Below are 144,179 nucleotides of genomic sequence, written 5' to 3' on the forward strand. Positions count from 1 at the left end.
TTTTTTGAAAAAAACACCCGAATCCAAAACACACCCGAATCCGACAAAAAAAATTCGGTGAGGTTTTGCCAAAACGCGTTCGAACCCAAAACACGGCCGCGGAACCGAACCCAAAACCAAAACACCAAACCCGAAAAATTTCAGGCGCTCATCTCTAGTTATCACCCTGTCTCGGATTTTTCTTTGTCTCCCATTAAGACCTGAGGGGGCATCGGAGTTGGGCAGACATAATCCGCCCTTCAAACGCGGCTGCCATGGGCTCAAGCAACCATAGTCTCGCAGGGGATTTCTGATAACACGGGCGAGACAACGGAGTTAGGGCGCCAGGGGTTACTAGGCTTTCCTGCTCCCGTAACCAGCATTCCCTTCCAGTACTCTGGCCTTTGTCATAAGATCTCCTCTGGTCAGAAGTACTGGAATCATAACATTATTACCGGCCACACCAAAACTTAAAATTAAACAAGGTTTGATTTTTTCCCTTATTTCAGTTTGGAAGATTTGTCGGCCTCATGAATCCCACTGGTTTAGGGCCAAATCCTGGCCAGCTTCTAGTTAGCCAGATTCAAGAACTTACTCAGATGGTTCAGGATCTTTCCCTTCGGGTGAAGTCGCAGGAAGATCTTTTACGGACTTCCCCGAGGGTCGTTCCTGAACCGAAAATGCATTTGCCTGACCGTTTTTCTGGTGATAGGAAGCAGTTTTTTAATTTTAAAGAGTCTTGTAAACTTTATTTTCGCTTAAGACCAATCTCCTCAGGTGCGGAATCTCAGCGGGTCGGAATTATTATTTCTTTACTTCAGGGGGATCCCCAGACCTGGGCTTTTGGTTTGGGAACAGAGGATCCGGCATTGTTGTCTGTAGACGCCTTTCTGGGGTCTTTAGGGCTTTTGTATGATGACCCTGATAGAGAGGCATCCGCCGAGAGTCAGTTGCGTGCTCTCAGACAGGGTAGGAATCCCGCAGAGATTTATTGTACGGAGTTTCGCCGTTGGTCGAACGACTGTGGCTGGAATGACCCCGCCCTGCGCAGTCAGTTTCGCCTCGGCTTATCTGAGTCTATAAAGACAGTCTCCTTCAGTATCCCGCTCCTGAGACTCTCGATAAACTCATGGAGCTTTCTATTAAGATTGATCGTCGTCTCAGAGAGCGGAGGGCTGAAAAAGGAGCACCTGTCGGGTCTTCTCCTTGTGTTTTTTCCATTCCTGTGGACTTAGAGGAGCCCATGCAGATGGGTCTCTCCAAGCTGTCTCCTGAAGAAAGAACCAGAAGGCAAAATTCTGGTCTTTGTTTGTACTGTGGGGGTAAGGGACATTTTGCCCGTAATTGTCCGAACAAGTCGGGAAACGCCTCGACCAAGTGAATTGTGAGGGGGTTCACTTTGGTCTGCAGCTTATCTCCTCGAATAATTCCCTGTTAGTCCCAGCTAAAGTTTCCTTTGGCAGCCTCTGTTCTTCGGTGTCGGCTTTTGTTGACAGTGGAGCTGCAGGGAACTTTATGGACTTAACGTGGGCCAAGGCCTTAGGTATTCCTCAGTTAACCTTGGGTAGGCGTATCACCATGCATGGTTTAGATGGGAGTCCCTTGTCCAATGGGGTTATTTCCCTCTGTACACCCCCTGTTCTACTTTCGGTAGGAGCTCTTCATTCCGAAAAGATTGAATTTTTCCTTACCCATTGCCCTGCAGTTCCAGTGGTTCTGGGTCACCCTTGGCTGGCCTTTCATAATCCCATCATTGATTGGCAGTCGGGGGAGATCTCACAATGGGGTACCATCTGTAATAAGGAATGTATTACGTTTCCCATCAGAATAGCTGCTGCCATTCCCGAACCCATTCCTGTGGAATACCAGGATTTTGTTGATGTATTTTCCAAGGGCAATGCAGACAATCTGCCTCCCCATCGGCCTTATGATTGTGCTATTGAGCTAATTCCTGGTGCCACATTGCCAAAGGGAAGGTTATATGCATTGTCCGGACCAGAAACTGTGGCCATGAATGAGTATGTTAAAGAGAGCCTAGGGAAAGGATTTATCAGGCCATCTAAATCCCCGTTAAGTGCAGGCTTCTTCTTTGTGGAGAAGAAAGATGGATCACTCAGACCTTGCATTGACTTTAGAGCCTTGAATAAGATCTCAGTTAAAAATACTTACCCTTTGCCGCTGATTTCTGTCCTCTTTGATCAGCTACGTTCGGCTGTGATTTTTTCTAAGATTGACCTGAGAGGAGCATATAACCTCATCCGAATCAAGTCAGGAGATGAGTGGAAAACGGCATTCAGTACTCAGTCGGGTCACTACGAGTATCTGGTTATGCCATTCGGCCTGTCTAATGCTCCTGCAGTTTTCCAGGATCTCATTAACGACGTGCTCCGTGATTTTCTTGGAAGATTCGTGGTCGTTTACTTAGACGATATCTTGATCTATTCTGACTCTATTGAACAACATGTTACCCAGGTGCGTCAGGTTCTTCAAAAATTACGTGAAAATCACCTATATGCCAAGCTGGAGAAGTGTGGGTACATTATTTCCCCTCGGGGATTCTGTATGGAACCAAAGAAGCTCCAAGCCATCCTTAGTTGGGCGCAACCCACCAACTTAAAAGCAATTCAGCGCTTTTTAGGGTTTGCGAATTATTATAGAAGATTTATTCATTCTTTTTCCGACCTGGTTGCTCCCATTGTGGCACTTACTAAGAAGGGAGCGGATCCAACCAGTTGGTCTCGTGAAGCTGAGTTATCTTTTCAGGCCTTGAAACAAGCCTTCGTCTCAGCCCCAGTCCTCAGACATCCCAACCCAGAATTGCCTTTCATTGTTGAGGTTGATGCCTCGGAGGTTGGAGTAGGGGCTATCCTGTCTCAGAAGGATCCGGACTCTCTAGAATTACATCCTTGTGCCTTTATGTCCAGGAAATTCTCATCTGCTGAATCCAACTACGATGTTGGTAACCGGGAATTACTGGCTATTAAATGGGCTTTCGAGGAGTGGAGGCATTGGCTTGAGGGAGCAACACATACCATTTCAGTTTTGACTGATCACAAAAATCTTCAGTACATCGAATCAGCTAAACGGCTGAATGCCCGGCAGGCTCGTTGGGCTTTATTTTTTACTCGTTTCAAGTTCATTATCACCTTCAGGCCAGGTTCCAAGAATACCAAGGCGGATGCCCTATCACGCAGTTTTCTTCCAGTTCATGATAACAGTCCTGTTACTCCCATACTTCCGTCTTCAGTCATTCGGGCAGGCCTCACACAAGATTTATTTACCCAGTTAAAGCAGCTTCAACATCAAGCTCCTGGAAATACTCCTGCTGGTCGTCTTTATGTCCCTGAGTTTTTGAGAGCAACTGTTTTGACTGAGTTTCATGATAGCAAAGTTGCCGGGCATCCGGGGATCTCTAAGACTTTGGAATTAGTCTCCCGCTCAGTATGGTGGCCTGGTCTTTCTAAAGACATTAAGGAGTTTGTTTTTTCTTGTCAGGTCTGTGCACAGCATAAAGTTCCCCGTTCCTTGCCTATCGGGCAACTTATGCCCTTGAATGTTCCTCTCAGGCCATGGTCTCATATTTCCATGGATTTTGTGGTAGACCTCCCTCTGTCAGCCGGATGCCGAGTCATATGGGTAGTAGTGGACCGTTTTAGCAAGATGGCCCATTTCATTGCTCTTCCCCGACTGCCATCTGCCCAGGGATTGGCAGTGTTGTTCCTCCGTCATGTTTTCAGACTCCATGGGTTACCTACTGATATTGTTTCTGATCGGGGTCCACAATTCATTGCACAATTTTGGAAGTCTTTTTGTGCCTCATTAAAGATGAAATTGTCTTTGACGTCTGGCTACCATCCCCAATCCAACGGGCAGACTGAGCGAGTTAATCAATCATTAAAACAGTATTTGCGTTTGTACTCAGCCAAACTCCAAAATGATTGGTCTGAGTTTCTTCCTTTGGCGGAGTTTGCTTACAACAATTCCTGTCATTCCTCCACCAATGTGTCTCCATTCTTTTCAGTTTTTGGTTTTCACCCCAGAGCTAATTCCTTTTTTCAACATTCCTCTGTCTCCTCGATAACCTTAACCTCTCATCTCAGACTCATTTGGAGAAAAGTGCACCTTGCTCTCAGAAAAGCGGCATTTCGGGAGAAAAATTTTTCTGACAGGCTCCGGCGGCCTTGCACTTTTAAAGTAGGAGATAGGGTATGGTTGTCGACTCGCAACATTAAAATTCGACAAACCTCAGCCAGATTGGGTCCCAAATTTATTGGACCATTTCATATTATTAAAAAAATCAATCCAGTTGCTTTCCGGTTACGTTTACCAAGAGCTCTCCGGATCGGAAATACGTTCCATTGCTCCTTGTTGAAACCATACGTTTCTTCCAGTAGATTTCCTCGAAAGATCTCTCAGGGGAAATCACCAGTAGATGTACAGGGTCATCAGGAGTTCTTGGTGGAGAAGGTTCTTGATTCCAAGTTGTCCCGGGGTCGGCTTTATTTTCTGGTACACTGGAGAGGTTATGGTCCAGAAGAAAGGTCTTGGGTCGTGGATAAGGATCTCCATGCTCCGAGGCTCAAGAGGGCATTTTTTCGAGAATTTCCTCGGAAACCTGGCTTTAGGGGTTCCTTGACCCCTCCTCAAGGGGGGGGGGACTGTTAGGCGCCGAGGGTCCGCTCGTCAGTGCGGCCCGGCGCCTAGCAACCAGGGACGCCGTACGCGGACAGCCGCCGGCTCCCTGGCAACGCTAGACGCCGGGCGCACGGAGCCGCACAGACCCTAGCAACGGGGACGCCACTGTCGGACCGCGTTCCCCGTTGCTGGGTCCAAAGTTAATTACCACACTTGTTTCCTGGCCATGCAGTATGGCAGCTGCACGGCATGTTTGTAATTAGCCCTGTCTGGCACCTGATTGGAGGGCTTCCATTTAAAGGCACTCTCAGGACTTCTCACAGACGCCGGTAATAGCTTCCTGTTTGCTGTATCTGTTGCAGAGAGTGTTTCCAGTCCTGCTCTATCCGGTCGTTCCTGTCCTCAGTGGTCCAGTACTCGGAAGTTGTCATCTGTTCCTGGAGTCCTGACCGAGCACCTTTAACATCCTGTGGTGTTCGTGAGTCGCGGCGTAGCCGTGTGTTGCGGCTTGACCGCTTACTATTTATTATTTGTTATATTGAGTCTCGGAGCTTTTGCGGAGGATTCCGCTCCCACAAATCCACTCTGGTATCCAGCGGTGCTGGGTAGGAGTAACGGATTAGTGGATTTTGGTTGTCCTTTTCCCTGGCGGTTTGTCCGCACATACTTCTGGTTTAAGTTTAGTTAGCTTGTAGCCCCTGGCCTGGTTGTTTAGTCAGAGGGCCCCTTGTTATCACCCTGTCTCGGATTTCCCTTTGTCTCCCATTAAGACCTGAGGGGGCATCGGAGTTGGGCAGACATAATCCGCCCTTCAAACGCGGCTGCCATGGGCTCAAGCAACCATAGTCTCGCAGGGGATTTCTGATAACACGGGCGAGACAACGGAGTTAGGGCGCCAGGGGTTACTAGGCTTTCCTGCTCCCGTAACCAGCATTCCCTTCCAGTACTCTGGCCTTTGTCATAAGATCTCCTCTGGTCAGAAGTACTGGAATCATAACACACTGTTGAAGTACACCAGGATGAGGATATGGGTGTTGCTGGCGCTGAGGAGGAAATTGACAAGAGGATTCTGATGGAGAGGTGGTTTGTTTAAGTCAGGCACCCGGGTAGACACCTGTTGTCCGTGGGACGAATATGGCCATTGACATGCCTGGTCAAATTACAAAAAAAGTCACCTCTTCGGTGTGGAATTATTTCAACAGAAATGCGGACAACTGGTGTCAAGCCGTGTGTTGCCTTTGTCAAGCTGTAATAAGTAGGGGTAAGGACGTTAACCACCTAGGAACATCCTCCCTTATACGTCACCTGGAGCGCATTCATCAGAAGTCATTGACAAGTTCAAAATCTTTGGGTGACAGCGGAAGCAGTCCACTGCCAACTAAATCCCTTCCTCTTGTAACCAAGCTCCTGCAAACCACACCACCAACTCACTCAGTGTCAATTTCCTCCTTACACAGGAAAGCCAATATTCCTGCAGGCCATGTCACTGTCAAGTCTGACGAGTTCTCTCCTGCCTGGGATTCCTCCGATGCATCCTTGAGTGTAACGCCTACTGCTGCTGGCGCTGCTGTTGTTGCTGCTGGGAGTCGATCGTCATCCCAGAGGGGAAGTCGGAAGACCACTTGTACTACTTCCAGTAAGCAATTGACTGTCCAACAGTCCTTTGCGAGGAAGATGAAATATCACAGCAGTCATCCTGCTGCAAAGCGGATAACTCAGACCTTGGCAGCCTGGGTGGTGTTAAACATGTTTCCGGTATCCACCGTTAATTCACAGGAAACTAGAGAGTTGCTTGAGGTACTGTGTCCCCGGTACCAAATACCATCTAGGTTCCATTTCTCTAGGCAGGCGATACCGAGAATGTACACAGACCTCAGAAAAAGAGTCACCAGTGTCCTAAAAAATTCAGTTGTACCCAATGTCTACTTAACCACGGACATGTGGACAAGTGGAGCAGGGCAGACTAAGGACTATATGACTGTGACAGCCCACTGGGTAGATGTATTGCCTCCCGCAGCAAGAACAGCAGCGGCGGCACCAGTAGCAGCATCTCACAAACGCCAACTCGTTCCTAGGCAGGCTACGCTTTGTATCACCACTTTCCATAAGAGGCACACAGCTGACAACCTCTTACGGAAACTGAGGACCATCATCGCAGAATGGCTAACCCCAATTGGACTCTCCTGGGGATTTGTGACATCGGACAACGCCACCAATATAGGCCCTCATTCCGAGTTGTTCGCTCGCAAGCCGATTTTAGCAGCATTGCACACGCTAAGCCGCCGCCTACTGGGAGTGAATCTTAGCTTCTTAAAATTGCGAACAATGTATTCGCAATATTGCGATTACAAACTTCTTAGCAGTTTCAGAGTAGCTTCACACTTACTCGGCATCTGCGATCAGTTCAGTGCTTGTCGTTCCTGGTTTGACGTCACAAACACACCCAGCGTTCGCCCAGACACTCCTCCGTTTCTTCAGCCACTCCCGCGTTTTTCCCAGAAACGGTAGCGTTTTTTCCCACACGCCCTTAAAACGGCCTGTTTCCGCCCAGTAACACCCATTTCCTGTCAATTACACTACGATCGCCGGAGCGAAGAAAAAGCCGTGAGTAAAAATACTATCTTCATTGTAAAATTACTTGGCGCAGTCGCAGTGCGGACATTACGCATGCGCACTAAGCGGAAATTCACTGCGATGCGAAGAAATTTACCGAGCGGACTCGGAATGAGGGCCATTGTGCGTGCATTACATGTGGGCAAATTCCAGCACATCCCATGTTTTTCACATACATTGAATTTGGTGGTGCAGAATTATTTAAAAAACGACAGGGGCGTGCAAGAGATGCTGTCGGTGGCCCGAAGAATTGCGGGCCACTTTCGGCATTCAGCCACCGCGTGCCAAAGACTGGAGCACCAGCAAACACTCCTGAACCTGCCCTGCCATCATCTGATGCAAGAAGTGGTAACGAGGTGGAATTCAACCCTCTATATGCTTCAGAGGATGGAGGAGCAGCAAAAGGCCATTCAAGCCTATACAACTACCTACGATATAGGCAAAGGAGGGGGAATGCACCTGACTCAAGCGCAGTGGAGAATGATTTCAACGTTGTACAAGGTTCTGCAACCGTTTGAACTTGGCACACGTGAAGTCAGTTCAGACACTGCCAGCCTGAGTCAGGTCATTCCCCTCATCAGGCTTTTGCAGAAGAAGCTGGAGAGATTGAAGGAGGAGCTAAAACAGAGCAATTCCGCTAGGCATGTGGGACTTGTGGATGGAGCCCTTAATTCGCTTAACCAGGATTCACGGGTGGTCAATCTGTTGAAATCAGAGCACTACATTTTGGCCACCGTGCTCGATCCTAGATTTAAAACCTACAGTGGATCTCTCTTTCTGGCAGACACAAGTCTGCAGAGGTTCAAAGACCTGCTGGTGAGAAAATTGTCAAGTACAGAGGGAAAAGGGGCCCTAATTTGCACACCTTAATTAGGTAGTGAGGTGCTACTCTGATTGAGACTTAGTAAAGTGTACAGAGGGAAAAGGTAGCAGGTGCACAATCTCACTAGCTCAACCTGTAGTAACCAGAGGCACTTAGCATATTCCTGGCCAGGGCTATGAGCTTACCCACCGCATCAAGGTAGCCTCTCATTGGGTAAGTCCCTAACACTAACTATAGGGGTTCAGGTCCGGGGGGCAGGACACCCCAGAGCCACCCAGCCAGACAACCCCAGGGCATCGCAGGAGTGATAAAATATAGGGTTAAAGAGGTAGGAGCAGCTATTGCTGCATGTGTGAATAATGTGAGGATTAAAAGAAAATTATGTGAAGGTGTTACATATATATAAAACAAACTATAAGGGCCATGGAGTGATGAAATAGTGTTAAATTGCGATGCCCCAGGGGTACCCAGCCACGGCAGGCACAGGGAGCCCCGCACCCCAGAGAATTCCCCCCATTATGGACTGCCATAGTGAACAAAATGTAAGAGTCTTACCTCAGTGTGCTCATTCCAAATGTAATGGCTATAGTGTTGGACTATTTAAAATCAGAGGGGTGGGTGGGGCAGGGTGCTAAATTAGGGTGAAGGTGTCTCCTACCTTCAGAAATGTATGAATACATCAGTTACAGAGGGAAAAGGGGCCCTAATTTGCACACCTTAATTAGGTAGTGAGGTGCTACTCTGATTGAGACTTAGTAAAGTGTACAGAGGGAAAAGGTAGCAGGTGCACAATCTCACTAGCTCAGCCTGTAGTAACCAGAGGCACTTAGCATATTCCTGGCCAGGGCTATGAGCTTACCCACCGCATAAAGGTAGCCTCTCATTGGGTAAGTCCCTAACACTAACTATAGGGGTTCAGGTCCGGGGGGCAGGACACCCCAGAGCCACCCAGCCAGACAACCCCAGGGCATCGCAGGAGTGATAAAATATAGGGTTAAAGAGGTAGGAGCAGCTATTGCTGCATGTGTGAATAATGTGAGGATTAAAAGAAAATTATGTGAAGGTGTTACATATATATAAAACAAACTATAAGGGCTATGGAGTGATGAAATAGTGTTAAATTGCGATGCCCCAGGGGTACCCAGCCACGGCAGGCACAGGGAGCCCCGCACCCCAGAGAATTCCCCCCATTATGGACTGCCATAGTGAACAAAATGTAAGAGTCTTACCTCAGTGTGCTCATTCCAAATGTAATGGCTATAGTGTTGGACTATTTAAAATCAGAGGGGTGGGTGGGGCAGGGTGCTAAATTAGGGTGAAGGTGTCTCCTCACATTATTCACACATGCAGCAATAGCTGCTCCTACCTCTTTAGCCCTATATTTTATCACTCCTGCGATGCCCTGGGGTTGTCTGGCTGGGTGGCTCTGGGGTGTCCTGCCCCCCGGACCTGAACCCCTATAGTTAGTGTTAGGGACTTACCCAATGAGAGGCTACCTTGATGCGGTGGGTAAGCTCATAGCCCTGGCCAGGAATATGCTAAGTGCCTCTGGTTACTACAGGTTGAGCTAGTGAGATTGTGCACCTGCTACCTTTTCCCTCTGTACACTTTACTAAGTCTCAATCAGAGTAGCACCTCACTACCTAATTAAGGTGTGCAAATTAGGGCCCCTTTTCCCTCTGTAACTGATGTATTCATACATTTCTGAAGGTAGGAGACACCTTCACCCTAATTTAGCACCCTGCCCCACCCACCCCTCTGATTTTAAATAGTCCAACACTATAGCCATTACATTTGGAAGGAGCACACTGAGGTAAGACTCTTACATTTTGTTCACTATGGCAGTCCATAATGGGGGGAATTCTCTGGGGTGCGGGGCTCCCTGTGCCTGCCGTGGCTGGGTACCCCTGGGGCATCGCAATTTAACACTATTTCATCACTCCATGGCCCTTATAGTTTGTTTTATATATATGTAACACCTTCACATAATTTTCTTTTAATCCTCACATTATTCACACATGCAGCAATAGCTGCTCCTACCTCTTTAACCCTATATTTTATCACTCCTGCGATGCCCTGGGGTTGTCTGGCTGGGTGGCTCTGGGGTGTCCTGCCCCCCGGACCTGAACCCATATAGTTAGTGTTAGGGACTTACCCAATGAGAGGCTACCTTGATGCGGTGGGTAAGCTCATAGCCCTGGCCAGGAATATGCTAAGTGCCTCTGGTTACTACAGGTTGAGCTAGTGAGATTGTGCACCTGCTACCTTTTCCCTCTGTACACTTTACTAAGTCTCAATCAGAGTAGCACCTCACTACCTAATTAAGGTGTGCAAATTAGGGCCCCTTTTCCCTCTGTAACTGATGTATTCATACATTTCTGAAGGTAGGAGACACCTTCACCCTAATTTAGCACCCTGCCCCACCCACCCCTCTGATTTTAAATAGTCCAACACTATAGCCATTACATTTGGAATGAGCACACTGAGGTAAGACTCTTACATTTTGTTCACTATGGCAGTCCATAATGGGGGGAATTCTCTGGGGTGCGGGGCTCCCTGTGCCTGCCGTGGCTGGGTACCCCTGGGGCATCGCAATTTAACACTATTTCATCACTCCATGGCCCTTATAGTTTGTTTTATATATATGTAACACCTTCACATAATTTTCTTTTAATCCTCACATTATTCACACATGCAGCAATAGCTGCTCCTACCTCTTTAACCCTATATTTTATCACTCCTGCGATGCCCTGGGGTTGTCTGGCTGGGTGGCTCTGGGGTGTCCTGCCCCCCGGACCTGAACCCCTATAGTTAGTGTTAGGGACTTACCCAATGAGAGGCTACCTTGATGCGGTGGGTAAGCTCATAGCCCTGGCCAGGAATATGCTAAGTGCCTCTGGTTACTACAGGTTGAGCTAGTGAGATTGTGCACCTGCTACCTTTTCCCTCTGTACACTTTACTGAGAAAATTGTCAAGTCAAGCGGAACGTGACCCGTCAACAGCTCCTCCTTCACATTCTCCTGCAACTGGGGCTGCGAGAAAAAGGCTAAGAATTCCGAGCCCACCCGCTGGCGGTGATGCAGGGCAGTCTGGAGCGAGTGCTGACGTCTGGTCCGGACTGAAGGACCTGCCAACGATTACTGACATGTCGTCTACTGTCACTGCATATAATTCTGTCACCATTGAAAGAATGGTGGAGGATTATATGAGTGACCGCATCCAAGTAGGCACGTCAGACAGTCTGTACGTATACTGGCAGGAAAAAGAGGCAATTTGGAGGCGCTTGCAGAAACTGGCTTTATTTTACCTAAGTGTGTACTCAGAAAGAGTGTTTAGTGCAGCCGCCCACCTTGTCAGCAATCGGCGTACGAGGTTACTTCCAGAGAATGTGGAGAAGATGATGATAATCAAAATGAATTATAATCAATTCCTCCGTGGAAACATTCACCAGCAATTGCCTCCAGAAAGTACACAGGGACCAGAGATGGTGGATTCCAGTGGGGACGAATTAATCATCTGTGAGGAGGGGGATGTACAGTACACAGTGAAAGGGGTGAGGAATCGGAGGATGAGGAGGAGGTGGACATCTTGCCTCTGTAGAGCCAGTTTGTGCAAGGAGAGATAGATTGCTTCTTTTTTGGTGGGGGCCCAAACCAACCAGTCATTTCAGTCACAGTCGTGTGGCAGACCCTGTCGCTGAAATGATGGGTTTGTTAAAGTGTACATGTCCTGTTTATGCAACATAAGGGTGGGTGGAAGGGCCCAAGGACAATTCCATCTTGCACCTCTTTTTTCTTTCATTTATCTTTGTATCATGTGCTGTTTGGGGACTATTTTTTGAAGTGCCATTCTGTCTGACACTGCAGTGCCACTCCTAGATGGGCCAGGTGTTTGTTTCGGCCACTTGGGTCGCTTAGCTTAGTCACACAGCGACCTTGGTGCACCTCTTTTTTTCTTTGCATCATGTGCTGTTTGGGGACTATTTTTTTAATCTGCCATCCTGTCTGACACTGCAGTGACACTCCTAGATGGGCCAGGTGTTTGTGTCGGCCACTTGGGTCGCTTAGCTTAGCCATCCAGCGACCTTGGTGCACCTCTTTTTTCTTTGCATCATGTGTTGTTTGGGGACTATTATTTAAATCTGCCATCCTGTCTGACACTGCAGTGCCACTCCTAGATGGGCCAGGTGTTTGTGTCGGCCACTTGGGTCGCTTAGCTTAATCATCCAGCGACCTCTGTGCAAATTTTAGGACTAATAATAATAGTGTGAGGTGTTCAGAATAGACTGGAAATGAGTGAAAATTATGGTTATTGAGGTTAATAATACTATGCAGAGGTGGAACTAGCGCTGGTGCAGGCAGTGCCTTGCACTGGGGCCCGCCCCTGTGAAGGGGCCCAAAGCCAGAGCGGCATGTAATGAGTCAAACTGACTCATTACATGCCGACCTGGCTCCCGCTGTGTGCCGCCGCCGAGGCAGCGGAGAGGATGCGCACCGGCTACAGGGGGGAGGAGGAAGAGGGGGGGTGGAGGAGGGAGCCACAACAGCGCTGTGTAATTGGTAGAAGCGCTGCTGCTGCTGGCTCTCTCCTTTACCATAGGCTGCCCTCCGCCGCTGTGACTGCTGGGATGCGCATCGCATTCCAGCATTCACAGCGGCCGAGGGCAGCCTATAGTAAAGGAGAGGGCCACCAGCAGCAGCAGCGCTTCTACCAATTACACAGCGCTGCTGCGGCTCCCTCCTCCACCCCCCCTCCTCCTTCTTTTCCCCTGCCAGAAGCTGCACGAGGAGCCTGAGCCAGCGGAAATGGTAAGTATACCTATTCTATCTATCTATCTATCTATCTATCTATCTATCTATCTATCTATCTATCTATCTATCTATCTATCTATCTATCTATCTATCTATCTATCCTGTCTGCCATATTGTGTAAAAAAGGGGGGCGCTGTTTGCCATAATATGTAAAAAATGGGACGCTGTCTGACGTAATGTGTAATAATAAGAATTTACTTACCGATAATTCTATTTCTCGTAGTCCGTAGTGGATGCTGGGGACTCCGTCAGGACCATGGGGAATAGCGGCTCCGCAGGAGACAGGGCACAAAAGTAAAAGCTTTAGGATCAGGTGGTGTGCACTGGCTCCTCCCCCTATGACCCTCCTCCAAGCCTCAGTTAGGATACTGTGCCCGGACGAGCGTACACAATAAGGAAGGATTTTGAATCCCGGGTAAGACTCATACCAGCCACACCAATCACACTGTACAACCTGTGATCTGAACCCAGTTAACAGCATGATAACAGCGGAGCCTCTGAAAAGATGGCTCACAACAATAATAACCCGATTTTTGTAACAATAACTATGTACAAGTATTGCAGACAATCCGCACTTGGGATGGGCGCCCAGCATCCACTACGGACTACGAGAAATAGAATTATCGGTAAGTAAATTCTTATTTTCTCTGACGTCCTAAGTGGATGCTGGGGACTCCGTCAGGACCATGGGGATTATACCAAAGCTCCCAAACGGGCGGGAGAGTGCGGATGACTCTGCAGCACCGAATGAGAGAACTCCAGGTCCTCCTCAGTCAGGGTGTGCCCCTGACCAAGTAGCAGCTCGGCAAAGTTGTAAAGCCGAGACCCCTCGGGCAGCCGCCCAAGATGAGCCCACCTTCCTTGTGGAATGGGCATTTACATATTTTGGCTGTGGCAGGCCTGCCACAGAATGTGCAAGCTGAATTGTACTACACATCCAACTAGCAATCGTCTGCTTAGAAGCAAGAGCACCCAGTTTGTTGGGTGCATACAGGATAACAGCAAGTCAGTTTTCCTGACTCCAGCCGTCCTGGAAACTTATATTTTCAGGGCCCTGACAACATCTAGAAACTTGAAGTCCTCCAAGTCCCTAGTAGCCGCAGGTACCACAATAAGCTGGTTCAGGTGAAACACTGACACCACCTTAGGGAGAAACTGGGGACGAGTCCGCAGCTCTGCCCTGTCCGAATGGACAATCAGATATGGGCTTTTGTGAGACAAAGCCGCCAATTCTGACACTCGCCTGGCCGAGGCCAGGGCCAACAGCATGGTCACTTTCCATGTGAGATATTTCAAATCCACAGATTTGAGCGGTTTAAACCAATGTGATTTGAGGAATCCCAGAACTACGTTGAGATTCCACAGTGCCACTGGAGGCACAAAAGGGGTTGTATATGCAGTACTCCCTTGACAAACTTCTGGACTTCAGGAACTGAAGCCAATTCTTTCTGGAAGAAAATCGACAGGGCCGAAATTTGAACCTTAATGGACCCCAATTTTAGGCCCATAGACACTCCTGTTTGCAGGAAATGCAGGAATCGACCGAGTTGAAATTTCTTCGTGGGGCCTTCCTGGCCTCACACCACGCAACATATTTTCGCCACATGTGGTGATAATGTTGTGCGGTCACCTCCTTCCTGGCTTTGACCAGGGTAGGAATGACCTCTTCCGGAATGCCTTTTTCCTTTAGGATCCGGCGTTCAACCGCCCTGCCGTCAAACGCAGCCGCGGTAAGTCTTGGAACAGACATGGTACTTGCTGAAGCAAGTCCCTTCTTAGCGGCAGAGGCATGAGTCCTCTGTGAGCATCTCTTGAAGTTCCGGGTACCAAGTCCTTCTTGGCCAATCCGGAGCCACGAGTATAGTTCTTACTCCTCTACGTCTTATAATTCTCAATACCTTGGGTATGAGAAACAGAGGAGGGAACACATACACCGACTGGTACACCCACGGTGTTACCAGAACGTCCACAGCTATTGCCTGAGGGTCTCTTGACCTGGCGCAATACCTGTCCAGTTTTTTTTGTTCAGGCGGGCGCCATCATGTCCACCTTTGGTCTTTCCCAACGGTTCACAATCATGTGGAAGACTTCTGGATGAAGTCCCCACTCTCCCGGGTGGAGGTCGTGCCTGCTGAGGAAGTCTGCTTCCCAGTTGTCCACTCCCGGACTGAACACTGCTGACAGTGCTATCACATGATTTTCCGCCCAGCGAAGAATCCTTGCAGTTTCTGCCATTGCCCTCCTGCTTCTTGTGCCGCCCTGTCTGTTTACGTGGGCGACTGCCGTGATGTTGTCCCACTGGATCAATACCGGCTGACCTTGAAGCAGAGGTCTTGCTAAGCTTAGAGCATTGTAAATTGCCCTTAGCTCCAGTATATTTATGTGGAGAGAAGTCTCCAGACTTGATCACACTCCCTGGAAATTTTTTCCCTGTGTGACTGTTCCCCAGCCTCTCAGGCTGGCATCCGTGGTCACCAGCATCCAATCCTGAATGCCGAATCTGCGGCCCTCTAGAAGATGAGCACTCTGTAACCCCCACAGGAGAGACACCCTTGTCCTTGGAGATAGGGTTATCCGCTGATGCATCTGAAGATGCGATCCGGACCATTTGTCCAGCAGATCCCACTGAAAAGTTCTTGCGTGGAATCTGCCGAATGGAATCGCTTCGTAAGAAGCCACCATTTTTCCCAGGACCCTTGTGCAATGATGCACTGACACTTGGCCTGGTTTTAGGAGGTTCCTGACTAGCTCGGATAACTCCCTGGCTTTCTCCTCCGGGAGAAACACCTTTTTCCGGACTGTGTCCAGAATCATCCCTAGGAACAGCAGACGTGTCGTCGGAAACAACTGCGGTTTTGGAATATTTAGAATCCACCCGTGCTGTCGTAGAACTACTTGAGATAGTGCTACTCCGACCTCCAACTGTTCTCTGGACCTTGCTCTTATCAGGAGGTCGTCCATTTTCTTTGAAGAAGAATCATCATTTCGGCCATTACCTTGGTAAAGACCCGGGGTGCCGTGGACAATCCAAACGGCAGCGTCTGAAACTGATAGTGACAGTTCTGTACCACGAACCTGAGGTACCCTTGGTGAGAAGGGCAAATTGGGACATGGAGGTAAGCATCCCTGATGTCCCGGGACACCATATAGTCCCCTTCTTCCTGGTTCGCTATCACTGCTCTGAGTGACTCCATCTTGATTTGAACCTTTGTAAGTGTTCAAATATTTCAGATTTAGAATAGGTCTCACCTAGCCTTCTGGCTTCAGTACCACAATATAGTGTGGAATAATACCCCTTTCCTTGTTGTAGGAGGGGTACTTTGATTATCACCTGCTGGGAATACAGCTTGTGAATTGTTTCCAATACTGCCTCCCTGTCGGAGGGAGACGTTGGTAAAGCAGACTTCAGGAACCTGCGAGGGGGAAACGTCTCGACTTTCCAATCTGTACCCCTGGGATACTACTTGTAGGATCCAGGGGTCCTGTACGGCCCCAGCGTCATGCTGAGAACTTGGCAGAAGCGGTGGAGGGCTTCTGTTCCTGGGAATGGGCTGCCTGCTGCAGTCTTCTTCCCTTTCCTCTATCCCTGGGCAGATATGACTCTTATGGGGACGAAAGGACTGAGGCTGAAAAGACGGTGTCTTTTTCTGCAGAGATGTGACTTAGGGTAAAAACGGTGGATTTTCCAGCAGTTGCCGTGGCCACCAGGTCCGATGGACCGACCCCAAATAACTCCTCCCCTTTATACGGCAATACATCTTTGTGCCGTTTGGAATCTGCATCACCTGACCACTGTCGTGTCCATAAACATCTTCTGGCAGATATGGACATCGCACTTACTCTTGATGCCAGAGTGCAAATATCCCTCTGTGCATCTCGCATATATAGAAATGCATCCTTTAAATGCTCTATAGTCAATAAAATACTGTCCCTGTCAAGGGTATCAATATTTTTAGTCAGGGAATCCGACCAAGCCACCCCAGCTCTGCGCATCCAGGCTGAGGCGATCGCTGGTCGCAGTATAACACCAGTATGTGTGTATATACTTTTTAGGATATTTTCCAGCCTCCTATCAGCTGGCTCCTTGAGGACGGCCCTATCTGTAGACGGTACCGCCACTTGTTTTGATAAGCGTGTGAGCGCCTTATCCACCCTAAGGGGTGTTTCCCAACGCGCCCTAACTTCTGGCGGGAAAGGGTATACCGCCAATAATTTTCTATCGGGGGAAACCCACGCATCATCACACACTTCATTTAATTTCTCTGATTCAGGAAAAACTACAGGTAGTTTTTTCACATCCCACATAATACCCTTTTTTGTGGTACTTGTAGTATCAGAAATATGTAACACCTCCTTCATTGCCCTTAACAAGTAACGTGTGGCCCTAAAGGAAAATACGTTTGTTTCTTCACCGTCGACACTGAAATCAGTGTCCGTGTCTGTGTCTGTAACGACCGACTGAGGTAAATGGGCGTTTTAAAGCCCCTGACGGTGTTTGAGACGCCTGGACAGGTACTATTTTGTTTGCCGGCCGTCTCTGTTGACATTATCACGTAATTCCTTGAATAAGCCATCCATTCCGGTGTCGACTCTAGTGATGAGCGCCTGAAATTTTTCGGATTTTGTGTTTTGGTTTTGGGTTCGGTTCCGCGGCCGTGTTTTGGGTTCGACCGCGTTTTGGCAAAACCTCACCGAATTTTTTTTGTCGGATTCGGGTGTGTTTTGGATTCGGGTGTTTTTTCAAAAAACCCTAAAAAACAGCTTAAATCATAGAATTTGGGGGTCATTTTGATCCCAAAGTATTATTAACCTCAAAAACCATAATTTCCACTCATTTTCAGTCTATTCTGAATACCTCACACCTCACAATATTATTTTTAGTCCTAAAATTTGCACCGAGGTCGCTGTGTGAGTAAGATAAGCGACCCTAGTGGCCGACACAAACACCGGGCCCATCTAGGAGTGTCACTGCAGTGTCACGCAGGATGTCCCTTCCAAAAAACCCTCCCCAAACAGCACATGACGCAAAGAAAAAAAGAGGCGCAATGAGGTAGCTGTGTGAGTAAGATTAGCGACCCTAGTGGCCGACACAAACACCGGGCCCATCTAGGAGTGGCACTGCAGTGTCACGCAGGATGTCCCTTCCAAAAAACTCTCCCCAAACAGCACATGACGCAAAGAAAAAAAGAGGCGCAATGAGGTAGCTGACTGTGTGAGTAAGATAAGCGACCCTAGTGGCCGACACAAACACCGGGCCCATCTAGGAGTGGCACTGCAGTGTCACGCAGGATGGCCCTTCCAAAAAACCCTCCCCAAACAGCACATGACGCAAAGAAAAAAAGAGGCACAATGAGGTAGCTGTGTGAGTAAGATAAGCGACCCTAGTGGCCGACACAAACACCGGGCCCATCTAGGAGTGGCACTGCAGTGTCACGCAGGATGTCCCTTCCAAAAAACCCTCCCCAAACAGCACATGACGCAAAGAAAAAAAGAGGCGCAATGAGGTAGCTGACTGTGTGAGTAAGATAAGCGACCCTAGTGGCCGACACAAACACCGGGCCCATCTAGGAGTGGCACTGCAGTGTCACGCAGGATGTCCCTTCCAAAAAACCCTCCCCAAACAGCACATGACGCAAAGAAAAAAAGAGGCGCAATGAGGTAGCTGACTGTGTGAGTAAGATAAGCGACCCTAGTGGCCGACACAAACACCGGGCCCATCTAGGAGTGGCACTGCAGTGTCACGCAGGATGTCCCTTCCAAAAAACTCTCCCCAAACAGCACATGACGCAAAGAAAAAAAGAGGCGCAATGAGGTAGCTGACTGTGTGAGTAAGATAAGCGACCCTAGTGGCCGACACAAACACCGGGCCCATCTAGGAGTGGCACTGCAGTGTCACGCAGGATGGCCCTTCCAAAAAACCCTCCCCAAACAGCACATGACGCAAAGAAAAAAAGAGGCGCAATGAGGTAGCTGTGTGAGTAAGATAAGCGACCCTAGTGGCCGACACAAACACCGGGCCCATCTAGGAGTGGCACTGCAGTGTCACGCAGGATGTCCCTTCCAAAAAACCCTCCCCAAACAGCACATGACGCAAAGAAAAAAAGAGGCGCAATGAGGTAGCTGACTGTGTGAGTAAGATAAGCGACCCTAGTGGCCGACACAAACACCGGGCCCATCTAGGAGTGGCACTGCAGTGTCACGCAGGATGTACCTTCCAAAAAACCCTCCCCAAACAGCACATGACGCAAAGAAAAAAAGAGGCGCAATGAGGTAGCTGACTGTGTGAGTAAGATAAGCGACCCTAGTGGCCGACACAAACACCGGGCCCATCTAGGAGTGGCACTGCAGTGTCACGCAGGATGGCCCTTCCAAAAAATCCTCCCCAAACAGCACATGACGCAAAGAAAAAAAGAGGCGCAATGAGGTAGCTGACTGTGTGAGTAAGATAAGCGACCCTAGTGGCCGACACAAACACCGGGCCCATCTAGGAGTGGCACTGCAGTGTCACGCAGGATGGCCCTTCCAAAAAACCCTCCCCAAACAGCACATGATGCAAAGAAAAATAAAAGAAAAAAGAGGTGCAAGATGGAATTGTCCTTGGGCCCTCCCACCCACCCTTATGTTGTATAAACAAAACAGGACATGCACACTTTAACCAACCCATCATTTCAGTGACAGGGTCTGCCACACGACTGTGACTGATATGACGGGTTGGTTTGGACCCCCCCCCAAAAAAGAAGCAATTAATCTCTCCTTGCACAAACTGGCTCTACAGAGGCAAGATGTCCACCTCATCATCATCCTCCGATATATCACCGTGTACATCCCCCTCCTCACAGATTATCAATTCGTCCCCACTGGAATCCACCATCTCAGCTCCCTGTGTACTTTGTGGAGGCAATTGCTGCTGGTCAATGTCTCCGCGGAGGAATTGATTATACAGTAATTCATTTTAATGAACATCATCTTCTCCACATTTTCTGGATGTAACCTCGTACGCCGATTGCTGACAAGGTGAGCGGCGGCACTAAACACTCTTTCGGAGTACACACTTGTGGGAGGGCAACTTAGGTAGAATAAAGCCAGTTTGTGCAAGGGCCTCCAAATTGCCTCTTTTTCCTGCCAGTATAAGTATGGACTGTGTGACGTGCCTACTTGGATGCGGTCACTCATATAATCCTCCACCATTCTTTCAATGGTGAGAGAATCATATGCAGTGACAGTAGACGACATGTCCGTAATCGTTGTCAGGTCCTTCAGTCCGGACCAGATGTCAGCATCAGCAGTCGCTCCAGACTGCCCTGCATCACCGCCAGCGGGTGGGCTCGGAATTCTGAGCCTTTTCCTCGCACCCCCAGTTGCGGGAGAATGTGAAGGAGGAGATGTTGACAGGTCGCGTTCCGCTTGACTTGACAATTTTCTCACCAGCAGGTCTTTCAACCCCAGCAGACTTGTGTCTGCCGGAAAGAGAGATCCAAGGTAGGCTTTAAATCTAGGATCGAGCATGGTGGCCAAAATGTAGTGCTCTGATTTCAACAGATTGACCACCCGTGAATCCTTGTTAAGCGAATTAAGGGCTCCATCCACAAGTCCCACATGCCTAGCAGAATCGCTCCGTGTTAGCTCCTCCTTCAATGTCTCCAGCTTCTTCTGCAAAAGCCTGATGAGGGGAATGACCTGACTCAGGCTGGCAGTGTCTGAACTGACTTCACGTGTGGCAAGTTCAAAGGGCATCAGAACCTTGCACAACGTTGAAATCATTCTCCACTGCGCTTGAGACGGGTGCATTCCACCTCCTATATCGTGCTCAATTGTATAGGCTTGAATGGCCTTTTGCTGCTCCTCCAACCTCTGAAGCATATAGAGGGTTGAATTCCACCTCGTTACCACTTCTTGCTTCAGATGATGGCAGGGCAGGTTCAGTAGTTTTTGGTGGTGCTCCAGTCTTCTGTACGTGGTGCCTGTACGCCGAAAGTGTCCCGCAATTCTTCTGGCCACCGACAGCATCTCTTGCACGCCCCTGTCGTTTTTTAAAAAATTCTGCACCACCAAATTCAAGGTATGTGCAAAACATGGGACGTGCTGGAATTTGCCCATATTTAATGCACACACAATATTGCTGGCGTTGTCCGATGCCACAAATCCACAGGAGAGTCCAATTGGGGTAAGCCATTCCGCGATGATCTACCTCAGTTGCCGTAAGAGGTTTTCAGCTGTGTGCTTATTCTGGAAAGCGGTGATACAAAGCGTAGCCTGCCTAGGAAAGAGTTGGCGTTTGCGAGATGCTGCTACTGGTGCCGCCGCTGCTGTTCTTGCGGCGGGAGTCCATACATCTACCCAGTGGGCTGTCACAGTCATATAGTCCTGACCCTGCCCTGCTCCACTTGTCCACATGTCCGTGGTTAAGTGGACATTGGGTACAGCTGCATTTTTTAGGACACTGGTGACTCTTTTTCTGAGGTCTGTGTACATTTTCGGTATCGCCTGCCTAGAGAAATGGAACCTAGATGGTATTTGGTACCGGGGACACAGTACCTCCAACAAGTCTCTAGTTGGCTCTGCAGTAATGATGGATACCGGAACCACGTTTCTCACCACCCAGGATGCCAAGGCCTCAGTTATCCGCTTTGCAGTAGGATGACTGCTGTGATATTTCATCTTCCTCGCAAAGGACTGTTGGACAGTCAATTGCTTGGTGGAAGTAGTAAAAGTGGTCTTACGACTTCCCCTCTGGGATGACCATCGACTCCCAGCAGCAACAACAGCAGCGCCAGCAGCAGTAGGCGTTACACGCAAGGATGCATCGGAGGAATCCCAGGCAGGAGAGGAATCGTCAGAATTGCCAGTGACATGGCCTGCAGGACTATTGGCATTCCTGGGGAAGGAGGAAATTGACACTGAGGGAGTTGGTGGGGTGGTTTGCGTGAGCTTGGTTACAAGAGGAAGGGATTTACTGGTCAGTGGACTGCTTCCGCTGTCACCCAAAGTTTTTGAACTTGTCACTGACTTATTATGAATGCGCTGCAGGTGACGTATAAGGGAGGATGTTCCGAGGTGGTTAACGTCCTTACCCCTACTTATTACAGCTTGACAAAGGGAACACACGGCTTGACACCTGTTGTCCGCATTTCTGTTGAAATAGTTCCACACCGAAGAGCTGATTTTTTTGGTATTTTCACCAGGCATGTCAACGGCCATATTCCTCCCACGGACAACAGGTGTCTCCCCGGGTGCCTGACTTAAACAAACCACCTCACCATCAGAATCCTCCTGGTCAATTTCCTCCCCAGCGCCAGCAACACCCATATCCTCCTCATCCTGGTGTACTTCAACACTGACATCTTCAATCTGACTATCAGGAACTGGACTGCGGGTGCTCCTTCCAGCACTTGCAGGGGGCGTGCAAATGGTGGAAGGCGCATGCTCTTCACGTCCAGTGTTGGGAAGGTCAGGCATCGCAACCGACACAATTGGACTCTCCTTGTGGATTTGGGATTTCGAAGAACGCACAGTTCTTTGCGGTGCTACTGCTTTTGCCAGCTTGAGTCTTTTCATTTTTCTAGCGAGAGGCTGAGTGCCTCCATCCTCATGTGAAGCTGAACCACTAGCCATGAACATAGGCCAGGGCCTCAGCCGTTCCTTGCCACTCCGTGTGGTAAATGGCATATTGGCAAGTTTACGCTTCTCCGACGACAATTTTATTTTAGGTTTTGGAGTCCTTTTATTACTGATATTTGGTGTTTTGGATTTGACATGCTCTGTACTATGACATTGGGCATCGGCCTTGGCAGACGACGTTGCTGGCATTTCATCGTCTCGGCCATGACTAGTGGCAGCAGCTTCAGCACGAGGTGGAAGTGGATCTTGATCTTTCCCTAATTTTGGAACCTCAACATTTTTGTTCTCCATATTTTAATAGGCACAACTAAAAGGCACCTCAGGTAAACAATGGAGATGGATGGATACTAGTATACAATTATGGATGGACTGCCAAGTGCCGACACAGAGGTAGCTACAGCCGTGGACTACCGTACTGTGTCTGCTGCTAATATAGACTGGTTGATAAAGAGATGTAGTATGTATGTATAAAGAAGAAAGAAAAAAAAAACCACGGGTAGGTGGTATACAATTATGGATGGACTGCCGAGTGCCGACACAGAGGTAGCTACAGCCGTGGACTACCGTACTGTACTGTGTCTGCTGCTAATATAGACTGGATGATAATGAGATGTAGTATGTATAAAGAAGAAAGAAAAAATAACCACGGGTAGGTGGTATACAATTATGGATGGACTGCCAAGTGCCGACACAGAGGTAGCTACAGCCGTGGACTACCGTACTGTGTCTGCTGCTAATATAGACTGGTTGATAAAGAGATGTAGTATGTATGTATAAAGAAGAAAGAAAAAAAAACCACGGGTAGGTGGTATACAATTATGGATGGACTGCCGAGTGCCGACACAGAGGTAGCTACAGCCGTGGACTACCGTACTGTACTGTGTCTGCTGCTAATATAGACTGGATGATAATGAGATGTAGTATGTATAAAGAAGAAAGAAAAAAAAACCACGGGTAGGTGGTATACAATTATGGATGGACTGCCGAGTGCCGACACAGAGGTAGCTACAGCCGTGAACTACCGTACTGTGTCTGCTGCGACTGGATGATAAATAATGATATAAAAAATATATATATATATCACTACTGCAGCCGGACAGGTATATATTATATAATGACGGACCTGCTGGACACTGTCTGTCAGCAGAATGAGTTTTTTATAGAATAAAAAAAAAAACACCACACAAGTCACACGACGAGTGTTTAACTTTTTCAGGCAATCACAATATAGTATACTAACTATACTGGTGGTCAGTGTGGTCAGGTCACTGGTCAGTCACACTGGCAGTGGCACTCCTGCAGCAAAAATGTGCACTGTTTAATTTTAATAATATGTACTCCTGGCTCCTGCTATAACCTATAACTGCTCCCCAGTCTCCCCCACAATTAAGCTGTGTGAGCACAGTCAGATATATACATAGATGATGCAGCACACTGGGCTGAGCACACAGATATGGTATGTGACTGAGTCACTGTGTATCGTTTTTTTCAGGCAGAGAACGGATTATATTAAATAAAACTGCACTGGTGGTCACTGTGGTCAGTGGTCAGTCACTAGTAAACTCTGCACTCTCTAGTACTCCTAAGCTCCAGTAAATCAAGTGTCTCTGTCTCAATCTCACTCTCTCTCTTCTAATCTAAATGGAGAGGACGCCAGCCACGTCCTCTCCCTATCAATCTCAATGCACGTGTGAAAATGGCGGCGACGCGCGGCTCCTTATATAGAATCCGAGTCTCGCGATAGAATCCGAGCCTCGCGAGAATCCGACAGCGTCATGATGACGTTCGGGCGCGCTCGGGTTAACCGAGCAAGGCGGGAAGATCTGAGTCGCTCGGATCCGTGTAAAAAAACATGAAGTTCGGGCGGGTTCGGATTCCGAGGAACCGAACCCGCTCATCTCTAGTCGACTCCCTAGAGAGTGACATCACCATTACAGGCAATTTGCTCCGCCTCCTCACCAACATCGTCCTCATACATGTCGACACCCACGTACCGACACACAGCACACACACAGGGAATGCTCTGATAGAGGACAGGACCCCACTAGCCCTTTGGGGAGACAGAGGGAGAGTTTGCCAGCACACACCAAAAACGCTATAATTATACAGGGACAACCTTTATATAAGTGTTTTTCCCTTATAGCATTTTAATATATGTAGTCATATCGCCAAATCAGTGCCCCCCCTCTCTGTTTTAACCCTGTTTCTGTAGTGCAGTGCAGGGGAGAGCATGGGAGCCTTCCCACCAGCATTTCTGTGAGGGAAAATGGCGCTGTGTGCTGAGGAGAATAGGCCCCGCCCCCTTTTCGGCGGGCTTCTTCTCCCGTTTTTCTGAGACCTGGCAGGGGTTAAATACATCCATATAGCCCCCAGGGGCTATATGTGATGTATTTTTAGCCAGAATAAGGTACTATCATTGCTGCCCAGGGCCCTGCACCCTCAGTGACCGCTGCTATGAAGTGTGCTGACAACAATGGCGCACAGCTGCAGTGCTGTGCGCTACCTTATGAAGACTGAAAAGTCTTCTGCCGCCGGTTTCTGGACCTCTTCACTTTTCGGCATCTGCAAGGGGGTCGGCGGCGCGGCTCCGGGACGAACCCCAGGGTGAGACCTGTGTTCCGACTCCCTCTGGAGCTAATGGTGTCCAGTAGCCTAAGAAGCCAATCCATCCTGCACGCAGGTGAGTTCACTTCTTCTCCCCTAAGTCCCTCGTAGCAGTTAGCCTGTTGCCAGCAGGACTCACTGAAAATAAAAAACCTTACAAAACTTTTACTATAAGCAGCTCTTTAGGAGAGCCACCTAGATTGCACCCTTCTCGGCCGGGCACAAAAATCTAACTGAGGCTTGGAGGAGGGTCATAGGGGGAGGAGTCAGTGCACACCACCTGATCCTAAAGCTTTTACTTTTGTGCCCTGTCTCCTGCGGAGCCGCTATTCCCCATGGTCCTGACGGAGTCCCCAGCATCCACTTAGGACGTCAGAGAAAAATGGGACGCTGTCTGCCGTAATGTGTAATAAATGGGACGCTGTCTGCCGTAATGTGCAAAAAATGGGACGCTGTCTGCCGTAATGTGTAATAAATGGGACGCTGTCTGCCGTAATGTGCAAAAAATGGGACGCTGTCTGCCATAATGTGTAATATATGGGACGCTGTCTGCCGTAATGTGCAAAAAATGGGACGCTGTCTGCCGTAATGTGCAAAAAATGGGACGCTGTCTGCTGTAATGTGTAATAAATGGGACGCTGTCTGCCGTAATGTGCAAAAAATGGAACGCTGTCTGCCGTAATGTGTAATAAATGGGACGCTGTCTGCCGTAATGTGCAAAAAATAGGACGCTGTCTACCGTAATGTGTAATAAGGGGACGCTGTCTACCGTAATTTGTTAAAAATGGGACGCTGTCTGCCGTAATGTGTAAAAATGGGACGCTGTCTGCTGTAATGTGCAAAAAGGGGACGCTGTCTGCCGTAATGTGTAAAAAAGTGCACGCTGTCTGTCGTAATGTGTAAAAAGAGGACGCTGTCTGTCGTAATGTGTAAAAAGGGGACGCTGTCTGCCGTAATGTGTAAAAAGGGGGAAGCTGTTCGCCGTAATGTGTAAAAGGGTCTCTACCTGGTGTAGTGGTACTACCGTGCGGCATAATTTGAATAAGGGAGACTATTGTGCACCGATATATGAATTGGTATTATTTTGTGGCCACTCCCTTACACACGAAGCCACACCCCTACTTTTTTTGCACGCGCCTGTGGCGTGCACTGCCCCTGTTTTACATAGAGGGGCGGGGCTCCGATGCCGTTTCTTGCACACAGCACTAAAATTACTAATTACGGCACTGTTGCTAGGTATCCATATCTCTGGCCCTGGGCAGGTCCCCCTCACCAGATTCTCTCCAGGGGTGAGGCGATGAACTTAGATGGGGGGGCTTAAAGCATTTTGTCACACATGGGCCCACCGCTCGCTAGTTCCGCCACTGATACTATGGGATCAAAATGACCCCCAAATTCTATGATTTAAGCTGTTTTTGAGGGGTTTTTGTAAAAAAACACCCGAATCCAGAACACACCCGAATCCGACAAAAAATTTTCAGGGAGGTTTTGCCATAACGCGTCCGAATCCAAAACACTGCCGCGGAACCGAATACAAAACCAAAACACAAAACCCGAAAAATGTCCGGTGCACATCTCTAAAATCCATTTATGTTGCTAATGGTACACTGCTCAGACCCACTATTGCCTGCGCGTGGGTGAGTCGGGCTATTGAAAAATGGTCAGAATGTGTGCCCTCAGAATTTGACACGATTGAAAAAGATGAGATGCTCCTTAAGTTAGGGAATATCGAATACGCTGCCGCCTATATGCTAGAAGCAATGAAAGATATTGGACTCTTGAGTTCACAAGCCGCTACCATAGCAGTATCGGCTCGGCGGGCATTGGGGATTCGCCACTGGAACGCGGATGCAGATTCCAAGGAGAAATATGGAGGCTCTCCCATATAAGGGGACGACTTATTTGGCGATGGACTGGATGCATTAGTCTCAGCGGCTACCAAAGGTAAGTCGACATTTTTGCCCTCTGCACCTGCACTGGCAAAAAAGATCACCCTCACATGCAGTCCTTTTTCGGCCCAGTAAGTACAGAGAGACGTTTCCCCTTATTCGCAGGACGGGGAAGAGATGAAAAGATGTCTACAACGGCTTCAGATTCCAAGAACAGAAGTCTACCCCTGCTTCTGCCAAGTCTACAGCATGACGCTGGGGATCCCTCGGGGGAGGTAGCTTGGGTGGGGGCACATCTAAAAACTGCTCAGTCAGGATTGGAGTCAATCTGACCTGGATCCCTGGGTGTTACAAATAGTGTCCCAGGAATACAGACTGGGGTTTCAAGACGTTTCCCCATGCCGATTTTAAAAATTGACCTTTCCAACGTCTCTTTCAGAGAGAGAAGCACTTATAACGGTAATTCACATTTTATGTCAGGACCAGGACATAGTCCTGGTGCCTGGGTCACAACAAAGGGAGGGGTTTATTCAAGTCTCTTTGTAGTTCCGAAACCGGACGGCTCGGTCTGACCGATCCTGAATTTAAAATCTGAATCTCTACTTGAAACGTTTCAAGTTCAAGATGGAATCACTGGGAGCAGTGTTTCCCAGTCTAGAAGAGGGGGATTACAGGGGTCAGTTGACGTAAAGGATGCTTACCTGCATGTTCCCATTTATCCTCCTTACCAGGCTTAGCTGAGTTTTGTGGTTCAGGATTGCCATTACCATTCCAGACGTTACCTTTCGGTTTCTCCACGGCGCTGAGGGTTGTCACCAAGGTGTTGGTGGAGATGATGGTTCTCCCGCCTCATGAAGGGGTCAATATAATTCCGTATCTAGAAGATCTCCTGATAAAGGCGAGATCCAGTGAGCGCGTGGTACAAAACATCGCGGTCTCCCTGTCCATACTCCAACAACACGGTTGGATTATAAATTTTCCAGGAAAGATTATTTTGTCTTTCGGGACGATTATGGACAGGGTAGTTCAGAGAGTTTTTCTTCCAGTGGAAAAGGCTCTGGAAATCCAGAAAATGATAATACTAGTTTTGAAACCATCAACAGTGTCGATCCATCAGTGCAAATATAGTGACGGCTATGAGGCCATACAGGTTGGCAGGTTCCATGCTGGGGTATTCCAGGGGGACCTGTTGGTAAAGTGGATCCCAACTACACATGCACCAGAAGATAGTCCTGTTGTCGAAAGCCAGGAGTTCACACCTGTGGTGGCTACACAGCTCGCACCTATTAGAGGGACGCAAGTTTGGAATTCAGGACTGGGTCCTGGATACAAGTCTCCGAGACTGAGGAGCTGTCACTCAAGGAAACTTCCATGAAAAATGCTAAAGTCAGGAAGCCTGCCTTCAGATGAACATGCTGGTAGTGCATTTACAAAGGTCTTCAACAAACGGTACGTCTTCTTCAAGATCATCCCGTGCAGATCCAGTTGGATAATGTAACAGCAGGGCGGAATGGAAAGCAGAGCGGAAATAGCAGAGGTGACGAAGGTTCTCCTCAGGGCAGAAAAACATGTAAGGGCTCTGTCGGTAATTTTCATTCCAGGAGTCGATCTCCACCCGGGTGAGTGGATCTTCCACCAAGAAGGCTTCGCAGAGGTGACAAGTCTTTGCGGAGTTTCTCAAAAAGACATGTTGTCATCTCGTCTCAACGAGAAGCTTCAGAAATATTGTTCCTGGTCAAAAGACCCTCGGACAATAGCGTTGGATGCACTGGTGACCCAGTGGCTATTCCGGTCAGTGTATGTATTCCCTCCACTTCCACTGTTCCCAAAAGTTCTCGGGATCATAGGAAGAACGAGGTTTCGGGAAAAAATATCAAGGAGGGCTTGGTGCCCTGATTATAAAAATAAAATAAAAAAAAAGAGGATCCTGGACCTCTTCCTCTTCACAAGGACCTACTACAGTAGGTGCTGTGCGTGTACCGGGATTTACCGCGGCTACGTTTGACGGCAAGACTGTTGAGCGCCGGATTCTAGCCCGAAAGGGTATTCCCAAGAGAGTCATTCCCACTCTTATTCAGGCCAGGAAACGAGTAACGTCTAGACGTTACCACTGTCTTTGGTGACAATATGTGTCTTGGCGTAAATTCAAGAAAGCTTCAACGGCAGAGTTTTCAGTTAGGGTGTTTTCTCCATTTCCTACGGGCTGGAGGAAATGCAGCATATAATTGGACTCCATTAAGGTCCAGTTTTCGGCATTGGAAATTTTCTTTCGAAAAACTATTGGCCTCCCTTCCGGAAGTTCAGTCTTTCGTCAAAGGTGTGTTGCGCATCTACCTTCCATTTGTTCCTCCAATGGCACCTGGGTTTCTTCATGTGGTGTTGAGGTTCCTTCAATCACGTGGGTTTGAACCTTTACGGAAGGTGAAGTTGCTGTTTCTCACTTGAAAAGTGGTCATCCTGTTGGCCTTGGCATCTGCTAGGCGGGTGTCTGAGTTGGGGGCCTTATCTCACAAGAGCCCTTATTTGATCTTCCATGAAGATAGAACTGAATTGAGGTCACGTCAGCGTTCTCTGCTGAAGGGGTTGTCCTTTTTCTACAGGAACCGACCTATTGAGGTGCCTGTGGCTACTGATGTCTTCGCTCAGTCAAAGTCTCTGGATGTGGTTAGAGCTTTAAAAGTTATGTCGCCTGGACGGCTCGGATTAGGGAAACAGAGGCTCTGTTTGTCCTGTATGTCCCAACAACATTGGGTGTCCTGCTTCCAAGCAGACCATTGCGCGCTGGATAAGTAGTGCGATTCAGCATGCTCATTCCACGGCTGGATTGCCGTTACCGAAATCGGTGAAGGCCCATTCTACTAGAAAGGTGGGCTTGTCCTGGGCTGCTGCCCAGCGGTTCTCGGCATTAAAACTTGGACGAGCAGCGGTTTGGTCGGATTCAAACACTTTTGCGAAATTTTACAAGTTTGATACCCTGGCTGATGAGGACCTCATGTTTGGTCAATCGATTCTGCAGAGTCATCCGCACTCTCCCGCCTGTTCTAGAGCTTTGGTATAAACCCCATGGTTCTTGAAGTGTCCCCAGCATCCTCTAGGACGTATGAGAAAATTGGATTTTAATACCTACCGGTAAATCCTTTTCTCTTAGTCCGTAGAGGATGCTGGGCACCCGTCCCAGTGCGTACTGTATCTGCAGTTATTGGTTGTGGTTACACACAGGTTGTGTCACGATTTTTGTCAGCATATTGCTGCGAATTCTTCATGCCGTCGGCTGGTGTTCTCTGGAATACCACGTTCTGCGGCATGCTGGTGGTGTGAGCTGGTAAGATGCTCACCGTGGTTTAACAATAAATTCTTTCCTCGAAATGTCCGACTCCCTGGGCACAGTTCCTTAAACTGGAGTCTGGAGGAGGGGCATAGAGGGAGGAGCCAGGTCACACCATTTGAAAGTCTTAAAGTGCCCATGTCTCCTGCGGATCCCGTCTATACCCCATGGTTCTTGAAGTGTCCCCAGCATCCTCTACGGACTAAGAGAAAAGGATTTACCGGTAGGTATTAAAATCCAATTATCTGCCCCCCCCCCCCTGCAGTGCACACGATTTTGCCCAACTGCTAACAACTGTGCTGCTACAATCAGGTTTGAATTAGGCCCAAAGGCCCTCATTCCGGGTTGATCATAGCTGTGCTAAATTTAGCACAGCTACGATCCTCTTCCACTACATGCGGGGGGACGCCCAGCACAGGGCTAGTCCACCCCGCATGTCAGCCCCCCCCCCCCACCCGCACAAGTACAAAAGCATCGCACACAGCAGCGATGCTTTTGTACTTGTTGAGTAACTCGCCAGCGCAGCTCCTGACGCTGGCCGGGAGTTACTCGTTGCTGCCCTGGGTCGCAGCGGCTGCTTGCGACATCATGCAGCCACTGCAGCCCGACCCCCGCACGCATGCGTTGGCTGGACCGCGCCCCGAAAACGGCGGGCAAACGCCGCCATGCCGCCCACCTCCGCCCAGCAACCGCCTCTGTCTGTCAATCAGGCAGAGGCTATCGCTAGGCAACGCCGGCCATCTGGCATGCGCCGGCGCACTGCGTCGCCAGCGTAGTTCTGACCTGAACGCTGTACTGCGAAAAACTGCAGCGAGCGTTCAGGTCAGAATGACCCCCAATATCCCTTAGAGTGCAGAGTTGTAAACTGCACACCTTAATTGTCCTGTACACACATGAATATGGATTAGGACAGGGGTCTTCAACCTGTGACCCTCCAGCTGCTGTGAAACTACACATCCCAGCATGCCCTGCCACAGTTCCACAGCAGCTGGAGGGCGGCAGGTTGAATACCCATGGATTAGGAGTACCGGCATTTCAAGCTTCATTTTATATACAAGTGGAATTAGCCCTCCTATAGTGGAGTGGAATAACCTTTGATGAATATTGTTTATGAAGAGGTCAGACATTACTAATACATTGTGGTGCTCTATAAATGATAAGGGGCAGCTAAAGTGCATAACTGACCAAGACAAAGAGTTAAAATGCTGTGGTAAATAGTGTTTTCATTAATTCACTGATTAAATCTTACAATGAGGACAAAATTATAATGAAAATTAATAAGCAGAAATGTAGTTTAATAATTTCAAATAAAATCATAAACTTTTTTGTATATTACGGCGCAGGGTTCTTATATCTGAGTAGCGGGATAAGTGTCGCCCTTTGTTTACAGTTTCATTTTTGAAACTTTCTCAGGCATGTGGTCGAATTTTCATTTCCACAACTTTATATGAGCAATCAAACCCTCGGCTGGAGTTCCAATGAATTCCACTGAGTCCTTTGTTGTGACTGCCCTTTTGGTAAAGGCCATTCAGGTTGGACCAATAACAGGATGTATACCACCAGCCTCCATTGTACTTTTGGGCACAGCTATGTTTGGATTTTTTATCATTGTCTCGGTCTTTGGTGGTAAATTGCATATTTTTCCAACACAGCCTATGACATGGCAGCTAGGAGGTGATTGGCTGGTAATTTATCTCCAGCGAATTTATCTCCATCCAAGGCTTAGTATATAGACCTCTAAGTCTGTTTTTTTTCGCCTTATTCAATAGCAGGGCTGTTTTTTCACTTAGGCGAAAAATTCAGCAGGAGCGAAAAACATGTGGATCGGCGAATCCACGTTTTCTCACCTGCTCCGGCGGAAATGCGGGCTGTTTTTGCCAATTTTGAGGCATTTTTCGCCAGTGCCTTTTCAAAAAAAAAAAAAAAGGTGAAAAGGCATTGGTGAAAATGCCTTCAAAACAGGCAAAAAGGGTCCGTGATTGAATAGGCAGGGGGGCAAAATCAATGGCTCCGAGATTACCAGAGCAAACTGAATACCTCCCTAAAATGTGCACCCTTACACAACTGCCTGGACATCCAGATAAAGGGGGTAATTCAAAGCTGAAAAACGCACATCTACGATCAAAATCTTATGCATGCAGGGGGACCCCCAGCACAGAGCAAGCCGGCCCGCATGCCAGGCCCTACCACCCCCAGCAGAGGTGCGATGCTTTCGCACCTGACGAGTTTCTGCCTGCCTACGCAGCCTAGCTGCGAATGCAGGCAGCAACCCGCCATGTTTTTGGCCGCAGTGGCTGCATGTGATGTCATGCAGCAACCGCGGCCCGCCGCGCAAACAGTCCGGACACACCTGCATTGTCTGGACCGCACCCCCAAACGCCGCTAACAAACACCCCACCTAACACTGCCGACACGCACCAGACCGCCCCGCAACTGCCTCTGCCTATTAGTCAGGCAGAGGCAATCGCACCAATGAGATGCCTCCGCATCTCACTGTGTGCGCACGCGCAGTGTGGCTGCTGCACATGTGCACACCTCACTGGGCTTCAGACTGCAAACACTGTCGCTGCAGCGTTTCATTCTGAATTAGGCCCAAAGAATAATAAATACATTGTATTACTAACTATACATCTATTTGGCTGGTTCAATTTCCAGCTTAATGTTTCAATTTGGAAAGGAGCTCCTTAATCTTGGCACTGGAAACTTTGTTGAGTACTGTAGAAGTTTCTGTATGTATGTATGTATGTATGTATGTATGTATGTATGTATGTATATCTCCTATATAATCTCCTATATAATAGCCCAGATCTGTGGCTCTGTGCCTGTGTGGATAACGCTGGGCGTGGCTAGAAGCTCTCATTGGGTTAGCAGCAGGTCTATCACACCCAGTCCACAGCTGATTGGGCGAGAAATGCCCTCACACACACGTTACATTCAATAGGAGGCTCTACCCTTTGGCTGCTGTGTGTTCCCAGATCAGGATTAACAATGGGGCTGATGGAGCTGCAGCTCCAGATCCACACCCCCACCCCAAAATAGGCCCACTGGATCTGCAGCAACATAGCCTCCAACAATTTACACATAAAAATCGGTACAAATTTGAAAAGGGGGCATGGCCACGGGTACAGTGGCGTGGCCACGCCCCTAGTCCTATACTTTCAATGGAAGTTTGGAGAGCCAAAAATCAGTACAGACCATAAAAAAAAAAGATTTTAAACCTACCGGTAAATCATTTTCTCCTAGTCCGTAGAGGATGCTGGGGACTCCGTAAGGACCATGGGGATAGACGGGCTCCGCAGGAGACATGGGCACTAAAAAAGAACTTTAGGTATGGGTGTGCACTGGCTCCTCCCTCTATGCCCCTCCTCCAGACCTCAGTTAGAGAAACTGTGCCCAGAGGAGACAGACAGTACGAGGAAAGGATTTTTGTTAATCCAAGGGCAAGATTCATACCAGCCCACACCATCCACACCGTATAACTTGGGATATACGAACCAGTTAACAGTATGAAACAACACAGCATCAGTCCGAGACTGATCAAAACTGTAACATAACCCTTATGTAAGCAACAACTATATACAAGTCTTGCAGAAGTAGTCCGCACTGGGACGGGAGCCCAGCATCCTCTTCTGACTAGGAGAAAAAGATTTACCGGCAGGTTTAAAATCTTATTTTCTCTTACGTCCTAGAGGATGCTGGGGACTCCGTAAGGACCATGGGGATTATACCAAAGCTCCCAAACGGGCGGGAGAGTGGGGATGACTCTGCAGCACCGACTGAGCAAACAGGAGGTCCTCCTCAGCCAGGGTATCAAACTTGTAAAACTTTGCAAAGGTGTTTGACTCCGACCAAGTAGCAGCTCGGCACAGTTGTAATGCCGAGATCCCTCGGGCAGCCGCCCAAGAAGAGCCCACCTTCCTTGTGGAATGGGCCTTTACCGATTTTGGTAACGACAATCCAGCCGTAGAATGAGCCTGCTGAATCGTGTTACAGATCCACCGAGCAATAGTCTGCTTCGAAGCAGGAGCGCCAACCTTGTTAGCTGCATACAGGATAAACAGTGCTTCTGTTTTTCTGACCCGAGCCGTTCTGGCCACGTAAGTTTTCAAAGCCCTGACCACATCAAGGGACTCAGAATCCTCCAAGTCTCGCGTAGCCACAGGCACCACAATAGGTTGGTTCATATGAAAAGATGAAACCACCTTAGGCAAGAACTGAGGACGGGTCTGCAATTCCGCTCTATCCACATGGATAACCAGATAGGGGCTTTTATGAGACAAAGCCGCCAAGTCCGACACTCGCCTAGCCGAAGACAAGGCTAACAACATGACCACTTTCCAAGTGAGATAGTTTAATTCCATCATTTTAAGTGGTTCAAACCAGTGCGACTTAAGGAAACTCAACACCACGTTAAGGTCCCAAGGCGCCACCGGAGGTACAAAAGGAGGCTGAATATGCAGCACTCCCTTCACAAAAGTCTGTACTTCTGGGAGAGAAGCTAATTCCTTATGAAAGAAAATGGATAGGGCCGAAATCTGAACCTTAATGGAGCCTAATTTTAGGCCCAAGTGCACTCCAGTTAGTAGGATGTGAAGGAAACGGCCCAGATGGAATTCTTCCGTAGGAGCATTCCTGGCCTCACACCAAGAAACATACTTCCGCCATATACGGTGATAATGTTTAGCTGTCACGTCCTTCCTAGCCTTTATCAGAGTAGGAATGACCTCATCCGGAATGCCCTTTTCCACTAGGATTCGGCGTTCAACCTCCATGCCGTCAAACGCAGCCACGGTAAGTCTTGGAACAGACAGGGCTCCTGTTGCAACAGGTCCTGTCTTAGAGGGAGAGGCCATGGATCTTCTGTGAGCATTTCCTGCAGATCCGGATACCAGGCCCTTCGCGGCCAATCTGAAACAATGAGAATTGTCTGTACTTCTCTTTTTCTTATTATTCTCAACACCTTGGGGATGAGAGGAAGAGTAGGAAACACATAGACCGACTGGAACACCCATGGTGTCACCAGGGCGTCCACTGCCACCGCCTGAGGGTCTCTTGACGTAGCACAATACCTCTGTAGTTTTTTGTTGAGGCGGGACGCCATCGTGTCTATCTGGGGCAGTCCCCACTGACTTGCAATCTGTGCGAAGACTTCCTGATGAAGTCCCCACTCTCCTGGATGTAGATAGTGTCTGCTGAGGAAGTCTGCTTCCTAGTTGTCCACTCCAGGAATGAACACTGCTGACAGTGCGCTTACATGATTTTCAGCCCAGCGAAGAATCCTGGTGGCTTCCGCCATTGCCACTCTGCTCCTTGTGCCGCCTTGGCGGTTTACATGAGCCACTGCGGTGATGTTGTCTGACTGAATCAGAACCGGTAGGTCGTGAAGCAAAGTCTCCGCTTGACGAAGGGCGTTGTATATGGCCGTCAGCTCCAGGACGTTGATGTGAAGACAAGTCTCCTGGCTTGACCAAAGACCTTGGAAGTTTCTTCCCTCTGTGACTGCTCCCCAACCTCGGAGGCTCGCGTCCGTGGTTACCAGAATCCAGTCCTGAATGCCGAACCTGCGACCCTCTAGAAGGTGAGCACTCTGCAGCCACCACAGGAGAGATACCTTGGCCCTGGGGGACAGGGTGATCAACTGATGAATCTGTAGATGTGACCCGGACCATTTGTCCAGTAGGTCCCATTGGAAAGTCCTCGCATGGAACCTGCCGAAGGGAATGGCCTCGTAAGACGCCACCATCTTTCCCAGGAGTCGAGTGCAGTGATGCACTGACACCTATTTTGGCTTCAATAGGTCCCTGACCAGAGTCATGAGTTCCTGTGCCTTTTCTATCGGAAGATAAACCCTTTTCTGGTCCGTATCCAAAATCATGCCTAAGAAGGTCAAACGAGTCGTAGGAACCAACTGTGACTTCGGGATATTGAGAATCCAGCCGTGTTGCTGTAACACCTTCAGTGAAAGTGACACGCTGTTCAACAACTGCTCTCGTGATCTCGCTTTTATGAGGAGATCGTCCAAGTACGGGATAATTGTGACACCCTGCTTGCGCAGGAGCACCATCATTTCCGCCAGTACCTTGGTGAAAATCCTCGGGCCGTGGAAAGCCCAAACGGCAACGTCTGAAATTAGTAATGACACTCCTGTACCACAAATCTCAGGTACGCCTGATGAGGTGGATATATGGGAACATGAAGGTATGCATCCTTTATGTCCAGGGATACCATAAAATCCCCCCTTTCTTGGCTTGCGATGACCGCTCTGAGCGATTCCATCTTGAACTTGAACCTTTTCAAGTATAGGTACAAGGATTTTAAATTTAAAATGGGTCTGACCGAACCGTCCGGTTTCGGGACTACAAACAGAGTTGAGTAATACCCCCTCCCTTGTTGAAGCAGGGGAACTTTGACCACCACCTGTTGAAGACACAATTTGTGAATTGCATTTAAAACTATCTCCCTTTCTGGGGGAGAAGCTGGTAGGGCCGATTTGAAAAACCGGCGAGGAGGCACCTCTTCGAATTCCAGCTTGTAACCCTGGGAAACAATTTCTATTGCCCAGGGATCCACCTGTGAGTGAACCCAGATGTGACTGAAAAGTCGAAGACGTGCCCCCACTGGGGCGAACTCCCTCAGCGGAGCCCCAGCGTCATACGGTGGATTTTGTAGAGGCCGGGGAGGACTTCTGCGCCTGGGAACTAGCTGTGGTTGGCAGCTTTTTCCCTCTGCCCTTACCTCTGGCAAGAAAGGACGATCCTCGTACTCTCTTGTTTTTATTTGACCGAAAGTACTGCATCTGATAATGTGGCACTTTCTTAGGCTGTGAGGGAATATAAGGCAAAAAAAATGATTTACCTGCCGTAGCTGTGGAAACCAGGTCGGAGAGACCTTGCCCAAACAATTCCTCACCCCTGTAAGGTAAAACCTCCATATGCCTCTTTGAGTCGGCATCACCAGTCCATTGCCGGTTCCATAGGACTCGTCTAGCAGAAATCGCCATAGCATTGACTATATAATAGAACCCAGTAGGCCAATGTCTCTTTGAGCATCTCTCATATATAAGACAGCATCTTAAATATGACCCAGGGTCAATAAAATGGTATCCTTATCCAGGGTATCAATTTCCGCCGATAAGGTATCTGTCCACGCTGCCACAGCGCTACAAACCCAAGCAGACGCTATCGCCGGTCTGAGTAAGGTACCAGAATGTGTGTAAATGGACTTTAAGGTAGCCTCCTGCTTGCGATCAGCAGGATCCCTGAGGGTAGCCGTATCTTGGGATGGCAGCGCTACCTTTTTGGATAAGCATGTCAACGCTTTGTCCACCCTTGGGGAGGATTCCCACCGTATCCTGTCCTTAGTCGGGAAAGGATGCGCCATAAGAATCCTTTTGGGAATCTGCAGTTTCTTGTCTGGAGATTCCCAAGCCTTTTCAAATAACTCGTTCAGCTCATGAGATGGGGGAAAGGTTACCTCAGGTTTCTTTCCCTTGTACATGTGTACCCTCGTGTCAGGGACAGGAATGGGGGGGGGGGGGTGTCCTCTGTGATATGCAAAACATCTTTTAATGCAATAATCATATATTAAATACTTTTAGCCAATTTTGGCAGTAACTTTGCATCATCGTAGTCGGCACTGGAGTCAGAATCCGTGTCGGTATTAGTGTCTACTATTTTGGATAGTGGGCGCTTTTGAGACCCCGAAGGTCCCTGCAACATAGGGGCAGGCAGGGCTTGACGCCCTGTACATTCTCTGGACTCAGCTTTGGCCAACCTTTTGTGCAATAAATTCACATTAGCACTTAAAACATTCCACATATCCAACCAGTCAGGTGTCGGTGTTGCCGACGGAGACACCACACTCATTTGCTCCACCTCCTCCCTAGGGGAGCCTTCTACCTCAGACATGCCGACACACGCGTACCGACACACCACACCCTCAGGGAATCCTCTTATCTGAAGACAGTTCCCCCTCAAGGCCCTTTGGAGAGACAGAGAGAGAGTATGCCAGCACACACCCAGCGCTAATGACCCAGGAAAAAACACAATATGTTTACCCAGATGGCGCTGTTTATCTTTATCTGCGCCAAATTATGTGCCCGCCTCCTTCTTTAAAACCCTCTTTCACCGTGTAAGCAGGGGAGAGTCCAGGGAGCTTACTCTCAGCGGTGTGCTGTGGAGAAAATGGCGCTGGTGAGTGCTGAGGAACAAGGTCCGCCCCCTCAGCGGCGGGCTTCGGTCCCGCTGAAATTTTTTTTTCAAAACTGGCAGGGGATCTCTTATATACAGTGCTCAGCCTGTATATATCATTTTAAGCCAGATTTGGAGGTTCTTATTGCTGCCCAGGGAGCCCCCCCTGCGCCCTGCACCCTTACAGTGCCTGCCGTGTGTGTGATGTGTGGGAGCAATGGCGTGCAGCGTTACCGCTGCGCGTTTCCTCAATGAAGATCTGAAGTCTTCTGCCGCCTCTGAAGTCTTCTTTCTTCACATACTCAACTGGCTTCTATCTTCCGGCTCTGCGAGGAGGGCGGCGGCGCGGCTCCGAGACGAACGGCAGGGTGAGACCTGCGTTCCATTCCCTCTGGAGCTAATGGTGTCCAGTAGCCTAAGAAGCAGAGCCTATCATTTAAGTAGGTCTGCTTCTCTCTCCTCAATCCCACGATGCAGGGAGCCTGTTGCCAGCAGGCTCCCTGAAAATAAAAAAACCTAACAAATTCTTTATCAGAGAAACTCAGGAGAGCTCCTCTGTAATGCACCCTGTCTCCTCTGGGCACAGTATTAAACTGAGGTCTGGAGGAGGGGCATAGAGGGAGGATCCAGTGCACACCCATACCTAAAGTTCTTTTTTAGTGCCCATGTCTCCTGCGGAGCCCGTCTATCCCCATGGTCCTTACGGAGTCCCCAGCATCCTCTAGGACATAAGAGAAAAGGTCCTGTACCTGCCAAAAAGGTCCAGCTGGAGGGTATGCCACTGCATCTGCAGCAAGTCTCTGCGCTGTAGATAGGGAAAACAAAAAAACTTTTACTGCAGCGTCCTTTGTCCCGCTGCCAGTCCGCCTGCCCCCTCCGGCATCAACAATCCCCACTCCCTAGCCGCGGCGCAGGTGGAGCAAAAGCTGCTGCGGCCACCGGCATAGTTGTGTATGAAAGCGGCGCAGCGGAAGGCTTAATAGCCCTCCCTGCGCTGGCGCTGCATACTCTCTGAGCCTCCTCTGCACGTGATGTCACAGAAGTGCCTCCCCGCCACAGCCACACCCAGATCCCCAGAGGCCCTGACTCCGCAACACAGCACCTAGGCTGCCGGCCTGGAAACCCTGAGATGGTTAATGTAACGGATAGAGGGTGAATCAATGTAAAAGGTGACAGTGCTGTGCAGTGCAGTGGGTGTGCAGTGTCACTGACACTGCACAGCACTCTCACCTTTTACATTGATTCAGCGAGTCGTTCAGTTCTGCCAGCCAGTCACTATTGTTAGCGCCGGTGTCCCAACGCGCCGCATTACAGGGAAGTAGACGCACTAAATAAATTACACCTCCCAGCAGCCCTTAGCGCCAAACCATTCCGGTGCTAAGGCCTGCTGGGAGCTGTAGTTTATTGAGTGCATCTTCTTCCCTGTAATGCAGCGCATTGGGACACTGGCACTAACAATAGTGACTGGCTGCTGTGCGAGTCTCCGGGAGAGCCACTGCCAAAGGGAGGACAGCAGCTTAGCTGCTTCCAGGAGGAGAAGCATTACCCCACCCCCCCACTCACAGTACCTCCAGGCCCCATCCGTGGCAACCCCCCCCCCCCCCCCAAACACCACCTGGGATGGCTCCGGACCCCCTCCCCCACCCACAGAACCCCCGCCCCTCCACCACCCACGGTGGCTTCGGACCCCCACCCGTGGCACCCACCACTCTCCCACCCGCGGCACCAGCACACCAGCCCCTCCCCCACCTGCGGCACCCCCGCAACTGCTCCTAACCCCACCCGCGGTGGCTCCGGACCCATCCACGGCACCCACGCACTTGCCCCTCCTCCACCCGTTGCACTACCCTATTAGCACCTCCTCCACCCGCAGCACCCCTGCAACCGCCCCTCCCCCACCCGCGGGACCCCATCCGCATCTCCCCCGCACCCGCCACTCCCCCCAACCACAGCACCTACTAGGTGATTCATCAGGCCCTGCGTGCGCTGTTCACGCCGTTGCAAGGGGCTACGACCCCTTAACCATCGCACGCCCTTTGTCCGTGCAATATTTAACCACTCACACAGTTATGATTGGAGATAATTCTCCATATAATACAAATATTGCACACCACAAGAGAGCGTGCAAGGGTTAAGGGGCGTAGCCCCTTATGACGGTGTGAAGAGCACCTGTAGGGCGCGATAAATGACCTAGTTACTAATACATTGTGGTGCACTTTAAATGATATGGGGCCATGAAAGTGAATAACAGACCGAGACAAAGAGTTAAAATGCTGTGGTATATAGTGCTTTAATTAATTCACTGATTATATCTTACAATGACAAACATATAATGAAAATTAATAAGCAGAAATGTAATTTAATAAAGTAAAATAAAATCATAAACTTTTTTTTATGTCGTATATTAGGGTTCTTAAATCTGAGTAGCGGGATAAGTGTCTCCACGTTTTTTTTAAAACTTTCTCAGGCTTGAAGTTGGATTTTCATTTCCACAACTTTGTATGAGTAAGTATACCCTCGGCCGGAGTTCCAGTGAATTCCACTGAGATCTTTGCTGTGATTGCCCTTTTGGTAGAGGCCATTCAGGTTGGACCAATAACAGGATGCATACCACCAGCCTCCTTTGTACGTTTGAGCACAATTAGATTTGGATTTATCATTGTCACGGTCTTTGGTGGTAAATTGCATATTTTTGTGCTTGGAAAATGAGTCACCTGGAACAGACAGGAGGAGGAAATTACTTTCCAAGTATTGCTGATCAACCAGAGTAAAATGTACACCCTTACTCACCTGCCTGGACATCCAGATAAATGTAATATTCAATATCATTTATTAACAATTGTTTCTTCATATAGATAATTAACACTTAGAACAAGGTGTAATTTTATTGTACAGGAACGTTTTCTTTCTGGTACTATAGAATTAAATAAGGTTAATGTTTCCCATTAACAGCACATGTACAAATCACATTCCTCTAACAGGGTTCCTTCAGTTACTTGTTTCCTTACAGTATTCCTTTTACCTTCTTATGCAATACTTTGTCTCACTACACTAAACACATTGCACTATAGTCTGTAAATTATCTTGCATGTTCTGGCCAGGAACTTTACATTGGTGCACATTAGATTAAATTTAAGTTATTCTCCAAACTATAGATAAGAGTAGAGCTACTATCAGTGGCGGATTCAGGGGTGAGGACACCCGTAGGCACAACAGTAATGGACGCCCCCCGCCTGCCTAATTTTATTATTTTCATTGATTGGTCATGAGCCCTGATTTGCAGAGCCGGCCCTAACTAATATGATGCCCTAGGCAAGATTTTGGCTGGTGCCCCCTAGCACCGCCACTAGTTCTGCAGGAGATGCCTGGCATGAGTCAGCTGGCAGCTCTGCTAACGTCGGGTACCTTTTATGAAAATGCATCATATTATTTGCATTACTATGTGGCTAGGATGCGCAAGCAGCTTCTGCTGATTAAAATGATATGCAGCATGCCTATATACTGTGTGAGACTGTGACTGTATCTGCATATGAAATGCTACATTACAGTGATTTCCAGGAATACATGCATTTCTTATGCAGATACAGCCGCAGTCACACACAGAATATAGGCATGCCACATATTTTAATCAGCAGAAGCCTAGTTTGCCTATGCCTAAGGCCAGCTCTGCTGATTTTATTATAGATAAGTTAATAGAATAATAAAGATAAAAACACAAACTATTAAATTTTTTTTGATTTATGTATATATATTTACTAAGTAGGACAGCTCACAGGGGCAGTATGTGCATGTCCTACCCATTTACACTCCATTAAATATGGCATATGGTACAGTGGAAATATTGTGCAGTTCCTGGCACTTTTTGGACTGACAGTGCCAACACAAGTATCCAAGTGCCGCCCCCAAATGAGTGCTGCCCACATGCCTCACATGCCTAATGGGAAATTCACCACTGGCTACTATCCCTATACTCTGGCGCTGTTTTCTGATGAAAATAAACTTAGTGCTGCTATAACTCGTCTTTTGCGGTGCAAGCCCGGGCCTGGTGATCAAGTTTCATCCTGACGTTTGTGTAGACCTAGTTGGTGCTCTCAGAATCCTTTAAGCTGTAATAAAGTTGGATAAGTACCTATATGAGAACGTTCTGTTACTCCTTTTCTCTTATTACTTTAAGGTGGTATTTTGCTTGAAGGGCAGGGATATTTATCAGCGGAAAAGTTTACTCTACGGCATGCGGCATGGAGTCTTTACTGAACTGGACACAGTCTGTTGCAGTTTATGCAGACTGGCTAAACCTTCCCTTGCCTACAGTAATTGAAGTGCAGTTCACTATGGAGCAGACCAAATATTTCAGACTATTATCTGGTCAGTTCTACTAAGAATTCCAGCAGTATAATTATGCTTGTCTAAAGGAAACTATTTACCTGCTTAGTTGGCATGGTCATTTGTAACTATCTCTAAATAAACATGTATGCTGCTGTTATCAGGTGACCTGGGGTATACACAGCGTCTATTCACCACTGCTCAGCTAGTTGGGACAGCAGGACAGTCCCAAAAAAAGGGACTGTCCGGCAAAAATCGGGACAGTTGGGAGTTATGGGTCTGCACTCTATAAAACCAGCTAGAGTGTTCTGTTAGAGGGTGAAGCGTGTCACTGGGGAATAACAGATATCTTTGGATGTTTCCTAAGGCTCTTCTGATGTGGGAGTCTGCCTTTCTGTCACTGCTTGAGGACCTGGTTGCTAGCAGGGAAGGAGTTCTTTGACTCGCCTCCTCAGTGACAGCTGCCAGCCCACCTTGGTCACACCCCCATTATCTGTCACTCCCACCACTGGAAACGCATTGAAATGGGCCTCAGGACAGCAGCAGACAGCCGTGACTTGAAGTAACCCCATCAGCTTCACTTTACCCATTGATTGCCTCCCAAGGACAGGGGGTTCCACTAAGATTAAGGTCCCCCTGCAGTGTAGCTCTATTCTCCAAAATGGCCACCACAGTACTGTTCCAATGGTCCCACGGGGCCCAACTGTCAGTGCCGTGCTGCTATTTATGCACTGTAATCCCATGACCAACTGACTGCATACGCTGCTGTAACTGTTATCTTCCCCTCTCCACACACAGTGCAGGCAGAACCCCCTGTTCTATCATAGATGGGAGAGTCCCTACTGCAAGCTCACAGTCCAGTATTAGAGCCTTTGCTGGCTGGACCACCTCACTTCTACCTTGTGGGAGGGGGGGGGGTTACATTTTACATCTGCCTCTCACTGACCAAAATCCGCAGGCGCTGCATAGTGCATTTTTTAATATTGTAAAAAGGAGGCCTGGCCACACCTTTCCAAGTTGCCCATGCCTCCGCACAGTACCGGGGCCCGACAAAGCTGGCGACGGCCCTGCATGTAAGAACTAATGCTATATACACAGTTAATAACTTGCAGACGATGCGCTGTCAGCGACGAGACCTGGCAGGAGTGCCGGCGTTGGCAAGTGCATACACACTTGCCAATGCTGGCAATGACGAATGATGACGGAACAACGGAGGATGTCGCAGATGACGTGCAAGAGCACACATTGTCAACGACATAGTGCATACACACTGGGCGATATCGTAAACGAAATGTCTGATTCGGGCACATCGTACACAATATCTAGTGGCGCTGAAAGGGGGGGGGGGGGGTTACTCATTTTTCGGGCCTGATGGAGGGGTCCGGGTAGGGAGGCCAATCCCGGGATCGGGATTTGGGCCCAAAAATGCCGGGATTTGAATCCCGGGATTGGAGCATCCAATCCCGGGATTCACGGGATTACATTGCGCATGTGCGGGAGGGTGTGTAAGTAATACAACCTACTATTAGGCGGGCGGCAGCCATAGACAAACGCTGAACGCGGCGGCACTTCAAATGTAGCGCCAGCCACCAGCCAATCAGAGATGGCGGACCAGCAGCCAATCAGGAGCGACTGCTGCGGCCGCTTCCCTGATTGGCTGCCGGTCCGCCAGCTCTGGTTCACTGGCGGCCGGCGCTTCATTTGAAATGCCGCTGCGTTCAGTGTGTCCATGGCTGCCGCCCACCTAATAGTAAGTGGTATTACTTACACCCACCCTCCCTCCCTCCGTGCAGTGCAAACAGCCTCCCTCCCGTGCCGCTACCTACACCCTTCCTCCGTGCAGTGCTAACAGCCTCCCTCCCGTGCCGCTACCTACACCCTTCCTCCGTGCAGTGCTAACAGCCTCCCTCCCGTGCCGCTACCTACACCCTCCCTCTGTGCAGTAATCTCGCTAACAGCCTCCCTCCCGCCCGCGCTGCTACCAACCCTCCCACCCGCACCGCTACCTACACCCTCCCGCACCGCTACCTACACCCTCCCTCCCTCCTGCACCGCTACCTACACCCTCTCGCACCGCGCCGCTACCTACACCCTCCCGCACCGCTACCTACCCTCCAGATGCTCCCTACACCCTTCTTCACTGATCCCTACTGCAATCCCGGGAATCCCGGGATTGAGCGTTTTTCAATCCCGAATCCCAGGATTGAAAAACGGCCTGGGATTGGCCTCCCTAGGTCCGGGTCCACTGCTCACCAACTCACTCCTCCCTTACCTGTCATCCTGGGCAGCAGTGAGTGTATGGAGGCTGATGCAGCTGAGCTGCAGCAGTGGCCTCCTATGATCGTGCCCCCCTCCTAATCCGCTCCTGGCTGGGGTGCTCAATGGCGCCCCCACCATAAATACTTGTTTTCATTAAAACATTTTTTTGAGTCGGTCTCTTAACCACACTGTCTACGGTCTGTCAGGAATCGGCGCTCTGCTGCGTCTCACCTACCAGCGCGCTGGTGTGCAGGCCTCCGGAGGTCATAGCCCCAGTTGCGGCTACATGGGTGTATGGACCGCGAGCGGCATCTTCTGCATTGCTGAGTACCCCTGAGTCTGGTCCTGTGTGTGTTCTGCTGTGTACCGGCATCCTGCCTGTGTGGTCGTTGCCATGACTCCTGCACTCAGCTGATCCCGGTGTGCAATCCAGCACTGTGTCTCCACCCAGAGTTCACTGACCAATCACTGCTGAGCAAGGGGTATAACTTCCAGCCCGGGGCTCATTCACATTGCCTCGGACAACGAGTCACATACCGTGTGCCTAGTTCTCCTGGTTCCTGTTTCCAGCATTCCCCGTGGTTATCTTCATTGTTCCAGTTACCATTCCTACAGCTCTCCTGTTACTCCGGACTCCAGCTACATCCAGCCACAAACCAACAGCAGTAAGAGACTCTCCTCAGGTGTTCATATCATTATCTACCTGTGCATTCATTACCTGCATACCATCTGTGCTTCTCAGCAATTATTCCACCTATTTGCTTAGAGACTGTCTCCTGCTTAAGCCTAGTGCGGCTATATGGACTTGTGCTGTAATAGAGACTGTGTTTTTCTCGAGTATATCGGAGTTCTGCTTTTCCAAAGTTTATCTCATTTGTGTTATACCAAATCTGTGTTCTTTCAAGTATAATTGGAGTTCTGTTCATATCACTTGCATTCTCAGTTATCTGGATTCAGTTACCTATCATTGTTTTCCACATTACCGGTTTTCTGTTTGTTCAGTGTTATACCATCTGCTTTGTGACAATAAACATCAGCGCATATGCGCAGGACCTTTATACTGCCTCCATGATTTATACATCGCACCAACACTGACCCACTAGCGCCCCCGCCGGGGACAGACAAAACCAGAGACCTAACACGATCATGGTGATATCATCTAGTGTGTACGCAACTTAAGGCTGTAATAGACTGGGATCCACTTCTAAAAACACACACTTTATTAATTATATCCCTTAGAGTGCAGACTGTTCAGGTGTAAACTGCACACCTGAATTGTCCTGTACTCACTTGAATGTGGATTAGGAGTACCGGCGTTTAAAGCTTCATTTTATATACAAGTGGAATTAGCCCTCCTATAGTGGAGTGGAATAACCTTTGATGAATATTGTTTATGAAGAGGTCAGACATTACTAATACATTGTGGTGCACTATAAATGATAAGGGGGCAGCTAAAGTGCATAACTGACCAAGACCAAGAGTTAAAATGTTGTGGTAATTAGGGCTTTAATTCACTGATTAAATCTTACAATGAGGACAAACATATCATGAAAATTAATAAGCAGAAATATAGTTTCATAATTTCAAATAAAATCATACACTTTTTTGTTATGCTGTATATTGCGGCGCAGGCCGCAGGGTTCTTATATCTGAGTAGTGGGATAAGTGTCGCCCTTTGTTTACAGTTTTCGTTTTTTTAACTTTCTCAGGATTGTGGTCGAATTTTCATTTCCGCAACTTTATATGAGTAATCAAACCCTCGGCTGGATTGCCAGTGAATTCCACTGAGACCTTTGTTGTGACTGCCCTTATGGTAGTGACCATTCAGGTAAGCCCGATAACAGGATTCATACCACCAGCCTCCATTGTACTTTTCGGCACAGCTATGTTTGGCTTTATCATTGTCTCGGTCTTTGGTGGTAAATTGCATATTTTTGTGCTTGGAAAATGAATCACCTGGAACCGACAGGAAGACAAAATTACATTCTGAATATTGCTGCTCAAACAGACATAGGGGGCTATGAAATTAAGTCTGTTTTTTTTCGCCTATACGAGAAACAGGGCTTCTTGCTATTTTTAGGGTGAATGGGGATTCGCCCTATTCAATAGCAGAGCCGTTTTTTCACTTAGGTGAGATTTCAGCAGGGAGACTATATATAGAGACATGCAAACGGAGGCGGCACTCTCAGGTCTTGGAAGAAAAATGTATTGCAAGCAGGTATCTAGACGCCTGCTTGTAATACATTTTCTCCTACGTCCTAGAGGATGCTGGGGACTCCGTAAGGACCATGGGGTATAAACGGGATCCGCAGGAGACACTATAAGACTTTGAATGGGTGTGCACTGGCTCCTCCCTCTATGCCCCTCCTCCAGACCTCAGTTAGATTCTATGCCCAGGAGAGACTGGACACACACTAGGGGAACTCTACTGAGTTTCTCTAAAAGACTTTATGTTAGGTTTTTTATTTTCAGGGAGACCTGCTGGCTACAGACTCCCTGCAGCGTGGGAGTGAGTGGAGAGAAGCAGACCTACTTCTTCTTAGTTCAAGGGCTCTGCTTCTTAGGCTACTGGACACCATTAGCTCCAGAGGGTTCGATCACTTGGTTCGCCTAGCTGCTTGTTCCCGGAGCCGCGCCGTCAACCCCCTCACAAAGCCAGAAGAAAGAAGCCGGGTGAGTATTGGAAGAAAAGAAGACTTCAGTGACGGCAGAAGACTTCAGTAGGTACAGCGCGGCGGTCGCGCTGTGCTCCATGCTCCCACACATCAACGGCACTCACAGGGTGCAGGGCGCTGGGGGGGGGGGGGGAGCGCCCTGGGCAGCAAGTTACTGAAACTTTTTACCGCTGGCATAAGTACGTATTCAGTGCCTGGGCACCGTTTACGATACCCCCGCCAGAGAACGCAGCGGTCACGCTGCGCGCCATTGCTCCCACACGCCAACGGGTTTTACAAGGGTGCAGGGTGCTAGGGGTGAGCGCCCTGGGCAGCAATATATATACCTTTTTGAGGGTGACAACACACCTATACAGTATGTAGACACTGTATAGGGACCCCCCATAGCATACATAAAGCTATATTATTAGCGGACTGCAGCGCGCCGAGAAGGGGCGGGGCTTAGCCCTCACTTCAGGTTACAGCGCCATTTTCTACATGTCCCTACCAAAAGCAATGGAAATAGTGCAGACAGGAGGGGGCACAATGTTTATTGCTATATAGAGGACAATATAGCACTATTTTAGACAAATGGGCATGTAATCTGTGTGTTATGAATATATATATATATATCTGTGTGTTCCCTGTCGGATACCAACTATAGCTTTAGTCGACATGTGTCGACTGGAGTGAATGCTATGTCACTCATGGGGATCACAGACGGCATCGCCGACTGCTGTTGGTACTGGATTCTGTAGATGCAGTGTCAGCAGGTCGGTAGTTGTATACTTGTCAAAAGTAAACATTGTATGGGAGACACAGTGGTATGTGGGTGACTGTGTCGGCACCAACTGTTATTACTGGGTGTAAAATAACATGCGGTAACTACCTTATACCTGTATATATGTTTATATGGATATGTATGGTACGGTTTCATGGGCCTGTAGCTCGAGCACAGACATGATAGTATATGTGGGGGAGTGTCGTTGTACTTATTTATGTATACTTCTCTCGGTCCCCTCGGAGTTGCAAGACGGTTATTTGGCCCGGTTACTAATCCCTGCTGTCGACGAATACTAGTTTTCTGTCGGCCATAATGTTTCCTGGTAGACCCACAACTGGGGCTTCCAGTCAGGGCTGGCTCCAGACCTACTAGTACCCTGAGCGAGAGCATGTAAAAGCGCCCCCCGCCCCCCCCCCCATACGCGCGCCGAAGGCGCGCTCCAGGAAAAGTGGGCGTGGCCTCGTAACTTCATATTATTAGACTATAAATAAATATATTTTCACACCCCCTCTACGCACACAATTATCAGCCTTACACATAACAGCCACAGTAGTGTTCCTTACACACAATGTCTCCAGTATAGTGTCAGATACACAATGTGCAGTGCCAGATAGACATGACATGCCACCCAGCAGTGCCAGCTACACACAATTTGCCCCCCAGCAGTGCCAGCTACACATGATAGTGTTCACTTTTTAGGGCAGGGTGCTGATCACAGGGAGGGCACATTTTTAAGTTAGGAGGGCAAAATGATGTACATACTGTAATGCTTGGTGCTCACCTACCTACATGGGAAAGCATGGACACAGTGCGCGCCTTCGGCGCACAGCAAAAATTTAGGGCCATTGCTTCGTGGGAAAGGTGCGTGGCCACATAATAGTGGCAATTCGCATTACACCACACAGTAGTGCAGGTAATACACACTGCACCAGGTAGAACCTCCTAGACACTTTGCGCCAGGCAGAGCACATTAGACACTTTGCGCCAGACAGAGCACTGAGACTCATTGCCTAGCCACAGATGCCTAGCGGGAACACTACATGATATGCTCCACAGCCGTGCCAGATACAGAAATGCCCCCACAGTGCCAGATATGTCCCCACAGTTCCAGATACATAAATGCCCCCACAGTGCCAGATAAATGCCCCCACTGTGCCAGATAAATGCCCCCACTGTGCCAGAAATGCCCCCACTGCCCAGAAATGCCCCCAGTATGCCAGAAATGCCCCCAGTGTGCCAAATACATAAATGCCCCCACAGAGCCAGATATGCCCCCACAGAGCCAGATATGCCCCCACAAAGCCAGAAATGTACCAGAAATGCCCCCACGGTGCCAGATAAATGCCCCCAGTGTGCCAGATAAATGCCCCCAGTGTGCCAGATAAATGCCCCCACAGTGCCAGATAAATGCCCCCACAGTGCCAGATATGCCCCCCAGTGTGCCAGATATGCCCCCCAGTGTGCCAGAAATGCCCCCTGTGTGCCAGAAATGCCCCCAGTGTGCCAGATATGCCCCCACAGTGCCAGATATGCCCCCACAGTGCCAGATATGACCCCACAGTGCCAGATAAATGCCCCCACAGTGCCAGATAAATGCCCCCACAGTGCAGTTGTGACCCCACAGTGCAGATGTGACCCCACAGTGCCAGATAAATGCCCCCAGTGTGCCAGATAAATGCCCCCAGTGTGCCAGATATGCCCCCAGTGTGCCAGATATGCCCCCACAGTGCCAGATATGCCCCCACAGAGCCAGATATGCCCCCACAGAGCCAGATATGCCCCCCACAGTGCCAGAAATGCCCCACACAGTGCCAGATATGCCCCCAGTGTGCCAGATATGCCCCCAGTGTGCCAGAAATGCCCCCAGTGTGCCAGAAATACCCCCAGTGTGCCAAATACATAAATGCCCCCACAGAGCCAGATATGCCCCCCACAGAGCCAGAAATGTACCAGAAATGCCCCCACGGTACCAGATAAATGCCCCCAGTGTGCCAGATAAATGCCCCCACAGTGCCAGATATGCCCACACAGGGCCAGATATGCCCCCACAGAGCCAGAAATGCCCCCACAGTGCCAGATATGCCCCCAGTGTGCCAGAAATGCCCCCAGTGTGCCAGAAATGCCCCCAGTGTGCCAGAAATGCCCCCACAGTGCCAGATATGCCCCCACAGTGCCAGATAAATGCCCCTACAGTGCCAGATAAATGCCCCCACAGTGCAGATGTGACCCCACAGTGCAGATGTGACCCCACAGTGCCAGATAAATGCCCCCATAGTGCCAGATAAATGCCCCCACAGTGCCAGATAAATGCCCCCAGTGTGCCAGATAAATGCCGCCAGTGTGCCAGATACGCCCTTACAGAGCCAGATATGCCCCCACAGAGCCAGATATGCCCCCCACAGTGCCAGAAATGCCCCCCACAGTGCCAGAAATGCCCCCCACAGTGCCAGAAATGCCCCCCACAGTGCCAGAAATGCCCCCACGGTGCCAGATATGCCCCCACAGTGCCAGATAAATGCCCCAACAGTGCCATCCATAAATGTGCCCCCCCCCCCCCAATACCTGCGGCGCTGAGAGGGGGAGGAGTACTGCTGTCCGAGTGTGGGAGTGCGGCCGGGCGAGTGCGGGTCCAGGTGCGGGCGGCCGGATGGCCACTTGTGTGCGCTATGCGCGCTGCGCCGGCGTCCGACATTAGACACCGGCGCAGCGCGCATAGCGCACACACGGCCGGGCCAATGCTGCACAGGGCCGGCTCAAGCTTCGAATATGGCAGCGCCAGCGTGCGGCGCCCATTAAGGGTGGCGCCCTGCGCGGCCGCTCTATTCGAACATGCCTAGAGCCTGCCCTGCATTCAGTACATGGTCATACACATTCAGAACACATTAATGTCACTAGTAGGGACCCGTTGGTATGTTTAGGATATGTGGGTAATTGTGTATTACATCTCCTATATAATAGCCCTATTCTGTGACTTTGTGACTCATTTGCTAACGCTGGGCGGAGTCAAAACACTGGGCGGAGTTAGTCAAATGAGTCACAGATCTGGCCACATCTATACGAGACTAGAAGCAGATAGTATGGGCATGGCACAGGCAGGGGTGCATACCTCCCGGCTTTCTTCAGGAGCTTTCTTCAGGCAGAAGGAGGACACACACTGGGCAAAAAGGGGGCGTGGCTTCACGGGAGGGTCCCCGTTGTCGTCAGTGAGGGGGCATGCCCAGAGCACTGTGAGCTGCTGGCATGCCCCCAGGGGCTGATTATGAGTCCGGGGGGCCCAGGGCACTTGAGACAGGGGAGCCCTATCTCATTGCTGTGCCTGCTGTAGGGCTGGGGGCGTGGCCTAATTGCGCCCGCGAGGTCACGCCCCTTATGCAAATTTTGGGATTTATTTAATTTTTTTATGGAAGTTTGGCCCCTCAGCTAGGGCTAAATCCAGAGGGGGTGGTCGCTCCCCCCTACACACCCGCACAGGCAGAAGAAAGCAGGGAGACTGCTCCCTCCCTGCAACACCACAGACCTGCCAACACGCAGCAGCGCGTGCTGACTGTAGCACAATGCTGCCGCTGTTGCTGGCAGGACGGGGGTGGGGGGGGGGGCTTCTGAGCTGGGACAGAGCTACTCCAGCCGGGGGGCCCCCTTAAATTGTGGGGCCAACGGTACGTACTCCCTGCCCCCCCTTAATCCGGCTCTGCTGCTGGAACCCCCCCTTAATCCGTACCCCCTGATCCCCCCTTTCCCTCTGTCTCCACTATTCACCGCTGCTCTGCTAAGCAGAACAGCGAGTACAGGAGCTTTCCAACTGCCCCCCCCCCCCACACACACACACACACACAGCCGGACACTGTGACCCGCGGGTGGGACAGCGGGACAGACCCCAAAAAATGGGACTGTCCCACGAAAATCGGGACATTTGGGAGGTATGGGGGTGTTTGAGGGGTATGCCGTACAGACAGACGGGCACCGGCTCACTGTGTGCTTGACCCCCCACATCAGCATACTCAGCAGGGTCTCTCTGGCGTGGAGAAGCGTCACTTTCTGGCACACTCCACGCTTCTTAGCTGCAGTTTAGTGGGGCACCAGCCGCTGTGCAGGTTCCATACTGCCTCTGTTATCTCCAGCCCCCGCAACCCCACCGCTAGCTGCAGCGCTGCCACCCGCAGTGAGGTGCGCCCAGCTCCTTCACACACTTTAGCTGGCGGGTAGCGCTGCAGAGGTCCGAGCTGCTTGCAGGCTCCGACCCCCTCCTCCCTCCAGCCGCAGCGTCTCCTGGCAGCTAACCAGTTACTCCCAGTCTCCCCTTACCACAGTGCCCGGAAGCCGTGAGGTCCGCGCCACGTGCATGCTATGACCCCCTCCACCTTCCAGCCGCAGCATCTCCTGGGGGCTAACCAGTCACTCCCAGTCTCACCTTACCACAGTGCCCGGCAGCTGTGCGAGGTCTGCGGTGTGTGACTGAGGAGGGGGGGAGGGATGCGGACGGGCAGAGGAAGCAGGACTCCAGCCTAAGAGAGTCAGCCATGCCAAGTCTCCACCAGCAGCATATCCCAACAGGTTGGAGTGGAACAGCAGCAGCCAGCAGCAGTGACTCCGGTAAGACACAGGATCCGGACAGGATGAAGTGATCGCAGCGGCTGAGTAAGTTCTGGGCAACTCAGAAACTGCACAAATCTTTTTTGTACCGCTCGGCTGCAAAAGCATTCGCACACTTGCAAAGCAAAAATACACTCCACTATAGGCGGCGACTTTCTGATCGCAGCGCTGCAAAAGGAACTAGCGAGCGATCAACTCAGAATGACCCCCAATATCATCTAGTGTGTACACACCTTAAGTCTGTAATAGACGGGTGTGGTATTCATCTGACCGCCGGTCAGCTGACCGACAGTCACATGACCTCCTCTACCAGCCCGACGGGTCACTATCCCGATGGTCGGCATGCCGACCAACAGGGATTATCTCCACTCGTGGGTGTCCACGACACCCATAGAGTGGGAATAGAACCCGTGGCGACCGCAGGTTGCCACCGAGCCCGCAAGGGGCTTGCTGCACTCGCCCCTCCCCACCGGGATCCCGGCGTCGGTATGCTGCCGGGATCCCGGCGCCGGTAAGCTGACCAGCGGTCTGGAGAACGCCGGTCAGCCGTACTACACCCGTAATAGACTACACCACACAAATGTTGCCACTATGGATTGTTTACAAAGAAGGTACATGTCTGACCTGCATCATCCCCTATTGCTGGTTAACGGTAGGCTTGCACATTAATACCTGCACTCCCTTCCACAAAGCCAATGTCACTCAGCGTGTAGTTCTGTCTCTCCCCTGCAATGCGGAAATTGCTGTACAAGGCGTAAACGTGGCTGCCTTCAAAATCAGTGAGATCGATGCGCAGCTGGAACGTTCCTGAAAATGACAACAGAGAAGGTGGAGGGGTCAGCAGTGAGATTTAAAAATGGGAAGAAATTTGGGTGTGGCTCAATAGATCGACAATGTCTAGGTCAACAATCAATAGTCAGCACTTTGGTGTCACCCCTCGGCAGTGACACCTAGGTGCAGGGGCATAGCTAGAACTTTGTAGGCCCCATAGCAACATTTTGAAGGGCCCTCCCCCATCCCAGTACTTCTAGAGACACTTCTCTGAAGCAGGTGGTAATTGTATGCCCTTTAGTAGTGCCCTAGTTCATTTTCTGAACCATAGTAGAGCCTTATTTAATGTTATGCCCCATGGTAGTGCCCTAGTTTCTTTTATGAATCATTGTAGTGCTTAAGTTTGCCCTATGTAACATATCAGAGCTGCCAGTACACATTATGCCACACAGTACCCCCAATTCACATTATGATATATAGTGCTCCCTGTTAATATTATGCCTCATTACAGTGCCCCGGTTCATATTATATAACATTAAAATGCCCTCCAGTTAATTTTATACCACACTACAATGAGCAGGTCCAGAGGCATACCTAGACATATTGCAGGCCCAAAGGAAAAAGTTTGAAAGGACTCCCACATACTACACAATGGCTAAAAATGTATATAACATATGTAACTGTGACAGGGAAGGTGGGCCCCTCCCAGCTCTGGGCCCCTTAGCAGCTGCACTCCCTGCACCTATGGTAGCTACACCCCTGTATATAACACATGTAACTGTGACAGGGAAGGTGGCCCCTCTCAGCTCTGGGCCCCTTAGCAGCTGCACTCCCTGCACCTATGGTAGCTACACCCTGTATATAACACATGTAACTGTGACAGGGAATGTGGCCCCTCTCAGCTCTGGGCACCATAGCAGCTGCACTGCCTGCACCTATGGTAGCTACACCCTTGCCTGGGTGTGGGCTGCACCCCCGTTGTGATGCCACTGCCTGAGGATGATCTCTCTGTCTGAAGTATAATCTCCGTAGTTCCTGTGGATACTCTATCCAGTACTCGTGTTTATCCAATCTAATTACCCTTTGCCTGTTTGTCAATCCAGTACTCTGTCAATCGTGTTCCTAAACCCAGATAGCATTAGTGGCCATCCTCATAGTGCTGCACATACCACTCTGCAGTGCTTCTGCTCCACCAACACTGTGTCTGCATACCATCCCACAGTGTTACACTCACTACCTGCAAACTACTGTAGTCCAGTATCTGCTAGTTAACCCCTCAATTCCTTGTACCATGCATCCTGCTGTATATTGCTCCAGCCAATATCCTACAGTGTCCAGCCAATTGGGTAAGCCCCTTCTGCTGAGGTGTAAGCACTGGCAGCACCCTAAGTACCAGTGTGTTCATCTAACACTAAGGGAAAAACAGGCAGCTGTTATAGACAGATGACCCTCCAGTTGGCTCTAGGTGTCTTACACAATCAGCTGGAGTTCAATAACAGAAATTGGACATAAAGCCTGTTAGGACTGTACTTTGCACAGATGTAGGACGTGTTCCTATGTCACTGTTTTGGATCTTTTTCTTCATATCTTTTATACTGACTCATTTTTATTTCACATTTTAAATAAACATTATCCATCATTGTTCATCTTGATTGAATCATTTCTATGTGTTCATTTGACAAAAATGGCACACTAAGAGGTATGTAACAATGGAGGACCGCAGTGTTGTGGGAGGGGGATATGGTATAAAAGAAAAGGCATCCCTAGGAGGTAGTAATCAGGTTTATGCGGCGTGTGTGTTGTTATAAGCACATTAATAATGCACTGAGTGGAGCACTGGGAGGACACGTGCTGTACATACTTTTATCCGCATGTCTAGTGTGCTGAGATAAGACACTTTTCCCATAGGCATTGCGGGGGCTAAGTTTGGCAAGCACGGTGGCATGGTGGCTAACATTACTGTCTGCCAGTACTGAGGTCATTAGTTCAATTACCGACTAATATCTAGATACATCATCGTTGGTCAAGTGACAAAATGGAGAGAAGTAAAGTACCAGCCAATCAGCTCCTAACTGCCATATTACAGGCTGCGTTTGAAAAATGAGTTAGGAGCTGATTGGCTGGTGCTTTTTCTCTCTCCATTTTATCACTCTCCAATCGATGACGCATCTCGCCCATTATCTGTGTGGGGTTTGCCTGTTCTCTATGGACATTATATTTCAATGTTTGGTAAACAACTTTACTCCAATAGGGTATAAGCACTGGGCACTTCCAGATATTATAGCAAGGGCACCGCAAATTCTCCAGTATTCTGTGTTTTTGTTTTAAATACCATTTTCTATCTATCTATCTATCTATCTATCTATCTATCTATCTATCTTACAGCATCTCCGACCTTTTTTGGGTAGGGGGGCTACCGCCTGCTACCTACGACAGGGAGGAGAGAGCAGGTCTCAGCGCCTGCACAATGGAGCTGTCAGTGGTGGCTTGAATGCGGATGCACAAATCCCCAGCTTTTATGGACTGTATCGGCCACAGCCCATAGAAGCTGAATTGGACTGGTGATCAGACAGGGAGTGGCTTCCTACAGAAAGCCAGCTCTCTGCTATTTGCAACCTGGCCTGGCAGTCCCAGAGGGATGAATCATCACTGTCCACGACACCCATAGTGGGAATAGAACCTGTGGCAAGCTCAGCGAGCTACTGAGACTGCTGTGCCTGCAAGGGGCTTTGTTGCACTCTCCACCCGCCGGCCACCTAACAGCCGGGATCCCACTGTCGATATTGTAACTGGTGGTCTCCCAGTCACACATACTCAACCCCATGTATCATATAAGGTTATGGGAAAATGATTTTACTAGAAATGTAGAAATCTAAAGGAGGAAGATTTCCACACAGCTCTATGCATTGAATAAACTGCGACCAAACCTGAAGACGTGAGACGGTGAATGTTATCGTTCCCCAGCCAGAATTCGCTGTCTCGAGATCCAAATCCCTTCTTGTAAGTGTTCCAGTCCGTATCGAAATCCCCAGAACCATCCACCCGCCTCTGGAACACCTAGGGCAGGAGGAATGAAGACCATTATATCATGTTGTAATAATATTGCACCCACTGAAGTGTCAGTTGCTGGGCAAGCCTACAGTACTCACAGGGGAGATTCCAGCTGAAAGCTGGTCTGAAAGGTGCCAGGGGAAATATTCCAGGTTGAGATACCCAGAAATTCAGTCCTAGTAGCGACCAGGGTTGACTATGGCTTCAACCCGTGTCGCTGTGCGGTGTGAATGGGTTGCCAGGTCGATGCGACCTGTTTCCCTGTTCACACTGTATGGACGGACAGCACTTGGAGATCATCTGATCTCCAAACAAACATCGCCTCTGCGCGCGTCACTGCTGACGTCACCAACTCGGCAATATACTGGGCTGGGGACGCCTGTGTGAAAGGGTCCTCAGTGGGTCGCACTCGGAAAGCACCCGTCATATGCGGTCTGAGACACAGCACAGCCACTTATTGAACACAGCACAGCTGCTTTAGGCGGACACAGGCAGTATAGCCACTTGTACATGGAATCTGGACACAGCACAGCCACTTATATGGATGGACACAGCACAGCCCCTCATATGGATACAGTCAGGCCCGGCGCTACCCGCTCAGCGAAGGGATGCAGTGCAGGGAGGCGCTGGGACGGAGAGGCGCTCCACCTGCTCTGCATTCCTTCCCTGCTACGCCGTCCTGTCCCCCCTGCTGCTGCTGCTGCTGTGCCTGTCACTGTATGACAGGCACTCTGGCTGCCGTGCCTGCAGCATGAAAATCCTCCTCCCTCCTCCCCCCTGTGTGACAGGACAGCGCTGTGTACGGGACAGAAGGGGGCGGAGCTAAGCGGCGTGAAGGGGGCAGGGCAAAATGGCTGCTACAGGCTGCTGTAGTGTAGGGAGACTGGCTTAGGTAAGTTAAGTGTGAGAGGGAAATGTGTGTGTGTGTGTGTGTATTGTGTGTGTATGTATTGTGTGTGTGTGTGTGTGTGTGTGTGGTATGTTTGTGTGCGTTTATGTGTGCTTTAAGGACACTACTACTACAGGGGGGGCATTATGTGTAACAACGCTACTAATGGGGGCCATTGCGTGTAACGATGCTACTCCTGGGGGGTCATTACGTATAAGGATGATACTACTATGGCATTATGTATAGGTTGCTACTATTGTAATACCCTGGAACTGCAAGCACAAATCAACTGTGGCACTACAGGTGCCAGCATGGCTGTGTAATATAGAACAGAGCCAGCAGCCAACAGCTTGCAGCACAGAAGGAGTTAGCAATCCAGCTCACAGCAATACAGATCAGTCTGCAAAATGCAAAGGGCATGACTCACCCATTTGCAGACTCAGAGCGGGAAACTGAGAGCGGGAAACTCAGAGCGGGAGATCCCAGATGGAATGTGTCCCTGGGAATGCAAGGTTATAAAAAGGTTGTCCTGCAGTGAGAGAGGGCACAACTAGGCACAACTACAGCAGAGAACAGAGAGCAGATAGACAGTGAGGAGAAGCACGTGTATTAGCTAGCAGAAGTGTGGTGGATTAGCTAGAAAGATGTAGCCCCAGTGAGGGCTCCCCACATGTTTTGGTGGGGAGTGATGCCACCCACAGCAAGGCACTTGACAGAGGGAGACATTGCAGTGTGAGAGCAGCAGTATTCAGAATGCAGTGAAAGGGTGATGCCAGGAGAAAAGTGTGCTAAAGGTGTGAGTCTCGAGAGGTATCTGGGTGAAGTGGTCGGAAGCCACGCGGCGTGATTAAAATCCCCCATGGAAAAGAATCTCGAGAGGTATCTGGGTGAAGTGGTCGGAAAGCCACGTGGCGTGATTAGAAGCCCCCCATGGACAAGAATCCTCGCTAAGTAAGAGAGAGAGAGAGAGAGAGAGACGGCAACCTGATGTGTAGCACTACTGGTCACAGAATGCCCTGGTACGTACTGATGTTCGCCATATATATGCCGCTGTGACTAAGCGATGTGCTGGAGGAGGTGCCCTGATATGGGATCCACTGTAACTTATGCTTTGTGCTGGAGGAGTGTTCACAAGTTATCCCTGCAATCTCCCTGTTTGATGTTTAAATAAACTTTATGCTGTTTTTCTGAGATGGCCTGGCGCCCAATTCTTTATGCGCTGCACTGACACCTGTAGTCCACACCCACAATGCACTTGTAATTAAACACCTGATTATTCAGGGCGCCCTCTGGTATCCGTGCCTGAACCCATGACCAGCCGTGGCAGAGTAAGTGTGATGCACTATCCACAGTGACTGCAAATTTTGCATACTTACTACCAGTGGGGTGTTATACTATTACTGGGGGGGCATTACATATAACAATACTACTACTGGGGGAGGGCATTACGTATAAGGATGCTACTATTACTGGGGGGGCATTACATATAACAATACTACTACTGGGGGAGGGCATTACGTATAAGGATGCTACAATTACTGGGGGGGCATTACGTATAACAATACTACTACTGGGGGAGGGCATTACGTATAAGGATGCTACTATTACTGGGGGGGCATTACGTATAACAATGCTACTACTGGGGGAGGGCATTACGTATAAGGATGCTACTATTACTGGGGGGGCATTACATATAACAATGCTACTACTGGGGGAGGGCATTACGTATAAGGATGCTACTATTACTGGGGGGGGGGGCATTACATATAACAATACTACTACTGGGGGAGGACATTACGTATAAGGATGCTACTATTACTGGGGGGTATTACGTATAACAATGCTACTACTGGGGGAGGGCATTACGTATAAGGATGCTACTACTACTGGGGGGCATTACGCATAAGGATGCTACTACTACTGGGGGGGCATTATGTATAAGGATGCTACTACTACTGGGGGGGCATTATGTATAAGGATGCTACTACTACTGGGGGGCAGAGGCAGAACTCTGGGAGGCACTGGAGTCATCTGCCGCCAGGCTCCTGCTCTGAAGGGGGACATCTCTCCTCCCATTCTGTGACACCAGTGAATTAAGTTGATAGCTGCCGCTGTCTTTTCAGTGGCCGACATCCTCACTGGTACCTGCACCTTACAAATCACACCCCCTTTATTATACACATTTTACAAGTGTCACACCCAGGATTAGAACCCACAACCTATTACACTGGAAGCAGACACCTTACTGATGAAGCTGTTTGCTCCTGTATAGGAAATATGAGAATTTTAACTATATGAAGATACTTCTCTGACAATTACACGTAACTTCATATAGTTAGCATTCACATGCTTCCTCTACAGGAGCAAATAGCTCCATCAGTAAAGTGTCTGCTGACACACACACACACACACACACACACACACACACACACACACACACACACACACACACACACACACACCTTGATATAGGAAATAGGGGGGCACCAATATTTATCTTGCTTCCGGGCAACTGGGACGAACTTACGCAACTACTGGGGGGGCATTACGCATAAGGACGCTACTACTACTGGGGGGGCATTACGCATAAGGATGCTACTACTACTGGGGGTGCATTACGTATAAGGATGCTACTACTACTGGGGGTGCATTACGTATAAGGATGCTACTACTACTGGGGGGGCATTACATATAACAATACTACTACTGGGGGAGGGCATTACGTATAAGGATGCTACTATTACTGGGGGGGCATTACATATAACAATACTACTACTGGGGGAGGGCATTATGTATAAGGATGCTACTATTACTGGGGGGGCATTACATATAACAATACTACTACTGGGGGAGGGCATTACGTATAAGGATGCTACTATTACTGGGGGGGCATTACGTATAACAATGCTACTACTGGGGGAGGGCATTACGTATAAGGATGCTACTATTACTGGGGGGTTATTACATATAACAATACTACTACTGGGGGAGGGCATTATGTATGTATAAGGATGCTACTACTACTGGGGGGGCATTATGTATAAGGATGCTACTACTACTGGGGGGGCATTACGCATAAGGACGCTACTACTACTGGGGGGGCATTACGCATAAGGATGCTACTACTACTGGGGGTGCATTACGTATAAGGATGCTACTACTACTGGGGGTGCATTACGTATAAGGATGCTACTACTACTGGGGGGGCATTACATATAACAATACTACTACTGGGGGAGGGCATTACGTATAAGGATGCTACTATTACTGGGGGGGCATTACATATAACAATACTACTACTGGGGGAGGGCATTATGTATAAGGATGCTACTATTACTGGGGGGGCATTACATATAACAATACTACTACTGGGGGAGGGCATTACGTATAAGGATGCTACTATTACTGGGGGGGCATTACGTATAACAATGCTACTACTGGGGGAGGGCATTACGTATAAGGATGCTACTATTACTGGGGGGTCATTACATATAACAATACTACTACTGGGGGAGGGCATTATGTATGTATAAGGATGCTACTACTACTGGGGGGGCATTATGTATAAGGATGCTACTACTACTGGGGGGGCATTATGTATAAGGATGCTACTACTACTGGGGGGGCATTATGTATAAGGATGCTACTACTACTGGGGGGGCATTACGCATAAGGACGCTACTACTACTAGGGGGAATTGCGTATAAGGACACTTCTACTAATGGGGGGTGCACTACGTATAAGGACGCTACTACTACTGGGGGGGCATTATGTATAAGGATGCTACTACTACTGGGGGGGCATTACGCATAAGGACGCTACTACTACTGGGGGGGCATTATGTATAAGGATGCTACTACTACTGGGGGGGCATTACGTATAAGGACGCTACTACTACTAGGGGGAATTGCGTATAAGGACACTTCTACTAATGGGGGGTGCACTACGTATAAGGACGCTACTACTACTGGGGGGGCATTATGTATAAGGATGCTACTACTACTGGGGGGCATTATGTATAAGGATTAGTGATGAGCGCCTGAAATTTTTCGGGTTTTGTGTTTTGGTTTTGGGTTCGGTTCCGCGGCCGTGTTTTGGGTTCGACCGCGTTTTGGCAAAACCTCACCGAATTTTTTTTGTCGGATTCGGGTGTGTTTTGGATTCGGGTGTTTTTTTAAAAAAACCCTAAAAAACAGCTTAAATCATAGAATTTGGGGGTCATTTTGATCCCATATTATTATTAACCTCAAAAACCATAATTTCCACTCATTTTCAGTCTATTCTGAATACCTCACACCTCACAATATTATTTTTAGTCCTAAAATTTGCACCGAGGTCGCTGGATGACTAAGCTAAGCGACCCTAGTGGCCGACACAAACACCTGGCCCATCTAGGAGTGGCACTGCAGTGTCACGCAGGATGTCCCTTCCAAAAAACCCTCCCCAAACAGCACATGACGCAAAGAAAAAAGAGGCGCAATGAGGTAGCTGTGTGAGTAAGATTAGCGACCCTAGTGGCCGACACAAACACCGGGCCCATTTAGGAGTGGCACTGCAGTGTCACGCAGGATGTCCCTTCCAAAAAACCCTCCCCAAACAGCACATGACGCAAAGAAAAAAAGAGGCGCAATGAGGTAGCTGTGTGAGTAAGATTAGCGACCGTAGTGGCCGACACAAACACCGGGCCCATTTAGGAGTGGCACTGCAGTGTCACGCAGGATGTCCCTTCCAAAAAACCCTCCCCAAACAGCACATGACGCAAAGAAAAAAAGAGGCGCAATGAGGTAGCTGTGTGAGTAAGATTAGCGACCGTAGTGGCCGACACAAACACCGGGCCCATTTAGGAGTGGCACTGCAGTGTCACGCAGGATGTCCCTTCCAAAAAACCCTCCCCAAACAGCACATGACGCAAAAAAAAAAAGAGGCGCAATGAGGTAGCTGTGTGAGTAAGATTAGCGACCCTAGTGGCCGACACAAACACCGGTGCCATCTAGGAGTGGCACTGCAGTGTCACGTAGGATGTCCCTTCCAAAAAACCCTCCCCAAACAGCACATGACGCAAAGAAAAAAAGAGGCGCAATGAGGTAGCTGACTGTGTGAGTAAGATAAGCGACCCTAGTGGCCGACACAAACACCGGGCCCATTTCGGAGTGGCACTGCAGTGTCACGCAGGATGTCCCTTCCAAAAAACCCTCCCCAAACAGCACATGACGCAAAGAAAAAAAGAGGCGCAATGAGGTAGCTGTGTGAGTAAGATTAGCGACCCTAGTGGCCGACACAAACACCGGGCCCATCTAGGAGTGGCACTGCAGTGTCACGTAGGATGTCCCTTCCAAAAAACCCTCCCCAAACAGCACATGACGCAAAGAAAAAAAGAGGCGCAATGAGGTAGCTGACTGTGTGAGTAAGATAAGCGACCCTAGTGGCCGACACAAACACCGGGCCCATTTAGGAGTGGCACTGCAGTGTCACGCAGGATGTCCCTTCCAAAAAACCCTCCCCAAACAGCACATGACGCAAAGAAAAAAAGAGGCGCAATGAGGTAGCTGACTGTGTGAGTAAGATAAGCGACCCTAGTGGCCGACACAAACACCGGGCCCATTTAGGAGTGGCACTGCAGTGTCACGCAGGATGTCCCTTCCAAAAAACCCTCCCCAAACAGCACATGACGCAAAGAAAAATAAAAGAAAAAAGAGGTGCAAGATGGAATTGTCCTTGGGCCCTCCCACCCACCCTTATGTTGTATAAACAAAACAGGACATGCACACTTTAACCAACCCATCATTTCAGTGACAGGGTCTGCCACACGACTGTGACTGATATGACGGGTTGGTTTGGACCCCCCCCAAAAAAGAAGCAATTAATCTCTCCTTGCACAAACTGGCTCTACAGAGGCAAGATGTCCACCTCATCATCATCCTCCGATATATCACCGTGTACATCCCCCTCCTCACAGATTATCAATTCGTCCCCACTGGAATCCACCATCTCAGCTCCCTGTGTACTTTGTGGAGGCAATTGCTGCTGGTCAATGTCTCCGCGGAGGAATTGATTATAATTCATTTTAATGAACATCATCTTCTCCACATTTTCTGGATGTAACCTCGTACGCCGATTGCTGACAAGGTGAGCGGCGGCACTAAACACTCTTTCGGAGTACACACTTGTGGGAGGGCAACTTAGGTAGAATAAAGCCAGTTTGTGCAAGGGCCTCCAAATTGCCTCTTTTTCCTGCCAGTATAAGTATGGACTGTGTGACGTGCCTACTTGGATGCGGTCACTCATATAATCCTCCACCATTCTTTCAATGGTGAGAGAATCATATGCAGTGACAGTAGATGACATGTCCGTAATCGTTGTCAGGTCCTTCAGTCCGGACCAGATGTCAGCATCAGCAGTCGCTCCAGACTGCCCTGCATCACCGCCAGCGGGTGGGCTCGGAATTCTGAGCCTTTTCCTCGCACCCCCAGTTGCGGGAGAATGTGAAGGAGGAGATGTTGACAGGTCGCGTTCCGCTTGACTTGACAATTTTCTCACCAGCAGGTCTTTCAACCCCAGCAGACTTGTGTCTGCCGGAAAGAGAGATCCAAGGTAGGCTTTAAATCTAGGATCGAGCATGGTGGCCAAAATGTAGTGCTCTGATTTCAACAGATTGACCACCCGTGAATCCTTGTTAAGCGAATTAAGGGCTCCATCCACAAGTCCCACATGCCTAGCGGAATCGCTCCGTGTTAGCTCCTCCTTCAATGTCTCCAGCTTCTTCTGCAAAAGCCTGATGAGGGGAATGACCTGACTCAGGCTGGCAGTGTCTGAACTGACTTCACGTGTGGCAAGTTCAAAGGGCAGCAGAACCTTGCACAACGTTGAAATCATTCTCCACTGCGCTTGAGACAGGTGCATTCCACCTCCTATATCGTGCTCAATTGTATAGGCTTGAATGGCCTTTTGCTGCTCCTCCAACCTCTGAAGCATATAGAGGGTTGAATACCATCTCGTTACCACTTCTTGCTTCAGATGATGGCAGGGCAGGTTCAGTAGTTTTTGGTGGTGCTCCAGTCTTCTGTACGTGGTGCCTGTACGCCGAAAGTGTCCCGCAATTCTTCTGGCCACCGACAGCATCTCTTGCACGCCCCTGTCGTTTTTTAAATAATTCTGCACCACCAAATTCAAGGTATGTGCAAAACATGGGACGTGCTGGAATTTGCCCATATTTAATGCACACACAATATTGCTGGCGTTGTCCGATGCCACAAATCCACAGGAGAGTCCAATTGGGGTAAGCCATTCCGCGATGATCTTCCTCAGTTGCCGTAAGAGGTTTTCAGCTGTGTGCGTATTCTGGAAAGCGGTGATACAAAGCGTAGCCTGCCTAGGAAAGAGTTGGCGTTTGCGAGATGCTGCTACTGGTGCCGCCGCTGCTGTTCTTGCGGCGGGAGTCCATACATCTACCCAGTGGGCTGTCACAGTCATATAGTCCTGACCCTGCCCTGCTCCACTTGTCCACATGTCCGTGGTTAAGTGGACATTGGGTACAGCTGCATTTTTTAGGACACTGGTGACTCTTTTTCTGAGGTCTGTGTAAATTTTCGGTATCGCCTGCCTAGAGAAATGGAACCTAGATGGTATTTGGTACCGGGGACACAGTACCTCCAACAAGTCTCTAGTTGGCTCTGCAGTAATGATGGATACCGGAACCACGTTTCTCACCACCCAGGATGCCAAGGCCTCAGTTATCCGCTTTGCAGTAGGATGACTGCTGTGATATTTCATCTTCCTCGCAAAGGACTGTTGGACAGTCAATTGCTTGGTGGAAGTAGTAAAAGTGGTCTTACGACTTCCCCTCTGGGATGACCATCGACTCCCAGCAGCAACAACAGCAGCGCCAGCAGCAGTAGGCGTTACACGCAAGGATGCATCGGAGGAATCCCAGGCAGGAGAGGACTCGTCAGAATTGCCAGTGACATGGCCTGCAGGACTATTGGCATTCCTGGGGAAGGAGGAAATTGACACTGAGGGAGTTGGTGGGGTGGTTTGCGTGAGCTTGGTTACAAGAGGAAGGGATTTACTGGTCAGTGGACTGCTTCCGCTGTCACCCAAAGTTTTTGAACTTGTCACTGACTTATTATGAATGCGCTGCAGGTGACGTATAAGGGAGGATGTTCCGAGGTGGTTAACGTCCTTACCCCTACTTATTACAGCTTGACAAAGGGAACACACGGCTTGACACCTGTTGTCCGCATTTCTGTTGAAATACCTCCACACCGAAGAGCTGATTTTTTTGGTATTTTCACCAGGCATGTCAACGGCCATATTCCTCCCACGGACAACAGGTGTCTCCCCGGGTGCCTGACTTAAACAAACCACCTCACCATCAGAATCCTCCTTGTCAATTTCCTCCCCAGCGCCAGCAACACCCATATCCTCCTCATCCTGGTGTACTTCAACACTGACATCTTCAATCTGACTATCAGGAACTGGACTGCGGGTGCTCCTTCCAGCACTTGCAGGGGGCGTGCAAATGGTGGAAGGCGCATGCTCTTCACGTCCAGTGTTGGGAAGGTCAGGCATCGCAACCGACACAATTGGACTCTCCTTGTGGATTTGGGATTTCGAAGAACGCACAGTTCTTTGCGGTGCTACTGCTTTTGCCAGCTTGAGTCTTTTCATTTTTCTAGCGAGAGGCTGAGTGCCTCCATCCTCATGTGAAGCTGAACCACTAGCCATGAACATAGGCCAGGGCCTCAGCCGTTCCTTGCCACTCCGTGTGGTAAATGGCATATTGGCAAGTTTACGCTTCTCCTCCGACAATTTTATTTTAGGTTTTGGAGTCCTTTTTTTACTGATATTTGGTGTTTTGGATTTGACATGCTCTGTACTATGACATTGGGCATCGGCCTTGGCAGACGACGTTGCTGGCATTTCATCGTCTCGGCCATGACTAGTGGCAGCAGCTTCAGCACGAGGTGGAAGTGGATCTTGATCTTTCCCTAATTTTGGAACCTCAACATTTTTGTTCTCCATATTTTAATAGGCACAACTAAAAGGCACCTCAGGTAAACAATGGAGATGGATGGATACTAGTATACAATTATGGACGGACTGCCGAGTGCCGACACAGAGGTAGCTACAGCCGTGAACTACCGTACTGTACTGTGTCTGCTGCTAATATAGACTGGTTGATAAAGAGATGTAGTAGTATGTATGTATAAAGAAGAAAGAAAAAAAAACCTCGGGTAGGTGGTATACAATTATGGACGGACTGCCGAGTGCCGACACAGAGGTAGCTACAGCCGTGAACTACCGTACTGTACTGTGTCTGCTGCTAATATAGACTGGTTGATAAAGAGATGTAGTAGTATGTATGTATAAAGAAGAAAGAAAAAAAAACCTCGGGTAGGTGGTATACAATTATGGACGGACTGCCGAGTGCCGACACAGAGGTAGCTACAGCCGTGAACTACCGTACTGTACTGTGTCTGCTGCTAATATAGACTGGTTGATAAAGAGATGTAGTAGTATGTATGTATAAAGAAGAAAGAAAAAAAAACCTCGGGTAGGTGGTATACAATTATGGATGGACTGCCGAGTGCCGACACAGAGGTAGCTACAGCCGTGAACTACCGTACTGTACTGTGTCTGCTGCTAATATAGACTGGTTGATAAAGAGATGTAGTAGTATGTATGTATAAAGAAGAAAGAAAAAAAAACCTCGGGTAGGTGGTATACAATTATGGAGGGACTGCCGAGTGCCGACACAGAGGTAGCTACAGCCGTGAACTACCGTACTGTACTGTGTCTGCTGCTAATATAGACTGGTTGATAAAGAGATGTAGTAGTATGTATGTATAAAGAAGAAAGAAAAAAAAACCTCGGGTAGGTGGTATACAATTATGGACGGACTTCCGAGTGCCGACACAGAGGTAGCTACAGCCGTGAACTACCGTACTGTACTGTGTCTGCTGTTAATATAGACTGGTTGATAAAGAGATGTAGTAGTATGTATGTATAAAGAAGAAAGAAAAAAAAACCTCGGGTAGGTGGTATACAATTATGGACGGACTGCCGAGTGCCGACACAGAGGTAGCTACAGCCGTGAACTACCGTACTGTACTGTGTCTGCTGCTAATATAGACTGGTTGATAAAGAGATGTAGTAGTATGTATGTATAAAGAAGAAAGAAAAAAAAACCTCGGGTAGGTGGTATACAATTATGGACGGACTGCCGAGTGCCGACACAGAGGTAGCTACAGCCGTGAACTACCGTACTGTACTGTGTCTGCTGCTAATATAGACTGGTTGATAAAGAGATGTAGTAGTATGTATGTATAAAGAAGAAAGAAAAAAAAACCTCGGGTAGGTGGTATACAATTATGGACGGACTGCCGAGTGCCGACACAGAGGTAGCTACAGCCGTGAACTACCGTACTGGTCTGTGTCTGCTGCTAATATAGACTGGTTGATAAAGAGATGTAGTAGTATGTATGTATAAAGAAGAAAGAAAAAAAAACCACGGGTAGGTGGTATACAATTATGGATGGACTGCCGAGTGCCGACACAGAGGTAGCTACAGCCGTGAACTACCGTACTGTGTCTGCTGCGACTGGATGATAAATAATGATATAAAAAATATATATATATCACTACTGCAGCCGGACAGGTATATATTATATAATGACGGACCTGCTGGACACTGTCTGTCAGCAGAATGAGTTTTTTATAGAATAAAAAAAAAAACACCACACAAGTGAAGTCACACGACGAGTGTTTAACTTTTTCAGGCAATCACAATATAGTATACTACTAACTATACTGGTGGTCAGTGTGGTCAGGTCACTGGTCAGTCACACTGGCAGTGGCACTCCTGCAGCAAAAGTGTGCACTGTTTAATTTTAATATAATATGTACTCCTGGCTCCTGCTATAACCTATAACTGGCACTGCAGTGCTCCCCAGTCTCCCCCACAATTATAAGCTGTGTGAGCTGAGCACAGTCAGATATATATACATAGATGATGCAGCACACTGGGCTGAGCAGTGCACACAGATATGGTATGTGACTGAGTCACTGTGTGTATCGTTTTTTTCAGGCAGAGAACGGATATATTAAATAAAACTGCACTGTCTGGTGGTCACTGTGGTCAGTCACTAGTAAACTCTGCACTCTCTACACTTCTACAGTACTCCTAAGCTCCAGTAAATCAGGTCAATCTCTCTCTCTCTCTCTTCTAATCTAAATGGAGAGGACGCCAGCCACGTCCTCTCCCTATTAATCTCAATGCACGTGTGAAAATGGCGGCGACGCGCGGCTCCTTATATAGAATCCGAGTCTCGCGAGAATCCGACAGCGTCATGATGACGTTCGGGCGCGCTCGGGTTAACCGAGCAAGGCGGGAGGATCCAAGTCTGCTCGGACCCGTGAAAAAAACCATGAAGTTCGGGCGGGTTCGGATTCAGAGAAACCGAACCCGCTCATCTCTAATAAGGATGCTACTATTACTGGGGGGCATTATGTATAAGGATGCTACTACTACTGAGGGGGCATTACGTATAAGGACGCTACTCCTACTGGGGGGGCATTATGCATATGGACGCTTCTACTACTGGGGGTGCACTACGTATAAGGACGCTACTACAACTGGAGGGGGCATTAGGTATAAGGACGCTACTACTACTAGGGGGAATTACGTATAAGGACGCTTCTACTACTGGGGGTGCACTACGTATAAGGACGCTACTACAACTGGAGGGGGCATTAGGTATAAGGACGCTACTACTACTAGGGGGAATTACGTATAAGGACGCTACTACTACTGGGGGGCATTATGTATAAGGATGCTTCTACTACTGGGGGTGCATTATGTATAAGGATGCTTCTACTACTGGGGGGGCATTATGTATTAGGACGCTACTACCACTAGGGGGAATTACGTATAAGGACGCTACTACTACTGGGGGTGCATTACGCACAAGGATGCTACTACTACTGGGGGGGCATTACGCATAAGGATGCTACTACTACTGGGGGTGCACTATGTATAAGGACGCTACTACTACTGGGGGGCATTATGTATAAGGATGCTTCTACTACTGGGGGTGCATTATGTATAAGGACGCTACTACTACTAGGGGGAATTACGTATAAGGACGCTACTACTACTGGGGGGGCATTACGCACAAGGATGCTACTACTACTGGGGGGGCATTACGTATAAGGATGCTACTACTACTGGGGGGGGGGGCATTACGCATAAGGATGCTACTACTACTATTGGGGGGTGCACTACGTATAAGGACGCTACTACTACTGGGGGGCATTATGTATAAGGATGCTACTACTACTGGGGGGCATTATGTATAAGGATGCTACTACTACTGAGGGGGCATTACGTATAACGACGCTACTCCTACTTGGGGGGCATTATGCATATGGACGCTTCTACTACTGGGGGTGCACTACGTATAAGGACGCTACTACAACTGGAGGGGGCATTAGGTATAAGGACGCTACTACTACTAGGGGGAATTACGTATAAGGACGCTTCTACTACTGGGGGTGCACTACGTATAAGGACGCTACTACAACTGGAGGGGGCATTAGGTATAAGGACGCTACTACTACTAGGGGGAATTACGTATAAGGACGCTACTACTACTACTACTACTAGGGGGAATTACGTATAAGGACGCTACTACTACTGGGGGGCATTATGTATAAGGATGCTTCTACTACTGGGGGTGCATTATGTTTAAGGATGCTTCTACTACTGGGGGGGCATTATGTATTAGGACGCTACTACTACTAGGGGGAATTACGTATAAGGACGCTACTACTACTGGGGGGGCATTACGCACAAGGATGCTACTACTACTGGGGGGGCATTACGCATAAGGATGCTACTACTACTGGGGGTGCACTATGTATAAGGACGCTACTACTACTGGGGGGCATTATGTATAAGGATGCTTCTACTACTGGGGGTGCATTATGTATAAGGACGCTACTACTACTAGGGGGAATTACGTATAAGGACGCTACTACTACTGGGGGGGCATTACGCACAAGGATGCTACTACTACTGGGGGGGCATTACGTATAAGGATGCTACTACTACTGGGGGGGCATTACGCATAAGGATGCTACTACTACTATTGGGGGGTGCACTACGTATAAGGACGCTACTACTACTGGGGGGGCATTATGTATAAGGATGCTACTACTACTGGGGGGCATTATGTATAAGGATGCTACTACTACTGGGGGGCATTATGTATAAGGATGCTACTACTACTGAGGGGGCATTACGTATAAGGATGCTACTCCTACTGGGGGGGCATTATGCATAAGGATGCTACTACTACTGGGGGGGCATTATGTATAAGGACACTACTACTACTGGGGGGCATTACATATAAGGACGCTACTACTACGGGTGGGGCATTACGTATAAGATGAATAAGATTGTGCTACATTGTGGCGTAATTTTGAATGGGGGTACTATTGTGTGGCTATGCCCCTTACTTGTGAGACCACACCCCTTTTCCCGGCGCGCGCCACAGGAATATGGGAGGGCGCAAATTTATAGTTTGCAGGGGGGCGCCGAACACTTTAGCACCGGCCCTGGATACAGTACAACCACGTGTGTGGAGTCTGGATGCAGTTTGGATACCACAGAGCCACTTGAACCAGCAGAGTACAGCGCAGCACACAGCAACGTGCCTGAGAACAGAGTGAAATGGCGCCAAGTCACTGGCACGGGTCCCTTATATAGAATCCCATGAGTCCAAAGCTTGGATAATGACATTTTGCCTCAATTTGGAATCTGGTGGGAGAATCTGAACTGTAGCTCAGAATGACCCGGATACCAGGAGTTTGGGCAGGCTTGGAATCCAAACCGCTCATCTCTAATATAAATATGTGCATTTAAATGGTGGGAGTAGGTGATCTCAGTGGAGTGATGCGCACCTAAATACAATTAAAAATCTATTTTTCTTTTATTTAAAATGATCCAGTAGCTTTTACCAACCTAAATGATTTCTTCCTATAAACATAAACCTTTCATACACACAGTCCTTACCAGCCATCCACCTCCACTAGTTTTCATGTCGCACATTACTGTGAGAGGAGCGCCATCTGGTGGGTAAATTGTGTACCAGCCAGTAAGACTTTCTCCCTGGTCCAGAAGTTCTTTGCAGCTCTGTGCGGCTAAATAAAGTTATTGATACGTAAGTAAATTGAATACACAAACCATACATTAAAACATATCCGTCACCAACACCCAGGTGGACACTAAACACGTTATTTGATGCAATACAATAAGAGTCCAGTGGCTGGTTTTACCTTGGGGCTGTCACACCCCCTTACAAAAAAATAATAATAATAAAAAAAAATGATAAATTGTAATGCGCTAATGGGGGGGGATGTGGGTTGTAGGGCATCATGAGCCCCTCAGCCAGGGGCAAATCTGGGGCAAAGCATAGCGGGTGATCAGTGTGATCACTCCATATTTGCTTACTCTCCCGGAATGGCTGGGGGGCTCCCGAAAATCAGGTAGCGCTCCCGACCCCCGGAGGAGTGGGCAAGTCTCCCGGCCGAGCGCCCGTTGCCCAAAACCGCACTGAATCCCCTGACAAACTCCAGACGGCGTAGTCAAAGCGGGCGGTCTGGGGGTCAGATGACGCGATTCCCGTCATCCCGGTCCTGCCCCCTGCCTTGCAATGCCAATATTATCGGCGTTGCTAGACAGGGGGTGGGGCCAAGATGACGCGGACATGCGGTTATGCCCCCAATGCCACCCCTAAACATCGTAATCCATCATCGCCATGCCCCCACTGATCCAACCTGGCTGCCTCCTCCCAGAGGGGGCAGCAGCAGCCAGCAACACCCATCACCCCTCACCCATAGCAATCCTCATCCACAGAGCTGCAACTAAACATTCTGGTGCCCTGTGCCAGAAAGAGCATTTTCTGCCCCATATTTCAAATAGGTGCAGCGCGCACCTCAAAAAAGAGAAGAGATCTTGCTGGGAAGGACCATGCCCACACAATAGTACCCCCAATTCAAATTACATCACACAGTGGTGCAATCTTGCTCACTATACATCACACAATAGTGTCTCTTATTCATGTTACGTCACACAATAGTGTGTTACTCACATTACACCATACAGTAGTGCCCTTTATACATGTTACTCCACACCGTATCGCTCCTTATACACATTTCACCATACAGTAGTGCCCTTTATACATGTTATGCCACACCATATTGCTCCTTATACACATTTCACCATACAGTAGTGCCCTTCATACATGTTATGCCACACCATATTGCTCCTTATACACATTTCACCATACAGTAGTGCCCTTTATACATGTTACACCACACTGTATCGCTCCTTATACACATTACATCATACAGTAGTGCCCTTTATACATGTTACACCACACTGTATCGCTCCTTATACACATTATACCATACAGTAGTGCCCTTTATACATGTTACTCCACACCGAATTGCTCCTTATACACATTTCACCATACAGTAGTGCTCTTTATACATGTTACACCACACTGTATCGCTCCTTATACACATTACACTATACAGTAGTGCTCTTTATACATGTTACACCACACTGTATCGCTCATTATACACATTATACCATACAGTAGTGCCCTTCATACATGTTACTCCGTACGATATTGCTCCTTATACACATTACACCATACAGTAGTGCCCTTCATACATGTTATGCCACACCGTATTGCTCCTTATACAGATTACACTATGCAGTAGTGCCCTTCATACATGTTATGCCACACCGTATTGCTTCTTATACACATTATACCATACAGTAGTGCCCTTCATACATGTTACGCCACACGTATTGCTCCTTATACACATTACACCATACAGTAGTGCCCTTCATACATGTTACACCACAGAATTGTGACTGTCGGCATTGTGACTGTTGGGATGCTGACTACATCCCATACAAAATATACAGGTACATGCTATAAGAATAGCACCTGTCATCCACTTTCTCAGTTATAGATTTATTCTAGATACACAAAATATTTGCACCATTTAACACCTGCTAATAAACATTCAGGTCATTTAAAATGAAGTATGAAGAATGTGCATCAAACTGGCAACAATGTACACATATAAAATATGCTAAACATACTATATACTGCACATACATGATATATTTTAATTCATGTTATAAAAATAATAATAATAATAATAATAATAATAATAATAATAATAATTGTAATTTTATTTATATAGCGCTCTTTCTCCAATAGGACTCAAGGCGCTTGTTACTATAACATGCCTGGTGCAGAGCTTGGTGGTGGAAGTCTGTCAGGGCAAACAAAGGATTCCAAGGGGGAATTTCCTCCCATGTGCGCACGTGTGTGTATTCAGTGTATGGATAGATATATATATATATATATGTATAGTATAGATGATTTTCCGGCACTCCAGTGGTAATGGATCAATATGCTGCGGTGCCCTCCTAGTCAGCTTGGCTTGAGACGACAATACAGAATAGAGGAAAGTCAGTGGCACTCATGCAGACTCATTCAGTAATAGGAAAAAGTGTCCTGAGGACGGAGTGTTTCCCAGAAACATGTAGGCAATAATAAGATTTTACTCACCGGTAAATCTATTTCTCGTAGTCCGTAGTGGATGCTGGGGACTCCGTAAGGACCATGGGGAATAGACGGGCACCGCAGGAGACTGTGCACTCTAAGAAAGATTTAGTACTACTGGTGTGCACTGGCTCCTCCCTCTACGCCCCTCCTCCAGACCTCAGTTAAGGAAACTGTGCCCGGAAGAGCTGACGTTACAAGGAAAGGATTTTGGAATCCAGGGTAAGACTCATACCAGCCACACCAATCACACTGTACAACTTGTGATAACCTTACCCTGTTAACAGTATGAACAACAACTGAGCATCAACAATGGATGCAGAGGCAGAACTCTGGGAGGCAACGGAGTCATCTGCCGCCGGGCTCCTGCTCTGAAGGGGGGCACCTCTCCTCCCATTCTATGACACCAGTGAATTACGTTAATTGATAGCTGCGGCTGTCTTTTCAGTGGCCGACTTCCTCACTGGTCCCTGCACCTTACAAGTCACACCCTCTTACACATTTTCCAAGTGTCATACCCAGGATTAGAAACCACAACCTATTACACTGGAAGCAGACACCTTACTGATGAAGCCTTTTGCCCCTGTATAGGAAATATGAGAATTTTAACTACATGAAGATACTTCTCTGACAATTACAAGTAACTTCATATAGTTAGAATTCTCATGCTTCCTCTACAGGAGCAAATAGCTCCATCAGTAAAGTGTCTGCTGTTAGTGTAACAGGTCATGGGTTCTAATCCTGGGTATGACTGCTAAGAAATGTGTGATTTAAAATAAAAGACAATTAAATGTATAAATACAGTATATACATTTTTTTCAGAACACTCCATACACATACACACACACACACACGCACGCACACACACATATATTTATCTTGATTTAGGAAATAAGGGGGCACCAATATTTATCTTGCCTCCGGGCAACTGGGATGAACTTACGCCACTGAATGGATGCCAACATAACATAACCCTTTATTAAGCAATAACTATATACAAGTATTGCAGACAATCCGCACTTGGGACGGGCGCCCAGCATCCACTACGGACTACGAGAAATAGATTTACCGGTGAGTAAAATCTTATTTTCTCTAACGTCCTAGTGGATGCTGGGGACTCCGTAAGGACCATGGGGATTATACCAAAGCTCCCAAACGGGCGGGAGAGTGCGGATGACTCAACAGCACCGAATGGGCAAACACAAGGTCCTCCTCAGCCAGGGTATCAAACTTGTAGAACTTAGCAAATGTGTTTGAACCCAACCAAGTAGCTGCTCGGCAAAGCTGTAATGCCGAGACCCCTCGGGCAGCCGCCCAAGAAGAGCCCACCTTCCTTGTGGAATGGGCTTTCACAGATTTTGGATGCAGCAGTCCAGCCGCAGAATGAGCCTGCTGAATCATGTTACAGATCCAGCGAGCAATGGTTTGCTTTGAAGCAGGAGCACCCAGCCTGTTGGATGCACACAGGATAAACAGCGAGTCAGTTTTCCTGACTCCAGCCGTCCTGGCTACATAGATCTTCAAAGCCCTGACTACATCAAGCAACTTGGAATCCTCCAAGTCACGAGTAGCCGCAGGCACCACAATAGGTTGGTTCAAATGAAAAGATGACACCACCTTCGGCAGAAATTGCAGACGGTTCCGCAATTCTGCCCTGTCCATATGAAAAACCAGATATGGGCTTTTGCATGACAAAGCCGCCAATTCTGACACACGCCTAGCCGAAGCTAAGGCCAATAGCATGACCACTTGCCACGTGAGATACTTCAGCTCCACGGTCTTAAGTGGCTCAAACCAGTGGGATTTCAGGAAACCCAACACCACATTGAGATCCCAAGGTGCCACTGGTGGCAAAAAAGGGGGCTGGATATGCAGTACTCCCTTAACAAACGTCTGAAGTTCAGGAAGAGAAGCTAGTTCCTTTTGAAAGAAAATGGATAGGGCCGAAATCTGGACCTTTATGGACCCCAACTTCAAGCCCATAGTCACTCCAGACTGTAGGAAGTGTAAGAACCGGCACAGCTGGAAGTCCTCTGTAGGGGCCTTCCTGGCCCCACACCAGGCAACATATTTTCGCCATATACGGTGATAGTGTTTCGCTTTCACGTCCTTCCTAGCCTTTATTAGCGTAGGAATAACTTCCTCCGGAATGCCTTTTTCCGCTAGGATCCTGCGTTCAACTGCCATGCCGTCAAACGCAGCCGCGGTAAGTCTTGGAACAGACAGGGCCCCTGTTGCAACAGGTCCTGTCTGAGAGGCAGAGGCCACGGGTCCTCTGTGAGCATTTCTTGCAGGTCCGGGTACCAAGTCCTTCTTGGCCAATCCGGAACAATGAGTATTGTTCTCACTCCTCTTCTTCTTACGATTCTCAGTACCTTGGGTATGAGAGAAAGAGGAGGAAACACATAGACCGACTGGAACACCCACGGTGTTACCAGTGCGTCCACAGCTATCGCCTGAGGGTCTCTTGACCTGGCGCAATACATTTGTAGTTTTTTGTTGAGACGGGATGCCATCATGTCTACCTGTGGCAGTTCCCATCGATTTGTAATCTGAGTGAAGACTTCGTGATGAAGTCCCCACTCTCCCGGGTGGAGGTCGTGTCTGCTGAGGAAGTCTGCTTCCCAGTTGTCCACTCCCGGAATGAACACTGCTCACAGTGCTTGCACATGATTCTCCGCCCACCGAAGAATCCTGGTGGCTTCCGCCATCGCCACTCTGCTTCTTGTGCCGCCCTGGCGGTTTACATGAGCCACTACGGTGATGTTGTCTGACTGAATCAGCACCGGTTGGTTGCGAAGCAGAGGCTCCGCTTGACTCAGGGCGTTGTATATGGCCCTTAGTTCCAGGATATTTATGTGCAGACAAGCCTCCTGATTTGACCACAACCCTTGGAAGTTTCTTCCCTGAGTGACTGTCCCCCATCCTCGGAGGCTCGCATCCGTGGTCACCAGGACCCAGTCCTGTATGCCGAACCTGTGGCCCTCGAGAAGGTGAGCACTCTGCAGCCACCACAGAAGAGACACCCCGGCCCTCGGGGACAGGGTGATCAGCCGATGCATCTGAAGATGCGATCCGGACCACTTATCCAACAGATCCCACTGAAGGGTCCTCGCATGGAACCTGCCGAAGGGAATGGCTTCGTACGATGCCACCATCTTTCCCAGGACTCGCGTGCAGTGATGCACCGACACCTGTTTCGGTTTTAAGGGGTCTCTGACTAGAGTCACGAGCTCTTGAGCCTTCTCCGCCGGGAGAAACACCTTCTTCTGGTCTGTGTCCAGAATCATGCCCAGAAAGGGCAGACGCGTCGTAGGAATCAGCTGCGACTTTGGGATATTCAGAATCCAGCCATGCTGCTGCAACACTTCCTGAGAGTATGCTACGCTGATCTGCAACTGCTCTCTGGACCTCGCCTTTATGAGGAGATCGTCCAAGTATGGGATGACTGTGACTCCTTGCTTTCTCCGGATCACCATCATTTCTGCCATTACCGTGGTAAATATTCTCGGTGCCGTGGAGAGCCCAAACGTCAACGTCTGGAATTGGTAATGACAGTCCTGTACCACAAATCTGAGGTACTCCTGATGAGGTGGATAAATGGGGACATGCAAGTAAGCATCCTTGATGTCCAGAGACACCATAAAATCCCCCTCTTCCAGGCTTGCAATGACCGCTCTGAGCGATTCCATTTTGAACTTGAATCTTTTCAGATAAATGTTCAGGGACTTTAAATTCAATATGGGTCTGACCGAACCGTCCGGTTTCGGTACCACAAACATTGTGGAATAGTATCCCTTTCCCTGTTGAAGAAGGGGAATCTTTACCACCACCTGCTGGAGAAATAGCTTGTGAATTGCCGCTAACGCTACTTCCCTTTCTATGGGGGAAGCTGGCAGGGCCGATTTGAGGTAACGGTGAGGGGACATCACTTCGAATTCCAGCTTGTATCCCTGAGACACAATCTGTATAGCCCAGGGATCATCCTGTGAGCGAACCCACAGGGGCTGAAATCTCAGAGACGCGCCCCCACCGCTCCTGGCTCCACCTGTGGAGCCCTAGCATCATGCGGTGGATTTAGTGGAAGCCGGGGAGGACTTCTGTTCCTGGGAACTAGCTGTATGGTGCAGCTTTTTTATCTACCCTAGGGGAGGATTCCTAGTGCATCCTGTCCGTTGGCGGGAAGGGGTACGCCATAAGTAACCTTTTGGAAATCAGCACTTTCTTATCAGGGGAATCCCACGCTCTTTCACATAATTCATTTAACTCACGTGAAGGGGGAAAAGTCACCTCTTGCTTTTTCTCCCCATACATATAAACCCTCTTGTCAGGGACAGGGTCTACCTCTGAAATGTGCAAAACATCCTTCATTGCTATAATCATGTAGCGGATGGCTTTAGCCATTTTAGGCTGCAATTTTGCATTATCGTCATCGACACTGGAGTCAGAATCCGTGTCGATATCTGTGTCAACAATTTTGGATAGTGGGCGCTTTTGAGTCCCTGAGGGCCTCTGCGCTGTAGGATCAGGCATGGGTTGAGACCCTGACTGCCCCAAGGTATCAGCTTTATGTAAGGAGTTTACATTATCATTTAACACCTTCCACATATCCATCCAATCAGGTGTCGGCACCGTCGGTGGCTACACGTCATTCATCTGCACTTGCTCTGCCTCCACATAGCCCTCTTTGTCAAACATGTCGACACACGCGTACCGACACACCACACACACAGGGGATGCTCTAAATGAGGACAGGACCCCCACAAGGCCTTTTGGAGAGACAGAGAGAGAGTATGCCAGCACACAACCCAGCGCTATATGACCCAGGAATCACACAGTAACTTAGTGTTTACCCAGTAGCTGCTGTATATATGATTAATGTGCTAAATTTATGTGCCCCCCCTCTCTTTTTACCCTCTTTTTACCGTGAATCTGCAGGGGAGAGCCTGGGGAGATTCCTCTCAGCGGAGCTGTGGAGAGAAAATGGCGCTGGTGAGTGCTGAGGAAGAAGGCCCGCCCCCTCAGCGGCGGGCTTCTGTCCCGCAATTTTGTGGAAAAATAATGGCGGGGGCTCATGCATATAACAGTGTCCAACTGTATATATGCTGCTTTTGCCAGGAGGTACTTAATTGCTGCCCAGGGCGCCCCCCCCCCCTGCGCTCTGCACCCTACAGTGACCGGAGTGTGTGGGTTAGTGTAGGCGCAATGGCGCACAGCTGCAGTGCTTTGCGCTACCTCATATGAAGACAGGAGTCTTCTGCCGCCGATTTTGACGTCTTCTTGCTTCAACCCGCCGGCTTCTGACTTCTGGCTCTGAGAGGGGGACGGCAGCGCGGCTCCGGGAACGGACGATCAAGGTTAGGTACCTGTGTTCGATCCCTCTGGAGCTAATGGTGTCCAGTAGCCTAAGAAGCGCAACCTAGCCGCAGTTAGTAGGTTTGCTTATCTCCCTTCAGTCCCACGCATACTTGCCTACTTTTGAAAAAGCATTTCAGGGAGATTGTAAAAGTAACACCTATCAGCGCGGACGTGTACCGCTACATCTGAGAGGCGTGTCATACAAATGACTTACATCCAAATGAAATGAGCCCCAAAGTTAATAAGATCTACTAAAAGACTCTTATATTTTGCAAGATTTGTTTGTGTATTGTGTTTTACAAGAGGTTCCATATACTGTAAGTGGCCACAAGAAACCTTTAAAATGCCTTATAACCAATATATGGAAATGGCACTGAGATTGCTGCTATTTCAGGGAGTCTCCTGCAGAATGAGGGAGGGTAGGCAACTATGGTCCCACGTAGCAGAGAGTCTGTTGCCAGCAGAAGCTCTCTGAAAATAAAAAACCTGACAAAATACTTTCTTCTTAGCAAGCTCAGGAGAGCTCACTAAAAGCACCCAGCTCTGGCCGAGCACAGATTCTAATTGAGGTCTGGAGGAGGGGCATAGAGGGAGGAGCCAGTGCACACCAGTAGTACTAAATCTTTCTTAGAGTGCCCAGTCTCCTGCGGAGTCCGTCTATTCCCCATGGTCCTTACGGAGTCACCAGCATCCACTAGGACGTTAGAGAAAAAGGGACACTTTTTCCTATTACTGAATGAGTCTGCATGAGTGCCACTGACTTTCCTCTATTCTCTATCTATCTATCTATCTATCTATCTATCTATCTATCTATCTATCTATCTATCTATCTATCTATCTATCTATCTATCTATCTATCTATCTATCTATCTCTATATCTGACATACATAACCTCACATATCTTCTCTTTCTTCACTTTCCCATCTTCTTAACTCCAGGCCAAGTTGCTGGGTGAACATGGGGGTAATTCAGACCTGATCGCTCGCTAGCTGTTTTTTGCAGTCCTGTATTCGCATAGTCGCCGCCCACCGGGGAGTTTTAGCTAGGCAAGCGTGCGATCGCGTGTGCAGCCGATCGGTACAAAAAAACTTTGTGCAGTTTCTGAGTTGCCCAGGACTTACTCAGCCGCTGCGATCACTTCAGCCTGTCCGGGACCGGAATTGACGTCAGACAGCCGCCCTGCAAACGCTTGGACACGCCTGCGTTTTCCCAATTACTCCCAGAAAACGGTCAGTTGACACCCACAAACGCCTTCTTCCTGTCAATCTCCTTGCGATCGCCCGTGTGAATAGATCCTTCGCACAAACCCATCGCAGAGCAACAAACCTCTTTGTTCCTGTGCGACGCGCCTGTGCATTGCGGTGCATACGCATGCGCAGTCCTGACCTGATCACAGCGCTGCAAAAAATGCTAGCAAGCGATCAGGTCTGAATTAGGCCCCATATCAAGAACCTTTGCAGTCTGGTGGACCATTATGCAGTAGATAACACCTATCCTTGTGTTATGCCTATTTCCCTATAAAGTGTAAGCTTGCGAGCAGGGCCCTCCTACCACTATACTGTTATTACATAGTTTTGCTTTATCACTGTTGTTTCCAATTGTAAAGTGCAATGGAATTTGCTGCGCTATATAATAAACTGATAATAAATAAATACTACTATTACTACTACTAATAATAATAATAATAATAAAAAAAGTTTTGGAATTTGTAATGAAAAAAATAATCCATTATCTACAACATTTTTCCACATTTGTATAATACTTACTTCCCTGGGCAGGAACTCCTGGGTCTCCTTTATCCCCTAGACAGAGAAAGTATAATTATTACAGATGGTGGCACACCTCCCAACATGACACTCTCCAGGAGGGAGAAAATGCTCTGTTCCTGGACTTTCCTGGTGATGTATACATGCCGCTGTGTGCTGCGGGCAACCGCTGCCCGCAGCACACAGCCGCCCGAACAGAGAGGAGAGGTGCAGCGGTGCGGGGGAGAAGGAGGAGGAGGGAGGTGGGGGAGGGAGCCGCAGCAGCGCTTTACTACTGGTTGAGGCGCTGCTGCTGGCCCTCTGCTACACTATAGGCTGTCTTCCGAGAACAGCCTATAGTGAAGCAGAGGGGCAGCAGCAACAGCGCCTCCACCAACAGGGCCGGTTCTATGATTTGTGGCGCCCCGGGCAAAATATGGGGGGCGTGGCTTCGCTTGGGGGCGTGGTCAGCGCGCTGAAAGAAAAAATAAAAATAAATAAAAAGTATACTTACCATCCCCGTTCCTGATCCAGACCCCCTCCGCCGGCGGCGCCGCTCTTCTCCTCTCCTCCTCTCTTCGGTTCTCTTCGATCTATGGGAGAGACGTTATTACGTCTCTCCCATAGAACAGCATAGACACTAGAGGTCAATTATGACCCCTAGTGTCTGTGCCACTATGCTGTGCGGTGCGCGATGACGTCATCGCGCATCGCACAGCAAAGGTCCTCTAGACGAAGGGAAACTAGACCGTAGCGTCTAGTTTCCCTTCATGAAGAGGACCTTTGCTGTGCGGTGCGCGATGACGTCATCGCGCACCGCACAACTAAGGTCCTCTCCATGAAGGGAAACTAGACGCTACGCGTCTGGTTCCCTTCAAAGCGGGGGGGGGGGGGGGGCACAGCAGGGCACTACGGGGGGCACAGTGGCGGATCTTGCCCTGGTGCGGCACCCTCCGGAAGGCGGCGCCCCGGGCAAAAGTACCGCTTGCCCGTGGCAAGAACCGCCACTGTCCACCAATAACACAGCGCTGCTTCGGCTCCCTCCTCCACCTCCCTCCTCCTCCTTCTCTCCTGCCCAGGAATCGTGACCAGAAGCTGCACCGAGGAGCCTGAGCCAGCAGAGAGGGTAAGTATAATTAATTCTTTCTTTCTTTCTTTCTTTTCTTTTCTTTCTTTCTACAAAAAGGGGGACTGTCTGCCGCTATGTGTATAAATGGGGAATCTGCCTGCCGCAATGTGTAAAAAGGGGGAATCTGCCTGACGCAATGTGTAAAAAGGGGGAATCTGCCTGACGCAATGTGTAAAAAGGGGGAATCTGCTTGCCGCAGTGTGTAAAAAGGGGGAATCTGCTTGCCGCAGTGTGTAAAAAGGGGGCACGCTGTCTGCCGTAATGTCTAACAAGGGCACGCTGTCTGCCGTAATGTCTAACAAGGGCACGCTGTCTGCCGTACAGAGCCGGCCCTAACCAATATGATGCCCTAGGCAAGATTTTGGCTGATGCCCCCTAGCACCGCCGCTAGTTCTGCAGGAGATGCCTGGCATGAGTCAGCTGGCAGCTCTGCTAACGTTGGGGTCCTTTGTTTATGAAAATGCATCTTATTTGCATTACTATGTGGCTAGGGTGCACAAGCAGCTTCTGCTGATTACAATGATATGCGGCATACCTATATTCTGTGTGCGACTACGGCTGTATCTGCATACGAAATGCTACATTACAGTGATTTCCAGGAATACACACAGAATATAGGCATGCCGCATATCATTTTAATCAGCAGAATCTGCTGGTGCCCCTAAGCATACCAAATGCCCTAGGCAATTGCCTAGTTTGCCTATGCCTAAGACCGGCTCTGCACGCTGTCTGCCGTAATGTGTAACAAGGGACGCTGTCTGCCGTTATGTGTAAAAAGTGTACGCTGTCTGCCGCTATGTTTAACAAGGGGACGCTGTCTGCTGTTATGTGTAAATGTGTAAAAAGGGGGACGCTGTCTGCCGTAATGTGTAAAAAGGGGACGCTGTCTGCTGTAATGTGTAAAAGAGTCTCTACCTGGTGTAGTGGTGCTACTGTGCGGCGTAATTTGAATAATGGAGACTACTGTGCACCGTTTTATGAATTGTTATTATTTTGTGGCCACACCCCTTCCCCACGAAGCCACGCCACTATGTATTTTTGCGCACGCCTACGGCGTGCACTTTCCCTGTTTTGCATGCCGCTGCCGTTTCTTGCACACAGTGCTAAAATGTCTAGTTACGGCACTGTTGCTAGGTATCCATTTCTCTGGCCCTGAGCAGGTCCCTCTCACCAGATCCTCTCCATGGGTGAGGGGGTGGACTTGGTTGGGATGGGGGGCCCAAAGCATTTTGTCGCACCTGGGCCCACCGCTCACTAGTTCCACTACTGGGCATGCTGCATATCGTTTTAATCAACAGAAACTGCTTTCGCATCCTACCCACATAGTAATGCAAATAAGAGGCATTTTCATAAACAAAAGGCGCCCGACTTTAGCAGAGCTGCCAGCTGACTCATGCCAGGCATCTCCTGCAGAACTAGCGACGGTGCTAGGGGGCACCAGCCAAAATCTTGCATAGGGCATCATATTGGTTAGGGCCGGCTCTGGGCGTGTGCGAAGTATACCACCACACCCATTACCTGTGGCATTGCAGTCAGACACTCTATTCATTGAGCTATCTGCTCTTGCATAGAAAGCTAGAGAATTCTAACTATTTGAAGCTTACCTTGTACATTGTGAAAAAATTATCTGCCTTGCGGCTGAGCAGATCTATGTAGTGTGCGGATTCAACGGATTGGATGTGTGGCTGCACACTACATAGATCTGCTTAATTGCAAAGCTGATTTATTTTATTTTTTTCAAAGTACAAATAGCTTCGTATTGTTAGAAATCTCATAGTTTTTATGCAGGATCAAATAGATCAATGAGTACGGTAATTTTGACTGGAATTAATTGAGACGCCCACCGGCAGCATTTCTAATCTCAGCATACAAAGGTGCATCATGATCATATATCCTTGCATTATCGGTCTCCTCAGTATCCCTGTGGTCACGCAGTATGGACGCAGTACTGAGACGCCAGAGCCATTTTTAATGTGTATGGGTTTGCAGATACAGGCAGTGACACACTCCGAAAATGGCCTATCACATGCCTGTGTTTCTGTCACCACTTCCTGTTACCTCCCCCAAATATTCCCTTCCTGTCATTCACTTTGTGTATGAAAACTCACTGCCAGCGACTATGGTAATAGTCATTGATGCATGTACCCTACGACTAAGATGCGTGTGCAGTTGGCTGATAATCGCCCATCTGTGAAAACATCGACATGGCATACAGCTATGAATCAGGCCCTTAGTTGCCTGTTAATCTCTTTTTTTTTTTTTTTGCTTCCCCCCTAAATCTCCCTCTTTACCTGCTTGTTTCATGTCACTGCCGGTTATTCCTGAGGAAGCGCCCACTGTGGCGTGACTCTAATTACAGTGCCAGTAGTCCTGCTGGCCTGTCACACTGTGGGGGAGATGTATCAAGGCTTGGAGAGTGATAAAATGGTAGTTTTGCCCCTAGCAACCAATCAGATTCTGTCAATCATTTTCTAGAATGTTCTAGATTTTTTGCAGGACAGTCCCATTTTTCTGGGACTGTGTTGCAATTTGGTGTGGACCAGGAACAGTTTAATTGGCATGGTGTCGTGTATTATTATTACCTCTTGGTCCAGCCGGTCCTGGCATCCCGGGAGGTCCTGGTGCACCTGGGGCCCCGGGACACCCCCTTAAAATTGCCATCTTCTCCGATCCCCCGACCCCAATGAGTTTCACATCTGTGGTAAGAAAAGAGGATGTTTACAATCATGTGCTGTAATCTGTTACCTGCTCTCTTCAGATGCTCTGAGGGGTCAGGAAGGACCATAGTGACCTCCACAGCTTATACACTACCCAACAGTCCTAATATTTAGCAGCCAAAATGGATGTGACCTGCTATAATAAAAGGTATGGTTCGTGGAATTGTAAGATTTGTGTGTACCAGGGGTGTGGCCTAACAGTGTGTAACAAGCAACTAGTCTATGTATACAAACAGAAACAAGAATAATGAATATTAGTATCTTAATGATATTAAAAGAACTGCCCTAAAATTATCTCTGCCTCCGACATGACTCCTCATCAAAAAGCCCCCACATGCCTCCACACCATCCACATAACAAAAGACCCCACATGCCTCCACACCATCCGCACAACAAAAAGCCCCCACATGCCTCCACACCATCCACATAACAAAAGACCCCACATACCTCCACACCATTCGCACAGCAAAAGCCCCAACATACCTCCACACCATCCACATGACAAAAGACCCCACATACCTCCACACCATCCACATGTCAATAGACCCCACATAACTCCACACCATCCACATGACAAAAGACCCCACATACCTCCACACCATCCACATGACAAAAGACCCCACATGCCTCCACACACCATCCACATGACAAAAGACCCCACATACCTCCACACCATCCACATAACAAAAGACCCCACATGCCTCCACACCATCCACATAACAAAAGACCCCACATACCTCCACAACATACGCACAACAAAAGCCCCCACATACCTCAACACCATCCACATGAAAAAAGACCCCACATACCTTCACACCATCCGCAGGACAAAAGACCCAACATTTGTATTAAATCTATTGAAGACTGATATAGACGAGTGAAAAATTGAAAGTGTGAGAATTACAAGTGCGCTTATAATGTCATATCTGAACTTGGCTTAAGCTGAATGGAGGAACATCGTACAGCTACAACAACAGATTGCATACCTCCCAACATGGCCCTCTCCAGGAGGGACAGAACGCTCTGCTCCTGGACTTCCGTCTTAATGTATGTTTGCCATCACCTGTGCTGAAACACCTTTCTTATCCATTTACCTGTTCAAAACGGGTGCCGATAATCATAAATTAAGAGGAAAGTCAAGGAGCAGAGCATTGTGTCCCTCCTGGAGAGGGTCACGTTGGGAGGTATGCAGATGAACTGCTTCACAACTTCAAATGTATGTTCATTTCTAACACCCGGCCATCCTCCCTCTGCCTGTGAACACTATACAATCAATTTGAATTTAAAAGCATTATGATTTGCTTGCAATTGCAAATACCCATGTTTGAAATTTTGATCAGTGAGACATTGGTGGTCATTCGAGTCGTTCGCTCTGTATTTTTCTTCGCATCGCAGCGATTTTCCGCTTAGTGCGCATGCGCAATGTCCGCAGTGCGACTGCGCCAAGTAAATTTGCTATGCTGTTAGGATTTTTACTCACGGCTTTTTCATCGTTCTGGTGATTGTAATGTGATTGACAGGAAATGGGTGTTACTGGGCGGAAACTGGCCGTTTTGTGGGTGTGTGCGGAAAAACGCTACCGTTTCTAGGAAAAACGCAGGAGTGGCTGGAGAAACGGGGGAGTGTCTGGGCGAACGCTGGGTGTGTTTGTGACGTCAAACCAGGAACGACAAGCACTGAACTGATCGCAGATGCCGAGTAAGTCTGAAGCTACTCTGAAACTGCTAAGAAGTGTGTAATCGCAATATTGCAAATACGTTGTTCGCAATTTTAAGAAGCTAAGATTCACACCCAGTAGGCGGCGGCTTTGCGTGAGTAAATCTGCTAAAATCAGCTTGCGAGCGAACAACTCGGAATGAGGGCCATAGTTAATGAAGGTATGCTTGCATAATCAAACACAGTGTAATTTCTTACCTTTTATCAGCTAAACATTTGTCTCACTGGTGGTAACCTGTGTTAATTAACCATACTTTATATACTGTACCACTGGCGTTTCTATAATGGGTGCAGTGTGTGTGGTGCACACGGGCCCCTGAGTCCAGAGGGGGCCCCCACCGCACACACTGCACCCATTTTTAAAATACCCACCCCTCCGAAGTCCAGCGCCGGCATCAGCAGCGCTATTAGAACACAGTGAAAAAGGCTCAGCGGCCATTTTCACGGAGTTCTGCGCATGTGCAGTAGAGAAATATCAGGGAAAATGGCCGCCACTCATGCGCAGTATAGTCTGAGCCCTCTAGTGCTCAGACTCTACTCTGGGCAGAGAGGAGGGGGCTCGACGGAGGAGGCTGAACACGGGCCTCCTCCTCTCTTAAAATGGCCCTGTACTGTACTTGCTAATCCAGTCTGAATTGTCTAGGCTCCTCCCACCCACCCTCATATTCCCTTATTTCTTACACAATCTACTTTAGAATTCAGTTTCTGCAACCCTCTAAATGTTTTGCTTGAAACTAAATAACTGTCGTTGAACACTCGCATCTATCACCTGCATTTCTGCAATTCTACTGCTCCGTGTCTCATTCAGCCACTAGTCCCATTTTACATTTTCTACCCTATTACCTCATGTATACTATGGACCTGATTCAGTAAGGATAGCAAATTCTGCTAAGTAGCAGAATTTGCAGTCCTTTGGATCGCATGCTGGGGACCGCCCAGCATGCTAACAGGTGCAGGTCGCACCGCACTTTCAAGGTGGTGGGTAAAAATAGGGAAGCCTCCTGCCGGAGCAGCAGGGCTGCGCCCACAATAGGCCTAACACCATTTTTCTGATTCCAGCGGCTGCCTGCAACGTCACCCAGCCGTCCCGATCATACCCCCATCATGCCCACCGTTTGCGCCACCACACCCCCATTTTCACGCCGTGCCCCCACATCGCTCCTTCTTGGCAACAAAGCGTTGACGCCGCCCCCCCGCCCCCCCCCACAAACGCCAAAGGCATCCGCATTTTCTGCCGGGTACTGAATGCGCCAGCATCCTCGTTGTAGTTTTTGTGGTTGGATTGCGTATTGCGATCCAACCTGAATCAGGCCCTATGTCCAGGCTGACAACAAAACCCTGAACACTCCTTAGGGTAAATTTACTAAGGTGGGAGTTCTATTTTAGATGGGATGTTGCCCATAGCAACCAATCAGATTCCAGGTATTATCTTCTAGAAGGTGCAAGATAAATGAGAAGTCGAATCTGATTGGTTGCCATGGGTAACATCCCATCTTAAATAGAACTCCCATCTTAGTAAATTTACCCCCTTGTCTCTATTCCTTTATACTGCCCCATGGCACTATCTCTATCCTACATCTCCTCCTCTCTCCTCTCCTCAGTTTCCCATCCTTTCCTCTGTTTCCCTCACCCTCCTATCCTGTTACGCCACTGTAATTCAGTTCTTCAGTTCTGCCCCACCATGGGCCCTCGATCCCACCACTCAGCCCTGCTCCCTCCCTTCTCTCCTTTCCTCACTGCACCTTCATCTATATCACACTGTACTCCCTCCCAGTCTGACTCCTGCAGTTTCCTTTCCTAGCTCAGGAGCCAGCACCATCACTGCACCCTCTGTAGCCCTGCCTTCCAAAATATTCTCACCTCAAAGCTACAGCTACCCTGATAATCTCATTCACTTCTCTCCCACAAAACTCATACCCCCTATCCTGTGCCCTCTGGAATGCCAGATCTGTTTGTAACAAACTGGTCCCCACCCATGACCTTTTCATCTCCAACTCCCTGCATCTTCTAGCCATTACTGAAACCTGGATTACCCCCTCTGTTACTACTTCTTCTGCTGGTCTCTCTGCTGGGCGTCTCACATTGTCACATACCATGGTGGTGGTGTTGGGGTCCTTTTACCCTCTAGTTACTCTTACCAACTCCTACCCCCAGAACTGTCCCTTACATTCTCTACATTTGAGGACCATGCTATACGCCTGTTCATCTTTGAGTTGCTGTCATTTACCATCTCCCTGGCATTCTCTCCAAATTCCTTGACAATGTTGTTTCCTGGCTTCCACACTTCCTCCATTCTGATATTCCCTTCATTATTTTAGGTGATTTCTCAATCGATATGGCCACTAAATCCCATGCTTCTAAACTCGTTAACCTCACATATTCACTTTGTATCTCCCAGTGGACCTCCTCACCCACCCATGTAAATAAGAGCTCACTCGATCTGGTTTTCACTCACCATTGTCAATTCCAACTCCCCTTTTCTCCTCTCTGATGACCACCTGCTCTCTTTTAACTTATCTCTCTCTGCTTCCCCATCTCTACCTCCTGAGGCTACCATCGCTAAGTATAATATTGAGGCCATTGTCACCAGTTCTCTATCCTCTCTGTTTGACTCACTTCTATCTCCTTTTCTCTCACTCTCTCATTCCCTGAACAAGCTACTTCCCTATATAATGCATCACTTACTTCTGCTCTTGACTCTGTTACACCTCCAACCTGGCACACTAAATGCACCAGATATCTACAAAAACACTCATGTACTGCTGAGCGACAGTGGAGGACATCACGCTCTAAGGTAGACTTCCTCTATTTCAAACTTATGCTCTCATCCTTCAGTTCTGCCCTTTCCCTCGCTAAACAGCCACACTTCAAGAACCTCATCTCCTCCAAGATTTCTGATCCCTGGTGCCTCTTTGCCACTTTCAACTCCCTCCATTGCTACCACCACGTCATCTCTCCTCCTCACTGTCTGCCCTTGACTTTGCCACTTACTTCACATTCAAAATTGACTGCATACAGGACATCACATCCCACCAAAGCATCAGTAACCAGCCACCTCCTCTCCACTACCTCCCCTTCCCATCTCTAACATCTTTCTCCCATGTTTCTGGTGAGGAAGTCATGGCCCTCATCCATTCCTCACCCCCCTCTACCTCACCATATGACCCTATCCCATCCTGCCACCTCCACTACTTCACTCCTTCTGCATGTTCCCATCTTGCCCACCTCCTCAATCTCTCCTTCTCACCTAACACTGTCTCCTCTGCCTACAAGCATACACTTGTCTCCCATATTCTAAAAAACCCTACCCTTGATCCAAACACAGTCTCCAACTACCAACTTATCTCTCTCCTCCCTTTTTCCTACAAACTCCTTGAGCGTATTTGTCTACAACTGCCTTACTGCCTTTCTTTTCTCCCACTCACTGCTTGACCCATTACAGTCTGGCATCTGTCCTCTTCACTCCACTGAAACTGCCCTCACGAAAGTCTGCAATGACCTCCTTGCTGCTAAATCTAAGGGCCACTACTCTCTGCTTATTCTCCTTGACCCCTGTGCTGTTTTTGACACTGTGAACCACCCTCTCCTTCTTCAAATTCTTTGCTCCCTTGGTCTGCGTGATACTGCCCTCTCCTTGCTGTCCTCCTACCTCTCTGACCGCTCCTTTTCTGTCTCTTCTCAAGACTACATCTCACCCCACTTCCACTAACTGTAGGTGTCCCCCAAGGCACTGTTCTTGGTCCTCTCCTTTTCTCTCTGTATGCATCCTCTTTAGGTGAGTTTATTAGCTTTTTTGATTTACAATATCATCTCTATGCGGATGATACTCAAATCTACCTTTCCTCCCTTGACCTGTCCTCTGGTCTCCTCACTCATATCTCCAACTGTCTCTCTGCTTTATCTTCCTGGATGTCCCAGTGCTCTCTTACGCTCACCTGTTGTACCTGACGCAACTCATCACCAGTATAAATCACTTTAATATTGCTTCAGCATGGAAAAAAATTGAGGCACCTAATTCTGGAGAGATTATAACCAAAATCTGGCACATCCACTCCATGGATTATATAACTAGTATCCTATAGGGTTCATCTAAGTGTTTTATCAAAGTTTGGGAACCCACATTCAGGTGTTCCCTGCATTTAATTAGCCAGTTTACTTACGGTACAAACCCTGAACCATGGCCCTCATTCCGAGTCGTTCGCTCGGTATATTTCATTGCATCGCAGTGAAATTCCGCTTAGTACGCATGCGCAATATTCGCACTGCGACTGCGCCAAGTAATTTTACAATGAAGATAGTATTTTTACTCACGGCTTTTTCTTCGCTCCGGCGATCGTAGTGTGATTGACAGGAAATGGGTGTTACTGGGCGGAAACACAGCGTTTTATGGGCGTGTGGTGGAAAACGCTACCGTTTCCGGAAAAAACGCAGGAGTGGCCGGAGAAACGGGGGAGTGTCTGAGCGAACGCTGGGTGTGTTTATGACGTCAAACCAGGAACGACAAGCACTGAACTGATCGCAGATGCCGAGTAAGTGTGGAGCAACTCTGAAACTGCAAAGAAGTTTGTAATCGCAATATTGCGAATACATCGGTCGCAATTTTAAGATGCTAAGATACACTCCCAGTAGGCGGCGGCTTAGCGTGTGCAACTCTGCTAAATTCGCCTTGCGACCGATCAACTCGGAATGAGGGCCCATATACCTTCAGGTACACGTATCTGGATTGAGTCTTACTCACGCCCCTCTCCTCATTCTCCATCACTCTTTTTTTTTTCTCTTTTCCCTTCTTGTCTCCTTTTTCTTTCTACTGATAAGACCCCCACAAATATATATTTACTTGTTGAGTCGTATTATGCTTTTTTTTCTCTTTTCCCTTCTCTCCTTCTCCGCTTTCTGTCTACTGATAAGACCCCCACACACATTTACTTATTGAGCTATATTATTGATTTTTGGATGGTATTTCAAGTACAGGGGCTGTGTTAGCTCTCTTCTCGAGACCTTCGCACAGGTCATTTGTGAAATGTCTCATCCTCTCAATAACGTTCTTAAAAAAAAAAGAGAGAGTACATTTACTCTTCTTAATTATGAATAAATAACCCCATTACCTTTGAAGAGACACTAAGGGTCTATTTATTACAAATTACTGCTTAACATGGCATTAATAAAATATCTGTTATCACCGTGATTTATTAATGAAATCTTGCTGCCTCCGTAATACTGGCCTGGAGCGGTTAACTGAGCAGATAATTTAGCTTGTACATGCGTCCATTGTAATCAAACCAATAATGTGCGAACAGTAGTTAACGGATAATATTTACCGCGGTCTGCCCATCCCCTTTAGAATGTAAGCTCTCACGAGCAGGGCCCTCTTCCCTCATGTGCTTTTCCTTCTATTACTGCAACCATCTTCGATGGCACCAAATACCTTTGTTTTCTACCACTCTGATACTTATGTCAGTGTCGTCTGCTGATGCAGCAATGCATACTGTATGTACCCTGTACTTGTCCTATACTGTCTTCAGCTGTAAGTCACTATTTCCTGTTTTGATTATTTATGTACTCTGTAATTGGGCGCTGCGGATTCCTTATGACGCCATAAAGGATAATAATAATAATATCAGCAGTCCTATCTATCACCTACCCGGGCATGTGTCCTCCGCTGAGCAAATGATGGCGCTCACCCAGAGCAGGTAGTAGATGGAGCTGCTAGTGCCTCCCCTCATGGCTGCTTCCTGCTGACTCCTGTTTCCTTGCAGCTCATACTGAAGCTTTATATTTACTGTGCAAAACACCCTAACAAACTTCCTGATATTCAGAAATCATTATGTCAGCAAAAAGGATAATTTGATGACCGTCAGCTTTTTCCTAGCCACACTGATTTAGGTAAGATTTCATTCTGCATTCTACTGTTTTGCGTTTTTTCTTGAAAACTGTCTGATGTCTGCCAAAGCTTTGTAATGTAGAATCCCACCTCTCAATTTGTTTAATAATACAACATTATATAATCACCATCTAAAGTCTCTGACATACCAGCTACCAATTAGTGGAGGGCAAAGCCAGGTGCCGTGATTTAGCATGAATCGCGTCATTGGGTCCCTTCGGACCGCTAACAGTAGCAGCTCTTACCACGAGCAAGCAGTACTTTTGCCTGGGGCGCTCGCTGTCAAGAGCCGCTACTAACTAGGATGGCGGCGGCGGTGGGTTTGAAAAGGTCCTCTCCGCAAAGGGAATCTAGACGCGCAGTGAGGTAGCGTCTAGATTCCCTTCGCAGAGAGGACCTTTCTGTGCAGTGCTATAGGAGAGACGTCATGACGTCTCTCTCAAAGCTCAGAGGAGCGGCGCCGGAGACAGAGTGCAGTGGTCGGGATCAGGAACGGGGCTGGTAAGTATTTTTTATTGTTTTTACTAGGTGCACAGCTACTTTTGGGCACTACTAATGGAGGCACAGCTGCAGGGGGCATACTAAGGGGGGCACAACTACTGGGTCCACAACTAATGGGGGCACAGCTGCAGGTGGCACACTAAGGGGGGCACAACTACTGGGGCCACAACTAATGGGGGCACAGCTGCAGGGGGCACAACTAATGGGGGCACAGCTGCAGGGGGCACAACCAGTGGCGTAAGTTCGTCCCAGTCGCCCGGAGGCATGATACATTTTGGTGCCCCCCTACACATACACACTAGAGATGAGCGGGTTCGGTTTCTCTGAATCCGAACCCGCCCGAACTTCATGATTTTTTTCACGGGTCCGAGCAGACTCGGATCCTCCCGCCTTGCTCGGTTAACCCGAGCGCGCCCGAACGTCATCATGACGCTGTCGGATTCTCGCGAGACTCGGATTCTATATAAGGAGCCGCGCGTCGCCGCCATTTTCACACGTGCATTGAGATTGATAGGGAGAGGACGTGGCTGGCATCCTCTCCATTTAGATTAGAAGAGAGAGAGAGAGAGAGAGATTGACCTGATTTACTGGAGTTTAGGAGTACTGTAGAACTGTAGAGAGTGCAGAGTTTACTAGTGACTGACCACAGTGACCACCAGACAGTGCAGTTTTATTTAATATATCCGTTCTCTGCCTGAAAAAAACGATACACACAGTGACTCAGTCACATACCATATCTGTGTGCACTGCTCAGCCCAGTGTGCTGCATCATCTATGTATATATCTGACTGTGCTCAGCTCACACAGCTTATAATTGTGGGGGAGACTGGGGAGCACTGCAGTGCCAGTTATAGGTTATAGCAGGAGCCAGGAGTACATATTATATTAAAATTAAACAGTGCACACTTTTGCTGCAGGAGTGCCACTGCCAGTGTGACTGACCAGTGACCTGACCACACTGACCACCAGTATAGTTAGTAGTATACTATATTGTGATTGCCTGAAAAAGTTAAACACTCATCGTGTGACTTCACTTGTGTGGTGTTTTTTTTTTTATTCTATAAAAAACTCATTCTGCTGACAGACAGTGTCCAGCAGGTCCGTCATTATATAATATATACCTGTCCGGCTGCAGTAGTGATATATATATATTTTTTATATCATTATTTATCATCCAGTCGCAGCAGACACAGTACGGTAGTTCACGGCTGTAGCTACCTCTGTGTCGGCACTCGGCAGTCCGTCCATAATTGTATACCACCTACCCGAGGTTTTTTTTTCTTTCTTCTTTATACATACATACTACTACATCTCTTTATCAACCAGTCTATATTAGCAGCAGACACAGTACAGTACGGTAGTTCACGGCTGTAGCTACCTCTGTGTCGGCACTCGGCAGTCCCTCCATAATTGTATACCACCTACCCGTGGTTTTTTTTTCTTTCTTCTTTATACATACATACTACTACATCTCTTTATCAACCAGTCTATATTAGCAGCAGACACAGTACAGTACGGTAGTTCACGGCTGTAGCTACCTCTGTGTCGGCACTCAGCAGTCCGTCCATAATTGTATACCACCTACCCGAGGTTTTTTTTTCTTTCTTCTTTATACATACATACTACTACATCTCTTTATCAACCAGTCTATATTAGCAGCAGACACAGTACAGTACGGTAGTCCACGGCTGTAGCTACCTCTGTGTCGGCACTCGGCAGTCCGTCCATAATTGTATACTAGTATCCATCCATCTCCATTGTTTACCTGAGGTGCCTTTTAGTTGTGCCTATTAAAATATGGAGAACAAAAATGTTGAGGTTCCAAAATTAGGGAAAGATCAAGATCCACTTCCACCTCGTGCTGAAGCTGCTGCCACTAGTCATGGCCGAGACGATGAAATGCCAGCAACGTCGTCTGCCAAGGCCGATGCCCAATGTCATAGTACAGAGCATGTCAAATCCAAAACACCAAATATCAGTAAAAAAAGGACTCCAAAACCTAAAATAAAATTGTCGGAGGAGAAGCGTAAACTTGCCAATATGCCATTTACCACACGGAGTGGCAAGGAACGGCTGAGGCCCTGGCCTATGTTCATGGCTAGTGGTTCAGCTTCACATGAGGATGGAGGCACTCAGCCTCTCGCTAGAAAAATGAAAAGACTCAAGCTGGCAAAAGCAGTAGCACCGCAAAGAACTGTGCGTTCTTCGAAATCCCAAATCCACAAGGAGAGTCCAATTGTGTCGGTTGCGATGCCTGACCTTCCCAACACTGGACGTGAAGAGCATGCGCCTTCCACCATTTGCACGCCCCCTGCAAGTGCTGGAAGGAGCACCCGCAGTCCAGTTCCTGATAGTCAGATTGAAGATGTCAGTGTTGAAGTACACCAGGATGAGGAGGATATGGGTGTTGCTGGCGCTGGGGAGGAAATTGACCAGGAGGATTCTGATGGTGAGGTGGTTTGTTTAAGTCAGGCACCCGGGGAGACACCTGTTGTCCGTGGGAGGAATATGGCCGTTGACATGCCTGGTGAAAATACCAAAAAAATCAGCTCTTCGGTGTGGAGGTATTTCAACAGAAATGCGGACAACAGGTGTCAAGCCGTGTGTTCCCTTTGTCAAGCTGTAATAAGTAGGGGTAAGGACGTTAACCACCTCGGAACATCCTCCCTTATACGTCACCTGCAGCGCATTCATAATAAGTCAGTGACAAGTTCAAAAACTTTGGGTGACAGCGGAAGCAGTCCACTGACCAGTAAATCCCTTCCTCTTGTAACCAAGCTCACGCAAACCACCCCACCAACTCCCTCAGTGTCAATTTCCTACTTCCCCAGGAATGCCAATAGTCCTGCAGGCCATGTCACTGGCAATTCTGACGATTCCTCTCCTGCCTGGGATTCCTCCGATGCATCCTTGCGTGTAACGCCTACTGCTGCTGGCGCTGCTGTTGTTGCTGCTGGGAGTCGATGGTCATCCCAGAGGGGAAATCGTAAGCCCACTTTTACTACTTCCACCAAGCAATTGACCGTCCAACAGTCCTTTGCGAGGAAGATGAAATATCACAGCAGTCATCCTGCTGCAAAGCGGATAACTGAGGCCTTGGCATCCTGGGTGGTGAGAAACGTGGTTCCGGTATCCATCATTACTGCAGAGCCAACTAGAGACTTGTTGGAGGTACTGTGTCCCCGGTACCAAATACCATCTAGGTTCCATTTCTCTAGGCAGGCGATACCGAAAATTTACACAGACCTCAGAAAAAGAGTCACCAGTGTCCTAAAAAATGCAGCTGTACCCAATGTCCACTTAACCACGGACATGTGGACAAGTGGAGCAGGGCAGGGTCAGGACTATATGACTGTGACAGCCCACTGGGTAGATGTATGGACTCCCGCCGCAAGAACAGCAGCGGCGGCACCAGTAGCAGCATCTCGCAAACGCCAACTCTTTCCTAGGCAGGCTACGCTTTGTATCACCGCTTTCCAGAATACGCACACAGCTGAAAACCTCTTACGGCAACTGAGGAAGATCATCGCGGAATGGCTTACCCCAATTGGACTCTCCTGTGGATTTGTGGCATCGGACAACGCCAGCAATATTGTGTGTGCATTAAATATGGGCAAATTCCAGCACGTCCCATGTTTTGCACATACCTTGAATTTGGTGGTGCAGAATTATTTAAAAAACGACAGGGGCGTGCAAGAGATGCTGTCGGTGGCCAGAAGAATTGCGGGACACTTTCGGCGTACAGGCACCACGTACAGAAGACTGGAGCAACACCAAAAACTACTGAACCTGCCCTGCCATCATCTGAAGCAAGAAGTGGTAACGAGGTGGAATTCAACCCTCTATATGCTTCAGAGGTTGGAGGAGCAGCAAAAGGCCATTCAAGCCTATACAATTGAGCACGATATAGGAGGTGGAATGCACCTGTCTCAAGCGCAGTGGAGAATGATTTCAACGTTGTGCAAGGTTCTGCTGCCCTTTGAACTTGCCACACGTGAAGTCAGTTCAGACACTGCCAGCCTGAGTCAGGTCATTCCCCTCATCAGGCTTTTGCAGAAGAAGCTGGAGACATTGAAGGAGGAGCTAACACGGAGCGATTCCGCTAGGCATGTGGGACTTGTGGATGGAGCCCTTAATTCGCTTAACAAGGATTCACGGGTGGTCAATCTGTTGAAATCAGAGCACTACATTTTGGCCACCATGCTCGATCCTAGATTTAAAGCCTACCTTGGATCTCTCTTTCCGGCAGACACAAGTCTGCTGGGGTTGAAAGACCTGCTGGTGAGAAAATTGTCAAGTCAAGCGGAACGCGACCTGTCAACATCTCCTCCTTCACATTCTCCCGCAACTGGGGGTGCGAGGAAAAGGCTCAGAATTCCGAGCCCACCCGCTGGCGGTGATGCAGGGCAGTCTGGAGCGACTGCTGATGCTGACATCTGGTCCGGACTGAAGGACCTGACAACGATTACGGACATGTCGTCTACTGTCACTGCATATGATTCTCTCACCATTGAAAGAATGGTGGAGGATTATATGAGTGACTGCATCCAAGTAGGCACGTCACACAGTCCATACTTATACTGGCAGGAAAAAGAGGCAATTTGGAGGCCCTTGCACAAACTGGCTTTATTCTACCTAAGTTGCCCTCCCACAAGTGTGTACTCCGAAAGAGTGTTTAGTGCCGCCGCTCACCTTGTCAGCAATCGGCGTACGAGGTTACATCCAGAAAATGTGGAGAAGATGATGTTCATTAAAATGAATTATAATCAATTCCTCCGCGGAGACATTGACCAGCAGCAATTGCCTCCACAAAGTACACAGGGAGCTGAGATGGTGGATTCCAGTGGGGACGAATTGATAATCTGTGAGGAGGGGGATGTACACGGTGATATATCGGAGGGTGATGATGAGGTGGACATCTTGCCTCTGTAGAGCCAGTTTGTGCAAGGAGAGATTAATTGCTTCTTTTTTGGGGGGGGTCCAAACCAACCCGTCATATCAGTCACAGTCGTGTGGCAGACCCTGTCACTGAAATGATGGGTTGGTTAAAGTGTGCATGTCCTGTTTTGTTTATACAACATAAGGGTGGGTGGGAGGGCCCAAGGACAATTCCATCTTGCACCTCTTTTTTCTTTTCTTTTTCTTTGCGTCATGTGCTGTTTGGGGAGGGTTTTTTGGAAGGGACATCCTGCGTGACACTGCAGTGCCACTCCTAGATGGGCCCGGTGTTTGTGTCGGCCACTAGGGTCGCTAATCTTACTCACACAGCTACCTCATTGCGCCTCTTTTTTTCTTTGCGTCATGTGCTGTTTGGGGAGTGTTTTTTGGAAGGGACATCCTGCGTGACACTGCAGTGCCACTCCTAAATGGGCCCGGTGTTTGTGTCGGCCACTAGGGTCGCTTATCTTACTCACACAGTCAGCTACCTCATTGCGCCTCTTTTTTTCTTTGCATCATGTGCTGTTTGGGGAGGGTTTTTTGGAAGGGACATCCTGCGTGACACTGCAGTGCCACTCCTAAATGGGCCCGGTGTTTGTGTCGGCCACTAGGGTCGCTTATCTTACTCACACAGTCAGCTACCTCATTGCGCCTCTTTTTTTCTTTGCGTCATGTGCTGTTTGGGGAGGGTTTTTTGGAAGGGACATCCTACGTGACACTGCAGTGCCACTCCTAGATGGGCCCGGTGTTTGTGTCGGCCACTAGGGTCGCTAATCTTACTCACACAGCTACCTCATTGCGCCTCTTTTTTTCTTTGCGTCATGTGCTGTTTGGGGAGGGTTTTTTGGAAGGGACATCCTGCGTGACACTGCAGTGCCACTCCTAAATGGGCCCGGTGTTTGTGTCGGCCACTAGGGTCGCTAATCTTACTCACACAGCTACCTCATTGCGCCTCTTTTTTTCTTTGCGTCATGTGCTGTTTGGGGAGGGTTTTTTGGAAGGGACATCCTGCGTGACACTGCAGTGCCACTCCTAGATGGGCCCGGTGTTTGTGTCGGCCACTAGGGTCGCTAATCTTACTCACACAGCTACCTCATTGCGCCTCTTTTTTTCTTTGCGTCATGTGCTGTTTGGGGAGGGTTTTTTGGAAGGGACATCCTGCGTGACACTGCAGTGCCACTCCTAGATGGGCCAGGTGTTTGTGTCGGCCACTAGGGTCGCTTAGCTTAGTCATCCAGCGACCTCGGTGCAAATTTTAGGACTAAAAATAATATTGTGAGGTGTGAGGTATTCAGAATAGACTGAAAATGAGTGGAAATTATGGTTTTTGAGGTTAATAATAATATGGGATCAAAATGACCCCCAAATTCTATGATTTAAGCTGTTTTTTAGGGTTTTTTGAAAAAAACACCCGAATCCAAAACACACCCGAATCCGACAAAAAAAATTCGGTGAGGTTTTGCCAAAACGCGGTCGAACCCTAAACACGGCCGTGGAACCGAATCCAAAACCAAAACACAAAACCCGAAAAATTTCAGGCGCTCATCTCTAATACACACACATACCATATGTAGCTATCCGGCACCCAGGGTGAACAGTAGAAGGGTGCTCAGGTACCTTTCCCAATAGTAATATAGATACACATAGAAAGTGGACGCACTCCAAGTCAGTCATTACAATAAAACAGACACCAGCATACCATTATAGTACACCTACAGTGCTCCCTCACCCACCAGGTCTCCATGGAGATGCTTTGGCGCAGCGGTGTGCCAATATAATTAGTGTTCACTGTAGTATTTTTTTTTAGGGCAGGGTGCTGATCATGGGGAGGGCACATTTTTCATTCGGGAGGGTACATTTTTAAGTTAGATGGGCAAACTTAGGTACATACTATAATGCTTGGTGCTCCCATTCCTACGGGTAAAACATGGACAGTGCACACCGAAGGTGCGCAGCAAAAATCTAGGGGCGTTGTTTCGTGGGGAAGGGGCGTGGCCACATAATAGTGTCAATTCACATTACACCACACGGTAGTGCCCCTAATACACATTGCACCAGTTAGAACCTCCTATACATACTGCGCCAGGTAGAGCACGTTATACATATTGCGCCAGATAGAGCACATTATACACATTGCGTCAGGTAGGGAGCACTGAGGCACATTGCACCAGGTAGAGAGCACTGAGGCACATTGCACCAGGTAGAGAGCACTGAGGAACACTGCACCAGGTAGAGAGCACTGAGGCACACTGCACCAGGTAGAGAGCAGTGAGGCACACTGCACCAGGTAGGGAGCACTGAGGCACATTGCACCAGGGAGAGAACACTGAGGCACACTGCACCAGGTAGGGAGCACTGAGGCACACTGCACCAGGTAGGGAGCACTGAGGCACACTGCGCCAGGTAGAGAGCACCGAGGCACATTGCACCAGGTAGAGAGCACTGAGGAACACTGCACCAGGTAGAGAGCACTGAGGCACACTGCACCAGGTAGAGAGCACCGAGGCACACTGCACCAGGTAGAGAGCACCGAGGCACACTGCACCAGGTAGGGAGCACTGAGGCACACTGCACCAGGTAGGGAGCACTCAGGCACACTGCACCAGGTAGGGAGCACTCAGGCACACTGCACCAGGTAGGGAGCACTGAGGCACACTGCACCAGGTAGGGAGCACTGAGGCACACTGCACCAGGTAGGGAGCACTGAGGCACACTGCACCAGGTAGAGCACTGAGGCACACTGCACCAGGTAGAGCACTGAGGCACACTGCACCAGGTAGGGAGCACTGAGGCACACTGCACCAGGTAGAGCACTGAGGCACACTGCACCAGGTAGAGAGCACTGAGGCACACTGCACCAGGTAGAAAGCACTGAGATTAATGTTTACAGCTGCAAAATACTTACAAGGTTAATTTAGCCCAGGGGGACTCTCATGTACGTACCGGGTCCGGCGGCGCACGGCTGGATCCGGCGACGTGGCGGGGTCCGGCAGGCAGCAAACGGCGGGGCGGCAGGGCGCACAAAAACGGGCAGGGCGGGATTCAGCTGTCTAAAAAAGGGGCAGACACCTAGCGTGAACACTAGATATATATTAAAAAAAACACAAACGCCTCATTCACTTAAACACACGTCTCACTTAAACACACACGCCTCTCACTTACATACACCTCTCACTTACACACACCTCTCACACACGTGCCTCTCACTTACACACACCTCTCACATACACATGCCTCTCACATACACATGCCTCTCACTTACATACACATGCCTCTCACTTATAGGCCCTACACACATAGTGATTTCACTGCACGATATGAACGATCTTGTTCATTAATGAACGAGATATCGTTCATATCGTGCAGTGTGGAGTCCCCAGCGATGAACGATGCACGGCCCCGCGCTCGTTCATCGCTGGGGCCATGTCGGCTGTGCATGCCGGCCAATATGGATGAGATCGTCCATATTTGCCTGCAAGTCTACGGAGCCGGGTGACGGGGGGAGTGAAGAAACTTCACTCCCCCCGTCACTGCCCCCCCGCCGCTGGGTCGCTCGTCGCTCGTATCGGCCGTCGGGCACCTCGGCGGCGCATCGCCGAGTGTGTAGGGCCCCTTACATACACATGCCTCTCACACACACACACATGCCTCTCACTTACATACACATGCCTCCCACTTACATATACATGCCTCTCACACACACACACACACACACACACACACACACACACACACACACACACACACAGCTCTCACTTACATACACATGCCTCTCACTTACATACACATGCCTCCCACTTACATACACATACATGCCTCTCACACACATGCCACTCTCACACACACATCACACACACACATGCCTCTTTTACTTGAATGTACAACTTTCCTTAAAAACACACACACCTCACTTAAAAACAAGCACACACAAAACACAGTACTTCCCCCCAAATACACCTCTCCCCCACCCCCCACACAGTGCCTACCTTTGGCTATCATCCAGAGCATGGAGGAGCAGAGAGTTCTGAGCTTCCCTCGGCTGGTTTACTAAGGGCCCGGAAGGAGCTGTGCTCTGGAGCTCCCCCTAGCTGCAGCCAGTGCCATCTCTCTCTACAGGAGGCAGCTTCCGTGTCACTGACACAGCTCCTCCGTCTGCAATAGCAGCGCAGTCCTCAGGCTGCGGGAGACAGTGGAGGAGATGCGCCCCCTTGTGGCCAGGAGCCCGGCGGCAGCCGACTCCATTGCCTCCCACAGTTCCGCCCCTGGGCACAACTACTGGAACCACAACTAATGGGGGCACAGCTACTGGGGGCACAGCTGCAGTGGGCACAACAGCTGCAGAGGGCATAACAGCTACTGAGGGCACAGCTGCAGGGGGCACAACAGCTACTGTGGGCACAGCTCTACAGGGTGCACAACGCTACAGGGAGGCAAAACTACAGGGAGCAAAACTGACCATGCCCCTTTCCTATGAAGCCACGCCCCCATTTTTACACGCACCGTTGGCGCACACTAACCCTATTTTGCCATCTCGTGGGTGGGGGGCGCCAAGGGAAACTTTCACCCTGGGCGCCACAAGGTCTAGAACCGGCCCTGACCGCTAACTTGTGCTCTGTAAGTGGGAAAGCCAAAGAGAGGGTGGTGCAGGAGACTTGCCCACCTTTTCAGGGAGCCGGGAGTGCCACCAGATATTCGTCAACCTCCTGGCCATTCCGGGAGGGTGGCAAGTATGCATCCTCATGGACCGGGCTGTACAGAGCCAAGGTTCTTGGCATTGTAAGGTGTGTGTGTGTGTGTGTGTGTGTGTGAACTATGACATGATTCAAGCATGATATACAGTATGATCACCATCATATAGCAAGCCACCTGTGGCTTCTCAGATCACAGGTTTGCACAGTGGTCAGCATTACTCAGAGGCATATTAATGGTTGTGGGGAGATGTGCAGGGCTCTATGTCCCTTAGACCTGTGATGACACCCTTATGTGTGAGGGGGGCTGAGTGGCCGACACTCTGGGTGGCTCTGCAGTATCACCACTGGCTATTGGCTGCCATTCCAGGCATCCTGCAAGCCACATGCAAGTCCTGTGGGGCAGTGATGGTGCTGCCCCCAGGGCCCACACAGCTCTAGTTATGGCCCTGGCAGTGAGCCCCCTTTATACCTTCTCCACATATCTTCAGGAAGATGGCACATACACAGAGAATCAGAAAGGCTTTTGAACAGTGCCAGAGTCCTTGCAAACTCCTAAAAACAATACAGTATATCACCCAAAAGATGGCCGCAGGAAGCAGGTAGATGAGGTGCGAGTGAGGGTGGGAGTACTGCTTGGTACATAATGCAGTTTATTCTGGGTCCAGGGTGTGCAGCACATGGTTCCCTTGATCTAGGGCACCCAAATGCACCCTGCACCCGTAATAGATACACCACTGGCATTGCTGGCTCATAGGGCTAGGACTATGGTTTTCATTCTGACCACAGCATGGTCTGTGTGGAGTTTCTATGTGCTTCCCATGTTTGTGTGGGTGCCTCCAAACACCCTGTTTAGACTGTAAGCTCCAATGGGGCAGGAACTGATGTAAAATATACATTATTCTCTGTACAGCGCTGTGTAATGTGGTGGTGCTATACAGATGATCATAACTAGAGATGAGTGGGCTTGATTGTCCAAGAACTGAGCCCACATGAACTATTATTTGGTGCACACTGCATGCTGGTGCCTGTAATGGATTTTGGTGAAGTTATCATTTGTCGGGGAAAAAAAATATTTTTTTTGTACAATACTGTATGTGTGCTATAGCCCATTGCATTTATACATATAAGCACTTTGAAACCACAGTTTGAGTTATCATTTATGAAAAAAGTTAAACAATTTGTGTGTTCAATTAAGCTCAATATGTGCTGTGCCGCACTGTGTTCATAAATTTAAGCACCGACTCATATATGAATTATGATCAGTCGATGGAAGAACAGAGGCAGCAACCAAATACTAGTGCTGTGGCTGCTGATATTCATGATGATCATGATATTAGTACTTCAACATCTACTAAAGCCAGTGCTCAAGGGCATAGAGGGTTTAAGAAAGGGCACGTGAAATCAAAGCATCACTTTACAATGCTAAAGAAAAATACATCAACACTTTTACAGGGAAAGTTTTCCGCCCAAAAACATAAAATTGGCAACATGGCAAGGAAAGGCTCAGGCCTTGGCCACTGTTTGCGCTCGGTGGTTCTGCAACTGCCAGTTAGGCATCGTCTTCTGCCTCTCATGATGAGACAAGACCTTTTAACTCAAGGGTATATTTACTAAAGTGCAGGTCTTTAGAAGTGGCGATGTTGCCCATGGTAACTAATCAGATTCTATTTTACGATAATAGCTACAATCTGATTGGATGCTTTGGGCAACATCTCCACTTCTAAAGACCAGCACTTTATTAATTATAGCTCTAAAATTCTAGAAGTGTAAAAAAAATTAAAACAAGAAAAGCAGTGCTGAAAACAAAACACTAAGGCAGTAGAAAATGTCACAAATTCCTGAGGAGAGTCATCAGATGCTGTATTTTATTTCTAAAAGACAATAGAGAAATGATAGACAGCACCTGATTGGTTGCCTTAGGCAACTTCACCAATTCTCTGTTTTAGAAGCTTTAGTAAATTTACCCGTAAATGTGTCCACGAGCGCTATGTGTGAGCCCGAGCTTTTTGATACTCTACTCAAAAAGAAGTTTCCTTCCACCATTTCTGCACCCTCTGCAAATGCAGTACAAGTCAACATGCTGACAGAAAATGAGGATGCTCCTGTGGAAGTGCAACAGGATGGATGGCATATTTGTGTAGCTGATGCCAGTGTTAATGAATATTTTGATGATGAGAATGTTTGTGTAAGTAAAGCACCAGTGGAAGCCGTTCTTGCCCATTATAAGAAGATTACCATTGTTATGTCTGTTTACAATACAAAAAAATCAATCTCATTTGTGTGGAATGGGTTTTGCCAAAATCTTGACAATTGGCTAGCCATCTGTAGAATATGTAGAGCCACAATAAGTAGATGTAGGGTCCTTAACCATCTAGTAACCTCCCACCTGTTACGTCATTTGCAGCATGTTCATGGAAAGTTTTTGGGAAAGTCCTGCATCCAATTTGATAAGGCTAGGTGACTCCTCTCCTATCTAAGATAACTCAGAAGACTCATTCAGCACTAGGCCAGATACTGCTGGGTGGTGGAACTTCATACCAAAAAGGGACCAAGAAGACTACTAGTACTTTCAAACATCAATTGACAGTTAAACAATCCTTAATTGAGGTCCTGTGTCTCTGCTACCAAATTCCATAAGGTTCCAGTTTTACTAAACAAAAAGGCAATTCCTCGCCTGCACCAGGATATTAAAAAACGAATTACTGGCCTACAAAATGCCACTATACCCACTGTCCACTAAACCACAGATACTGTATGTGGACAAGTGGAACTGAGCAAACTAAAGATTACATAACTTTAGCAGCCCAATCGCCTTCAGCTGTAGGAACAGCAGCAGCATCTAACAAACAATACCAGGACATTCAGAGGTAGGCAACTCTATGTATCACTGACTTCCCTAGGAGGCATACCATTGACAACCTGTTAGAAAAATGAAGGAATGTCATAGCAAAGTGGCTTACCCCACTTGGACTCTGCTCAGGCTTTGTGAATTCTGACAATGCCATATTGTGAGAGCATTACAGCTGGGTGAGTTTGAACACATCCCATGTTTTGCTCATACAATCAACTTGATGATACAGTTTACGTAATAACAGGTGTATGCAGAAGATGCTGTCTGTAGGCCGAAGAAATTTCTGGACATTTTCGGCATTAGCAAAAGCATGTAGGAAATTGTAGCGGTTGCAAGAACAGTTCAATTTGCCCTGCCCCCAACTAAAGCAAGAGGTGGTAACAGGGTGGTATTCCACCCTTTATAAGCTTAAGCAAATGGAGGAACAGCAACAAACCATCCAAAAGCTACACATCAAAGAAAAAGGAACAGAGGGGGAATGTATCTTAGTCCAGTGCAGTGGAGAAAACTTCTGTGTTTTGCAAGGTGCTGAAACGATTTGAAGCTTGTGAAACTGAAGAAGGAGATGAAACAAAGTGATTCCACTAGGTATGTCAGACTTGTAGATCAAGTTCTTTAGTAGCGTAACCAGGATCAAAAGGTTGTCAACATCTTAAAATTGGATCACAACATTTTGGCAAACATTTTTGATCCTAGTTTTAAGTAATATGTAATGTCTTTCTTTCCAACTGACCCAGATCTGAAGAAATGCATAGAGCTCCTGTGAGCAAGTTGTTAGCTCAAGTGGTACTTGAATAGACATCTCTTCCTTCAGTTTCTCCAGCATCTGCTGCTGCCAGGAAAAAACCTCAGCATTCCCCAGAGAACAAGTGGTGCTGCAGATGAATCAACACAACATTTTGACATCTAGTTGGGTCTAAAAGAATCTTTACCATAACTCCATCTCATATAGTCAACATCCAAAGAATGGAGGAGGATTATTTCAATGAGAGTGTACAAATAGGCATGTCACAGAGTCCATTTGACCACTGGAAGGAAAAAGTTACAAATTGAAAGCCCTTGTACAAATTTGCATTGCATTACTTAACATTCCCACTCTCCAGTGTGTACTCGGAAAGAGTTTTCAGCACAGCAGGGAACCTTGTCAGCAAGGAGTCTACTTCCTCAAAATGTAGAAAAGATGATGTCTATCAAATCGAACTACAAATTCCATGAGGAAAACTGGTAATTATATTAAAGTACAGAGACTTCTGTAATGGTGGAGTCCAGCAGGGATACATTTATATTGTGAGAAGATGATGAAAATGATGATACCGTCTTGCCGTTATAGAGACCATTAACAGTACTGTTAGCTTAGCTGCCTTAAGCCTATTGGTAGCTTGATCTGTGGGGGCCCAAACAGACCAAGCACTTCAGCCACAAAAGTGGCAGTCCCTGTCACTGAAGTGCTTGGTTTGTTAAACAGTGCACATCCTTTTTAATATCCAACATAAGGGTGGGTGGAAGAGACCAAGGACAATTCCATCTTGCACCATTTTTCTTTTCTGCCACAGCTGTGTGGCGATGTTTCATAAATGTGCCACTGCTCTGTCACTTATTAACCAGCCAGCTCGCTGCAGCCTTTGGCCTAAACTTAAGAAAACAATACTGTGAGCTGGGAGGTGGTCAAAATTGCCTGGAAATGACTGGAAGTGCCCTTATGCACCACGTGAGGTTTCTGTCCTCCCTGAGCTCACCTTAGGACACCTGCGTTATGGTTTAACAGGTGTACCACCCCAGTCAAACTCCCTACCTGCCACTGTATCCGGAGCGGATGAGGTAAATAATACCGTAGGAAAAAGAAGGCCCAATTTATGTTGTTTTTATAAATATTTGAAAGACATACAGATCCAAAAGCAAAACCAAAACACATGACATGACAGAAGCTTTCAAATACAGTATATCAAGGATTTTAACAAGGTAAAAGAGGGAAACATTCTTCAAAAGAAGAGAAGTATTAGAACACAAGGACATGCGCTGACACTGGACGGAGGTTTTGTGGAAATTTAAGAAAAAATTACTTCACAGAAAAGGTAGTGGATACGTGGAATAGCCCCCCGCCAGAGGAGGCTAAGACAGTAGAGCATTTAAACATGCTTGGGCAGGCATATGAATATCTTTACAAAGACCTATGGATCAAACAGGGTTGAGATTACCTAAAGGATAAAAAAGGGCAGCCTAGGTGGGCCAAGTAGTTCATACAGTATCTGCCGTCAAATTCTATGGTTCTCTGCTTCTTTATGTTATGATGTTTATCCTATAATCTTCCTTTTCTGCTTGAACTAACAGCTATTTTCTTTAACATTTCATAGGTCTTACAAAGTTTGCTTGCAGAGTTTGGCTTCCCTACAGAGCTATTAGTTTTGTTTTGGTTCCAGAGCAGCTTAATTTCCTTCAAAAGCCTTCTTGGCAGTCTTATGGTGCAGTGGTGTTCTTAAGCAACTGTACATAGCACATCATAGTGGTTGTGGGCACACTAAGATGGATTCCAATAAATATATCCATCGGCTGAACTAGCGAGTGTTGGGCCCAGGTGCAACCATAGTTATTTCTGCTTATTTTTGGAAGCATCAGCAATAGCTCTGTATGTAAATGCAGCAGGAGGTGTCTATTACAATAGATGCCCCCCCCTGCTTCAGTAGTGAACTGAGCTGCATCCTAGGACACAGGCATCGGTTCACTGCTAAACTATAATGCGGCTGGCGGCACCAATGGTATTGCACAAGATATCGGTCACAGTACCTTGTAAGAGGCCAGGAAATCTCCATCCGGATGGAAATCTTGCCCTTTTCCCTCCTACCTAAACGATGGCAACATGCCTCCATTTTCACAAATGAGCATCACACAGTCAATCACTGACAGCGCACTCATGAAGCTCCGCCCCAGGCTCTGATTGGCCTGTAGTTCAGTAAGTCATAGAGCACGGATGATCATCGGTGGATGAAAGCATGCATGGTTTGCCTGTGAATGGTTTTATACCATCTAGGATAAAAACACCAATGGTCCCATCAATGGTGACAATCGATGGCTAACCCACCGATGGCCATGCCAAGTTTCTTTGCAAGGACAGTGATTTGCTGTAATTTCTGTAAATTACTGTAGTTGCTCTGGAGTCCCTGCAGCCAGTTCTCATTAGTCCCCCTTGTGGGACCCATGGCAGGACAGACAGCAGTATATCATCTCACACTGGGCGAGATGCATCATCGCTTGGAGAGTGATAAAATGGAGAGAGATAAATCACCAACCAATCAGTTCTTAACTGTCATTTTTCAAACACAGCCTGTAACATGGAAGTTAGGAGCTGGTTGGCTGGTAGTTTATCTCTATTTTGTCACCCTCCAAGCAATGATGCATCTCGCCCAGAATCTTCTTATCTATGCTGGTCAGGTATGCAATGATCCATTGTGTCTGCTTCTACTACTAGTATATGGATAAAGGGGGTCATTCCGAGTTGATCGCACGCTAGCTTTTTTTGCAGTGCTGCGATCAGGTCAGAACTGCGCATTCGTATGCACCGCAATGCGCAGGCGTGTCGCACATCCATGGATTGTACAAAGAATCTGTTTGCACGGGCGTTCGCAAGGAGATTGTCAAGAAGAGGGTGTGTATGGGCGTCAACTGACCGTTTTCTGGAGCATGAGGTTTTGAGGAGCATGAGGTTTTATATGAGAAATACTCTGTATTAATTAACTTGATGTTTCACATCTTTTATATTTATATTGATGTCCAATTTTTGTTCTGTTTTTTTCCCATCTCTTGCCCATTTTACTAGGATGAGATATACAAAGGGTTTGTTTTGTATCAAATGGAAGCTGGTGGAACGCATACTAAGTTATGTGTTCCACAGCTGATTCCGTCCGTGACCGGAAGTTCGGGCATTGAATATCACATCAATGCCACTAGGCGGAAACGGAAATGGCATGCGTTCCAGCATATGGAACGCATGCTCCGCGAGAGGCTTGACAACGCCGGGCATGTATCATCACGTACGGCAGGCGGAACCGGAAGTACGGTGTGCGTTCCACGAGTTGGAACGCACGCCGAATCACGAAGTTTTGAACATTTTAAAGTTATTAAGGAATTGTATTTTAAGTTTTCACAACCTAAGGGGCTATAAATTATATACAAGAAACCCACCATAATAGTCAGTACAAGCTAATTGACTGAGGGAACTATAATTACTGCACGGTCCAGAATGAACCAATCACACCACAGCACTGGGTTTAAATACTCCCAGTTTTTCATTCCACCACACACCTTGAGAAAGGCTCCTTGAGAGCAGAAACGCGGGTGCTGTGGGACAGACTGCGACAGATCCAGTAAGAGTGGAAGTACCCAGGATTACCACGGCTCGAGGAGGAACAGTGCTGGGATCCCGGGAGGTATCTGTTTACCACCTCATAAGTGCTATAGGGTAACCATCGCTGGGGACCCCACATATTCTGGTACGAATATTTGCCCCACTATAAGTAGGTGGAATTGTATATTACCATTTTATGTTGTTTACACCTATAATAAAACTGTACTTCACTATATATTCCCTCATTTTTGTTTCTTTGAGGGAACGAAGAGGAACTCTGTTCTGATCTAAAGGGAAGGATCTGAATATTTGAATATCAAACTTTTTACATACAAAACTAATACTCGAACAATTATCCCGTACTACCCCGGGGTGCGCCCATCTGCATTTTGTGAATTGTCTAAACGTTTCTTTGGAAGTGGGGGTGACCATTTCAGCGGACGGTGCGGCACTGCTGGTTTGGAGCGCTGGTTTGAAAACTTTTCTTTAGTACGTTTTCTGGGAGTGTTTGGAAAAACGCAGGCATGTCCAGGCGTTTGCAGGGAGGGTTCCTGACGTCAATTTCGGTCCTGGACAGGCTGAAGACCGGAAGTTCGGGCATTGAATATCACATCAATGCCACTAGGAGCCGGGCTGAAGAAATCGCAGCAGCTGAGTAAGTCCTGGGCAACTCAGAAACAGTTGCAATACCCTTCAGCTTGATGTCACTGCATCAGGGGCGTAACCAGCTATGTGCCAGTGGTGCTTGGCACATAGCACATATGCACTGCATATGCAGTGTAGGCACAGAACCGCCGGCAGCACCCGCACGACCACACCGCACACTGCCGCACTAACCCATCAGCCGAATCTGGCCTCAAAACACAATAAATATGATTGGTAGATATATTACAGAGGCAGAACTCTGGGAGGCAACGGAGTCATCTGCCGCCGGGCTCCTGCTCTGAAGGGGGGCACCACTCCTCCCATTCTGTGACACCATTTAATTAAGTTAATTGATAGCTGCTGCTGTCTTTTCAGTGACCGACATCCTCACTGGTCCCTGCACCTTACAAATCACACCCTCTTTATTATACTGAATATACACATTTTACAAGTGTCATACCCAGGATTAGAAACCACAACCTGTTACACTGGAAGCAGACACCTTACTGATGGAGCTGTTTGCTCCTGTATAGGAAATATGAGAATTCTAACTATAGGAAGCTACTTCTCTGACAATTACACGTAACTTCATATGGCTAGAATTCTCATGCTTCCCGTACAGGAGCAAATAGCTTTATCAGTAAAGTGTCTGCTGTCAGTGTAACAGGTCATGGGTTCTAATCCTGGGTATGACTGCTAAGAAATGTGTGATTTAAAATAAAATATAATGAAATGTATAAATACAGTATATATATATACACACACACACACACACACACACACACACACACCCCTTTATCTTAATATAGGAAATAGGGGTGCACCAATATTTATCTTGCCTCCGGGCACCTGGGACGAACTTACGCCATTGGATATATAAGTTTATCTGTGTTATCAAATAATATTGCCCAATAGAGCAAGTTCTGTAATATCAAAATTCATGTGAAATTATAAATAACACTGAGGAAGTTTATCTGTGTTATGCACATTATAGAAAACAGTATAGTCAGCAGATAAATTGTTATTCGGAGACCAACACACATGTGTAAATAAATTGTGAGATATCATGAAGACTTTTGGTGCAGTATGTCTGTGTAATAGACAGTGGTTTTCTTTACCTCGCTGAATCTCACTCCCAATTGAATTCCCCCCTTTGTATTATTAGATGAACACCTAAGGAGGGGTTCACTACGGCTGGCCGGCAGTCGGGCTCCCGGCGACCAGCATACCGGCGCCGGGAGCCCGACCGCTGGCTTACCGACAGTGTGGCGAGCGCAAATGAGCCCCTTGCGGGCCCGCTGCGCTACGGGCACGGTGGCGCGCTATTTTATTCTCCCTCTATGGGGGTCGTGGACCCCCATGAGGGAAAATAAGTGTCGGTATGCCGGCGGTCGGGCTCCCGGCGCCGGTATACTGAGCGCGGGGAGCCCGACCGCCGGCATACAGAAGACCACCCCTAAGGAGCTGTCTCTCAATACAATATTGACACCAAGCCTCTAATTAAATATAAACTGACATTTACTCAGAGAAAAGGTTACAAATTGTGTCAAAGACATTATAGGCGTGAGAATATTTTTAAGATACTCTATTAATGGTATCCGGATGGTAGGTAAACATGGACTAGGTCAACAGACAATAGGTTGCCCACAATTGGCCGACATGGACATGGTTGACATAGGAAAAATGTTGACACCGTACAATGGTCAACGCATGGCAGGTCGACACATGAAAAGGTCGACATAACATTTACAAATATTTTGGGATTTTTTACGTTTTCATACTTTACCATCCACGTGGACTACTATTGGGAATAGTAGCGTGTGCTGAGCGCAGAGGTAGAGGAGTGAGGAACCTTGCCCGAAACATGGTGAGCAAAGCGACCCATGTAAGGGGATGCAGTGCACTAATTGGGGTTTCTAGTCATGTTACACAAAATAATGACACAAAAAAAGTTTAGAAATGTAATGTCGACTTTTTTTATTTGTCAACCTGACCCATGTTGACCATTTTAATGTGTCGACTTTTTTCCATGTTGACCATGCTAATATCGACCAATAGTGGTCATCCTATTGACTGTCGATCTAATCCATGTCGACCCATTGATCCATAACCTCTATTTATATGGATTCCAAATACAAAACCTCCACCTGAATTAATTTAACCATTATACCTATATAAACTATACTAGTCTAATGAATTTAATCTGCTGTTTATGTATGAGATAACAGGATTTTGATACCTACCGGTAAATCCTTTTCTCCTAGTCCGTAGAGGATGCTGGGGTCCATTTTAGTACCATGGGGTATAGACAGTTCCGCAGGAGCCTTCGGCACTTTAAAACTTTTCAACTAGTGTGAACTGGCTCCTCCCTCTATGCCCCTCCTCCCGACCTCAGTATAGCAACTGTGCCCGAGGAGATGGACAACTTCGAGAGATGGATTTACATTAACTAGGGCGAGATTCACACCAGCCCACACTCTACAGACATGCCTCCTAACACGGCCATAACATAACCCATGCTAAGTGCTAACGTGCATGAACAACAATACAGACAACCTCTGTAAAAAACAAACACAACACTTGTGTAAGAACTGTTATCAAAGTTCTGCAGGAAACTTGAGCACTGGGCTGGCGCCCAGCATCCTCTACGGCAGGCTTTTTCAACCAGTGTGCCGTGGTACACTAGTGTGCCGCGACCAGTTGCAAGGTGTGCCGCGGAGCCAGAGCAGCTTCCTGCACCCTCAGAGTGAACTGTTGGCCCAGGCTCTTCTTAGAAGATCAGTCGTGCTCTGTCCGTGACCTATGCCTTGAAAACGGTGTGATATCATAGGTCACGGCCGCCGCGTCTCACCACCCAGCCAGCCAACCTGCCTGCATACACATCTTCCAGTTCTCGCCTGCATACACAGCTTTCCTTGCCAACCCACATCCACACCTGCCCGACCGCCCGCTGCTCAGTTTTCGCAGAACTACACTATGAACAACCCTCGCCAATGAGGGACAGGTAGGAGGACAGCTGATAATAATATTTATTTTATTTCTCCTGTGGGGAACAAAAGGATTTCAATAGGATTTATGTGGGGAGAATAAGAATTTATGGATTTATGGGGGGAACAATGTGAATAATTCATGTGGGGAGCAATAGGATTTATGTGAGGAGCAATGTGATTGTTTTTTCTGTGTAGGCCAGGCATGTCCAAACTGCGGCCCTCAAGCTGTTGTGAAACTACATATCCAAGAATGCCCTGACACAGCCAAAGTATGTGTGTTTTTTTTTTTTTTTTTACTGTGAGGGCAAATGTGTGTGTAACCCTTGGTTACGTATTATTAATGTGTTAAAACACTGCTAAACTATCAACACTTAATGCCTCCACCCAAACTTTACTCAGATGTTATATGATATTATTTATCAAGCTGGCTTGGGGCAGCTGATAATATTTATATTTAATATATAATATTAACACTCTACTACTGATTTCTTGTGTCTAAATAAAAGTGATAAATTTAATAGTTATAATAGTATAACATTACAAAGATTGTAATATAACATGAAAATACAACTTGGTAAATTACACGTCCTCGTCTAATCCTACCCTCAAGGCCTATACAGTTTCTCCTGCATGCAATACAAAAAATTACCTTTTGGTAGCTACCGGATATGCCTAGGCAAAGATAAAAAATATACCTAGGTGTACACCTGGATTATATTACTAACTGTCATGCATGACACACTTTACCTATATAAATATATACTTTTCATATCAGTTCAACATTACATAGACATATATAGTATCAATCAGATGAGTGCTTTAGAAATTACGTACACATTCACTTTCTGACAGTTCGTAATATCTTTTATGCAGAATGACTATAATGATGTATCCGGAAGGCTTTATGCTGTTTTAAGCTGAATCAGTATCTGTGCTGAATCTTTTCCTTGTTTTAGTAAAAAATAAAATATTGACTGAATTCCTATATATATATATTAATTGTGTATCTTTCTTTATACTGTCAGGGAGGTTTCCACTAGGTAAATTACTTTCACTTTGCCTGACAGTTTGTGTTTCACTCTTGTATCCTTTTCCTTTGTATCCAATTTATATAAACAGTCTGGCAGAGTTCCCACCCAGTACTTAAAGTTACTTTGTTTAACCAGACTGTATGATGCAAGTTAGTTTATCTCCCTCCACTGGGTAATTTCTTCCACTTCGCCTGATAGATCAAGTTTCACTATTGTATCCTTTTCCTTTGTATCCTCTTTATATAAACAGTCTGGCAGAGTTCCCAGTACTTAAAGTTACTTTGTTTAACCAGACTGTATGATATTTAATATATCTCCCTCCGCTGGGTAATTTCTGGTTATTCAGTTCTTAAAAGTCTATATATCAGTACACCTTTGAAATATACTAATAGTCCTCTTGGTATAAGTGTGTTCTTGAGGTAAATATTTCAGTACTTGTAATGAAATAAAATATGTAGGCAGTTTATAACTTTCCTTGCACTATATTTAGTTAGTTATCATGCTATAACATGATAAAGAGTCAATGTTCCTTTTGAATTAGTGTCTAATAGTGCAACGAATGGTGAGTGCAAGAGGTTTTTTTTCTCACCACTCCACGACTAGTTGTGCTCCTTGACCTCTCTGTCTTTGGGCTCTGTCATACGTAAGGCTGCACTGGAATCACTGCTCTCTCTCTCTCCCTCGACTGTTTTCATTCAGCTTGGTACCTCAGCTGCCTGGCTCAGCTACAATCACCGCCTTTGGCAAACTCACTCTCCTGAGCAATACATCAAAGAGTGCTCCGCACACCTGTCCAATGTTTACAGCAGGTGTTAGCAGGAGGCAGAAACACTCTCAATGTGCCAAGCTCTTATGTGTATAGGAGGGGCAGCGCCATAAGCCTACTAACTGCACACTGTTTACAGCTCAATAGTGGCAGCAGACACGGCACATAGAACGCTATATAACCCCCTAGGTAAACATCAATAGGTGACCATTTCAGTCTTCTCCCTCTGCTCACTCGTGTTTACAGCTCAAATGAGTGATAGCAGCGAAGAGACCTCAACAGCACTACCCATCAATGTACCTTACACTGGCTTATTCGGTGCTGGCCTCAGTGCTGGAGCTGTCCTCTGCCAATATTACAGCTTTATGGCAGAGAAGCATCCAAGCACTGCGCGCTGACCGATGGAACTGCAGACTGCCCTAACAGCGGAGGGGACCCACTTTTATTCCCCTCACCATGTATCTCACGCTGACCGGCAGGCTCCTATTGGTTTTTACTTTCTCCCTGCTGCCAATCAGCGCGTAGCCTCCTTCAGCGGCTCGCGGTCCGGCTAGCGGCTCGAGGGACCCCCGTCTTTCCCGCCCTGCAGGCTATCGCTATAGCGGCTCGCGATGCACACTGCCGCCCTGCAGGGTATTACCTCTGGCTCGCGGTCCGGCTAGCGCTCGAGGGACCCCATCCTTCCCGCCCTGCAGGCTATCGCTATAGTGGCTCGCGATGCGCTCTGCTGCCCTGCAGGGTATTACTACTGGCTCACAGCAGCATAAATGATCCCTAATGACAGCTGTATACCTTTTATTATTATTTTACAGTATAATACACAGTTCTTGCAATATTCTCTTAAACAACTCCTACATAAATGCACATATACATTACTTACACATATATATATATATATATATATATATACAATATATATATATACATATATACATACATGTATACATATATATATATATATATATATATATATATATATATATATATATATACATACATATACACATACACACATTCCACATAGATTTTACCTATATTTATTTTATTATTTCGAGACAGTCTATACTCTAAGGATTCTATACCCAAAACCAGAGTTATTTCAATTTCATTTACTACCACATATATTTATTTGTTTTATTAATACATGGCTACACGTGCATTTTGTTTTTTACTGTTGGGAACTGATGATGTGCCTTGGCAATTTTCAAATATTGTTCGGTGTGCCGCGAGTAAAAAAAGGTTGAAAATCACTGCTCTACGGACTAGGAGAAAAGGATTTACCGGTAGGTATCAAAATCCTGTTTTCTCTTACGTCCTAGAGGATGCTGGGGTCCATTTTAGTACCATGGGGATGTACCAAAGCTCCCAGTATGGGCGGGAAAGTGCTAATGTTGGGGTACGCATCAACTTCTTACATCTAAATAATTCACAGCTTTGCTTGGTTGAACCCCTTGAGATCCACACTGGGTGTATAATAAACGGTAGAAGTCACCATCCCTACGAAAGAAACCTTGATGTGCTTATATATCCCCGCTTAAAGTGTGAGTGGGGTACGCTTTGGATTCTGTATAGTCTTCTAGAAGAATAAAAAGCCTCACAAAAAGGCACTAATACTTACCTTGTTTTTTTCCACAAAACTTACTACACATTGGTTTTTATTACATTTTTTTATTCCATATTACCCCTGTTGGAGTCTCTATACCTAAATGGTCTGAACCAAAGTAGAACATCAGATAAAGAGAACATCTCATCTAACCGAAAAGGAACGTTCTGGTGATGTTGCACTAATGTTTTTTAGCGCTTGTGATGTATTGCAGTTTTCAAAATTCCGTTTTTTGTATGTATAGTTAGCTGTGTGACTAAGCTCAGCGACCCAAGTGGCAGACACAAACACCTGGCCCTTCTAGGAGTGGCACTGCAGTGTCACGCAGGATGGCCCTTCCAAAAACACTCCCCAAACAGCACATGACGCAAAGAAAAAAAGAGGCGCAATGAGGTAGCTGTGTGACTAAGCTCAGCGACCCAAGTGGCTGACACAAACACCTGGCCCATCTAGGAGTGTCACTGCAGTGTCACGCAGGATGGCTCTTCCAAAAAACACTCCCCAAACAGCACATGACGCAAAGAAAAATGAAAGAAAAAAGAGGTGCAAGATGGAATTGTCCTTGGGCCCTCCCACCCACCCTTATGTTATATAAACAGGACATGCACACTTTAACCAACCCATCATTTCAGTAACAGGGTCTGCCACACTACTGTGACTGAAATGACGGGTTGGTTTGGACCCCCACCAAAAAAAGAAGCAATTAATCTCTCCTTGCACAAACTGGCTCTACAGAGGCAAGATGTCCACCTCATCATCATCCTCCGATATATCATCGTGTACATCCCCCTCCTCACAGATTATCAATTCGTCCCCACTGGAATCCACCATCTCAGCTCCCCGTGTACTTTGTGGAGGCAATTGCTGCTGGTCAATGTCTCCACGGAGGAATTGATTATAATTCATTTTAATGAACATCATCTTCTCCACATTTTCTGGATGTAACCTCGTACGCCGATTGCTGACAAGGTGAGCGGCGGCACTAAACACTCTTTCGGAGTACACACTTGTGGGAGGGCAACTTAGGTAGAATAAAGCCAGTTTGTGCAAGGGCCTGCAAATTGCCTCTTTTTCCTGCCAGTATAAGTACGGACTGTCTGACGTGCCTACTTGGATGCGGTCACTCATATAATCCTCCACCATTCTTTCAATGGGGAGAGAATCATATGCAGTGACAGTAGACGACATGTCCGTAATCGTTGTCAGGTCCTTCAGTCCGGACCAGATGTCAGCATCAGCAGTCGCTCCAGACTGCCCTGCATCACCGCCAGCGGGTGGGCTCGGAATTCTGAGCCTTTTCCTCGCACCCCCAGTTGCGGGAGAATGTGAAGGAGGAGATGTTGACAGGTCGCGTTCCGCTTGACTTGACAATTTTCTCACCAGCAGGTCTTTGAACCCCAGCAGACTTGTGTCTGCCGGAAAGAGAGATCCAAGGTAGGTTTTAAATCTAGGATCGAGCACGGTGGCCAAAATGTAGTGCTCTGATTTCAACAGATTGACCACCCGTGAATCCTTGTTAAGCGAATTAAGGGCTCCATCCACAAGTCCCACATGCCTAGCGGAATCGCTCTGTGTTAGCTCCTCCTTCAATGTCTCCAGCTTCTTCTGCAAAAGCCTGATGAGGGGAATGACCTGACTCAGGCTGGCAGTGTCTGAACTGACTTCACGTGTGGCAAGTTCAAAAGGTTGCAGAACCTTGCACAACGTTGAAATCATTCTCCACTGCGCTTGAGACAGGTGCATTCCACCTCCTATATCGTGCTCAGTTGTATAGGCTTGAATGGCCTTTTGCTGCTCCTCCAACCTCTGAAGCATATAGAGGGTTGAATTCCACCTCGTTACCACCTCCTGCTTCAGATGATGGCGGGGCAGGTTCAGGCGTTTTTGCTGGTGCTCCAGTCTTCTGTACGTGGTGCCTGTACGCCGAAAGTGTCCCGCAATTCTTCTGGCCACCGACAGCATCTCTTGCACGCCCCTGTCGTTTTTTTAAAAATTCTGCACCACCAAATTCAAGGTATGTGCAAAACATGGGACGTGCTGGAATTTGCCCATATTTAATGCACGCACAATATTGCTGGCGTTGTCCGATGCCACAAATCCACAGGAGAGTCCAATTGGGGTAAGCCATTCCGCGATGATCTTCCTCAGTTGCCGTAAGAGGTTTTCAGCTGTGTGCGTATTCTGGAAAGCGGTGATACAAAGCGTAGCCTGCCTAGGAAAGAGTTGGCGTTTGCGAGATGCTGCTACTGGTGCCGCCGCTGCTGTTCTTACGGCGGGAGTCCATACATCTACCCAGTGGGCTGTCACAGTCATATAGTCCTGACCCTGCCCTGCTCCACTTGTCCACATGTCCGTGGTTAAGTGGACATTGGGTACAGCTGCATTTTTTAGGACACTGGTGACTCTTTTTCTGAGGTCTGTGTACATTTTCGGTATCGCCTGCCTAGAGAAATGGAACCTAGATGGTATTTGGTACCGGGGACACAGTACCTCAAACAAGTCTCTAGTTGGCTCTGCAGTAATGATGGATACCGGAACTACGTTTCCCACCACCCAGGATGCCAAGGCCTCAGTTATCCGCTTTGCAGCAGGATGACTGCTGTGATATTTCATCTTCCTCGCAAAGGACTGTTGGACAGTCAATTGCTTGGTGGAAGTAGTAAAAGTGGTCTTACGACTTCCCCTCTGGGATGACCATCAACTCCCAGCAGCAAGAACAGCAGCGCCAGCAGCAGTAGGCGTTACACGCAAGGATGCATCGGAGGAATCCCAGGCAGGAGAGGAATCGTCAGAATTGCCAGTGACATGGCCTGCAGGACTATTGGCATTCCTGGGGAAGGAGGAAATTGACACTGAGGGAGTTGGTGGGGTGGTTTTCGTGAGCTTGGTTACAAGAGGAAGGGATTTACTGGTCAGTGGACTGCTTCCGCTGTCGCCCAAAGTTTTTGAACTTGTCACTGACTTATGATGAATGCGCTGCAGGTGACGTATAAGGGAGGATGTTCCGAGGTGGTTAACGTCCTTTCCCCTACTTATTACAGCTTGACAAAGGCAACACACGGCTTGATACCTGTTGTCCGCATTTCTGTTGAAATACTTCCACACCGAAGAGCTGATTTTTGGGGTATTTTCACCAGGCATGTCAATGGCCATATTCCTCCCACGGACAACAGGTGTCTCCCCGGGTGCCTGACTTAAACAAACCACCTCACCATCAGAATCCTCCTGGTCAATTTCCTCCCCAGCGCCAGCAACACCCATATCCTCCTCATCCTGGTGTACTTCAACACTGACATCTTCAATCTGACTATCAGGAACTGGACTGCGGGTGCTCCTTCCAGCACTTGCAGGGGGTGTGCAAATGGTGGAAGGCGCATGCTCTTCACGTCCAGTGTTGGGAAGGTCAGGCATCGCAACCGACACAATTGGACTCTCCTTGTGGATTTGGGATTTCGAAGAACGCACAGTTCTTTGCTGTGCTTTTGCTAGCTTGAGTCGTTTCATTTTTCTAGCGAGAGGCTGAGTGCTTCCATCCTCATGTGAAGCTGAACCACTAGCCATGAACATAGGCCAGGGCCTCAGCCGTTCCTTGCCACTCCGTGTGGTAAATGGCATATTGGCAAGTTTACGCTTCTCCTCCGACAATTTTCTTTTAGATTTTTGAGTCCTTTTTTTACTGATATTTGGTGTTTTGGATTTTACATGCTCTGTACTATGACATTGGGCATCGGCCTTGCAGACGACGTTGATGGCATTTCATCGTCTCGGCCATGACTAGTGGCAGCAGCTTCAGCACGAGGTGGAAGTCGATCTTGATCTTTCCCTATTTTTGGAACCTCAACATTTTTGTTCTCCATATTTTAATAGGCACAACTAAAAGGCACCTCAGGTAAACAATGGAGATGGATGGATACTAGTATACTTATGGATGACGAGCGACTGCCGACACAGAGGTAGCTACAGCCATGGACTACCGTACTGCGTCTGCTGCTAGTATAGACTGGATGATAATGATATAAAAAAAATATATATATCACTACTGCAGCCGGACAGGTATATATTATATAATGGCGGACCTGCTGGACACTGTCAGCAGCACTGCAGACTCCTAAAGTAAGCTACTAGTATCAAGAAGATAGAAAAAAAAAAAAACACAGGTAGGTGGTATACAACAATTATGGGTGGACGAGCGACTGCCGACACAGAGGTAGCTACAGCCGTGGACTACCGTACTGCGTCTGCTGCTAGTATAGACTGGATGATAATGATATAAAAAATATATATATATCACTACTGCAGCCGGACAGGTATATATTATATAATGACGGACCTGCTGGACACTGTCTGTCAGCACTGCAGACTCCTAAAGTAAGCTACTAGTATCAAGAAGATAGAAAAAAAAAAACCCCACAGGTAGGTGGTATACAACAATTATGGGTGGACGAGCGACTGCCGACACAGAGGTAGCTACAGCCGTGGACTACCGTAGTGCGTCTGCTGCTAGTATAGACTGGATGATAATGATATAAAAAATATATATATATCACAACTGCAGCCGGGCAGGTATATATTATATAATGGCGGACCTGCTGGACACTGTCAGCAGCACTGCAGACTCCTAAAGTAAGCTACTAGTATCAAGAAGATAGAAAAAGAAAAAAACACAGGTAGGTGGTATACAACAATTATGGGTGGACGAGCGACTGCCGACACAGAGGTAGCTACAGCCTTGGACTACCGTACTGCGTCTGCTGCTAGTATAGACTGGATGATAATGATATAAAAAATATATATATATCACTACTGCAGCCGGACAGGTATATATTATATACTGGCGGACCTGCTGGACACTGTCAGCAGCACTGCAGACTCCTAAAGTAAGCTACTAGTATCAAGAAGATAGAAAAAAAAAAAAACACAGGTAGGTGGTATACAACAATTATGGGTGGACGAGCGACTGCCGACACAGAGGTAGCTACAGCCGTGGACTACCATACTGCATCTGCTGCTAGTATAGACTGGATGATAATGATATAAAATATATATATATATCACTACTGCAGGACAGGTATATATTATATTAATGACGGACCTGCTGGACACTGTCTGTCAGCAGAATGCATTTTTTATAGAATAAAAAAACACCACACGAGTCACACGACGAGTGTTTAACTTTTTCAGGCAGACAATCACAATATACTGGTGGTCAGTGTGGTCACTGGTCAGTCACACTGGCAGTGGCACTCTGGCAGCAAAAGTGTGCACTGTTAAATATGTACTCCTGGCTCCTGCTATAACCTATAACTGCTCCCCAGTCTCCCCCACAATTAAGCTGTGTGAGCACTGCAGTGAGCACTCAGCACAGTCAGATATTATACATAGAGATGATGCAGCACACTGAGGCTGAGCACAGATATGGTATGTGACTGTGTCACTGTGTATCGTTTTTTTTCAGGCAGAGAACGGATAAAACTGCACTGGTGGTCACTGGTCAGTCACTAGTATAACTAACTACTATCAGCAAAATTCTGCACTCTCTGAGTACTCCTCCTAAGCTCCAGTAAATGAAGTGTCTCACTCTCACTCTATCTATTTCTAAACGGAGAGGACGCCAGCCACGTCCTCTCCCTATCAATCTCAATGCACGTGTGAAAATGGCGGCGACGCGCGGCTCCTTATATAGAATCCGAGTCTCGTGATAGAATCCGAGCCTCGCGAGAATCCGACAGCGGGATGATGACGTTCGGGCGCGCTCGGGTTAAACGAGCAAGGCGGGAAGATCCGAGTCGCTCGGCCCCGTGTAAAAAAAGCTGAAGTTCGGGCGGGTTCGGATTCCGAGGAACCGAACCCGCTCATCACTAATTAATAATATCTCCTCTTAGGCGCCTCTTTTCTAGTATATACATATTCAGCCTAGTAAGTCATTCCTAATAGTCCAGTCCTTCTAGGCCTTTAATCAATTTAGTAGCTCGCCTTTGAACACTTTCGAGTTCACTGATGTCTTTTTTATACGATGGTGCCCAAAACTGAACACAATATTCTAGTTGCGGACGTACCAATACCTTATACAGCGGCATTATTACATCCGAGTCCCTTGTCTCAATTCTCCTTTTTATGCACGCTAGCACCTTACCTGCCTTCTTTACTGCGTTTTGATATTGTATATGGTTATTAAGCCTATTATCAATGAATACCCCCAAATCTTTTTCCAACTCTGTTTCCCCTAGGCGTTCCCCATTTAATATGTAGGATGCAAGCTTGTTTTTAATCCCAAAATGCATTACCTTGCATTTGTCTGTATTGAACCTCATTTTCCATTTAGATGCCCAGAGTTCAAGTTTAGATAGATCATTCTGCAAGGACTCCACATCCAATTCTGAATTAATTACCTTACACAGTTTAGTATCATCTGCAAAGATTGACACTTTCCAGGCCTATTTCTAGGTCATTGATAAATATGTTGAACAGCTTGAGAACTAGAGATGAGCGGGTTCGGTTCCTCTGAATCCGAACCCGAGCGCGCCCGAACGTCATCATCACGCTGTCGGATTCTCGCGAGGCTCGGATTCTATCGCGAGACTCGGATTCTATATAAGGAGCCGCGCGTCGCCGCCATTTTCACACGTGCATTGAGAGTCATAGGGAGAGGACGTGGCTGGCGTCCTCTCCGTTTAGAGAAGAGAGAGACACAGTATTTTTGGGGAGCATTATTAGGAGGAGTACTACTATACTCCTGTATACTACTATACTACTTGCTGAAGTGATATTATTTTATAGATTAGATAGTGTGACTGTAAGTGTATTATCTGACTTGTGGGGGAGACACTGACAGTGGGGAGCAGTTAGAGTCTGAGAGCAGGACTCAGGAGTACATACTACATAATATAACGTACAGTGCACACTTCTGCTGCCAGAGTCAGTGCCACACTGCCATTGTTGTGACCACACTGACCACCAGTATAATAATATATTTTGTGATTGTCTGCTTAGGCCTCGGAGTACTAGTTGCAAGTTGCAACGTGACCTGACCACCAGTTTAATAATCAATCACCACCAGTTTAATATATATATATATATATATATATATATATAATTGTATATAATATATATATATATATATATATATATATATATATATATATATATATATATAATATTGTATACCACCTACCCGTGGTTTTTTTTTTTTCATTCTTCTTTATACTATTACATACTACTATAGTAGCTTACTGTAGCAGACTAGCAGTCTGCGGTGCTGTGCTGACCTGACAGTGTCCAGCAGGTCCGTCATCAGTCATTACATAATAAATATATATAGTACCTGTCCGGCTGCAGTACTAGTGATATTATATTGATTTCATCTCATTATCAATAATTTATCATCCAGTCTAGACTCTATATTAGCAGCAGACACAGTACGTTAGTCCACGGCTGTAGCTACCTCTGTGTCGGCACTCGGCAGTCCATCCATAATTGTATACTAGTATCCATCCATCTCCATTGTTTACCTGAGGTGCCTTTTAGTTGTGCCTATTAAAATATGGAGAACAAAAATGTTGAGGTTCCAAAATTAGGGAAAGATCAAGATCCACTTCCACCTCGTGCTGAAGCTGCTGCCACTAGTCATGGCCGAGACTATGAAATGCCAGCAACGTCGTCTGCCAAGGCCGATGCCCAATGTCATAGTACAGAGCATGTCAAATCCAAAACACCAAATATCAGTAAAAAAAGGACTCCAAAACCTTAAATTAAATTGTCGGAGGAGAAGCGTAAACTTGCCAATATGCCATTTACCACACGGAGTGGCAAGGAACGGCTGAGGCCCTGGCCTATGTTCATGGCTAGTGGTTCAGCTTCACATGAGGATGGAAGCACTCAGCCTCTCGCTAGAAAAATGAAAAGACTCAAACTGGCAAAAGCAGTAGCACCGCAAAGAACTGTGCGTTCTTCGAAATCCCAAATCCACAAGGAGAGTCCGACTCCAATTGTGTCGGTTGCGATGCCTGACCTTCCCAACACTGGATGTGAAGAGCATGCGCCTTCCACCATTTGCACGCCCCCTGCAAGTGCTGGAAGGAGCACCCGCAGTCCAGTTCCTGATAGTCAGATTGAAGATGTCAGTGTTGAAGTACACCAGGATGAGGAGGATATGGGTGTTGCTGGCGCTGGGGAGGAAATTGACCAGGAGGATTCTGATGGTGAGGTGGTTTGTTTAAGTCAGGCACCCAGGGAGACACCTGTTGTCCGTGGGAGGAATATGGCCACTGACATGCCTGGTGAAAATACCAAAAAAATCAGCTCTTCGGTGTGGAAGTATTTCAACAGAAATGCGGACAACAGGTGTCAAGCCGTGTGTTGCCTTTGTCAAGCTGTAATAAGTAGGGGTAAGGACGTTAACCACCTCGGAACATCCTCCCTTATACGTCACCTGCAGCGCATTCATCATAAGTCAGTGACAAGTTCAAAAACTTTGGGCGACAGCGGAAGCAGTCCACTGACCAGTAAATCCCTTCCTCTTGTAACCAAGCTCACGAAAACCACCCCACCAACTCCCTCAGTGTCAATTTCCTCCTTCCCCAGGAATGCCAATAGTCCTGCAGGCCATGTCACTGGCAATTCTGACGATTCCTCTCCTGCCTGGGATTCCTCCGATGCATCCTTGCGTGTAACGCCTACTGCTGCTGGCGCTGCTGTTCTTGCTGCTGGGAGTTGATGGTCATCCCAGAGGGGAAGTCGTAAGACCACTTTTACTACTTCCACCAAGCAATTGACTGTCCAACAGTCCTTTGCGAGGAAGATGAAATATCACAGCAGTCATCCTACTGCAAAGCGGATAACTGAGGCCTTGGCATCCTGGGTGGTGAGAAACGTGGTTCCGGTATCCATCATTACTGCAGAGCCAACTAGAGACTTGTTGGAGGTACTGTGTCCCCAGTACCAAATACCATCTAGGTTCCATTTCTCTAGGCAGGCGATACCAAAAATGTACACAGACCTCAGAAAAAGAGTCACCAGTGTCCTAAAAAATGCAGCTGTACCCAATGTCCACTTAACCACGGACATGTGGACAAGTGGAGCAGGGCAGGGTCAGGACTATATGACTGTGACAGCCCACTGGGTAGATGTATGGACTCCCGCCGCAAGAACAGCAGCGGCGGCACCAGTAGCAGCATCTCGCAAACGCCAACTCTTTCCTAGGCAGGCTACGCTTTGTATCACCGCTTTCCAGAATACGCACACAGCTGAAAACCTCTTACGGCAACTGAGGAAGATCATCGCGGAATGGCTTACCCCAATTGGACTCTCCTGTGGATTTGTGGCATCGGACAACGCCAGCAATATTGTGTGTGCATTAAATATGGGCAAATTCCAGCACGTCCCATGTTTTGCACATACCTAGAATTTGGTGGTGCAGAATTTTTAAAAAAACGACAGGGGCGTGCAAGAGATGCTGTCGGTGGCCAGAAGAATTGCGGGACACTTTCGGCATACAGGCTCCACGTACAGAAGACTGGAGCACCACCAAAAACTACTGAACCTGCCCTGCCATCATCTGAAGCAAGAAGTGGTAACAAGGTGGAATTCAACCCTCTATATGCTTCAGAGGTTGGAGGAGCAGCAAAAGGCCATTCAAGCCTATACAATTGAGCACGATATAGGAGGTGGAATGCACCTGTCTCAAGCGCAGTGGAGAATGATTTCAACGTTGTGCAAGGTTCTGCTGCCCTTTGAACTTGCCACATGTGAAGTCAGTTCAGACACTGCCAACCTGAGTCAGGTCATTCCCCTCATCAGGCTTTTGCAGAAGAAGCTGGAGACATTGAAGGAGGAGCTAACACGGAGCGATTCCGCTAGGCATGTGGGACTTGTGGATGGAGCCCTTAATTCGCTTAACAAGGATTCACGGGTGGTCAATCTGTTGAAATCAGAGCACTACATTTTGGCCACCGTGCTCGATCCTAGATTTAAAGCCTACCTTGGATCTCTCTTTCCGGCAGACACAAGTCTGCTGGGGTTGAAAGACCTGCTGGTGAGAAAATTGTCAAGACGCGACCTGTCAACAACATCTCCTCCTTCACATTCTCCCGCAACTGGGGGTGCGAGGAAAAGGCTCAGAATTCCGAGCCCACCCGCTGGCGGTGATGCAGGGCAGTCTGGAGCGACTGCTGATGCTGACATCTGGTCCGGACTGAAGGACCTGACAACGATTACGGACATGTCGTCTACTGTCACTGCATATGATTCTCTCACCATTGAAAGAATGGTGGAGGATTATATGAGTGACCGCATCCAAGTAGGCACGTCACACAGTCCGTACTTATACTGGCAGGAAAAAGAGGCAATTTGGAGGCCCTTGCACAAACTGGCTTTATTCTACCTAAGTTGCCCTCCCACAAGTGTGTACTCCGAAAGAGTGTTTAGTGCCGCCGCTCACCTTGTCAGCAATCGGCGTACGAGGTTACATCCAGAAAATGTGGAGAAGATGATGTTCATTAAAATGAATTATAATCAATTCCTCCGCGGAGACATTGACCAGCAGCAATTGCCTCCACAAAGTACACAGGGAGCTGAGATGGTGGATTCCAGTGGGGACGAATTGATAATCTGTGAGGAGGGGGGATGTACACGGTGATATATCGGAGGATGATGATGAGGTGGACATCTTGCCTCTGTAGAGCCAGTTTGTGCAAGGAGAGATTAATTGCTTCTTTTTTGGTGGGGGTCCAAACCAACCCGTCATATCAGTCACAGTCGTGTGGCAGACCCTGTCACTGAAATGATGGGTTGGTTAAAGTGTGCATGTCCTGTTTATACAACATAAGGGTGGGTGGGAGGGCCCAAGGACAATTCCATCTTGCACCTCTTTTTTCTTTAATTTTTCTTTGCGTCATGTGCTGTTTGGGGAGTGTTTTTTGGAAGGGCCATCCTGCGTGACACTGCAGTGCCACTCCTAGATGGGCCAGGTGTTTGTGTCGGCCACTAGGGTCGCTTATCTTACTCACACAGCTACCTCATTGCGCCTCTTTTTTTCTTTGCGTCATGTGCTGTTTGGAGAGGGTTTTTTGGAAGGGCCATCCTGCGTGACACTGCAGTGCCACTCCTAGATGGGCCCGGTGTTTGTGTCGGCCACTAGGGTCGCCCAGCTTAGTCATCCAGCGACCTAGGTGCAAATTTTAGGACTAAAAATAATATTGTGAGGTGTGAGGTATTCAGAATAGACTGAAAATGAGTGTAAATTATGGTTTTTGAGGTTAATAATACTTTGGGATCAAAATGACCCCCAAATTCTATGATTTAAGCTGTTTTTTAGTGTTTTTTTAAAAAAACACCCGAATCCAAAACACACCCGAATCCGACAAAAAAAATTCGGTTAGGTTTTGCCAAAACGCGGTCGAACCCAAAACACGGCCGCGGAACCGAACCCAAAACCAAAACCCGAAAAATTTCCGGCGCTCATCTCTAGTCCTTGGTATTAGAGGAAGTGAAGGCAACAGATACACTGACCGGAACACCCACTGGGTTACCAGAGCATCCACCGCCATCGCCTGTGGTTCTCTCGACCTGGAACAGTATGTCGGAAGTTTCTTGTTGAGAAGAGAAGCCATCATGTCTATTTGAGGGACGCCCCAATGTCTTGACAGGTCTGCAAAGACCTCTTGGTGCAGGCCACATTCTCCTGGATGGAGATCGTGTCTGCTGAGGAAGGCAGCTTCCCAGTTGTCCACTCCTGGTATGAAGATTGCTGACAGAGCTCTTGCATGTCTTTCTGCCCAGAGGAGTATCTTTGTTACCTCCGCCATTGCAGATCTGCTTTTTGTTCCTCCTTGATGGTTGATGTGAGCCACTGCTGTCACATTGTCCGACTGGATCTGTATAGGTAGATCGTGGAGAAGATGCGTTGCTTGTTGAAGGCAGTTTTACACTGCTCTTAACTCTTTATATGAAGCGTCTCCTGACTTGACCACCTTCCTTGGAAGCTTTCTCCTCTCGTGATTGCTCCCCAACCATGGAGGCTTGCATCCGTGGTCACTAGGACCCAATCTTGAATCCCGAACCTGCGACCCTCCAATAGGTGAGACGATTGCAGCCACCACAGAAGTGAAATCCTGGTTCTTGTTGACAGAATTTATCTTCTGATGCATCTGAAGGTGTCATCCTAAGAGATCCCACTGGAAAATCCTGGCATGGAATCGGCCAAATTGTAGGGCCTCATAGGCCGCTACCATCTTTCCCATTAAGCGCATGCATTGGTGAACAGACACTCATGCAGGTTTCAGAATTTGTTTTACCATTTCCTGGATTTGTAGAGCTTTCTCCATTGAAAGGAAAACTCTCTGCACCTCGGTGTCCAGTATCATTCCCAGAATTGATAGTCTTGTTGTCGGTTCCAACTGAGATTTTGGAAAATTCAAGATCCATCTGTGTTGTTGAAGCACCGACAGAGTAATGTTTTGTACTAGCTTGTCCCTGGACCTCGCTTTTATGAGGAGATTGTCCAGGTAACTAATTAAGTTGACTCCTTTCTTGCGAAGAAGTACCATCATCTCCGCCATCACCTTGGTGAATACCCTTGGGGCCGTGGAGAGACCGAAAGGTAACGTTTGGAATTGGTAATGACAGTCCTGTACCGCAAACCTCAGGTATGCCTGATGTGGAGGGTAGATGGGAACATGTAGATAAGCATCCTTGATGTCCACTGACACCATAATTCCTTTTCCTCCAAGCTAGAAATCACCGCTCTCAAGGACTCTATCTTGAACTTGAATCATTTTAAAAATAGATTTAAAAACTTCAGGTTCTGAATTGGTCTGACCGAGCCGTCCGGCTTCGGGACCACAAAGAGGCTTGAATGAAAACCTTTTTTCTGTTGTAATTTGGGAACCAAGGAAATTACCTTGTCTTGACACAATTTTTGTGTTGCGTCCAATACTTTTGTTCTGTCTTGTACAGAAACTGGCAAGGTTGATTTGAAAAATCGGCATGGGGGAAGTTTTTGGAATTCCAACTTGTAACCCTGGGGAACAATTTGCAAAACCCAAGGGTCAAGATCGGAATGACTCCAAAGTTGACTGAAAAACAGTAAGCGAGCCCCCACCAGACCGTCCTCCCACAAGGGAGCCCCAGCGTCATGCTGAGGACTTTGCAGCAGCAACAGCTGCTGGTTTCTGTTCTTGTGAAGTAGTGGGCGTGGTAGGTTTTCTTCCTCTACTGCGACCTCTGCCTGCAAAAAAGGGGTTGCCTTTCGCCTTTTTGTACCTGTTGGGCCGAAAGGACTGCATGGTGTTAGAATGATACCCTTTCTTAGGGGGGAACATAAGCAGAAGGTAAAAATGCAGATTTTCCTGAAGTAGTTGTGGATATCAGGGCATCCAACTTGTCATCAAAATAATAATATAAGGGAGCGTCTCGATATTCCTTTTTGATTCAGCATTCCAGTGACGAACTCATAAAGCTCTACACCCTGATACTGCCATGGCGGTAGCTCTGGAACTGAGCAAACCCACATTCTTCATAGCTTTGACAAAATATCCCGCCGCATCCTTGATGTGGCCAAGGGTGTGGAGAACTTCATCTCTATCCACAGTATCAATATTAACCATTAAGTTGTCTGCCCACTTCTCTACCACATTACCCACCCATGCACTAGCAATGGTGGCACAGAGAATGGTACCATTCGCAGTAAATAAGGATTTAAAAATAGTTTCCAACTTACGGTCAGCCGAGTCCTTAAGAGACGCTGACCCAGGGGCAGGCAAGGTTATTTTCTTAGAAAGTCTAGAGACTGAGGTGTCTACCACCGCAGGCATCTCCCACCTTTTCCTATCCTCCTCAGGGAAAGGATATGCAACCTGTAAGCTTTTGGGAATAGTACATTTCTTCTCAGGTTTAGACCAGGCTCCCTCAAAGAAAGCATTCAGAGGTTTAGACGGAGGAAAAGTTATTTCTTGTTTTTTATTTAGTCTAAAATAGTCCTTTTCCTCAGGTGTAGGTGTACTATCAGGAAACTCTAACACCTCTTTAATAGCAACAATCATACATTGAATGCTTTTAGCCAACTTGGGGTCTACCCCCCTTAAATCCCCTGTGTCTTCCGTGTCGGAATCCGTGTCAGTGTCTCCCTTCATAATCTGTGCAAGGGACCGTTTCTGGGAACCTGAGGGGACTTTTGTAGATGACCCTGAAGGATCATTAAACAGGGCATCCTCTACAGACTGTCTCCAATAAATAGTCTGCTGTTCAGAGTCAGAAAACTTTTGTGCTAACATAGAAATACTACTCTGCAATCTTTTCACCCACTCTGGCTCCTTCTGGGATGGAAGAGCCATTACAGTACCCACTTGTACATCCATAATAGGTTCCTCCGGAGACGACTCCCCCCCCCCCCCCTGTCAGACATGACACACGCATGTACAGTCACACACACACAACCCCCTTACACACAGGATCTAACGGGGACAGACCCACAGTAAGGCCCAGTAGATGAACACAAGGGGATTTGCCAAAACACAAGGGGATTTGCCAGCTCACACTCAGCGGTAAATTAAAAATGTGTGAAACACACTCACAATGCTGAATTTATATTATTAATAATTATAAGCTCCTTCCTTGAACAATGTACTTGTATTTCCAGAGAAGCGCTGCGTGGATCCTCTCAGCAGCGTCTGCAGGGAGAAAATGGCGCAGAGTGAGTGATCTGAACAGCCTGAGGAGAAGCTCCACCCCCTAAAATGGCGCGTTTCCCCTGAGGCAGCGGAATTATTTTACTGGTCTCCCGGAGGTCCCCACGAGTGGGGAGACATTATATATATATATATATATATATATGTGTGTACAGTATTTAAGCCAGCAGAGAGGTAACATGTCACTCAGAGCGCCCCCCCCCTCCCCCTGCGCGCTCTGCACCTGGTGAGAGACATGGTGCGCTGCGTCCCGCTGCGCTAGTACCTTAATTAGCCGCCACAATGACCAGAGGACCGCTCTGCCGGACTCCGGTGAATACTCGCCCGTCTTCTGTCTTCTGGCTCTGTTAGGGGGTGGCGGCAGTGCTGTGGGAGTGAACCGCGAGCCATGGATGGGCTGTGTTCAGTTCCCTCAGGAGCTAATGGTGTCCTGTCAGCGGAGATTAGAACCTTTAAACTAATTGAGAAGTTGGTTCTAATCTCCCCCCCTAAGTCCCACGAAGCAGGGAAGTTGTTGCCAGTAGCTTCCCTGTAAAATAAAAAACCTAACAAAGTATTTTCCAGCAAAGCTCTGTAGAGCTCCACCAGAGTGCGTCCAGTCTCCTGGGCACATTTTCTAAACTGAGGTCTGGAAGAGGGGCATAGAGGGAGGAGCCAGTTCACACCAGTTGAAAAGTCTTAAAGTGCCGAAAACTCCTGCGGAACCGTCTATACCCCATGGTACTAAAATGGACCCCAGCATCCTCTAAGATGTAAGAGAAATAAATATACATCCTCATTAGCAAGTCCAATTTACTGTTTACTTTTCTTTTTGTATTTTACTATGCTGTTTAGGCTGCTGATTATAAATCACAATAAATATGAATGGTAGATATATAAGTTTATCTGTGTTATAGACACCACGATACATATGGCTGTCAGCAGATAAACCCAATTAATCTGGTAGATATATACACATGAATATACTGATTGTTAGAAGATTAGCGCAGTATGCGCTACAGTCAGCAGACAAATACTGTAACTACCATTGCCCAATAGAGCAAGTTCTGTAATATCAAAATTCATGAGAAATTATAAATAATGTTGAGGAAGTTTATCTGTGTTATGCACATTATAGCGTACAGTGTGGTCAGCAGATAAATTGTTATTCCGAGACTAACGCACATGTGTAAATAAATTGTGAGATATCATGAAGACTTTTGGTGCAGAATGTCTGTGTAATAGACAGTGGAATTGCAGCTACTGTCAGCAGATGCACTGAATCAGTAGCTGATCTTGCCACGGGCAAGCAGGACTTTTGCCCGGGGCGCCGCCTTCCGGAGGGCGCCGCACCGTGGCAAGATCCGCCACTGCTGCCCGCTGTGTCCCCCGCCGCCTCTGCTGCCCGATGCCCGCTGCCGTCCCCGTCCGCCAGTGTGAAGGGAACTAGACGCTATGCGTCTAGTTTCCCTTCGTGGAGAGTAACTTTGCTGAGCGGTGCGCGATGACGTCATCGCGCACCGCACAGCAAAGGTCCTCTCCACGAAGGGAACTAGACGCATAGCGTCTAGTTTCCCTTCGTGGAGAGGACCTTTTGCTGTGCGGTGCGCGATGACGTCATCGCGCACCGCTCAGCAATCAAGCGGCGCTAGCAAAGTACAGGGGGCGTGACTGACCACGCCCCCTGTATTAGGCCACGCCCCATTTCCTGCCCGGGGCGCAGAGCGCCCTTGAACCGGCCCTGCACTGAATCTTAATGATTTATTCAATCTACTGCAATATATTATTTCAGATTATTACTACGCTTTTTGTCCCCTGTATTTTTGGAACCAGGACCAGGCGCAGAGCCCGGTGCTGGTTTATGAAATATGGGGGAACCCCTGTCATTTTTCCCCCCATATTTTGTCAACCAGGACCGGCTCAAAGAGCCCGAGGCTGGTTTTGCTTAGGAGGGGGGACCCCACGCATTTTTTTCTGGAAAATTTAACACTTTCCCACCCCTTCCCAATGATAAACATGAGATCCGTGCATGCCTATCAGAACATGGTAAAAAAGAGCAGGTCTGTTTTAAATCTGCATTTTTTTATGATTTGTATTTTTTCACGGCAGTGTTTGGCTATTGTCGGCAGTGTTCGTGAAATACACTTTTTAGTAAATTACCGAGTTGTATCAAAAAACAGTCGTATTCGACCGATGGAGCATTCATTCGTATTTTTTTTCTTTGACTTTCAAAAAAATACGAATGCCCTCATCACTGCTGAGATTTGAGTTTAGTAAATTCCAGAGATGACACTTTGAAGAAAAAACACCATCTCGGTCAAAATCGGGACCTTAGTAAATATACCCCTAAGACTCTAATTAAATATAAACTGACATTTACACAGAGAAGAGGCTACAAATTGTGTCAAAGACAATATAGGCGTGAGAATATTTTTAAAATACTCTATAAATGGTATCCGGATGGTAGGTAAATATGGATTAGGTCGACAGAAAATAGGTCGACCCAGAGCCAGACCTAACAAATATGATGTCCTAGGCAAGATTTTAGCTTGTGCCCCCCTAGCACCGCTGCTAGTTCCGCCTCTGACCTTGCACCTCTTTCCCAGCACCATCTCCCCTCACCCATAGCAGTCCTTATTTTGGTGCTCCTTCCCCCTACATTTTAAATATGAACGGTGTGCACATTCGGCACACAGCTCAAAAAGGGGCGTGTTCTTGCTGGGTAGGGGCATGGCCACACAATAGTACCCCCAATTCAAATTACGCCACACAGTAGTTCAACTTTATTCACATTTTATCATGTGATGGTGTCCCTTCTTCACGTTATATCACACAGTAGTACCACTTTACCTTATATATGTTGCTCCTCACAGTAATGCCCCTTATTCACATTACACCATACTGAATTGCTCCTTATTCACATTACACCACACCATATTGTTCTTTATTCACATTAGACCACACAGTAGTGCCCTTTCTATATGTTATGACACACAATAGATCACCTTATACACATTATGCCACACAATGCCTTTATACTCATAATACCACACAGTAATGGCCCTTAAACATATGACACACATTATTAATGTCCTTATAAATATAATACCTCTTACACATTTGACGCACATTATTAATGCATTTATATTCATGAAACACATAATGGGGTATATTTAATTGAAGTCGGCAGTTTTCAACTTTTTTAGGTTGGAAGGGGTTCCAACCTATTCAATCAAACCCCAAATTTTTCTACAAGTCGAGGAATTCGACTTGTCGAAAAGCACGTGGATCGATGGAATAGCTGCCGATCCACGTGCTTGTGCCGAAAACAGGGCCAAAACCGACAGGTTTAGGCCCCCTTTTTGACCATCTCAATTCGACTTTCAAAAAAGTCGAAATGAGATGGGGAGAGCAGCGCCGGAGACTGGAGAGCTGAGGCGGGGACGGGGAGAGCCAAGGCGGGGACGGGGAGAGTAGCACTGGAGGATGTCACAGCCGCCGCTCACAGCAGCATCCACCCAGCTCCAGCAAGCGAGACCTCGCTTGCTGTAGCCAGGTGGACACTGCCATCAGCGGCGGCTGTGATGCAGGGACTGGGAGAGGAGGGATGGGAGAGGCAGAGAGACGGGGGGGGGGGAGACTGGGAGAGCCGCAGGCAGACGGGGGAGACCAGCGCTACAGCAGTGGCTATATAGCCGCTGATGTATCGCTGCTCTCCCCCATCTGCCCGCTGCTCTCCCCTTGTCCCCCCCCCCGCATCTCAATTCGACTTTTTTAAAAGGTCAGATCCAGGTCAGATCAATTCCGACAAATTAATGTCGGAATGGATCAGACTTCAATTAAATATACCCCAATGCCCCTTACACATATGCCAAACACTACTGCACAACCAACCCACCCACAGACAGCACTCACATGGCCAGTAACACTGTGACCTCTGCCTCTGCTTGGATACAGATGTGTCCTCATAAATCTTTCCTCAAAACGCCATGCAGCAGCATTGGCAAACGCAGGATTTCCAGAGGGGGGTTTCCAAATGTAATACACAGTTTACCACTCTGCAGAACATGGAATACAGTATTAAATTAATATGTAACACTATAGACTGTATCAAACATTTAAATAATATAAATAAGATAAGTGGTCATGAAAAAGGTTAAACATACTATAATAAATAAATACGCAACACAATGGAACCAGTACTGCACTTAGTTACTAGGCACACGTTCTCCCACCTCATGATAACGTTCCTGTCTCTTCTTCCTGGTAGCTACTCTCTGGTACAGTGCACTGATTGAGGGCTCAGATCCACACACTGCAATTTTGATAGAAGAAGCTGCTACCACTGGGCATGTGTAGCAGCTTTGCTCTGTCTCTTAACTTGCATGATGTGGCAGCAGCTCTAGTAATTGTATTATATACCATTGGTATTGTCAAAATTTGAGCCAAGAGAAGGGATTTCCGGGCAACCAGAACCCCCCCCCCTGCGTTTGCCTATGAGCAGGAGATGCCTTGCGTGAGTCTGCTTGCTGCTCTGCTAACGATGGGCGCATTTTGTGACTAAAATGCGTCTTATTTGATTTACAATGTGGCTAGGATGCACAAGCAGCTTCTGATGATTAAAATGATATGCAGCATGCCTATATACTGTGTGTGACTGCGGCTGTATCTGCATACAATTTCCAGGAATACACTGTAACATAGCATTTCATATGCATATACAACCGCAGTCACACACAGAATATTGGCATGCAACATATCATTTTAATCAGCAGAAGCTGCTTCTGCCCCTAGGCATACCAAATGCCCTAGGCCAGGCGTGTCCAAACTGCGACCCTCCAGCTGTTGAGAAACTACACATCCCAGCATGCCCTGACACAGCTTTAGCATTCTCTGACAGCAAAACTATGTCAGGGAATGCTGGTATTTGTAGTTTAACAACAGCTTGAGGTCAGCAGTTTGGACATGCCTGCCCTAGGCATTTGCCTAGTTTACCTATGCCTAGGGCCGGCTCTAGGTCGACCACTATTGGTCGACATGGACATAGTCGACATAGGAACACGGTTGACACAGTACAATGGTCGACGCATGGCAGGTGGACATATGAAAAGGTCAACATAACTTTTGAAAAAAAATTGGGATTTTTAACCTTTTCACACTTTACTATCCACGTGGACTACGATTGGGAATAGTAGCATGTGCCAAGCTTAGTGAGGTACCTTGCCCGCTGCATGGCAAACAAAATGATCCATGCAAGGGGACGCAGTGCACTTATTTGGGTTCCTGGTAATGTTACGCAAAATAACGACAACAAAAAATGCAGAAATGTAACATTGACATTTTTATGTGTCGACCTGTCCAGTGTCGACCATTTTAATGTGTCAACCTTTTTACATGCCGACCATGCCAATGTCAACCAATAGTGGTCAACCTATTGACTGTCAATCTAATCCATGTCGACCCATTGGTCCATAGCCTTTATTAATAAGGATTCCAAATACAAAACTTCCACCTGAATTAATTTAACCATTATACCTATATAAACTATACTAGCCTAATTAAGTTAATCTGCTGTTTATGTATTGAATATAAATATACATCCTCATTAGCAAGTCCAATTTACCGTTTACGTATCTTTTTGTATTTTACTATGCAATTTAGGCTGCTGATTATAAATCACAATAAATATGAATGGTAGCTATATGTTTACTCCTATGTCTAGCCTTTCGGAGTATGCACAGGATACATAAATGACAGTATGAAATCTATAACCAACCAATGAGGGAAAAGAATAACTGTATGAATGCAGTTAACATGGTAATATGAGTTTAAGCTAAAACTCAACTTTTATTATATATTATTTTATTTTTTTAAAGGGTTTCTCTAACGTCCTTGAGGATGCTGGGACTCCGTAAGGACCATGGAGAATAGACGGGCTCCGCAGGAGATAGGGCACTTTAAGAAAGCTTTGGACTCTGGGTGTGCGCTGGCTCCTTCCTCTATGCCCCTCCTCCAGACCTCAGTTTTACACTGTGCCCAGAGCAGGATGGGTGCACTGCAGAGAGCTCTCCTGAGTTCTCTGCCTAGAGGCATTTTTGTTTGGATTTTTTTTCTACTTTTTTACAGGGAGCACTGCTGGCAACAGGCTCCCTGCATCGAGGGACTGAGGAGAGAGGGGCAGACCTTCTTGTCTAAGATAGGCTCTGCTTCCTCGGCTACTGGACACCATTAGCTCCAGAGGGGGTGAATACAGGTTCTTACTGGGTGTCCACCCCCCAGAGCCGCGCCGCCGTTCTCCTCACAGAGCCAGAAGAACCGAAGTCAGAAGACGTCTCAGGCGGCAGAAGCCTTCAGCTTCACTGAGGTAACGCACAGCACTGCAGCTGTGCGTCATTGCTCCGATACACCTCACATACTCCGGTCACTGTTTGCAGGGCGCAGGGGGGGCGCCCTGGGCAGCAATATAACACCTCTATTATGGCAAAAGACAATATACATGTACAGGTGGGCACTGTACATGTATTTAAAAGAGCCCCCACCATATTTTAGTAAGTTTGAGCGAGACAGAAGCCTGCCACCGAGGGGGCGGGGCTTCTCCCTCAGCACTCACCAGCGCCATTTACTCTCCACAGCACCGCTGAGAGGAAGCTCCCCGGACTCTCCTCTGCTTACACACGGTGAAGGGGTGTTTAAAAGAGAGGGGGGGGGGGGCACATAATTGGCAGATAACATATTATACAGCGCGGCTGGGGAAAAACATTTTGTGTTGGTCTCCAGGGTCATTGCGCTGGGGTGTGTGCTGGCATACTCTCTCTCTGTCTCTCCAAAGGGCCTTGAAGGGGATACTAGAGATGAGCGGGTTCGGTTTCTCTGAATCCGAACCCGCACGAACTTCATGTTTTTTTTCACGGGTCCGAGCGACTCGGATCTTCCCGCCTTGCTCGGTTAACCCGAGCGCGCCCGAACGTCATCATGACGCTGTCGGATTCTCGCGAAGCTCGGATTCTATCGCGAGACTCGGATTCTATATAAGGAGCCGCGCGTCGCCGCCATTTTCACACGTGCATTGAGATTGATAGGGAGAGGACGTGGCTGGCGTCCTCTCCGTTTAGAGTGACTAGAGTACTAGAGAGAGACACAAATTTTGGGGAGCATATAGGAGGAGTACTACTTGCTGCTGATAGTGTGACCAGTGACCAGTGCCACCAGTTAGATTAGAAGAGAGAGAGAGAGAGAGATTGACCTGATTTACTGGAGCTTAGGAGTACTGTAGAAGTGTAGAGAGTGCAGAGTTTACTAGTGACTGACCACAGTGACCACCAGACAGTGCAGTTTTTATTTAATATATCCGTTCTCTGCCTGAAAAAAACGATACACACAGTGACTCAGTCACATACCATATCTGTGTGCACTGCTCAGCCCAGTGTGCTGCATCATCTATGTATATATATCTGACTGTGCTCAGCTCACACAGCTTATACTTGTGGGGGAGACTGGGGAGCACTGCAGTGCCAGTTATAGGTTATAGCAGGAGCCAGGAGTACATATTATATTAAAATTAAACAGTGCACACTTTTGCTGCAGGAGTGCCACTGCCAGTGTGACTGACCAGTGACCTGACCACACTGACCACCAGTATAGTTAGTAGTATACTATATTGTGTGATTGCCGGAAAAAGTTAAACACTCGTCGTGTGACTTCACTTGTGTGGTGTTTTTTTTTTATTCTATAAAAAACTCATTCTGCTGACAGACAGTGTCCAGCAGGTCCGTCATTATATAATATATATACCTGTCCGGCTGCAGTAGTGATATATATATATTTTTTATATCATTATTTATCATCCAGTCGCAGCAGACACAGTACGGTAGTTCACGGCTGTAGCTACCTCTGTGTCGGCACTCGGCAGTCCGTCCATAATTGTATACCACCTACCCGTGTTTTTTTTTTCTTTCTTCTTTATACATACATACATACTACTACATCTCTTTATCAACCAGTCTATATTAGCAGCAGACACAGTACAGTACGGTAGTTCACGGCTGTAGCTACCTCTGTGTCGGCACTCGGCAGTCCGTCCATAATTGTATACCACCTACCCGTGGTTTTTTTTTTCTTTCTTCTTTATACATACATACTACTACATCTCTTTATCAACCAGTCTATATTAGCAGCAGACACAGTACAGTACGGTAGTTCACGGCTGTAGCTACCTCTGTGTCGGCACTCGGCAGTCCGTCCATAATTGTATACCACCTACCCGTGTTTTTTTTTTCTTTCTTCTTTATACATACATACTACTACATCTCTTTATCAACCAGTCTATATTAGCAGCAGACACAGTACAGTACGGTAGTTCACGGCTGTAGCTACCTCTGTGTCGGCACTCGGCAGTCCGTCCATAATTGTATACCACCTACCCGTGGTTTTTTTTTCTTTCTTCTTTATACATACATACTACTACATCTCTTTATCAACCAGTCTATATTAGCAGCAGACACAGTACAGTACGGTAGTTCACGGCTGTAGCTACCTCTGTGTCGGCACTCGGCAGTCCGTCCATAATTGTATACCACCTACCCGTGGTTTTTTTTTCTTTCTTCTTTATACATACATACTACTACATCTCTTTATCAACCAGTCTATATTAGCAGCAGACACAGTACAGTACGGTAGTTCACGGCTGTAGCTACCTCTGTGTCGGCACTCGGCAGTCCGTCCATAATTGTATACCACCTACCCGTGGTTTTTTTTCTTTCTTCTTTATACATACATACTACTACATCTCTTTATCAACCAGTCTATATTAGCAGCAGACACAGTACAGTACGGTAGTTCACGGCTGTAGCTACCTCTGTGTCGGCACTCGGCAGTCCGTCCATAATTGTATACCACCTACCCGTGGTTTTTTTTTCTTTCTTCTTTATACATACATACTACTACATCTCTTTATCAACCAGTCTATATTAGCAGCAGACACAGTACAGTACGGTAGTTCACGGCTGTAGCTACCTCTGTGTCGGCACTCGGCAGTCCGTCCATAATTGTATACCACCTACCCGTGGTTTTTTTTTCTTTCTTCTTTATACATACATACTACTACATCTCTTTATCAACCAGTCTATATTAGCAGCAGACACAGTACAGTACGGTAGTTCACGGCTGTAGCTACCTCTGTGTCGGCACTCGGCAGTCCGTCCATAATTGTATACCACCTACCCGTGGTTTTTTTTCCTTTCTTCTTTATACATACATACTACTACATCTCTTTATCAACCAGTCTATATTAGCAGCAGACACAGTACAGTACGGTAGTTCACGGCTGTAGCTACCTCTGTGTCGGCACTCGGCAGTCCGTCCATAATTGTATACTAGTATCCATCCATCTCCATTGTTTACCTGAGGTGCCTTTTAGTTGTGCCTATTAAAATATGGAGAACAAAAATGTTGAGGTTCCAAAATTAGGGAAAGATCAAGATCCACTTCCACCTCGTGCTGAAGCTGCTGCCACTAGTCATGGCCGAGACGATGAAATGCCAGCAACGTCGTCTGCCAAGGCCGATGCCCAATGTCATAGTACAGAGCATGTCAAATCCAAAAGACCAAATATCAGTAAAAAAAGGACTCCAAAACCTAAAATAAAATTGTCGGAGGAGAAGCGTAAACTTGCCAATATGCCATTTACCACACGGAGTGGCAAGGAACGGCTGAGGCCCTGGCCTATGTTCATGGCTAGTGGTTCAGCTTCACATGAGGATGGAGGCACTCAGCCTCTCGCTAGAAAAATGAAAAGACTCAAGCTGGCAAAAGCAGTAGCACCGCAAAGAACTGTGCGTTCTTCGAAATCCCAAATCCACAAGGAGAGTCCAATTGTGTCGGTTGCGATGCCTGACCTTCCCAACACTGGACGTGAAGAGCATGCGCCTTCCACCATTTGCACGCCCCCTGCAAGTGCTGGAAGGAGCACCCGCAGTCCAGTTCCTGATAGTCAGATTGAAGATGTCAGTGTTGAAGTACACCAGGATGAGGAGGATATGGGTGTTGCTGGCGCTGGGGAGGAAATTGACCAGGAGGATTCTGATGGTGAGGTGGTTTGTTTAAGTCAGGCACCCGGGGAGACACCTGTTGTCCGTGGGAGGAATAGGGCCGTTGACATGCCTGGTGAAAATACCAAAAAAATCAGCTCTTCGGTGTGGAAGTATTTCACCAGAAATGCGGACAACAGGTGTCAAGCCGTGTGTTCCCTTTGTCAAGCTGTAATAAGTAGGAGTAAGGACGTTAACCACCTCGGAACATCCTCCCTTATACGTCACCTGCAGCGCATTCATAATAAGTCAGTGACAAGTTCAAAAACTTGGGCCGACAGCGGAAGCAGTCCACTGACCAGTAAATCCCTTCCTCTTGTAACCAAGCTCACGCAAACCACCCCACCAACTCCCTCAGTGTCAATTTCCTCCTTCCCCAGGAATGCCAATAGTCCTGCAGGCCATGTCACTGGCAATTCTGATGAGTCCTCTCCTGCCTGGGATTCCTCCGATGCATCCTTGCGTGTAACGCCTACTGCTGCTGGCGCTGCTGTTGTTGCTGCTGGGAGTCGATGGTCATCCCAGAGGGGAAGTCGTAAGCCCACTTGTACTACTTCCAGTAAGCAATTGACTGTCCAACAGTCCTTTGCGAGGAAGATGAAATATCACAGCAGTCATCCTGTTGCAAAGCGGATAACTGAGTCCTTGACAACTATGTTGGTGTTAGACGTGCGTCCGGTATCCGCCGTTAGTTCACAGGGAACTAGACAATTTATTGAGGCAGTGTGCCCCCGTTACCAAATACCATCTAGGTTCCACTTCTGTAGGCAGGCGATACCGAGAATGTACACGGACGTCAGAAAAAGACTCACCAGTGTCCTAAAAAATGCAGTTGTACCCAATGTCCACTTAACCACGGACATGTGGACAAGTGGAGCAGGGCAGGGTCAGGACTATATGACTGTGACAGCCCACTGGGTAGATGTATGGACTCCCGCCGCAAGAACAGCAGCGGCGGCACCAGTAGCAGCATCTCGCAAACGCCAACTCTTTCCTAGGCAGGCTACGCTTTGTATCACCGCTTTCCAGAATACGCACACAGCTGAAAACCTCTTACGGCAACTGAGGAAGATCATCGCAGAATGGCTTACCCCAATTGGACTCTCCTGTGGATTTGTGGCATCGGACAACGCCAGCAATATTGTGTGTGCATTAAATATGGGCAAATTCCAGCACGTCCCATGTTTTGCACATACCTTGAATTTGGTGGTGCAGAATTTTTAAAAAAACGACAGGGGCGTGCAAGAGATGCTGTCGGTGGCCAGAAGAATTGCGGGACACTTTCGGCGTACAGGCACCACGTACAGAAGACTGGAGCACCACCAAAAACTACTGAACCTGCCCTGCCATCATCTGAAGCAAGAAGTGGTAACGAGGTGGAATTCAACCCTCTATATGCTTCAGAGGTTGGAGGAGCAGCAAAAGGCCATTCAAGCCTATACAATTGAGCACGATATAGGAGGTGGAATGCACCTGTCTCAAGTGCAGTGGAGAATGATTTCAACATTGTGCAAGGTTCTGATGCCCTTTGAACTTGCCACACGTGAAGTCAGTTCAGACACTGCCAGCCTGAGTCAGGTCATTCCCCTCATCAGGCTTTTGCAGAAGAAGCTGGAGGCATTGAAGAAGGAGCTAAAAGGGAGCGATTCCGCTAGGCATGTGGGACTTGTGGATGCAGCCCTTAATTCGCTTAACAAGGATTCACGGGTGGTCAATCTGTTGAAATCAGAGCACTACATTTTGGCCACCGTGCTCGATCCTAGATTTAAAACCTACCTTGGATCTCTCTTTCCGGCAGACACAAGTCTGCTGGGGTGCAAAGACCTGCTGGTGACAAAATTGTCAAGTCAAGCGGAACGCGACCTGTCAACATCTCCTCCTTCACATTCTCCCGCAACTGGGGGTGCGAGGAAAAGGCTCAGAATTCCGAGCCCACCCGCTGGCGGTGATGCAGGGCAGTCTGGAGCGACTGCTGATGCTGACATCTGGTCCGGACTGAAGGACCTGACAACGATTACGGACATGTCGTCTACTGTCACTGCATATGATTCTCTCAACATTGAAAGAATGGTGGAG

The 144,179-nt window shown here is 47.7% G+C and overlaps 1 protein-coding gene across 3 annotated transcripts; it reads right to left on the bottom strand.

Annotated features, from left to right (window-relative positions):
• Positions 1-40,752: 40,752 nt before the first annotated feature.
• On the bottom strand, positions 40,753-115,685 carry LOC134948340 (ficolin-1-A-like). 3 transcript variants are annotated; one of them, XM_063936263.1, is made up of 7 exons: positions 92,764-92,891; positions 85,272-85,385; positions 81,582-81,617; positions 71,883-72,010; positions 56,796-56,925; positions 53,770-53,904; positions 40,753-41,201 (listed from the first exon to the last, which is right to left on the bottom strand). In XM_063936263.1, exons 1-7 carry the CDS (start codon positions 92,843-92,845, stop codon positions 40,951-40,953), a joined length of 876 nt encoding a protein of 291 aa, XP_063792333.1. In that variant the 5' UTR covers positions 92,846-92,891; the 3' UTR covers positions 40,753-40,950. The 3 variants fall into 3 exon arrangements, with proteins under 3 accessions (XP_063792333.1, XP_063792334.1, XP_063792332.1); XM_063936264.1 differs by lacking the exons at positions 40,753-41,201; positions 92,764-92,891 and adding exons at positions 46,551-47,025; positions 115,579-115,685; XM_063936262.1 differs by lacking the exon at positions 40,753-41,201 and adding an exon at positions 46,551-47,025.
• Between the last annotated feature and the right edge of the window lie 28,494 nt (positions 115,686-144,179).

Source organism: Pseudophryne corroboree, chromosome 8 (assembly GCF_028390025.1).
Source record: "Pseudophryne corroboree isolate aPseCor3 chromosome 8, aPseCor3.hap2, whole genome shotgun sequence".
In the NCBI taxonomy this organism is placed as follows: Eukaryota; Metazoa; Chordata; class Amphibia; order Anura; family Myobatrachidae; genus Pseudophryne; species Pseudophryne corroboree.

What these genes read in the sequence shown, in the direction of transcription:
- LOC134948340 (XM_063936263.1), bottom strand. Translation starts at nt 92,845, where the DNA reads ATGAGGGGAGGCACTAGCAGCTCCATCTACTACCTGCTCTGGGTGAGC. An exon ending in AGGAGTTCCTGCCCAGGGAA is followed by an intron (nt 72,011 to 81,581) that starts GTAAGTATTATA and finishes AACTTTATTTAG; the next exon opens with CCGCACAGAGCTGCAAAGAA. An exon ending in TCACCGTCTCACGTCTTCAG is followed by an intron (nt 53,905 to 56,795) that starts GTTTGGTCGCAG and finishes TGTCATTTTCAG; the next exon opens with GAACGTTCCAGCTGCGCATC.